At 38.6% G+C, this 144,179-nt stretch overlaps 1 protein-coding gene across 1 annotated transcript; it reads left to right on the plus strand.

The window, feature by feature from the left end:
• Positions 1 to 12,331: 12,331 nt before the first annotated feature.
• On the plus strand, positions 12,332 to 83,484 carry LOC122684758 (glutamate decarboxylase 1-like). Its single transcript, XM_043889065.1, has 17 exons — positions 12,332 to 12,447; positions 12,508 to 12,891; positions 52,027 to 52,142; positions 55,968 to 56,084; positions 56,519 to 56,761; positions 58,796 to 58,886; positions 64,066 to 64,178; positions 64,502 to 64,617; positions 66,332 to 66,411; positions 68,969 to 69,023; positions 69,998 to 70,114; positions 70,957 to 71,021; positions 71,124 to 71,202; positions 74,320 to 74,469; positions 81,559 to 81,666; positions 82,566 to 82,655; positions 83,311 to 83,484. Exons 1-17 carry the CDS (start codon positions 12,332 to 12,334, stop codon positions 83,482 to 83,484), a joined length of 2,214 nt encoding a protein of 737 aa, XP_043745000.1.
• Positions 83,485 to 144,179: the final 60,695 nt, after the last annotated feature.

Raw genomic sequence — 144,179 nt, forward strand, 5'->3', positions numbered from 1 at the left:
CAACCATGAATCTCACATGACTGCTACAGTGAACTTCAAATTTATTTTTGGAGAAATGGAATCATTATTGTCAAAGTCTCTTTATCACAGGAGAGTCAACATGCAAGTTCATCCGCTGCTGTAAATTATTTTAAAAGTACTCTGACTCCCTGAAGAAAAAACTCGAAACAAGTCTCTGGCCGAAGCAGGGTTGAGAAGATAGCTTGCATAGTGCAGAGACATTTTGGAATTAGCAACTTGAAAGTCTTGTCATTAGGCTGGCAAATTTTTCACACACAACAGTGAGGCATTTTGGTATTCTTAATGAACATAATAATAGCATAACAAGACCATCACTATTAAGAATAGCCTTTTCATAACAGTTTCTAATACATTATTTTAAGCACTTTATATTTTAAAATTTGTCAAACTCTCACAGTGATCCTAGGATCCAAATATAATTTACAGTCTCTGTTTTATGGAGAAGAAAATGAGACCCAGCAAGGTCACATATCTTGCAGGGATAATCACTCAGTGACAGAGCTGAAGGCATTATTTATCCGGCCCATAATTCACAGAGCCACTCTCGGGAAAGGTGCTTGACTTTTACAGAATGGAGATAAAGGAGGAGATGAAAGCCTACATTACTGTTTACGTTATTGTAGTGACTACTTTGTAGAAAAAAATAAAAAGTTGAGAGAAGAAAAGTGAAGGGAAAGCCATTGTCACTCAGCTTAGGCACCACAGAACACGGGCTGTAGGGTCTGCATTTGTTTGGAGCAGCTATTTTTGTTTTATTTTCCAACCTGCCCTGGATTTACAGAGTGAACAAACGCCAGTGTGGATAGAGCATCCCCAAGAAGGAAAGCAACCTGAACCGCATGCCTGGCTGCGAGCAGGCAGCGCCTCCCTCGAGGATACAGGCGCACGACCAGAGATGCCCCGTGTCTCTCGTGAAGTGTTGCCCAACCTCCTGTCCACAGGTGCGCGTCGGCGCTGCTACAGCAGTGCTGAGACAGTGGGCTTTATGGAAGTTATAACGCAGGACAGAAAGTACGTTTGCAACAGAATACTAAGAATTATTTTATTAACTAGTTTGTAGGCGGCTCTTTAAAATGAAGCTAGATCCATATTAAAGAGCACTGGGCTTTTTGCTTAATTAAGTCTAGATTTGCCTCTCTTAAAGAAATGAGGTTGTGGGTTATTTCCCTTATTATTCTACCTCTAAACAGATTATATAAATTAAACATAATGCCTCACATTTAGTTTTCCACTTTCATTTTGTTCCATCTTTTAATACTCCCTTATTAGACTATATCAATCCATGTGTTTATGAAATGTAATATCATTACTAAATACTCATAATTTTGTCTTTTTTCCTGTAATTGTAAAAGAAGTTTAGAAAAGCAGGAAGTATCTAGTAAAATTTTTATATTTTTAATGCAGTGCTTTAACTTTTTTATTTAATGGGAAAAGAAGATATATGATAGGATGAATTAAAGAGTATAAAAGAAATAAAGTAAGATTGAGGGGAAGAAGAAGCAATTATGCCTCTGGTAAATGTTAATGTTGCTGTAATTGAGCAGAAATTTAGTTCTTATCTCCTGTAGCTAAGGCGAAAATGGAAAGTAATTACTTACAGAACTTATCTTCTTGTTTCCATAGCAACTTATGTATATCTCTAGCATTCAATTTATTATATTGTTTTAGAATTAGCTCCACTACACTGAGTTCCTTGAGGTCACAGACTCTGCTTACCCAAAATAATTTCTCCAAGAAATACCTATGATTTTACCACCACAAACTGAAACTCGTTGTCTAGAAAGACAGATTGTTTCTGTCTTCACTTCCAAGTTTTCACAGATATACAAATTTTTCTTACTAAATCTGAAGGGGAGTTTCCTGCTTGGAATATTATGAGAGGTCCATTGGGTAGATGGTTGGATGGCATTACCAACTTGATGGACATGAGTCTGAGCAAGCTCCGGAAGCTGGCGATGGACAGGGAAACCTGGAGTGCTGCAGCCCATGGGATTGCAAAGAGTCGGACATGCACGACTGAGTGACTGAACTGACCGATTGGGTAGAACATCAGTGTGTGTCCTCAACAAGTTTTATAGCAAATCCAAATATTTGGAAGTGAAATCCAAATATCCATTTCCTGTGGTGAAATATAATTAATTCGAGAGCCTAATATTAAAGCACCCATCAGAGTAGCGACTTACAAGAAGCACTCTTAGGAGCTGCATACATGGAGACGTCGGGCAGTTTTAGTTAATTCAGAGGTGAAACTATATACATAGAGTATTGTGGGTTATGGATTTACATGTGTGTTCCATGAACCTTGAGGGTTCTGCAGGACTTTAGAATTCACTAAAGAGTAAGAAAGAGATGGGAGCTTTTGATGTTCCAGATGACAAATCATTTTCAGAGAGTATGTATTCTTCAGTGAAGTCCAACTCTTAGCGACCCCATGGACTGTAGCCCACCAGGTTCCTCTGTCTAATGAATTCTCCAGGAAAGAATACCAGAGTGGTTGCCATTCCCTTCTCCAGGGGATCTTCCTGACCCAGGGATCAAGCCTGGGTCTCCTACACTATAGGCAGATTCTTTACCACCTGAGCTGCCAGGAAGCCCTCAATCTGACTAGTGTATTGTTTCTATATGAACATAACTACAGAAAACTGCATTGCTAAGCAAACATACAGGCAAATAAGTTTGAAAGATAATGAATCTAAATATTTAGATGGATGCTCTGTACCTTGCAGGAGTGATTCTCAAACCAGCCTGGTCAGTCTGTTCTGCTGGGGGGTCTTTCTATATCCACAAGTATGAAGGCCCTGCCCCTTAGAAATTCTGATCTATTAAGTACAAGTTAGAGCACAGAAATCTGTTCTAAAAAATAAAAAGAAGCACTCTTCAAAGGCTTTTGTGATCACTCAGCTTGGCGGAATCCACTGCTTCTACCACTTCCAAATACGTAGTCTCTATGGACAACTGCTAAGAGGTGAAAGGCTGGATTGTGTTCACTTAAAAAATAGTCACAACCAAAAGCTGAGGTATGTTTTATTCAGCAGAAAATTGTAGGGAGAGGGGATCGGGATGGGGAACACATGTAAATCCATGGCTGATTCATGTCAATGTATGGCAAAAACCACTACAATATTGTAAAGTAATTAGCCTCCATCTAATAAATATAAATGGGGAAAAAAAGGAAAATTGTAAGACTTAAGCCCAGGAGGCAGCATCTCAAGTAGCCCTGAGAGAACTGCTCTAGGAGGTGAGGGGAGGACCCAGGTTGCATAGAAGTTTTGCAACAAAGGACAGGTAGTCTGAACACCAAAAGATTATTGTTCATTAAAGAACACCAGATATCTCAAGTTAAGGAATTTAGTGCTTTTCTGTGTATGGGAAGAGACAGGAGTCTGGGCTCACTGAAATCATTCCTTTCAGGAGCATCTCATGTGCATCTCAGCTATCTGGGGCCAGGATCTTGTGTTTCTCACATCCCGCGCTCCCTAGGGGCTCACCGCAGGGAGTGGCTGCGGTCTGACGGTCACAAGTATATTCCCCTCCTTCCTGAGTGCCCTTGGGGCTCACCCGCTCACGTTGGAGGACTGCAATTGCTGATGACTGTGACATCTTTGTTTACTGATATGGCAGGAAATATTCCATTTCTCAACTCTATGTGTTAATACCATCCCCAAATAGCACATACATGGTATTTAGTGTTAATTTTTAAGGAGGAAAATCATTAGTGTTGAATCATATGGAGACCCATTCCCAAAAGGCACAATGCAAATGAGACGTGGTAACTACTGTGTGAGAAATCGGAGCTGGCAGACTAAGCTTGGTTCTTTTTTCTGATGACAACGTTGTTTATTTGTGTCTTAGGGAAGTGAGCCAAAACTTAAGTTGGCCTGCGTTGTCAGGAAAAACTGTAAATAATCAGAATAAACGATGTGAAGAGAGTAAAGTTGCACTAGAAGTAGGAAGGATTTTCATCTGTAACATGAATGCTATTTTCAGCATAACGTTGTATAGTATTTATCATCACTCTGCATAATTAAGAGTTCTAAGAAAATATTTTAATGCATCGGTATAACATTTCTGCTCTTGACAAAGTCTAACCCAAGGACCAGTTGGTGAGTTGGCATCAGTAATCAACGTTTCTACACATGTGCACCCATGGCTGATTCATGTGAATGTATGGCAAAACCATCACAATATTGTAAAGTAATTAGCCTTCAATTAAAATAAAAATAAAAAAATAAAACTTTTTAGAAAAAGAAAACATTTCTACAATGAATATATATGCAGGTATAATAAGCATCTGCTGTAAGAAGCAGATGTAGATAGAGCAAATGTACATTCTTTATGAAATCATGCAAGAAATTTAAAATTTAGAACTATCAGCCTCCAAATCCTAGGAGCCTAATGACTGCAATGTTTAGGGTCTATACTGAATTACCGAAAAAGATGGGGCAAATGTTGTAGTAACACATTATCAATAATAACAACGGCTAACGTATACTGAGTTCTCACTGTGTGACAAGCACCGTGCAAAGTGATGCACATGCATTCATCCCTTGGTATCCCCATGCATATCGGCTGCAGAACTCACAGATATCAGCATCCGTGGATGCTCAAGTCCCTCACATAATGTAAAATGGCACAGTACTTGCACGTGACCTATGCATATTCTCCTCTACACTTCAATTATCTCTAGTATATTTACGCCTGATTAAAGTGAATGCTCTGTAACTAGCTGTAAACACAATGTAAACACGATGGGAAATGGTTGCTGATGTACAACAAATTTAAATCTTGCTTTTTAAAACTTTTTGGAATTTGTTTTAGAATATTTTTGATTATTGTTCATTGAATCCAAAGATGCAGAACCCTGGGGTTACAGAGGGCTGGCTGCACAGGCTATCTTTAATATCACAATGACCAGATGACATAGACACAGTATAATTCTACTAGTTGCTCAGATGGTAAAGAATATGCCTGCAGTGCTGGAGATCTGGTTTCGATCCCTGGGTCGGGAAGATCCCCTGTTGGAGGAAATGGCATCCCACTTCAGTATTCTTGCCTGGAGAATTCCATGGACAGCGGAGCCTGGCAGGCTACAGTCGATGGGGTCACAGTCAGACACAACTGAGTGACTAACACACACACACAGTGATAAGGAAGTCAGTCTTTATAGGAGCTAGTCAATAAATAGCAGGCTGGGACTTGAACCCTTGCAGTGACTTAAAAACTCTTTGATCAGCTCCTGGGGGAAAAATAAACACCTGAATTAAACACTTTCATCACTGCTGTTGTTGAAAAATATACATGAAAATGCCCAAGATGTTGTAGGTGCCCCCAGAATAATGCTCTGTGCAATAGCAATAACAGATTGAGAAATATTTGCTGTTTTTTAAAAAGATGATTCTGTAATATATATGTAATAGTGAGCAGTCCAATCTTTCACTGTTTATTGTTTGACTTTTTTTAGCACTTCAGAGAAATTGAATTTATAGTCCTGAAAACCATTTGATGTCAAGTTTCTTTAAAATAAACTTAAAAGTAATCTTCTTTCGCTTTTGATCTTAAATTTTAAAATGCCCTTGGAATGAAAATATGACAATTTTGACTACATGAGACACACAATCAATTGAATCTAACCTGGTTTTTAAACTGCCCTTCTCAAAAGGGAGAACTAATTTAATCATTCAAAGTGGGGCAATATTGTGTTGAGACAAACTTTAATCTTTAATAGATTGAAATAAGTGTTCTGATGAACAAATAACACAGTGTATAAGACCAGTTATAAAAGAGGTGCATACATGGAGGATCTATCTGATCAAGAAAATCAACAAGGAAAAGTAAACAATCTAGCCTGTGGAAGGTATTTAATAAATATTTGTTGGATGATGAATTATTTATTTTATATGCGTGACTCAACCACGTGATGTCAAAATTTCCCTACAAGGTCACACTCACTACTGATATTAACGTAATATGACTACTAACTTGGGCCTTCCTGATACAAGGAAGATGGAAAAAATCAAAAATAGTGTAGAAAAATTGAAAAAGAAATAAAGGGGAAAAAAGCCAGAGAATTTAAAGATTTGGTATGTTTGTGCATGCTCAGGTGCTGAGTTATGTGTGACCCTCTGCGACCCCGTGGACTGTAACCCTCCAGGCTCCTCTGTCCATGGGTTTCTCCTGGCAAGGATAACTGGAGTGGGTTGCCACTTCCTCCTCCAGGAGATCTTCCAGACCCAGGGATCTTGTCTCCTGAATTGGCAGACAGACTCTTTACCACTAGTGCGGCCTGGAAAGCCCCGGCTATGTATGGTGAGTTTGAAAGTCAAATGCCACATTCTCTAAACATGGAAAGCTGCTACCGGTCTGGGAGATGGTCAATCTCCCTAATAAGTGCGGTGCAGGGGTGAATGAGTTGCATGGAAGGATTGAGCAGTGGCAGCAAACTCTTGATCAGTGATCAGGAGAGCCTTGCAAACAGTGAAGTTATTGGATTTTCTGACTGTGATGATATCCACCAGAGTGATTTGGATGTGTGGAGAGTTGGGAAACATATAATGTGCTTTATTCACCTCTTGTACCCCTTCATTGAGTGAGGGATTCCTCCACTAGACATATGGGGGTGGCTGAACGCTTGACACCCAACACTTGACAGACGAGATCACACCAGTTTATTAGTCACATACACTCACAGCCTCGGGGAGGGCTGCTAGTCCATGTGAGGCCATCCTGGGGCTGCACTTGGGAACAGAGCTAGAAACCAGGGGCTGGGGAGGCAGGTTTTGAACCATCAAGAAGGTGAGGTGATCCCTGGTTCTCACTTGAGGATGTGACTGGCTTGTTTGAATAATTCCCAGCTAGCAGCGAACTAAACCCCCCTAATCTGGAACTAAGCAGGAACTGCTCCAGGTCCCTTTGATAAGGAAGGCCATTCAGCTAAGGGGCTTTATTCTTAGGAACAGAGTCAGGAGAAACTGGGCCATTCAAACCCCTCTCAATTTCACCAGGTATTACGGTAGCACTTAATTTGTTATTGCTGTTTAATCACTAAGTCATGTTCGAATTTTTGCGACCCCAGGGACTGTAGCCTGCCAAACTCCTCTGCCCATAGGATTTCCTAGGGAAGAATACTGGAGTGGGTTGCTATTTATTTCTACAGGAGATCTTCCCAATCCAGGGATTGAATCCTAGTCTCCTGCATTGGCAGGTGGATTCTTTATCACTGTGCCACCAATGACACCCAACGCTTAATATTGAGTCTTGATTTTAATCCTTGTACCACATGATGATATAAAGCATTCTCAAAGAATGAGCATTTTATTCCCCATTTTTACTAACAGAGTGAATTGCAAAGTGGCCTTAGTTGGGTAGGAAACATTTCTCTTTCCCCTTGAACAGAGGTGAAATGAGAGGAAATAGAGCTTTTGGCATTCTGCACCCAAGGCTTCCCCGCGGCTCAAGTGGAAAGAATTCACCTGCAGTGCAGGAGATGCAATGTACTCAGCTTCAATCTCTGGGTTAGCAAGATCCCCTGGAGAACGAATGGCAACCCACTCCAGTGTTCTTGCCTGGAGAATTCCATGGACAGAGGAGCCTGGTGGGCTGCAGTCCATGGGGTTGCAAAAGAGTCGGACATGCCTGAGCAGACATGTGCATTTCCCATCTCTGGGCCCCTTTGACCTGTTGACATCTTCTTGAACTGTTTTCCTCTTGTTTTCATGCTCTCTCTCAGGTTTACTTTGGCCCCTGAGAAGAGCTAGCTTTAATCAGATGTTTGTCTTTCATTCAAATGTTGGTCCATTCTTTATCCTCATCAGAACTTGATTTCTCTTGGGTCAGCATCTTCCATTTATGTGCTGTGGCATAAGGAGAGTGAGATTTTGAACAACTAGCCCTGGGCTCTGGTGTTAAGTCTGCTATGCCCTGTGTGAACTCACGCAGCTTCCTTCATTGCCCTGGCACCGAGTGCTTTCATTTGTCAAACTAATCAGCCGAACTGTGATCTCTAAGGTATCTTTTAGCTTCTCCATCTCATGCCTCTGAATCTGTTCATCAGAGGCCTGGGCCTCAGGCGTAGTTTAAGATAAATTAAAAAGTTGGTTCCTATTCTGTAAAGAGTATAAGAGGCTTCCTTCTTGAACTGAGGCTGACTCCAGTTTTGAAGTCTGTGTGCCCAGGGGATATAATCTGCTGCTATTGACTATCTGGACCTCATTTCAGACTTCATTCCAGATTTTCTATTCTGCCTTTGACAGACTCTAGCTTTGGTTTTTCTTCTGGAATTGTTCTCTCCCCACTCAAACCCCACTCATTAAAAAAAAGAAAAAGATTATCTTTCTTCCTGCTCAGGTTTCCAGTCTGAGACTTTAATTGGAGTTTGAATTAGGAAAGGCAACTGTATTAACTGGTGGCTGGAAGGAAAGACTCTAATTAAGCCTTTCGGGGGATGAACAGACCTTGAATTGGATATAATTTGGAGTAGCATCACATAGGTGCCTGCCTGCTTTGCTTCCTGATAAAGTCATTTGTACTGGCAGTCATTGTGGGGGGACCAGTTTTCTTTCTTTTTCTCCACAATTACCATTCCCTAGTATTTCAGTTGGTAAAGAATCTGCCTGCAATGCAGGAGACCCCGGTTTGATCCTTGGGTCTGGACGATCTGCTAGAGAAGGGATAGGCTACCCACTCGGGTATTTTGGGGCTTCCCTGGTGGCTCAGCTGGTAAAGGAATCTACCTGCAATGCGGGAGACCTGGGTTCGATTCCTGGGTTGGGAAGATCCCCTGGAGAAGGGAAAGGCTACCCACTCCAGTGTTCTGGCCTGGAGAATTCCATGGACTGTATAGCCCATGGGGGTCATAAAGAGTCGGACATGACTGAACAAATTTCACTTCATTTCATTTCACCATTCCTGAAAGATTTCACTAAATAGTCCTGGTTGGATGTAGTAAAAATCAGCCTTGATGTCTACTATTGCTGATACTGAATTTTATTTAGCCTTGACTTCAAAGTAGATGGTTTCAAAGGGTCTTGTATAAGGAACTAGTCTTGTTTAATATTCTTTTTATTTTTTATTGATACAGAGAAGAAGCCCAATAAGGGAAAAAGCTAAATGTGATTAAATGAATTCTCATAGTAAGCAATTTATAAAACTAACCATTTTTTATAAACTGTTGAGATTTAATTGTATGTGTTTATTTAATATTGTTGTTGTTCAGTTGCTAATTTGTGTCTGACTCTTTGCTACCCCATGGATTGCAGTGCGCCAGGCTTCCCTGTCCTTCACTATTCCCTGGAGTTTGCTCCATCCCATGTCCATCGAGTCAGTGATGCCATCCAACCATCTCATCCTCTGTCATCCCCTTCTCCTCCTGCCCTCAATCTTTCCCAGCATCAGGGTCTTTTCTAGTGAGTCAGCTCTTCCCAGGAGGTGGCCAAAATATTGGAACTTCAACTTCAGCATCAGTCCTTCCAATGAATATTCAGGGTTGACTGGTTTGATCTCCTTGCAGTCCAAGGGACTCTCAAGAGTCTTCTCTAGCACCACAATTTGAAAACAGCAATTCTTGGGCACTCAACCTTCTTAGCTCATTATTACTGGTACACTGGGATTGTTAATTGGATGTAACTGATATTTAAAATTTATCACTGTTATTGAATAATTGTAAAACTTTCAAATGATATGAATGTAATATCATGATGATTTAATAATAAATTTCATCATTATTTAAGCTCCCAATAGAAAAATTTAACCTTGACCTGGTTTGGTAAGGCCTTTCTATAAAATCCAAAGCTAAGGAAAAGAGAAAAGTTTTAACTTTCAAGGGCAATGAAGAGCTTTGGAAATACAGACTATTATTCTGATCAATACAGCTCACAACTTCCTGTTCTGAGAGGAAGGCAGAAGTAGCATTGAGTGAGTGATTTGAGGACGTGTTGAGACTTCCAGGTGAATCAATCACGGGGCATTATAGGTAGCAAAGTCATTCAAAATATTGCACATTAGATTCTAATTTGTCTATCCCACTTTGGATTGGCTAGTGGAACATGTACACATATTTTGATTTCAGAACAATTCAGAAGAACAAAACTCCTGCTTCTCAAGGGAAGGATTTGACTATCTCTGTGACACTTGAGGTTTCCACTGTTGGTCTGCATTCCTGCTGAGCTTGCCTCAGGAAGTCACGGCAGGACTAGAAATATAGTTGCGCTGGTTGCGCCAAGCAACCAGCATAGAAATAAAGAGTATGAGCTTCACAGTTAAACAGATACAGGTGAAATCTGTCTTCTCTATTTACTGTGTGCCTTTAAAAGTTTTGCTTGACCTCTCTAAGTATCTCATGATACTTACCAATACCATAACATTGCCCCGTGAGAGAAATACTGTAAAAGGCAGTGTCCAGAATATTTTAAGGCTTTTACAAATGGTACTTAATATTATTTTACTCACAGAAATTTTAACTATGATCCTCCTCTCCATGAAAAACTTAGTCTAATTATCTTGTATTATGAGAATAATCTTAGCCTGCTGTGAAGCAATAACCTAGCATGAAACCCAGCAGAGTTAATCATTACTAGACTGCTAGACTGTTTTTCTCCCTTATTTGAAATTTGATCCCCAAGATCACCTGGGACGCAGCCGAAATGAAGTATCAGGTTAGAGACTCTTAAGATACTTTGATTTTGAAAAAGGGCAAGTTATAAATTATAACTTTATAAATTTATAAAGACCAAGAAAATAAATGTTTTTATAATACAAGTATTGTTTACTTCTCTGGCCTTTTTACACTTTTAAATGATAATTTAACAAATATGCTTTGCATTTAGGGTGCCTGCTACATCAGTATTTTTTTTTCCCTAAACAGATTAATGCAGTATTAGGAGTTAAAGAAAGTCATAAACATTCATATCATTCTAAGTACACCATAATAAAAGCCATCATCTTGTGGGTCACTTTTTAAAATTACTATTTTATAGAATAAATTCATTTATGAAACGTTGACTGCTAATCTTTTTAAATTAAATGATAGCCCATAGATAAAAGTCATCTGTGACTGTTTGGTTTGTCCACTGAAACGTTAAGATAATGACCCACTGCAGTGAAAACGTTCACAACCCTAGGTTATCCAAAAATCTGTTTTCCTTCCTCAACCTTTCCCTTGAGGTAAATGAGTAGAGGACCAAAGTGGGTGTGAAGTTCTGTGTTGTAGCTGATTGTTAGAGACATGAGAGGAAGCCTAATCTGGATGCAGAAGAGAAAAAAAAGAGCATTTTAAGGATATTTCTGGTTGTAGGACAAATGTTATATGAAATCTTTTAGATCAAAAGTATTCCGGGACTTCCCTAGGCAGTGGAAGAGTATCTGCCTGCCGACACAGGGGACATGGGTTCGGTCCCTGGTCTGGGAAGATTCCACGTGCCTGGGAGCAGCCAGAGCCCACCTGCCACAATTCCCGAGCCCAGGCTCCGCAGTCAGAGAAGCCGCTGCAACGGAACTCCCCTCACAGCTGGTGAGCAGACCCCCCCGGCCACAACTGGAGAAAGCCTAATGCAGCCGCAGAGACCCAGTGCAGCCAAAATAAACAGGTAAATGAATAAAAAGTCCGCTTCTTAGAAGAAACACAACTGTGAGTAGGTGTTCGGTGATGTGGCGGTGAGCGTGGGGTGGGGAAGCCTTCTGCGGTCCTGACTGATTAGGTCTCAGTCTTTAGGGAGCTTATGCCTCGGGACTGTGCACTTCACAAGTATTTCAGAGTTTTTTCTCTCGCTCAGGTGAGGCGGGATGGCTGCATTAGATTGGTCCTGGGAACAGTCATTGCTCAGAGACATTGTGGAGTTGGTTCCTACCACTGTGATAGAGTGAATATTTTAATGAAAAAGCGACATGTATTTTTTTTGACTTCTCAGTGCACGCGCAAGTTATATTGCTGCATTACATTATGCAATAGCATGGATGATTTACTGGACTTGATGGGATTAGAGAATGTGATAAACACATACACATCTGCATGTATATTCCATCGACATGCGTATCTCCACATGTACATCGGGACTTGCTCGCGCGCACACATCATGACGCGCCCAGACGTATCACACCAGCCACGATACAGTGCCCGTCCCACTGCCTGGACTCACCACGGCAGGATGCCCCTGCATCTCGATCCACCACGTGTGTCGGGACATAACCGGGCGCACCAAGGGGCCACGGCGACGTGACGGGATGTCGGGACGCTGCCTGGATTGAGGCGCACGAGGATGAGCCCCCGTCGGAAATGCCCGCCTCTCGACACAAGAGGGAACGCCTCGACTCCGCGCCCATGCAGACGCGCACCCGTGACAGCCTTGGTGTCGCAACACATTCCTCCGATCGTGACAGAAGGAACCACGCTGAGACGCATGAACGTGTTTTCGAGGCCTCTCCCGTCGCCGCCGCGTGACCACACCACGTGGGTCCCTTCTGCTGGACCCGAGTGCCCCCCACCCCCGACCCCAGGCCAGGCAGGGCCCCCGCATCGAGACACAGTGCGCATCCAGACACAGTGCGCACCGAGACACAGTGCGCATCCAGACACAGTGCGCACCGAGACACAGTGCGCACCGAGCCCGACCAGCATGCCTGTCGAGACAGAAAACCACACCGCGGCCAAAACCTTCCTGCAGCGGCACGCTCACTCCTGCTACCCACCGCCCCGCGCTGCCGCACGCCCTCTCGTGTTGTGACCCAGGGGGCCGCGCCACGGGGAGACGGCGCGCCGCAGCCTGTCAGGACGCGCACGCGGAGCCGCGCCCGGGACGCCCGCCCGCCGCGACGTGTCAGCGCGCCGCGCGCACTGCGAGCGCGTCACGACGGAGGCGGTGTCACAGCGCCCCCTGGGAGGTCAGGGCGGGTTTTCTATGTTGTGACACGCACAGATGGGAGTTTTCAGTCTGGAAAAATGCCGTCTTACAGGCTAGGGGCTTAGCTCCAGGCAGAAGCCAGCTGGGTCGCGTGGCCCTGTAAGGACAGCCAGCTGCGCTGGGAGACTGATGCAGAGGGTGGAGCTCACTCAGAGAGGAGCTTACCTACCGGCGCCCGCTTCTGGCTCCGCTGCTAAAGAATCCGCCTGCAATGCGGGAGACCTGGGTTCCATCCCCGGGCTGGGAAGATCCCTTGGAGAAGGGAAAGGCTCCCCACTCCAGTATTCTGGTCTGGAGAATTCCATGGACTGTAATGTAACCCATGGGGTTGCAAAGCGTCAGACACGACTGAGGGATTTTCACGTTCAGAAATGGGCAAGAAAGACAGGGAACACTTGTCCCAGAACGTCATGAGAAGTTCGCTTTGGAGTTCCTCACTGCCACCAGCCTGTTAACAAACAGCATGAATGGCTTGGTTAAAGGATTCACGCATCGGGCAACATCTCATATAGCATGCAGAGAGTTTCTGGTTTGGAAATTTATATTTACCATCATAAGCTAGGGAAGGGCTGTGTAACATCTATTATATCCGAAGTCTTAATTCTACTAAGACATTTTATTCTAATTTAAATACAGTCTCAGAAAGACTTTATTGTTTTTATCAAGTTCCCTTTTCACCAGTGTCTCAGGACAGGTCCATTGGGAAGAGTTCCGAGTGGCTTCATTTGGATTGGTGGTGTTGCTGTTTAGTAACTAAGCTGTGTCTGACTCGTCACCCCATGGACGGTAGTCCAAGGATTTCCTCTGTCCATGGATTTCCCAGACAGGAATACTGGAGTGGGTTGCCATTCCTTTTCCAGGAGATCTTCCTGACCCAGGGATGGAACGTGCATCTCCTGGATTGGCAGGTTAGTTCTTTACGACTGAACCACCTGGCAAGACCTTTGTCTAGACTGAAACCCCATATTCTTGATTATCGATCTGCAAAGGTCACTTTCTTTTTCCTTAATAATTTATACCAATACCTTATATATAAATATATAAATCCTTGGTTAAAGGGGTGGTAATTACAGTTTCTGAGTCCATAGCATAGGGTTTAGAGTAATTCAGAAATGTGTTCAGTTAATCTCTGAAAATTAACTAGGTCTGTGAGCTTCTGTAATTTATTTAATTTCAGTGAAACTACATGCAAAAGTGTCTAATAAAAGTGTCAGAGGTTTTTTAGGGTGAGATTAGATTAACATAGTAAATATTTAAATGGAATTAACTGATCTTTTTCTTGGATTTATTAATATATGTCATAATATATTTTTAATAAAAGGGTTAATTCATTTCCCTCTAGGTTCCTCATGAGGCCAAAGACCCACATGGCTTAGATCTGATATTTAATTTTGTCCTGGTGGGTTAAAATATTTCATTACCTCTTATGCTTTTTTAAAAAAACATATTAAAAACCTACAAATTGTATTCATTTAAGGTAGTATTATAGAAGGCTAGTGAAATTATTATGTCATTTCCAACTATCAAATGCTTGTGAAAGCACAAAACGAAATCAAAGGGAACTTTTGCTTTCTATCATGGTGGAATCAGTGGTGCTGGGTTAGCCCTATTGTAGTAATTTCTATTAATATAAAACAGGAGAAAAAATGCAGATTTTGGGCAACAGGCAAAGCAAGTCTGTGATAGGAGAAACTGAGTTTGGAGGATATGAAAACTCTCTGTACTATACTTGATATTCTCCTATAAATCCAAAATTGGTCTAAAATTTTAAAAAATTATTGAAAAACACAATTCTGTCTTATATACTACTTTGCAACTTGCTATTACCATTATTTATAATACAGAGTAATTTATTATATAATATAATTAAATTTATTGAACAACCCTTTATTGAACTTTATAGTATCCAAAATAATGTTGTAATGTAATTTGTTGCAGAAGCTTTTTTCTGGCCTAGTAGTTTGAAAGGATATACTTCAAAATGTCACCAGCAGTTACTGATGGATGAAAAGGTGAAAGTAATTTTTTATATGTTTATGATTTTATGTCACTTCTCAATTTTCTTTGTTTTGAAGATGTATTAGTTCTATAATCAGGTTTTGTCTTGGTTTCCTCAAGGTTTTTCTCTTTTCTTTTTTTAAGTGTGTTTATTAGATAGAACAGTACCATTTTAAGAAATATTATATAATTATTAAAATCCAGGAGAAAAAAATCAGAACAATGTAATAGATGTACTGGAATTAAGGCAATCAAGTACAATAAGCCCACCCATTACAGTTTCTGAGTGTATTGTGGTCCGTGACATGGTTTTTCAGTCTTTTTCAGGCAACCCTGAAGGTCCATCGGATCCTTTTGGGGGAATGCAAGGTCAGCCCTATTTTTATAATAAAGCTAGTAAGTTATTTATCTTTTTCACTGTGTTCACATTTGCATTGATGGTACAAGGGCAAAGAAGAATAACATTAGTGATTTCTCAGCAGAAAGTGAGTCACACCAAACTGGCCTACTAGACGTGAAGACTTTGCTCTTGCAGTCAAACCAAACCAACCCAAATGCACACACACAGCTTCACAAAAGCCCAAAGCAGAACAAAAGAAACAAACAAAAGACTAGTTTTACTCAGGAATGTGTGGGAGGAAGCAGTGAAAATTATTTGCGTTACCAAAGTTTGGTCTTTGAATGTTATGATGTGCTCAGCCCCTGAGTCATGTCGGACTCTCTGTGACCCCATGGACCATAGGTCTCCAGGCTCCTCTGTCCATGGACTTTTCCAGGCCAGAATACTGGAGCAGGTTACCTTTCTCTGCTCTAGGGGATCTTCATGACCCAGGGATGGAACCCCTGTACCTTGCTTCTCCTGCAATGGCAAGTGGATTCTTTACCACTTTGTTGCCTAGGAGAAATAGTCTCTATAATGCAATAGGAAATACACATAAGGCAGTTCTGCTGGGTAGCAAACTACCAAGTTTGTCCTAAGGAAAAGTACTCATTCAATTGAATGGTGAGCTGAACTAGCATCTTTTTTTCATCTAACACTGTTTTCACTTGAAAGAATGACTGATAATTTATGGTTGTTTTAGACTTGGGTATTTGGCAGATATTTTATTACAAATGAACAGAATGAGTCTGCTATTTGGAGGAAAACAATTAAAAAAAATTTCCTACATACATTTGCTGCTGCTGCTGCTGTCGCTTCAGTCGTGTCCGACTCTGTGTGACCCCACAGACGGCAGCCCACCAGGCTCTGCCATCTCTGGGATTCTCCAGGCAAGAACACTGGAGTGGGTTGCCGTTTCCTTCTCCAGTGCATGAAAGTGAAAAGTGAAAATGAAGTCGCTCAATCGTGTCTGACTCTTAGCGACCCCATGGACTGCAGCCCACCAGGCTCCTCCGTCCATGGGATTTTCAGCCAGTCTTTCAATGTGTATATTTTTCTATCTGGAATATTCAAAGACTGGCTCCTAAATGTATGTAGCAGAATTTTATTTTTTAAATTTTGAGGATAAAAAAGGAACTGCTAGAAAGAAAACGCACACACAAATACACAGGTACACATGAACACAAACTAGTTGCAAAGGAAGAAATAACAGACTTCCAAAACTGTTGAGTTACACAAGTAATAAACAAAGATGCAACAGATAGTTTTCACAGGACATATTGTGACAAACATCTCTTGCGCATCAAGTTGGGTTATTATGTAATGTAGTGTGAAGACATTTTTTGTTATTCAAAGGCTCAGATAATGTATTACTTCTATTATTTTCATAAAAACAACAACACAAAAGCAAGCACAACACTCAGAGATTGAATGAAGATAGAGACAAACAAAATGCAAATGTAGACAGAGACATAGAGGTAGACCCAGATGTAGGTACAGATAGAGACACTGCAATGGCGGTTGGGGATATGAAAAGCTTAGTGTTATCTGATAGTCTTTTCCTTAAAACCAATTCATACAGTAAAGAACAAAGTAAAAACAGTAAAGAAAGACAGTTCATATAGTAAAAGACAGAAAGAATAGAAAACAAGGTACCATGAAATATAAATATTGCATAAAACAATTAAACAAGAGGAATAAGACCAAATATATTCTGTTAAAATTTAAGTGTAAAAAAAAAAAACATACCTGTTAAAAGATAAATGTTATTAGTGCCATATAACAAAATCCAGATATTTGAGTGTTCACCAAGAAACATTCCTCAAATAAAGTGCTACAGAAAGTTACCATGAGGCATAGTTGCAATGTAAGAGATTAATGAGAAGAAACTGGATTTGGGATATATGGGAACTCTTTGTACTATGTTTGTTATTTTTCTGTAAATCCAAACTTGGTCTAAAATTAAAAGTTTATTTTAAAAAATAGAATACTACTTCGTATACTGCTTTGCAACTTGCCATTGTTTTATATAGGTATATGTTGTAGAATGTTTTCCCATATTAACAATTATAGATTTACAGTATTATTTGTAATCCTTGCAGACTAATCCATCATGTAATACAATAGCATTTCTTTTAAAAATCCTTTGCTGAATTTTGTATATCTGAAGCAATGTTGTAATGCTCAAAATTCTCTAGGCCAGGCTTCAACAGTACGTGAACTAGGAACTTCTGGATGTTCAAGCTGGATTTAGAAAAGGCAGAGGAACCAGAGATCAAATTGCCAATGTCCATATATGTATATATATATTCTATATATATATATATATTCTTTTTCATTGTGGTTCATCACAGGATACTGAATATAGTTCCCTGTGCTATCCAGTAGGACCTTGCTTACGCATTCTCTGTATGATAGTTTGAATCTGCTGTTTCCAAACTCCCAGTTCGTCCCTCCTCCTTCCCTCGCCTTGGCAACCACAGGTCTGTTCTCTATGTCTGTGAGTCTATATTTCATAGGTATGTTCACTTGTGTCGTATTTTAGATTCCATGTATAAGTGATATCATATGGTCCTTGGCTGTTTCTGACTTTCTTTGCTTGGTATGATAATCTGTACGCCCAGCCTTGTTGCTCCAAATAGCATTAGTCATTCTTCTCACACTAAGCTGTTTCAATATCCTATATGTAATTCATAGTTTTAAATGTTGTTATTAAATCAGAAAAATCATAAAATTAATATCCAGTTAAAGATATAGGAAAAAGTAAAATAAGTGTAAGGAAATCACATCAAAACCCAATGATACCGTAAGACCAGAAACTATAAAACTCCTAGAGGAGAACATAGGCAAAACACTCTCCGACATAAATCACAGCAAGATCCTCTATGACCCACCTCCCAGAATATTGGAAATAAAAGCAAAACTAAACAAATGGGACCTAATGAAACTTAAAAGCTTTTGCACTACAAAGGAAACTATAAGTAAGGTGAGAAGACAGCCCTCAGATTGGGAGAAAATAATAGCAAATGAAGAAACAGACAAAGGATTAATCTCAAAAATATACAAGCAACTCTTGAAGCTCAATTCCAGAAAAATAAATGACCCAATCAAAAAATGGGCCAAAGAACTAAACAGACATTTCTCCAAAGAAGACATACAGATGGCTAACAAACACATGAAAAGATGCTCAACATCACTCATTATCAGAGAAATGCAAATCAAAACCACTATGAGGTACCATTACACACCAGTCAGGATGGCTGCTATCCAAAAGTCTACAAGCAATAAATGCTGGAGAGGGTGTGGAGAAAAGGGAACCCTCTTACACTGTTGGTGGGAATGCAAACTAGTACAGCCGCTATGGAAAACAGTGTGGAGATTTCTTAAAAAACTGGAAATAGAACTGCCATATGACCCAGCAATCCCACTTCTGGGCATACACACTGAGGAAACCAGATCTGAAAGAGATACGTGCACCCCAATGTTCATCGCAGCACTGTTTATAATAGCCAGGACATGGAAGCAACCTAGATGCCCATCAGCAGATGAATGGATAAGGAAGCTGTGGTACATATACACCATGGAATATTACTCAGCCGTTAAAAAGAATTCATTTGAATCAGTTCTAATGAGATGGATGACACTGGAGCCCATTATACAGAGTGAAGTAAGCCAGAAAGATAAAGAACATTACAGCATACTAACACATATATATGGAATTTAGAAAAATGGTAACGATAACCCTATATGCAAAACAGAAAAAGAGACACAGAAGTACAGAACAGACTTTTGAACTCTGTGGGAGAAGGTGAGGGTGGAATGTTTCGAAAGAACAGCATGTATATTATCTATGGTGAAACAGATCACCAGCCCAGGTTGGATGCATGAGACAAGTGCTCGGGCCTGGTGCACTGGGAAGACCCAGAGGAATCGGGTGGAGAGGGAGGTGGGAGGGGGGATCAGGATGGGGAATACGTGTAAATCTATGGCTGATTTATACCAATGTATGACAAAACCCACTGAAAAAAAAAAAACCCAATGATACCTAATAATAAAAACACTATACAATAAGTAAGTGAAATTGCTGGTCTTTGAAAACACCATTATAATACACATCCTTCAGTGAGGGTAATTAAGAGAAAAAGACAACAAGTCTGAAGTCAAGTTTTAGTTAAAAAATATATTTACCAGAATATAAGTATCTAACATATTAATTAATATCGAGAAGAATATCTTGGTGGAATTATTATTCTGCACTCTTCAAATATGGCTTAATTTACCAAAATAGAATTAAGTAGAACATTATCAGAGTAGACTACTTTTTCCATTTTAAATGACTTTATAATCTGAACTTACAAAGTTCTATATTTAAGTTTACACAGACCTATATGACTCTGCGTTTTCCTTTTTTTAAAATTTATTTTATTACAGTATAGTTGATTTACAATGATGTGTTAATTTCTGTTTCACAGCAAAGTCATTCAGTTACATATATGTGTGCATGTACACACACATGCACACGTATATACATACATATATACTCAGTTATGTGTGAATGAATATATATATGTATATATACACCTGCTTTTTCATATTCTTTCCCATTATGGTTTATCACAGAATATTGAATATAGTTCCCTGTGCTATACAGTGGGACCTTGTTGTGAGACTGTCATTTCTTTACATTTACTGTTCTAGATCATAAAGGAAGAATGCTCCCCAATTTTTTCCATTAAAGTAATATAACACTGATTTCCAAACTGCAAAAGGCATGGTTACCTGGCATCTGATTTTCTTTACACAGCCGTGAATTGAGCCCCATGTATATTCCCACAGCGTGCTCTCTGCAGACCAGCTCGGGGGCAGGCCAGCTAGTAATCTCCTGTCACCCGGTGGGTTGTGACCACACTTCTTCCAGTGATGTGTAGTTCCTAACACCGGGATGAGGGTCTCCTTTCAAGATTTCCCTTCCTGGAGTGTGTGCCCTTAGTCCCTGCATGCTATACAGAATTCTCTTACACTTAACAGTTACTCTTAAAGTGTTAATTGCTCAATCAGATCCTACTCTTTGCGACCCCATGGATGGCAGTCCACCAGGCTCCCCTGTCCACGGAATTCTCCAGGCAGTAATAGTGGAGTGGGTAGCCGTTCCCTTCTCCAGGAGATCTTCCTGACGCAGGGATTGAACCTGGGTCTCCTGCGTTGTGGCGGATTCTTTATGGCCTGAGCCACCAAGAGAGCTCCTCTCTTAAATCATAGTTTAATAATTCCTTATATTTAACTTCCCTGTAATATTTACGTCACCACGTGGCCTCTGTCTCCTGATTGGACCCAGACTGATACCAGTAGCTCCCTTGGTTTTGGTTTATCATTCAGTGGACCCTGTGAAAATCACTGGACAGCATTGCTTCCACCACAGGCTTTTTCTAAAAAGACAGCTTTATGGAGGTTATAACAGACATGTGAACATCATATATGTTTGAGATGTGTGACTTGATGTTTTGATATGTATACATTGTTAAATGATCACCACAATCAGGCTAATTATTACATCCATCATCTCTATATAGTTACCATTTCCTTTTTGTGTGTGATTGAAAATTTAATTTCATAGTTACCCTCTTGGCAAATTTAAAGTATGCAATATAGTGTTAATGATAGATACCACGCTGCCAGGCTGTATACTAGATCTCAAGAACTCCTCTTCCATAACTAAGCTTTTACCCTTTGAGCAGTGTCACCCTTTCCTGCAAGTCTTTGGGAACCACTGTTCTATTCTCTGCTTGTATGAATTTGTCTACACCAGTGCCCCCTTGGGCTTCCCAGGTGGCTTAGCGGTAAAGAATCTGCCTGCCCGTGCTGGAGGTGTAGGAGACCCAGGTTCGATCCCTGGGTCAGGAAGATCCTTTGGAGAAGGAAATGGTAACCCGCTCTAGTATTCCTACCTGAAAAATTCCATGGATAGAAGAGCCTGGCGCGCTACAGTCTCTAGAGTCATGAAGAGTCTGACCCCTGAAGTGATTGAGCATGCAGTCCCCCCTTGTCTGAGGTCACTCTGCCGTTTCAGTGACTCTCAATGAACCATGATGTGATGATATTAAATGGAAGATTCCAGGAACAAATGATTCATAAGTTTTGTATTGCACGCCATTCTGAGTAGTGTGATGAAATCTTGCGCTGACCAGCTCCATCCCTTGGTGTGAATCTCCACTTTGTCTGATGTCTCCAGGCTCTTAAATGCTTGTTACCAGATTGACTGTCGATGTATCAGTTTTTTTGTACAAGTAGCCCTTATTTTACTTAATATTGGCCCCTAAAAGCAATAGTAGTGATGCTGGCAAGTCAGATATTATCTTATTGTACCTAATTTATAAATTAAACCTTATCATAGGTATGCACATATAAGAAAAAACATAATACATATAAGGTTCGGTACTATCTGTGATTTCAGTTATACAGTGGGGGTCTTGGAAGAAATTCTCTGTGGTTAAGGGGAGACTACTGTATTTTAGATTCCATATCTAAAATGAGACCATGCAGTATTTGTCTTTTTAAAGTTAGCTACAAAAAGAGACTATAAATTATCACAAAATATGTCTTGAATTAATTGACTCCTGAGGTTCCCCCTCTTCTATCTTCCAAATTTCAATCCGTTTCAGTTTCATGCATTCAATTTCAGTGTTCTCAGTTGGCAGGAATCTCAATTTTAACTTCTCAATATTTCCAGCTCCAAATGTGTTCAAGGTCCCTGGCAGAAAGTGGGGCTATATAGTGGAGGATGTTATGGATGTAGGGCTTCTACTATTATTTCAGTGGTTTCATAACCTATATGATATTTCAGAACTGATTGAATATAAGCCCTGATTATCATCAATATTATCCCTGTAGGGAAATGTATGAATTTGGAACTAGCAGCAGGAAAGACAGTGAAGCTTAAATTTGTTTAAATAAACCTCAAATATACAAGATTTGGTTTCAGGCATCAGCTGGGGATTGCAAAGAGTCAGACATGACTGAGTGACAAGAAAGTCTAATGAACAGTAAATGGAGGAAAAGAAAAGATCTATCCAGATGAATGAAATCTTTTCTCACTCCTATCTTAAGATTATAAGCTATATTTTTATTTTCTAAACTTTAGTCTTTATAAATGTTCTGAGAAGCCAACAGTTGTTTTTCAGTAGAAGAGTTTAACTATCTCACAAGAACAGAGAAAATCCTGATCTATACAGACATGCTTTTTTGATTTACCCTTCTGGAATCCAAAAACATCAAGTGCTTAGCATGCAGAATCCAGGCAACTAAAAGAAGAAAAGCTCTGTTGCTTAGTAGAAAAAAAATCAGTGCTTATAAGAGAAAAGTGGTTGGTGATTTGCTACCATGAAATCAGAAATTTCTTTGTTTAAAGACGGGAGGTAGACAACAATTGATTGCATCATCAATAAGACAACTCACAGTTGTCCATTTTTATATTTTCAGATTACTGAGAGTCAGAAAGTTGATTCATAGGACGAAGCCCATAAATGACACAAATGTCTCTAACAAAGGAAAACACCAGTCTTCCCTTCTTCAGTATTCAGTATCACCCTTTGACTGAACTGAAGATTCTTGTAAGTGAATAGAAAATAAGCAAAGTGATTCTATTCTTGAGGTTTCCAATATATCCTTCAATTGAAATGAACTAAAGGCCAGTTTGTCACTGACATAAAGCAACCAAGAAATCATGCAACCAGAAATAAAGAGTACATTTCAAATAATGTTATCTATCACACACATTGTTTCAGAAATCAAGATTTTTAGTAGAAGACAGAAATGTCAGCAGGCGGTCAGCATGGGCATGTTTTGGGGATGGAATAGAACCCTCATGCTCTTCACTATTAACTCATATACCCCATTTCCTGGAATCGTGTAAATGCTATATATTTATCACCTTTGAATGTGGTTTTGCGAGTTGTTATCACATGGTGTTCCCTGAAATTCAATCTTAGCATCATCAGTTTCACCACATTAGAGTGATAAAATAGTTTCTGCTACAACTCATCCTATTGCTTTACCCAAGTGCATTACCAGAGGATGATATGACTTATGAATTTATCTACTCATATAAGCCATTAGCCATCGAGATAAAATGGTTAGTCTTAGCACAGTCCTATTCACTCACTTCATGGGTTTTTAGGCCCTGCAAACATGAAACTGTTTTCCTTATGAAAAAAAAAATACTTACGAAGTTTAGAGAGGCAAAGCATTTTTGTTGTTACTGACCCTCCCAAAGAGTCATCAATTTCTTTTTAAACTGTTGCAGGTGTACCTCCTATAAAGGGAAACATCCCAGGTGTTCACAATGGCTTAAAAGAAAGAGTGTGTGACTTCATGCATGTGAGAGCCCTGACCACGCACTCTTATGAATAGAACCATTTCTTTCTCAAGACATTGCTGCTGCACAAAGAACATCAGACATGTGCTCCCCTTTAAGAATGTGGACATTATAATGCTTTGAAATTGAGCAAAGCATGATTTTAATCCAAGGTCCGCCTCTTACTTACACAAATAGGTTCATCTTTGAGCCTCATCTTCAAAGTGAAGAAAATTGGCCCCACTCTTGCAGGGGTGTTTTGAAGCCCTGTAAACGAAAAGCCTAGGGCATGTGAATGGATTCATGCCTCAATGGACATGAGTTTGAGCAAGCTCCGGGAGATGGTGAGGAACAGGGAAGGCTGGCATGCTGCAGTCCATGGGGTCACAAAGAGACACGACTGAGTGAGCAAAAACAAGGGCATGTGAAAGATACATTCCTCCAAGCGGTGATGGGAAATTAGACACAGTGCATGTGCATCAATGATATCACTACAGAAATGTATCCACACTATCCCTGTGGCAATGAACCTTAGCCAATTGCCACAGGCCATTTCTCCTGTTCCTTACTGAACTGATGTGCAAAGACTTAGCATATGATGATAATTACTATAACTAGGGAGAATAAAGGTAGGAAATTAAATTCCTGCTCTGTGCCAGGCATTGTTCAAGGTTTCTTCTATTAAAAGCGCAGTTATAATGAACTTCCATGACTTTTTTAGAGAAACAATTAACTTCCTGTCTAGAGAACTCCAACTCTTCATGAGGAAATTGTTGTTGTTTAGTCACTAAGTCATGTCCAACTCTTTTGTGACCCCGTGGGCTGTAGCCTGCCATGCTCCTCTGTCCATAGGATTTCCCAGGCAAGAATACTGGAGTGGGTTGCCATTTCCTTCTCCAGAGGACCTTCCCAACCCAGGGATCAAACCCACATCTTCTGCATTGACAGGCAGATTCATCACCACTGAGTCACCTGGGAAAGCTCATGAGGGAGAACTACCTTTTACTTCTCTGTGGTCTTTAGCTCCCCTACCCTGGTTTATACCCAGGGAAGATCCTGAGAGAGTTCCAAGAGCTGGCAAGACTTCAGGCTTTGCTTCTTTCCTCTAGAGAACCATACAAACACAGGAGACTAAGTCATGATGTAAACAAGCGTGATAATGTCTGGGGTGGGTGTAACCACGTGGTGAAGTGTGGTAGCGCTCGCATGATGTTCCTGTTTCCTAATATTTTCAGAATCTGTTCGTTGTTCCTCTACCTTCTTGCCCTTGAATATCACACTTATAGGCATATATTCAAATATAATGATTATTTTGTATCAATTTAGTAGAATGGTTTATTTTGGATGAAAAAATAAATCCTCACACACTGTCCATTTGAGTCATTGAAAAATATTCAAATTTGCATTTTTCTTTACTGGATTGTGTTTCTTGGCTTCTGATAAAACAAGAATTCTAAGATATAAGGCAAAGATCTCATGTTACATTGTATGATTTTTTACTATTAACTAATATAACTATTTGCTAATAATGGCTATTTATTAATAACAAATATTGTTATTTAAATAATCAATGATTTAGTTTTTTGTTACTGTTGCCGATGTTCACTAGAATGTGAAAGAATAAATATCAAAACATAGGACAGAGCCAAAATGGATCCTGTCCATTATAAATAATAAAATGTTGAATAAAATATAAGAACACTTAAAATATATAGATGAGGAGTAGAGAAAAAAATGTTTGAGTACTAGAAATAGGTAAGACCCTCAATGCCATGTCAAGAGACTAAAGCTGATGATTTTGGAAACCTTGAAAATGGAAAGAGGGAACAACAAGACCAGACGTAAAGCCTAGAAATTTGGAGCAGAGATTCTGACTCCACATGGAGCCTCGGACTTTTAATTAAATCTTAGAAATAGATTAAAAAATCCTAAATAAAACCACAAGACTAGGACCTTGAGATGTTCCCTTTTTAGTGAAAACGAAATTAGAAAAAATCTTTTAACCAGCCTAGAAAAGTAGAAAGAAGCTTGTAATTTACCCCAGGTATAGGCTGGCTATCGGAGTTGGGTGTGCCTTTTAAAACTGAAAACAAAAAATATGAGTCATGAGTGACGTTCAAATTAACACTATCAAGTGATGTAGCATATTTAATCATCAGAATAAAGAAAAGAAACACATGGTCATCCCAAAAGCTGCAGAAAAAAGCATTTGTGAAAGACAATTACCTTTCATACTCAGCAAACTAGGCAAAGAAGAGACCCACGTCCAACTGATGAGTATCATAAATGAAAAAACCCACAAAAATTATAGCTAATATCATACTTACTGGTATAAAGTTTTCCCGACAGATGTTTTCCTATCAGAAAATATCAGAAGCCCAGATGTTTTCCCACCAAATCAGGAATAAGACTAGGGTGTTCACTGTCCTACCTCTACTCAACAATATACTGAAAGGGTGTAGTCAGCACAAGAAAAAACAAAGGAACAAAAGACATATGGGCTGGAAAGAACAAAGTTTATCTCTACTTGCAGATGACATGCCATGATTTTGGGTCTAGAAAAGACCAGTGAATCTACCCCCACAAGTCTGTTAGAATTAATAAAAGAATTAAGCAAAACAGCATGATACAAGATCAATATTAAAAAATCAATGGTATTTCTATAAAATAGCAACCAGAAATCCAAAAATAAAATTGAGGAAATGATTAAATTTACAATGCTATTAAAAGGAATCAAATATCAATACCTGGAAGTAAATTTAACAAAGTGCAAGATTTTACATTGAAAAGTACAAAACCTTGTTGAAAGAAAATAGATCTAAATAAATGAAAAGATATTGTGTGTTCATGGATTGGAAGACCTAATATTGTTAATAAGGCAAATCAGATCCCTACAAAAAACGCCAGATGAGCTTTTCTGTTGTTGTTGTGGGAACCCCAAGAGTCAACAGACATATGAAAAACACTCAATCGTACTGTTTATTAGGAAAATGTAAATTATGACAACAGCAAAATACCATTTTCACATAATTGGCTTACCTTAAAACTCTGATAATACCAAGTCTTAGCTAGAATATTGTGAAATAAAATCTCTCCTACAGGGCTTGTAGGAATATAAATGTTTGCACTGTTTAGGGGAGCAGCTGGCAATTTCTAGTAAAGCTGAGCTCTGCCTGTGTTTTGATCCTGACATTCTACTTACAGAATTAAAATCTATTTGAAAGACCTGAACATATGTGCAGGTGAGCATACTAGTCTAATCATTCTAGCCTTGTTTGAGAAAGCAAAAGCAAATGAAAAAATAAGTGTTTATCAATATATACAAGGAACACCTTACTATGGTGCTTTTATACAGTAGAAAGAAATTTAATTAATTACATTCAGAGTTGATAAATCTTAAAATCTAACATTGTAGTTAAAAAAGGAAGGTAAATCATTTTATGGTGTAAATTTTAGAAATACACAGAGGAATTGTGTTTGTTGTTTATAGATAGTGAATATGTTATAAAGTTATAAATCACAAAAGAGAAGGATGTACATGATTTCCTCACGAGGGGAAAGGTTGATGGTGAGATAGGGAGAGATTTTTAATCCTTTTTGTAACACTTTATATAAATTTTATTTATATATATTCAAAATCTGTATATAATAAGGTATATTATTATTCACATATACACATTTTGTAATAAATGTGTATATATAAAATCCCAAAGTAAACACAGTAAAACAATTTTAAAATCTGGGTAGTGAGTACATTGCTTTATTGTTCTCTGTATTTTTATCATGTTTGAAATCTTTCATAATTAAAAACACATATATGAAAGAGTTCTTTTGAAAGTAAAAAATATCACTTGCTTCCGGTACTAATATCACTTGCTTCCGGTACTATCAAGATCTAAGTAAGCATAGGGCATGTTTTAGTTAGTTTAGTATATATATGTGTAATAAAAGGCAGGGGTTCTTTTTTCCCAGCTCTGAGGAAGCAGTTAAAAACCAAATGAATTGAGTAATAATATGTTCTTATCATCTTAAGTTGCTTCTAAAATACTGAAAACCAAATATCTTTAAAATGGCCATGTCTAAAATAATATTTATCTTTTCTTTCATATGTTTAAGATTTAATTTGTATTTACCCCTGTACTAAATCTGTGGTCCTGGGTTTATGAAGTAAAGATTATGAATTTATGCTTTGTATATACTAGAAAAAAATGTAAGCATTCTAGGGAAACAAATGTGTGCCTATAAATCACTGACATTTACAGAATGAATACTATTCATTAGTAACTCAATAGCCAATACACTAATACCAAGGGTTTTTTGTTTTTGTTTTTTAAAGACAATATCCTTAATGCTTAGAATGGTAAATAGCACTTAGTAATCAATTAGTTATTAATTTTTTTTATCAAATAAATGAAAGAATGAGGGAATGGAAGCATTGTTTCACTTGACCTTCAGAATGATCTTAATGAAGGTATTAATCTCTATGAGGTTAATGAGGTTTTTCTAACTTACCCAAATTCACACCATAAATCATTGCTTCTTTCACAGTGCCTCTTGAACCATGCTCCAAGAGAGGAGTAAGGGTTCCCATCCTACACAACAGGGTTCCTCTGGATGTGTCGGCAGTAAAATCTCCGATTGGGCTGTTTTTCTAGCAGGTAGAGATACTGTAACCTCCAGAAGTGGGTTCTCCTGCCTCTTTGCTACGAATTAGCCATGGGAGAATCTGAAGATTTTCTCTTTGGAGAGAGAGTCTGTACTCATCTCTGTATTCTGTTCTTCTTCTCAGTTAAGAGAAAACTAAACACAAAATTCAATCGCTTCTATCTTCCATCATTTCATAGAAATATCCCTGAGGAACTCAGTATATATGCACATAGTGGGTAATTGCGGCCCTAAGATATTGGACCAATAACTTCTCTTTATCTCATATGTGAATCTCAGGTTAAATGTTATCCTGCTAAATGGCATTCAGTTTGTTAATGCAAGTTTCAGGCCTGTGTATTTTAGTAGTAATCTTTCTATTCTCAAGTCTTTAAACAGAAAATTATATATTTACCTTGGTCAAGAAGCAATGTAGTTCAGTCTGTCAAGAATCCACCTGCAATGCAGGTGACGGGGGTTTAATTCCTGGGTCGGAAAAATCCCCTGGAGAAGGAAAAGGCTACCCACTCCAGTCTTATTGCCTGGAGAATCCTATGGACAGAGGAGCCTGGCAGACTACAATCTATGGGTCGCAAGAGTCGGACACGACTGAGCAACTCAGCACACACACATATGTTTACCTTGTCTAGTGAGGACCAGCCCAAGTGACACGGCAGAGTGAGATAGCGGGTCCTCACCTGGTGGGGGAGAGAGGAGAATGTGACCACGGGCGGGGGCGACGGGGGCTGAAGATGGAAGTTGTGCAAACTCTGTTCCACTTCACCAAGTAGGTCCTTGCCTGGGCCTTTGGTTGGGAGGCCTCTCAACTAAGTCAGGTGGCTGGCTTTGGTTCTGGGGTCTCTAGACGGAGGCTTCATGACCGTGGCTCTCGAGAATCTAGTAAGGGGATGACACATGCTCACGAACGCCTGTGATGTAACGTGTGATATGTCCGGACACAGAATGTCCCTGTGGGAAATGAAGACGAATGATTAGATTTCCTTTCAGGGGAGAATGTGTGGGTCACAGGGACCAAAAGACTTGAAGATTAAGGTGGAATTTCTCATGACTGCTAACAATTTGGCAGCATTTTTGATATAAGAAGAAATGGGATAAAAAATGCACTTGTCTCAATCAAGAGAGGCAATTAAATATCTATGCCTTGCGTCAAAAAATGAGTGTTATGAACAAACTGAGGATTATTGAATGTGGATAAAGAAATACTTTCTCTTATTGTGGGAATCCTGGATAATCACACCTAAAGCATAATTTTTCTGTAAACATGATCTCTCCAAGCCAATACATATGTTCCCCAGAACTGAAAACGTGTACCACCTGACCCATTATAAATTTCTCCACTTCATTTTTAAATAATTTTATTAATACTTTTGCTATATTTGTAAAAAAAAATCCCTGTATGAATAATTCAGCAATATGATTTTCTTAATACACTGCAAAAGGGAAAAGCGCAGGTTGGACTGTCAATAGTTAAAAAATACTTTTGTCTCTTAATACACTGTAAGAGGGAGAAGCAGCGTGTTGGGCTATCAAATAGTTAAGAAAAAATGGTTTTGGTAGACAAAATGAGAGAAGCGGATCTTGCTGAGTTAATTGCTTGAATTTCATCCTGCACAGGCTTCCCACATCTGATTACAAGTCCAAGAGTGCCCTCTACTTCCCATTTTCTGTACAAAATTCCAGTGTTTGAAAAACAACCCAGAATGATCAAGAAGACAAAACTCTAACCTCAGATTGATGATTTACATCTGCAAAATAAAATAAGTATAACAAGAAAAATTTAGTCATATAATCTTTCATCTAGAATACATAATTCTCAATATTTTCTATTTCTAAATCAGCAATATCTTTTGATCTTTTAAGAAGATAGGTGTCTGACATAGGCTGCTGAAAAAAAATTAAATCTTACCTATTATGACACTTTTAAGCCATATCTTAATTTTAAGTAATTTTGGAATTTCTTCTCTTTTTTTAATGTGATCTCTAAAGGTTGTCACTGCTTGGAATTAGATTTCCGGAAAACTTGCTCCTGTACTATGTTTATCTTTGAGATCAAATAACTCTTGAGTTGACAGCTGTTAATTGTCATCAGTCATCTTTACTTAATATCGTCATATGTTTAGAAACAGCACCCTTTTCTAGACGATTTCTCCTAATAAAAGTAACATAGCAGTTTCTTTTTGATGGACTCCACTTTTAGTAATCAATGTTCTTGTTCAGTTTGATTTTTAAGGGTACTGATGTGTGATGAAGAAGTTTGTTAAGTAGGGATAACTTAGTTACTTCTGAACTTGTGGTGTCGTCACTGTGGCCTAATTGATATGAATCAACAGTTTTCATTAGATGAAGAATTTTATTTTGTGATTAAAGGTATTATTTCATAGGTAAACATTTTGAGTCCTGATGAAGAAATTCAGGACTGGAGATGTTTTTAAGGAAAAAACAAATAATTGATTTATTCCAGATCATTATGAGCTACTTAATAACATTGTGAGGAGGGGACAGCAACCCACTCCAGTCTGCTTGCCTGGAGAATCCCCGTGGACAGAGGAGCCTGGTGGGAAACAGTCCTGGGGTCACAAACAGTCAGACACGACTGAGCGACTAAGCAGGCACAGCATATACCCCTGGGCTTCCCTGGGGGCTCAGTGGGGAAGATCTGCCTGCAATACAGGCGGCGTGGGTTCAACTAGGTTGCCAAGATCCCCTGGAGGAGGAAATGGCAACCCACTCCAGTGTTCTTGCCTGGGAAATCCCAAGGACAGAGAAGCCTGGCGGGCTACAGTCTGTAGGGTCGCAAAAGAGCCGGACACGACTTAGTGACTACACAACAATATACACCGTCACATCTTGGGAACCAGAGATACAGGAGTGAATAAATCGAGAACCTCACTTTCATGGGGAGATTAGAGAAGGGTGTTCAGACAATAAAATAGTCAATAATCAAATGAATTTTACGCTTTCAGACAGTTCTGAGTGCTCTGAGAAATTACAGCACAGTGACATGAGAGTTACAGGTCAGCATGATGAGGAATGGATAAGTTACAGTGGGAGGTCTCAGGAGACCTCTCTGAAAATATGAGGCAGTACCAATACTGAGGACTGCACCAAGACTCGTATAACTAACATCATTGGTGTGAGACCTTAGACAGAAATTCTTATTCTCTTCTCTACAGTATGAATGCAAGAAAAAAATGAGAACTGACGTAAGGAAAATTCGGGATTATAACTTAGTGCTATTTTTGTACCATTGGATTTAACACTTGGCACAATTTGGAATTAGAATGTTTTAGCAGTCTTTCAATTACCCTTTTTGGGATGTGAGACGATTCTTAATTATGTTATTTAAATCATATGTAAGTGGCTAGTCTGAGGTCTTTGGTTTATATTGAATTTGTGTTTTAGCTAAAGTCTGATACTGTAACATACTTAAAGTTAGGTGAATTTAGATAATCAATATAAAAACATATGTACGATTTATTTTTCTTGTTTTAGTTATCTAATATTTATGCTTTCCTTCAAAATAGTCTGTTACCCTATTTTTTGAGCATAAAAAACAAACTGAAATTAATTGCTGTTGACCACACCTGCTCCCTGAGAAGGTTAGAAGGAAGGTTCTGTTGTTCATCTGCAAGCATTCTTGATATCTGTGAAGTTTCTAAGTAAAACAGTTTGCTGTTCAGTTGCTAAGTTCTGGACTCTTCGTGACCTCACGGACTGTAGCACACCAGTCTCCAGTCCTTCACTATCTCCCATAGATTGCTGAAACTCAAGTTCATTGAGTCAGTGATGCCATCCAACCATCTCATCCTCTGTCACCCCCTTCTCCTCCTGCCCTCAATCTTTCCCAGTATCAGGGATCTTTCCAGTGAGTCATCTCTTCACATCAGGAGGCCAAAGTACTGGAGCTTCAGCATTAGCAACAGACCTTCTAATGAATAATGGCTGCTTGTAAATACAATTCTGTAAGATTCATGGCTTGTATTCTAAGGCAAGAGAAGTCTAAATTAAGCCCCAGCATTTTTAATACATGTTGAAATTGCAGGTTTATAAAAATCATGCTGCAGCCCTTTCATGAAAACCAATAACACATTCTGTATTTTTCTTGGCTGATAAGAAAATTGTAGCTAGTCTCCAAAATAACTGTAATCCATCATGTGGAAATTGGAGGTTTCAAAGGGAAGATTGATCCAGTATTTTCACTTTTGCAGGCAGGATGAAGTTATTTGGATCCCAGAGAAACTAACATGAAGGCAGATTCTGGTTTAAGAGAATATGATGTATCATTTGACACAGATACTTCAGAGGAGATGCTCTATCTTTGGTAGAGTAATTAAATGAGATGATCTCATGATGAAATGTATTGCTAACTTATTTATACTATAGATGATTGCTATAAAAAATTAAGTTGAAAAACTTGCTGAGTTCTTTGCTAACATCTTGGCTTTCTATGCATCAGTGCTAAACAGAAATACAGAAACAGTTACAGAGGAGAAGGAAAGAATGGCTTTATTACTTTCCAGGCAAAGAGGGAACAGAGTAGGCTAGCACCCCAAGAACTGTGCCCCTCTCCCTGGTGAGTAAGGAGAGGTTATAGAGTTAGGCAAGGTTATGTGATAAGGATCAAGGCGGTAACAGTAACTTTGCATTCTTTCTGCTGCCAGGTTCCAAAAGGAAGAGATTGCTGACAAGATTAGAATGTGTAGAGTCATGCAAAATGTCAGGCTGGATGAGTTAGAGGCTGGAGTCAAGATTGCTGGGAGAAATATCAACAACCTCAGATATGCAGATGATATCACTCAAATGGCAGAAAGCAAAGAGGACCTAAAAAGCCTCTTGATGAGGGTGAAAGAGGAGACTGAAAAAGTTGGCTTAAAACTCAACATTAAAAAACACTCAGCCCATGGTATCCAGCCCCATCATGTCACAGCAAATAGAAGAGGGAGAAGGTGGAGGAGGCGACTGCTCTCCGTGTCTGAGGCTCTAGGATCACTGCGGACGGTGACCGCAGCCCTGGAGTTAGAAAACGATTGATTCTTGACAGGGAAGCTATGACAAACCTAGACAGTGTAGTAAAAAGCAAAGACCTCACTTTGCTGACAAAGATCCGTGTAGTCAAAGCTATGTTCTTTCCAGGAGTCATGTATGGATGTGAGATCTGGACCATAAAGAAGGCAGAGTGCTGAAGAATTAACGCTTTTGAACTGAGGCGTTGGAGAAGACTCTTGAGAGTCCCTTGGACTGAAAGGAGATCAAACCAGTCCATCCTAAAGGAAATCAACCCTGAATACTCATTGGAAGGACTGATGCTGAAGTTGAAGCTCCAACACTTTGGCCACCTGATTTGAACAGCTGACTCACCTGTTGCTGGGAAAGACTTGAGGGCAGAGAAGAGGGCAACAGAGGATGAGATGGTTGGATGGCGTCACCGATTCAATGGACATGAACTTGGGCAAACTCTGGGAGATAGTGAGGAACAGGGAACCCTGGTGTGATGCGGTCCGCAGGGTCCCAAAGAGTTGGACGTGACTTGGCAATTGAACACACAGCATAGAGTCTTAGGTGGTGGGTCTCCTAATCTCAATGCGCCTCCCTGGCCTTTTTAATCTTGCCCCAGGTAGTTTCATTGCTGGAGCTCCCTTCATTAGCAACTGATCTGCCCCTTGGAACTCAGGAAAGGTCATGGAGGCTGGAGTCTTGCCTGCAAGAAATGCGGGACATGCCAGGAAGTCCAATAGGGTACTGCTCAGCATCAAGTTGATGTAAGCCATCTAGTCGAGTTATTCAAGTTTATTCTACTCTTTTATTACTATTCTCTCTCTCTCTCTCACTGTCTTTTTGGATTCAAGTCTTCAAAAAGTAATGGAAAATAAAGCCAATTTAATTATAGGATATTAATGCCAATTATATCTTTCAACTGGAAGACATTCTACTTCCTTTCTATATGGTAAATTTTATAAAAGAACAAAGGAATAGTTCAAATAATACTTGAATGAACAGTAATTGAATTTCATGCCCCATCAGCCAAATTGAAGGATATTCCCATTGTCTCAGAGCACAAAGCATGGATTTCATTATATTCAACTCAGAACAATATCCTTTAGAATGGCCGACCTTCTGAATTTTGAGAGACTGTGTGGGTGTTTATGTTTGCTCAGTTGTGTCCGACCCTATATGACCCTATATGAGCCCAGGAGGCTCCTCTGTTCATGGGATTTCCCAGGCAAGAATACTGGAGTGGATTGCTGTTTCCTACTCCAGAGGATCTTCCCAATCCAGGGATCCCACCTGCGTCTCCTGCGGCTCCTGCAGTGCAGGTGGATTCTTTAGCCTCTGAGCCATCAAGGAAGCCTGCTGACCTGATCTTTGAGAGGCTAAATAAAGACAAATATATTTTTTAAAAAAACAAGTTTCTTTCTTTTGGACAGTTCATCTCACAACAGCTGCTGGTAAAATTAAACTCCACCTAACACTCAACTTTCCCACACATAACCCTGAAACACTTTAGATAAATACTTGTACTTTTCAGCATTAGCAGTAATTTGGAGGTAAAATAGTTATGCTGTAACTCAACTCTCTGACTGTCCAGGTTGTGTGTACATGTGTATGTGTTAGAGGTTGAATCATCTGTAGTCACCTTCTTCTTGGTTTTCATGGTAAGAAAATAATTGGCCCTTGGTCTCAACAGAGCAACCTACTGGACATCCGACTGTAGAGTAGGGAGATAGCAAGTGAAGGTCAGAGGGAAATGAAAGTTTGAAAATTGGAAATTAACTGGCTGGACCCCTGGAGAAAGATAAAATAGTTTAACTGGCAATGCTCAATGAATAATACAAAGGCTCCTTCCCCTTCAGACAAATTTCTATAACTGAGCACTCACAAGATGGGCTTCCCCAGTGGCTTAGATGGTAAAGAAGCTTTCTGCAACGCAAGAGACCTGGGTTTGATCCTTGGGTCAGGAAGATCCCTTGCAGAGGGAATGGCCATCCACTTCAGTATTCTTGCCTGGAGAATTCCATGGACAGAGGAGCCTGGTGGGCCACAGTCCATGGGGTCGCAGAGTCAGACGTGACTGAGCAGCTGACACAGTTGTCTGGGGCCAGCACCCTACACCTTCCCGTCCTCCTGTCCATAGGCAGCGGCAGCATCTGTATCACAGGCAGGACTCACAAGGCCCAGGGCTTCCCAGGTGGCACTGGTGGTAAAGAACCTGCCTGCCAGTGCAGGAGACTCAAGAGACGCGGGTTCGATCCCCGGGTCGGGAAGATCCCCTGGAGGAGGGCATGGCAACCCACTCCAGTGTTCTTGCCTGGAGAATCCCATGGACACAGGAGCTTGGAGGACTACAGTCCACGGGGCTGCAAGGAGTCGGACACCACTGAAGGGATTCCACACACGCACATGCACAAGACCCAGGCAAGGACTGCCTTAGAGCTGGGTGAGTGCAGAGAGCTCCAGTCTGCGTCCCTGCTTCCCCAACTTGAGGTCCATGCGCTCAACACACTGTAGTGTGAATTCATAACTAAGACCTTCAGACCTCTATGTTTAGATCACAGTTCCGTTTGCTTGAGATGCTCTTCTACCCTTCTTTACAATTTATCTTATAGATCTAGTTAAAACTGCATTTTCTTCCAAAACCTCCCAGCTCCCAAGCAGAGCTGGTCATTCTCCCTCCATGCTCCCATGCTGCTTCATGTATATCTCTTTGCTATCTGTTATAGTTTGCATTATTTTCATAAAATAAAGTTAATTTACAATGCTGTGTTAATTTCTGTTGTAAGGTAAGGTGACTCAGTGACTTACACACATGCATGCTGCTGCTGCTAAGTCGCTTCAGTCGTGTCCGACTCTGTGCGACCCCATAGACAGCAGCCCACCAGGCTCCCCCGTCCCTGGGATTCTCCAGGCAAGAACAGTGGGGTGGGTCTATTATGGTTTATCCCACGATACTGAATACAGTTCTCTGTGCCATATAGTAGGATAGTGTTGTCCAACTATTCTATATGTAACACTTTCTATCTACTATCTATTCTACTCTGACTATTGATTTCAAATTATTTGATTATAGTTCAGTTTTCCAAGTTAAAGTGCCTGAGCGTCTTTAGAAAAATCTAGAAGATGTTTTTCACCCTTACTGCCATAATTTAGCCTTTTATCCTGGCCCATAGTAGACAATGTTTGTTTCTTGCACTTGTTTTTTTTTTTTTTTTAAGAGCATCCACACATTATTTAGTTTGATATTCACAATTTTGTGTGATTTTCTGAGATTTTAGCAATTACTACTAAACCAATCTCACCAATGAGAAACTTGACTTTAAAAGTTTTAGAAACTTGACTGCATCTCAAAGGTTTTGCAAAATCCCATGAGTCTCTGTCGTTTCACCGCTCATGTGTGTAAATAGCTTTGCAAATATTTAGCATTTCCTGCTGCTTCTTTGTTGACTGTTTTTGGCTGCTGACTATCATTCTGTACTCATTCACTCCTTCAAAGTCTGGAATCTACTGCTGCCACACCTTATAGTATTTATTTTTGGTGCGTATTTTATTTTTATAAAGTGCTTTTAGCTAAGTAAATACATTTCTTTTTCTTTTATTGGAAGACTTACATTGTTTTGTAAAACATTTTCTCATGGATATCACTGACACACCCTAGCTCTTTGAATTTATGTAAGATTTAAAGTTAGCAATTTTCTTTACCCATCATAAAGAGCTTAGTTTTATGAACATCCCTCTACTTAATAAAAATGGATTTTTGAAGTCATATAAGAGACTTGATGCTATTTATTTTATCTACAGTGACATGTTAGGAGACACGAACATAAGACTAACAAAGTCAAAACACAGGAAAAGTACACAATAAGATTGTGTCTAGGGTATTATTAATGGAACACCAGAGTATAGTGTTTAAGAAATGTCACTGCTAATTCTCAATAATTTTCTCCCAAAATATTTTGTCAATTATTCCCTAACAACATTTATCATTGTTAAAATAATGTAGAAGTAAGGAAGCTAATTTTAAAATAGTTATGTTTATTAGGGTTTCCTTGTTTTTATCAAGTTCATATTGTCCTTGAAAATTTATAATATGCCAAGCTCCATGCTGTGTGGAACACGGTAGGGAGATGTTAAAAATAGATTTTCTTTACAAGCTGCATCAGTTTTGCTTAAGAAATATCCTCTGATGCAAAACTTAAACATTGACTTATTATTTCATTTAACAGATATTTATTGTCTCTTAAGAAGTCCAGAAATTGATGGAAACTGACAGTCAACTGACGAATGATCACATCAAAACAGAAGTGACTGCTTACCTGTCTGAATACTTAAATATGTAGCATAAAATTCCAAGGAATTGCATAGAAAGGGAACCTAACTCAGTCTTATATGCTATGGGAAGTTCCAGAAAATGAAAATGTGTAATTTATGACCAGAAGGATGAATACCAATTAGCTAAGCAAAGGGTTAAGGAGGAAGATGCAGACTAAAGGGATTACATTTTAAATGAACCAGATCAGAGAACATGAAACTGTTAAGCAGATTCCCCTTGAAAATAGACTATGAAGGCTGGGGAAAGAGAAGTGTTAAACCTGGTGGCATAGACAGAACCAGAAAAGATTTTATATGTCATACTAAGTAATTTGGGCCTTTGTACCACTAAAAGATTTTAAGTAGGATAACTTTAAAGTCATATTAATGCTTCAAACTGATGACTATGAATGCAGCATCTGTCAAGAGTGGAACTTAGGGAATCAAGATAGTAGAGATGTAATTAAGAGAAGCATAAAAATATAGAACTATTGAAGAAGACAAGTCAAAAGTACTTAACTGTTTAATGGGAGATGTTGGGGAGAAGAAGGAGTAAGGGTTGACACGTTTCTCATCTGGGAAAGTGATTATACAATGCTGTCATTCACAGGAATAGGAGAAAGGTCAGGAAGGACAGAAAATGAGTCCTGGCTTAAATATGTCAATTTAGAATGTTAGTTTATTTTTCTAATGAGTTTAACGCCCAGCAACTTGAAGTAGAACTTTAAAATGATGAGCATGGAAAGTAAAATAAGAATTGAAGAGAGTCATGGCTTGAACTCTAAATAAACAAATATCAAAAAGAAACAGGAGCCCAGTAGACCTGAAGATGTTGTGATCATCAGTAAGAGGTCCAGAGAAATCAACATAATATGCTATTATAAAAAACAAGTTAAGGAAGCATTTGAGAAAGGAGAGAGTGGTCATCAGGATTAAAATTTGGAGACAAGAAAGGAAAAAAGTTTCAATACCTTTGAGGTAGAATGCAAATTGAAATGAATTGAATAATTGACTAAAAGTGGAGGAAACACAGGTAAAATGACCTACAAGTTAAGAAGCCTGATTTTCAAGAGGAAGAAAAATATTGTGTGATAAAAGTGAATCATATGGGTTCAAAAGTAGAGGAAGTTTTGAAGTTGGAAAAGTTTTGAATTTCTATAAGGACCAATGAAATCTGTATTAGTTTGTTAAGGCATCCATAGCAAATTGCCATAGGTTGAGTAGCTTAAACAATAGGAACTTATTTTCTCTCAGTTCTAGAGGCTAGAAGTCTTGAGATTAAGATGTCAGTAAGACTGGTTTCTTCTGAGTCTGCTCTGTTTTCTTGGCTTTGTAGGTGGCCGTCTTTCTCTGTCTTACTTGTTCTTTCCTCTGTATATTTCTGTGACCTGATTTCTTTCTCCTATAACAGCACCAGTTATATTGGATTAGGATCCACCCTAATAACCCCGTTTAACCCAATCAGCTATTTAAATACCCTATTTCCAAATACAGTTGCATTCTAAGGTACTGGGGGGTAATACTTCAACATATGAGATTTGTGGGGACACGACCCCACCCACAAAACATTCTGTTGGAGCTGTTTCCTGTAAACGGGAAGGAGTTGAAGTCAGAGGAGAAAGAAGGGAATCAAGAGGGAGTGATGTCCCCATGGGAGATAGGATAGAAGAAGATGCAGATGAGGATTCACCATAGAGGAGGGATCTTTAAGGTAATAGAAATTGAAAACCAGATAGATGCAGACGCCCTTAGTTTATAAGAGATACTGGAGCTTGATGGTTTTTATCTTTGCAGGAAGAAGAAGCATGGTAGAGAAGTTGGGCTAAAACTTTGAGGAAGATTTGCTGGGTGGGAAAGAGGCTAGCAAACAATAAAGCAAGATGTTGGGAATACTGACAAGAGACTAAGGTAGTGAACCGCGGGGCCTCTGCTAGCTGGGGAAGGGACTAAAGATAGGAAGTAGGTAGTGGAAAGGTATTAAAGCAGGTGTTGAGGACGTGAAGCTCTCATGACCTAGGATTGATTAATTTGAAAAATAATATCTATGGGATTTTGCTTTCCCTAACTTTTATTATTAGCTAAATCTATCAGTGCTTTATCTTCTTCAAACATCATTAAACTCTCTATATAAGAAAGCTGTTTGTTCTTTCATAGAGGTTAAGACAATCACCCAGGACCTCCTTTTATACCAGGTATGGCTTATTTACAGTACAAAGCATATTTACTCACTATCTTATGATGTTTGGAAAGACATTGCCCTTGGGTTTAAGAATATAATACTTATTTTGAAGGAATAAAACTGAGGGTTAAAATGTCCATGACTACTAACGAGGATTATTTGTTGCAAAGGATGAGAGACTGCAGACGGCATCTACAAGTGGAAGGTAGAAAAATAATTTTTTAAGAAACCTCTGGAACAGAAAACAATTGTGGGTGTGGGGTGGGGGAGTAAATCTCACCTGCAAGAGCAGCAAAGTAAATAAAATGAGGGCTAAAGAGAGTGACCATAATTATAATTGTGTTGTAAATGTCTATTTTAAGTCTGCTTCATGTAGTTTAAACTGTTTTTCAGCTCCTTACTTGTAAATTAGTACTGCACAATTATTAAAGTCTGTTAAAATTCATACTATTAAAGCAAGAAAACTAAGATATGAATTTATTAAGCATTTATGTCAAGTAGTGTATTCTTAAAAAAAAATTATTTTCCAAAAATACAGCTAATGTTTCATGTGATACAAAAATTCCACTGATGATTCGTCACTTTGACCACCTTTACTGCTTGCTGACCACTATTGCTGGTGTGATGTAAACTCACAAATGTCTCTCATGAAATGTGAGTCTTCCTTCAATCTCCTGATTTTGCAGTTTTACTCCTGCTCCATCTGTCCCATGATGACAAAGAAATAAGCTGTTTGATGATTTAGAAAATGGAATTAAATGGATTGTACATGGTTATGCTCATCCAGAGTCTTTACCTCAAAGAGCTCCACTCTTACATTCCTCACCCTTTTTCAGATTCCTTTCTCAGCTACATTCCTTCAGCCTTCCATGGATGCAAGGGTCCTGTTGAGATGAACTTCAGTGGAATCTGAACCTCAGAGTGAAGCAACTTTTGAGCATCAGTGTTAATTTTAAAAGTTAGAATTTGGGTTCAAATTTAGAATTTGGATTCATCAGCTGGACTCATTCACATTTGCTTTATGGGGACCAGTTTGAGCAGATGGAAAATCTGTTTTGGGATGGATGCAGAAAGTCAGGTACAATTCAATAAAAAGAGGAGGATGTAGGGATCCTCCTCACAGATTATTTGAAGGGAAGTAATTCTGATCCAGTTCTGGGGCTGAAATAATTTTTTTGTTCATTTGAAAAGTCTTAATTGAATGTGTTCTAGGCCCTAGGCATATGCCAGAGCCCTGAAATATGGAATAAAGCAAGCACTATTCCTAACTCTGGAAAGGCCACAGTCTAACCAAAGGTATTACTTGGACTGAACTTATCAGTTGCCGTGGCTCAATCAATTACACAATTGTAGCGGTTCAGATGTATCTTGGGAGGAGTAAGGTGTCAGTAATACTATAAGAAATAGGGAATCTTCATAAATAAGTTTAGAACTGACTTTGAAGTATAAATTGGCTAGGTGTGAAAAAGGGAAAGTATTCCAGGCAAAGGGAATAATACAAAGGCACACAGAGAAGTGTTTGACATAGTTTACATCTGCTCTGAATAGGCAATGTTTTTCCCCCATGATTTTTCTCCAGAAAGAAATACCTAATCTTTGTGTGGCCATTTAAGATTAAAGAAGTCTCTTTAGGTAGATATACTCCTAAGTATTTTATTCTTTTTGTTGCAATGGTGAATGGTATTGTTTCCTTAATTTCTCTTTCTGTTTTTTCATTGTTAGTATATAGGAATGCAAGGGATTTCTGTGTGTTAATTTTATATCCTGCAACTTTACTATATTCATTGATTAGTTCTAGTAATTTTCTGGTAGAGTCTTTAGGGTTTTCTATGTAGAGGATCATGTCATCTGCAAACAGTGAGAGTTTCACTTCTTCTTTTCCTATCTGGATTCCTTTTACTTCTTTTTCTGCTCTGATTGCTGTGGCCAAAACTTCCAACACTATGTTGAACAGTAGTGGTGACAGTGGGCACCCTTGTCTTGTTCCTGATTTCAGGGGGAATGCTTTCAATTTTTCACCATTGAGGGTGATGCTTGCTGTGGGTTTGTCATATATGGCTTTTATAATGTTGAGGTATGTTCCTTCTATTCCTGCTTTTTGGAGAGTTTTAATCATAAATGAGTGTTGAATTTTGTCAAAGGCTTTCTCTGCATCTATTGAGATAATCATATGGTTTTTATCTTTCAATTTGTTAATGTGGTGTATTACGTTGATTGATTTGCAGATATTGAAGAATCCTTGCATTCCTGGGATAAAGCCCACTTGGTCGTGGTGTATGATTTTTTTAATATGTTGTTGGATTCTGTTTGCTAGAATTTTGTTAAGGATTTTTGCATCTATGTTCATCAGTGATATTGGCCTGTAGTTTTCTTTTTTTGTGGCATCTTTGTCTGGTTTTGGAATTAGGGTGATGGTGGCCTCATAGAATGAGTTTGGAAGTTTACCTTCTTCTGCAATTTTCTGGAAGAGTTTGAGTAAGGTAGGTGTTAGCTCTTCTCTAAATTTTTGGTAGAATTCAGCTGTGAAGCCATCTGGTCCTGGGCTTTTGTTTGCTGGAAGATTTTTGATTACACTTTCGATTTCCTTGCCTGTGATGGGTCTGTTAAGATCTTCTATTTCTTCCTGGTTCAGTTTTGGAAAGTTATACTTTTCTAAGAATTTGTCCATTTCATCCAAGTTGTCCATTTTATTGGCATAGAGCTGCTGGTAGTAGTCTCTTATGATCCTTTGTATTTCAGTGTTGTCTGTTGTGATCTCTCCATTTTCATTTCTAATTTTGTTAATTTGGTTCTTCTCTCTTTGCTTCTTAATGAGTCTTGCTAATGGTTTGTCAATTTTGTTTATTTTTTCAAAAAACCAGCTTTTAGCTTTGTTGATTTTTGCTATGGTCTCTTTAGTTTCTTTTGCATTGATTTCTGCCCTGATTTTTAAGATTTCTTTCCTTCTGCTAACCCTGGGGTTCTTCATTTCTTCCTTCTCTAATTGCTTTAGGTGTAGAGTTAGGTTATTTATTTGGCTTTTTTCTTGTTTCTTGATGTAAGCCTGTAATGCTATGAACTTTCCCCTTAGCACTGCTTTTACAGTGTCCCATAGGTTTTGGGTTGTTGTGTTTTCATTTTCATTCATTTCTATACATATTTTGATTTCTTTTTTGATTTCTTCTATGATTTGTTGGTCAAAAGACCTATACATAGAAAACTATAAAACACTGATGAAAGAAATCAAAGAGGACACAAACAGATGGAGAAACATACCGTGTTCATGGATTGGAAGAATCAATATTGTCAAAATGGCTATTCTACCCAAAGCAATCTATAGATTCAATGCAATCCCTATCAAGCTACCAACGGTATTTTTCACAGAACTAGACCAAAGAATTTCACAATTTGTATGGAAATACAAAAAACCTCGAATAGCCAAAGTAATCTTGAGAAAGAAGAATGGAACTGGAGGAATCAACCTGCCTGACTTCAGACTCTACTACAAAGCCACAGTCATCAAGACAGTATGGTACTGGCACAAAGACAGAAATATAGATCAATGGAACAGAATAGAAAGCCCAGAGATAAATCCACGAACCTATGGACACCTTATCTTTGACAAAGGAGGCAAGGATATACAATGGAAAAAAGACAACCTCTTTAACAAGTGGTGCTGGGAAAACTGGTCAACCACTTGTAAAAGAATGAAACTAGAACACTTTCTAACACCATACACAAAAATAAACTCAAAATGGATTAAAGATCTAAATGTAAGACCAGAAACTATAAAACTCCTAGAGGAGAACATAGGCAAAACACTTTCTGACATAAATCACAGCAAGATCCTCTATGACCCACCTCCCAGAATATTGGAAATAAAAGCAAAACTAAACAAATGGGATCTAATGAAACTTAAAAGCTTTTGCACTACAAAGGAAACTATAAGTAAGGTGAAAAGACAGCCGTCAGATTGGGAGAAAATAATAGCAAATGAAGAAACAGACAAAGGATTAATCTCAAAAATATACAAGCAACTCCTGAAGCTCAATTCCAGAAAAATAAATGACCCAATCAAAAAATGGGCCAAAGAACTAAACAGACATTTCTCCAAAGAAGACATACAGATGGCTAACAAACACATGAAAAGGTGCTCAACATCACTCATTATTAGAGAAATGCAAATCAAAACCACAATGAGGTACCATTACACGCCAGTCAGGATGGCTGCTATCCAAAAGACTACAAGCAATAAATGCTGGAGAGGGTGTGGAGAAAAGGGAACCCTCTTACACTGTTGGTGGGAATGCAAACTAGTACAGCCACTATGGAAAACAGTGTGGAGATTCCTTAAAAAACTGGAAATAGAACTGCCATATGACCCAGCAATCCCACTTTTGGGCATACACTGAGGAAACCAGATCTGAAAGAGACACGTGCACCCCAATGTTCATTGCAGCACTGTTTATAATAGCCAGGACATGGAAGCAACCTAGATGCCCATCAGCAGATGAATGGATAAGGAAGCTGTGGTACATATACACCATGGAATATTACTCAGCTGTCAAAAAGAATTCATTTGAATCAGTCCTAATGAGATGGATGAAACTGGAGCCCATTATACAGAGTGAAGTAAGCCAGAAAGATAAAGAACATTACAGCATACTAACACATATATATGGAATTTAGAAAGATGGTAATGATAACCCTATATGCAAAACAGAAAAAGAGACACAGAAATACAGAACAGACTTTTGAACTCTGTGGGAGAATGTGAGGGTGGGATGTTTCAAAAGAACAGCATGTATACTATCTATGGTGAAACAGATCACCAGCCCAGGTGGGATGCATGAGACAAGTGCTCGGGCCTGGTGCACTGGGAAGACCCAGAGGAGTCGGGTGAAGAGGGAGGTGGGAGGGGGGATCGGGATGGGGAATAAGTGTAAATCTATGGCTGATTCATATCAATGTATGACAAAACCCACTGAAATGTTGTGAAGTAATTAGCCTCCAACTAATAAAAAAATTAAAAAAAAAAAAAAAAAAAGATTAAAGAAGTCCTTAAGATAATTGAGTTTTGAAGAATTAAGCATAGCAGAAAAGGGAAATTGTTGGGATACTACATAATATTGAAAAAGTACATGTCGAATGATGAACATGGCGTTTGTAAGCAAGCATCTTCAGCTGTATTGTTTTATAGTAAACCACATCAGGTATGCAGCGTGGGGCTTCGCTGGTGGCTCAGCGGTAAAGCATCCGCCTGCCAATGCAGGAATCTTGGGTTCGATCCCTGGGTCAGGAGATCCCCTGGAGTAGGAAATGGATATCCACTCCAGTATTCTTGCCTGGAAAATTCCATGGACATAGGAGCCTGGCAGGCTATGGTCCATGGGGTTGCAAAGAGTCGGCCATGACTGAGCACGCACACATGCACACACCTCTAGAAATTCTTATCAGTGGAGAAGGCGCTGGTGTAAATCTGCATGACAACCTTACTCTGGATTTTCCTGACAACCCCCCACAACTGGTCTCCCCTCAGACTTCCAACATATTCTTTTATCTTTAGCTGAAGGTGGTATTTAAGGTGGTGGCTTGGGCCATTTTGAGAGTTACAAAGGTTTTCCTGGCTAAATCTTATGCATGCAGGAGGTAAACAAGTTATTAAACTTATTATTGTTTTCATTCTGCTAATATGTTACAGGCGAGTCTCAGACAAGAACCTAGAATTTTCTGGAAAGAAAAAAAAATTTTTCCTCCCCTACAGACACATTACAGTCAACAAATGTCCTTTGAAGAAATCAATGAACTAACAGCACTCACTTTGCTGTGGTTTGTGAACATTGAATAAAATATAATTAATCTTACTTTGTTCTGAATTTTCCAAATTTCCTGTAAATGTGTTATCATACCTTCATAACTTAAAAAAGAAAAAGAAATAAAGAAAGAAATATAATTACAGAGAATAAATTCAGTTGGGAAACTATTGAAATCTTGCTGGCAACTTAGAAGAAAATGAGACAAAGATAGGATTAAAATTGACACCCAGAAATGGAACCTCGGTGTCACAGATACTGTAGATGCCTCAATTCTAGGTCTATATTTTGCATTTATTCCAAGACTTAAAAACATCCATTTTATATTTCGTCTTTCATGGTAAGATATAACATGTTCTTAGATTCTTATTCAATAATAATACAAAATATAAAGATGGTATTCTTGATGCTTTATTTCCTTGGTTAAAATTTATTTTTTGGTCCTCACACCAGGAGATTTGGACTAAGCTGATATAATTTTCTGAGGTTGTTTAATTCACTTCATTAACACAAAATAGCCATCTACTAAGTTCTCAGTTTTGCACTAGATCAATATAGACAAAGGTGAGAAAGACACAATAGTAGCTACTTCAAGAAACTGACAACATAGTCAATGAAGCAGAAAGTATAAAAGCAATTACATTGCAAGATAATCAACACTAAGGTAAACACCCAGAATACTGAAAAAATATTCTGTATCAATAATAAGGAAACAGAAAACGATTTCATCTTATGGTATTGAGAAAGAATAAGTGAGTCCTATAAGAATAAGTAAGACTTCAAATAATAAAGGAAATTTGGGGAAGACATGCAAAATTGAGTTAATAGTGAAAGAAATACATTTAATGATTAATTAACTCAAGTGACTAAGGTCCTCTCATCTTGTATACATAGTTCACACTGTATACTAACTGAATGACAATTAATAGATGAAGAGAACTCCATCCTCATTGCTACTGCAAACTAGAGAGATGAGAGATAAATGTATTGTCCTCTGCTCTTTTCTGGTTAATCATGGCTATCTCTGACAGTTTTAAAGCTTTCTAATGTGTAAACAAGAATCAAGCTAATATCTCATTTTCAAATAGTGTTCAATTATGCAAATCTCCATCTTTCATCTTTGCTTTTTATTAGCATAGTGGTATCCAGTGATTATAATGGGAGAGGATGTTTTAAAACTATTCAAATGTCATTTATATAAGGAGCAAAATTTTTGTAAAAGCATCTTCTACAAAAAGAAGCATAGATAAATAATTCAGGGGCTATTTGTGAGTTTATTCATTTGTTTTATCTTTAGATGAATTAATGCACAAATAAATATTCATGAGCCAATTTGTGTTATTGGTTTATTTCGTGATACCCAGATGTTATTTTTTTCCTCTTTGTATTCAGTAATGATCAACTGAGATTCAAATGCAAACACTAGGTGTAGTTGTCATATCTGTCCATCATTAAAAAATGAATAATACATCTTCATGAGGAAAAAACATAACTTATTGCCTCCTTTTAAATAAGACAATACCATTTGAAATCCTGTTGTGTATTTCAGAACGATTTTGTATCTACATTGAAGTTTACAAGCACAGCACTTTATAACTTTTTGGTCTCAGGATCCCATTACATATAGTCTTAAAAATTAGTGAAAACCTCAAAGAATTTGCTTTATGTGGGTTGTATCTAATAATCTGGTTCTACTAGAAACATTCCAAATTAAAATTAGTAAATTTAAGATATTTATCAGTTTATTTTAAAGTAAAAATTATAAATCTATTATATATATTGCACTTCCCTGGCGGCTCAGCTGGTAATGAACCTGCCTGCAATGCGGGAGGCCTGGCTTTGATCCCTGGGTTGGGAAGGAACCCTGAAGAAGGGGGTAAATTAGGAATTTTGAAAGCCAAGGATCAGTATTACTTTATATATTAATATTTTATGTTGAAGTGAAAACACACAACAACTGAACACAATATAAAATATTGATAACATGATAGGCTGTATTTAAAAAAGTCACGAGGTGAAAAGAAATGGGAAATGGTAGGCTATGTTGTTTTAATAAAATGAAGAAGAGATTAAAGTTGGAAGATCTGCGTTTTGGTCTGGGGTTGAATCTCTGTTCTGAAAGTTGTTAGTTATACTTTGTAGGGGGCAAACTCCCTAAGTTTTCTGTAAAATAGTTTCTACACTGTTGGTATTTTGTTAGAATTATATATCTGAATAATGGGAATGGCATTTGTTTTGCTTTGCTACAAAAGACAAAGCAAAACAAAAAGCTCTTTTTCTGCTTTACAAAGCAAGCTGATAAAAGAAAGATGTCCTGTAGTCTAGACACAAAAAGTACAAAGAAAAATATTGGTTCAAGTATATTGAATGATTATAATCTTTTCTCCTTACAATGTGTAAACAGTAAGTTTGCAACTGCTTATGGGAAAACTAAAGTGAAATGTAAGATGAAAGAATCACATAATTGTAAAGACCAGATTGTTCCATAAAGCAAGAACTATTCTCTCTGTCCTTTGTGTATTTAGAATATTGTGCTTCATAGTATTGTTAAAATAGTTTCTCAAAGATGAAAATAAATTCTCCCAGAAGAAATCAGTGACTAGTGAAAACAAATGAAGTCAAAACTTACAAAGTAAACACATATCAATATGTCTTCTGGGTGTTATTTGTCTCTTTCTATTCCACAGTCTTATTTATTTACTCTGTCTTCAAATTTATCTTTCTATTTGAACCCAGATAATCAGACATTATATGGAAAGAAAGACTAATAAATATTTCCAGTGAGAGGGGTGACAAGCCTTCTTTGAACTTTGTAGTATGACTAAGCATCATATAGATATGAAAATAATTAAATGATTTTCTAAAGAAAGAAAAAAATACTCTTAAATATTTTTTTTTCTGTTTTCAAAGTTTATGCAATTTAAGGGATAGAATATCAACACAGGCAAAGTTAAAAAAATAATAAAACATTAAATGACAATGATCCACAACCTGTTTTTTTAACAATATATTGAAATTACAAACATCCTTTTTATCATGGTCCAAATGTCATTTTTTTCAACTCTATTTGTTAAAAACTATAAATGTGCCCAAGGTGCATGATCATTTTGTGTTTCCCATTACTTATCTAAAGAAAGTTCTACAATAGTATCTGCATATGGCAGAGACTGTTAATTTTTCCCAGTATCCCTCGTCTCTTCTTTGTTTTAGAAATGGAAAACCTCTCTTCCCCCGCTCTCCTCCTCCTTACCCTATGCACAAAGTATTAGCAAAGAAAAAGTCTGTTTAGAAGGTGACTGTGGTTTCTAACCTAGTCTCCCAGCAGTTCTGTATGACCAGGTCAGCTAACTCTGACCACGGAACTAAGATCTGGCCAATGGGATGTGTGTAAGTTCTAACTCACACTTTAAACAGTAGCCTAATTTCTTTTATCTCTTCCCCCCCACTCCTTGGTCTAGAATTCAGGTACAGTGCTAATAAGCTGGCTTTGTGGGTAAAAAGTAGGTGAAAGAAGCAATCTTGACTTGTGCGGTCCAGTTCAGCAGCCAGTGGCCACGCGTGGCTTTTGAGTGCTTGAAATGTAGCTAGTGTAATTGAAGAGATAAATTTTAAACTTTACTTTCTTATAGTTAGTTTAAATATAAAAACTCATACTCAATTTAGTTATTGGAAACTTTTGAGTATCTTTGAAACAATTTATGTATGTTCATTTATCTTTATTTGAAAATTTCATGAAATCTAAATACCGACTAAGTATTTCAAATGAAATTTAACATCCTCATTGAGAAGCAGTTCATGCTTGAAATGATAAAACTTAAATATATTATTAAAGTTAATTTTACCTGATTTTTAAATTTTTAAATATGCAATTTTTATGAGCATTTTTTTCCCCTTACCTTTAAGTGCCATATAAAATAGATAGCACAGATCAAGGGAATGACAGGGCCACAAGAAGAAAGGAGTGCAGGTCTTTGGATGAACTCATGTAGCAGAACTCTGAACACCTTCCATCCAGTTCAGATTTCTTTCTAAAAGAGAAATAAAATTATTGGTTTCAATCACTCTTATTTTTGTTTCTGTTAAGGCAGCCATACAGTATGTTAACTAACAAACTACTTCATCGATTTGTTGAGAGGATAGAATGAATTAACGCTCCTGAAGAACTCAGACTAGAGTCTGCCATACTGAAGCCCGGGGCTTCCCCGGTGGCTCAGCAGACGCAAGAGATGTGGGTTTGATCCCTGGGTTGGGATGATCCCCTGGAGTAGGAAAAGGCAGCCCTCTCCAGTATCCTTGCCTGGAAAATTCCATGGACAGAGGAGCCTGGTGGGATACAGTCCATGGGGTCCCAAAGAGTCAGACACAACTAAGCCCACATGCACAGTATGCCAGAAGTTCAAAGCTTATTAGATTTATCATGCTTACTATATTTCCAAACTGAAAGAAATTTTCACCCTCCATAGTCCTATAGCCCACTTTATATATTTGTGTTACATAGTGCCATCATCATTCAATTTCATGCTTTTAATTGGGATTCATTTTGAAGTATTTGTCAGAGAGCCTATGCTCCTGTTTCTAGCATCTCTGCTAATCTCACAGACAATAAAAAAAACCAACTCTTGCTCTAAGTTTTACCAAGAGACTGACTATTTTCAACCACAATCCCTTCACAATTGTTTCTACAACCATAAGGAAACCACTATCACGTCATTCCACAGCCCAAATCCTTGTGTGGTTTTGTAACGCTAAATGCCAAACACATTTATGTGTCTTTCCCACTTCCCCTGTTGATAACTTCTCCCCGTTGGTTTTCTGGGATGTCACATACACTTACTTCCCCTTATTTCCTCAATTAGCATCTCAAGATTTTGTGCATTTTCAAAAATTTTCTTGAATGTGATTTTCCTGTCTCATCACCTAGTTAAATGCCACTTAGTTCAGATTTCAACTCGTACACACCCTTTTCAGAGAGCTGCAGGCAGCCTTTCAGACTGTGTTAGTCTTTGTTAATTTTCTCAGAGCAACTTGGTGGCACATTCATGGACCACCCTGTCCCAGGTCACTACTATAATTCTTGATTATAATTTTATTATAAGTGTGGCATTTTTCACATGTGGCATTTTTCACATCATTAAACTATGTAGAGTATTTTCTTGTCTGTTACTCTCCTTTCTGCTAAATTGTAACTTCCTTGAGGGTGGATTTGATTGTACTTTTTGTACCTCCCCTCCAACACCAAGATAGAACTTCTAATAAATGCGTTAAACTGCCAAACAGGCTATACAAAAATTGAAAAAATGTTGCTGCGATAATTCAGAGGGAAATAAAGATCACTTCAGCTCAATGGTGGGAATATGCAAATATTTATGGAGTTACTAGGATGTGACAGAGGAGGGGTTAAGAGAGTGGACTCTACAATAGGAATGATCGAGTTCGAATCCTGGGTCTGCCACTTACTAGCTCTGTGATCTCTGGAAAATAGCTGACTTCTCTGTGCTTTAGGTTATTCATCTGTAGAATGAGGGAAGTAAATAGCAGTGTTTTATAAGGTTGCAGGGATAATTAAATGAATTAATGTGAATCTATCTTAGAAGAGTGCTTGGCACATAAGCACTCAGTAAATGCGTGATACACAGGCTTCAAATTAGGAGAAAGAAGGAGAGAAGTCACTTAAAACATGAAGTTGCTCTATATAAAGTGCAAGGAAGTAAGAAGAGGTCAAGTTAATAGGAGAGAGTGAGGGAACTAGTTTTGAGATGCAGAAGGTTTCTTAGGTGAGTGGTAGGAGGTAAGGCAAGAAAAGTGTCAACTTAAGGACTTTATTGTAGATAGCGTCATTAGATGTTTTTGGTCAAGGCAATGGCATTATCAGAATCATTTTTTGGTAGTTTTTGTTCTGTCTGTCAAGATTGTCAGGGAAATGAATTCATAGTTTGCTATAAACACTTCAAAAGCATCATCTGTTTTTATACTGCAAGCTCATGAGTAGGTATTACTATGGTGCCCCCTTTATTGATGGGAGGACTGGAGTAAAGGAGGATGTGAAACAGAACACAATAGTAATAATGTCTAAATCACTCAAGTTCTATGAGGAGTCAATGTATGCAATATATTTAGCACTATATTAAATATAGTAGGTGTCCAATAGGAAAAAAGCTATAGGTTTAACCTTGTGTGACTATGTCTTCTGAGAGTATTATCTCCATTTCCTCTTGAAGTCCTATCTAATATAGTGTAATATAATACAAGAAATCTTTCACATGCTTTGTAGATAAAAATTATTGAGTTTCCATTTCAATTTATATATATTTTACAAATGTACAAAATTAGAATCAAGTGAAAAAAAACAGCAACATTAATTTCCCCTCGGGCTGGGGAGGGTCAGCCTCACCTCAGTGTGTTTAGAAGTAAGGGTCTAATTATCGTGACGTGAAGGGGAAGAAATGAAGGACAGAGCACCCTGGCGGGGAGACCGTGTCCTCAGAGCCGGGCTGTCTGAGTCCGGAGCGCAGAGCGGGTGGTTACAGCGCGTGGGGAGGAACGGGTGAGGAGGAGGAGGAGGAAGGTGAGGTGCGCTGTGTATGCAGGCGGGGACAGAGGCGGGTTTATTCACAGAAACGAGCGGGTGTCCAGGAGTCAAGAGCAGAGTCGATCTCCTTCGAGTGAAGATAATGGGATAACCTTCCCTAGCGGACGTAGTGGCCCCAGCAGTAAAGAGCCCGCCTGCCCGCGCGGGAGACGTAAGAGACCTGGGTTTGATCCCTGGGTCGGGAGGATCCCCTGGAGGGGGAAATGGCAGCCCACTCCGTATTCGTGCCTGGAGAAGCCCATGGACGGAGGAGCCTGGTGGGCTACATCCATGGGGTCGCGCAGAGTCGGACACGACGGAAGCGGCTTCGCACCGCACAGTGGATGGGGCGACGCTAATAGCACAAGGAAGGTTTGCCGATCGCTGAAGGAAATGGAAAAGCAGCTATGGACTCCGTGAAGCTTATTTTTTCTATTTTCCCCTCTTCTATGTCACTTCCTAATCATCAATCAATTCTACTGGGAAGCAATGAAAGGAGGAAGAAAGACACAACGAAAATGGGCTTCAAATCATCCAATATGTTTCTTTTTTATTTGTTAGAGGCTCTAGTGAACTCCTTGATGAGGAAAAGATTGTAATAATGGGTCCAGATTAGGTTGAAATTTGTCAGTGGCTTTTGACAACCCTCGTTTTTCCTCTTATCATTATCAGAGTGAATTAGACATCACTGAATCTTTTTATAGACTGCACCAAACGCACAGAAGGGAAGCTAACGTATTTCCAGGTCCTTCTGTTTTGTGAACCACCCAACTTAGCAGCAGCAGCATCTTTTCATGTTCTTTCATTAGCATGCCCTAAAGATGCTTAATTTAAAAAAATAGCAATGTTGACTGGCACGTTATTTAATAGTTGTAAATTCCAAGGGACTAGTTGACAAATTCTTGAGAAAAGGTTCACCTGGAAATGGGGCTCAGAAATGACGATCATTATGTATTTTTGGATTATTTTAGAATTTTCAATCCAAAAGTAGAAAATAATTCCTGTATTACAAACATGTGAATTATACTATTAATATGCCCATGTGCTATTCTTGTTTGTACCCTAGAATGTTAATATACCTAACATACCTATCGATCTATAGATAAAAGTTCTAATTGTTAAAGGGAAGTTGAAATTCACTTTTTTCCAGTAAATCATACTTTAAAAAAGCAAGTGATGTTTAAACACTGATACATACAATAATAACTTCCCTGGTAACTCAGACAGTAAAGAATCCACCTGCAAAGGAGACCCGGGTTGGATCCCTGGGTTGGGAAGATTTCCTGGAGAAGAAAATGGCAACTCACTCCAGTATTCTTGCCTGGAGCATCCCATGAATAGAGGAGCCTGGCAGGCTACAGTCCATGGGGTTGCAAAGAGTTAGACACGACTGAGCGACTAACCCTTACATACAATGCTCTCAGTAAATTCTCTAAACAAATAAGAGCATTGTATTGTGGCCTGTTTCACAAATAATGGAATTGCTCCAAATTTCTATGCCATCAAAAAAAAAATAAAATAAAATAAGACCTTGAAAGGGCCCCTTATAAATTACAGCAGTTACTCATCTTTAATAGTCAAGTTCTTTTCTGTTACATTAAAAGTGCACTCTGGCTGCAGGAATTCTCTTAAAGTAGGTTATTGTTTTTTTCACTGTACATGGACCTCAAGGAGTGTGGATATAGCCTGGCAAGTAAGTTGAAATTTTGTGAGAAAAAGTGAAAATTAAAAGTTCAGACTCTCAAGTCTTGCTTATTTTCTATGATTATTAGTTATTAACATATTTTGACAGAGCATATTAGCAATCTTTGTCTTACTTATGCATTTAAAGCAAGCATTTCATTATTAAGTATTAGTTTCCGGTTGTAGAGCCAATGTGTAGTTGAACTATTAATGGAGTATAATTCTTATTCCACTATATCGAATCTTTTAGTTGCTACGTAACTTTTTAATAAATGTTCTGTAATACTCTTTCATGTATAGAATTTTTTTTTCACTTTTCTTGTGATTTTTGTTTCCACTATTTATAAGAAGTGATGCATATAAAGCTTTAGTACTTTAAAATTTATTTATTATCAATTATTACTCATTGTCTATAGCACTGAAACTTGGAAAAAGCAATTTTCCTCTAGAAAAAAAAATTGTACAATGTATTAATTTATGTCTACTGGATCACCATGTAATATGAAAATCTGTTGGTTTTTTTTTGAAAATCTGTTTTTAAGTACACTGAATTCTCTGCAAAATCATCTCACATTTCTGTAATCTATGCTGTCTTTTCTTATGTGCAATTTTCTCATGTATTAGGATTTTATTTACAGAGAAAGCTATACTGAAATACTTTTGTCTGTCGTACATAAACATTTAAAATGCTATGTTTTATAAACTGATAAATGTATCAGTGCTTAAAAGTTAAACCAAATTAATCTTGCTGCAATTTTAACAAATGCAATCTGGATTGTATAGCAGAATAGCTTATTTTATTTTAAGAAAAATCCATTAGAACTCGAAACAATACTACTAAGCTTACAAAATAGAAGCTACAAAATTTAGCCATACATCATTTTCTGATTTGCTGTTGTCTTTTAGTTGCTAAGTCATGTCTGACTCTTTTGCAACCCCATGGACTGTAGCCCACCAGGCTACTCTGTCCATGGGATTTCCCAGGCAAAAATACTGGAGCGGTTTGCCATTTCCTTCTCCAGGGCATTTTCTGATTACTTTGTGTTTTTTTTTTTATAACTATTGGTAAGCAAGTAGATTTTATAAATTACAGTTTGTACTTTTTTTTTTCCCTACATTGTTTAGGACATGAAATGATATTTAACAATGAAATAGCTTGCTTGATGGGATATTTGGTTTAACACTTTTATTGAAGAAGACTCTGACTTATTATTTTCAAATATTAAATTTTAAAGAGGATAATGATCTTTTAAAGACTTATTGATCTTTGGATTCAAACACTTGTCTATAAATTCCAGTCCAATCATATATAAAGCTATTTTTGTTAATAATAGTATCTATATCATAAGCCTGTATTATGAGGATTGAATAGGATGATACATGTGAAGTACTTAGAACAGTGCCTGGGTCATAATAAGTGCTCAACAAGTTAGTTTATTATTATTACTTAACTTTAAATCTGTTTATCTACTTACTGGGAAATGTTCCTATATTGTGTGGTTACAGTGAGGATCAAATTGTGTGCACAGCACTTAGGACTCTTAATATGCAGTGGATATGGTTATATATGCTTAAGTGTTAATACACATGCAAGGCACTGAAGGATCTTACCCTGCAGCAGGCATTGTTATTTACGGTTAAAGGTAGCAGGTCTCCCCTAGTGGCTCAGACGGTAAAGAGTCAAGCTGCAATGTAGGAAACCAGGGCTCAGTCCCGGGGCTGGGAAGATCCCGTGGAGAAGGGAATGGCAATCCACTCCAGGATTCTTGCCTGGAGAATTCCTGGTGGGCTCCAGTCCATGGGGCCGCAAAGAGTCAGAGTGAGTGACTAACACTGTCACTTTACTTTCATGATAGGTCTTTACTATTAAATTAATAATCCTCTATGCTAAGCTGATATGAAGCTAACAGGTAAGAGTTGTATCATTGCTCTCTGTGTGGTGATAAAAGAACCTTACATAATTTCAGTAGAATTCACGCTTCTCTCCAGTTTATCCCTCTCCACCAGAGGTCACGTGTAAATAAAAATTTCAAATATTATGAGTTTTTTCGAGGCATCCATTTGATTACAGATTTGATTACAGTAATACATCCTATTAGCATGTTTTGATAATTACAAATATTTTCTTTCTCAACTTAGATAGGAAACAGATGAGAAAAAAATCCATTCATCCTTGTCAATCAACTGACAAAGATGTGATAAAAGAAACTCACGCTGAGAATTTAATGACTAATTTATCAAATGCTTATGCCTCAGGTATGGATACTATTAACAAATGTTATCTGCTTTATTCTTTTATAAAATTCTATGTTACCTACATATTTATTGAAGTAGTTTTGATTTTCTTAAGGTCTACAGACTGACTTTTATAAGTATACTTTAACTGACTTTTAAAAGTACAGCTTGCCAGCTCATTTTTGACGACAGTCAAACAGGGACCAGCTGGCAGAGCTTAAAGGGCCGATTACTTTACCGGCGTTAACCCAGAGTGGCTTACTTTTTGGTGAAAATTGTTATCCAGTGGGACTTCAAATGAAAACTATTTGTAGGTTTTGGATAAATGCTACTTTATTTACTATTTGACATGGCCTTCAAATATCTTTAATTTCCTATGATCAAAATTCTATCTGATAGTGAGTTTCTTTGACTCTTTAGATACCAACCTTGTTGTTTCTTTCTTTTTTCTCTAGATTTGTTGCCATCCAAGGAGGGCGAAGATTTAACAAAATGTTTTCTGCTGCGAGTGGTAAATATTCTTCTGCACTACATTGAGAAAACTTTCGATGTTAAGAGTAAAATATTGGACTTTCATCATCCTCATCAACTTCTTGAAGGTTTGGATGGGTTTGACTTAGAACTGTCTGACCATCCTGAATCTCTGGAGCAGTTGCTTGTTGATTGCACAGACACCTTAAAATATGGTGTTAAAACAGGTAATTTTCAAATTTGTTTGCCCGAACTGGAGACTGAATGAGTAGCCTTCAGTGTACATTTGCATTGAAAAATACCCCAATTTCATTCATTTTTATTTAAAACATTTGTCTAATTTATTTTAAATTGGTATTTTCATATATGAATTGTTTATTAAATAACAGAGAAAGTCAACAAAATGATTTTGGTCTGGAGGGATATATCCCAATGGCAAATAACATACAGTTTTTATTTACCTTTTTCAGTTTTTGCTTTACTTGATCATATTCATTACTGGATGCTTGATTTATTATCTCTGTACATCAATAAAATATAGAATGCTAAAATTAGACATATGTATTATTTATATATGCAGCCTATATTTTAGAAAGTGTTTTCTGATTAAAATAACATTATTATAACTTAATTCTTAATATCTTAAAACAGTGGTACTTCCAGGAGCAAACGATATTTGAACAAAATTCTAGAGGCAAAACAGAGATTCACAAAGAGCTATCACACACATTATCTTTAAGAGAGAGTGTAAAACCAGTGCACAGAACAATCCATTGTGGAGCTAAGGAGGAGAAGCTTAATTTAAACTGAGCTGAATATAGATTGTTCAATTTCACAAGAAGTGTTTGGTGATTCTTCCTTAATATAAAATTTCCAAAAAATCATTATAAGAGGAACCTGATATTCTTATAGTTGAAATTATTTATCTTTTTTTGCTGCCTGTATTTAAAAAAAAATTCTTTTCCATTATGGTTTCTTACAGGATATTGAACATCCTGTGCTTACACTAGGACCTTGCTGTTTATCCATCCTACATGTAACAGTTTCCATCTGCTAACCCCAAACTCCCAAACCAGTTCATCCTCCACCCCTCTCCTCCGTGGCAATCCCAAGTCTGTTATCTATGTTTGTGATTCTGTTTCTGTTTTGTAGATAAGTTTATTTGTGTAGTATTTTGGATTCCACGTATTTGTTGTTCAGCCGCTAAATTGCATCTGACTCTGTGATCCCATGGGCTTCGGCCAGGCTCTTCTGTCCTCTACTGTCTTCTGGAGTTTGCTCAAATACATGTTCATTGAGTCGCTGATGCTGTCTAACTATCTCATCCTCTGTCACCCCCTTCTCCTCCTGCTCTCAATCTTTGCCAGCATCAGAGTCTTTTCCAATGTGTTGGCTCTTTGCATCAGGTGGCCAAAATAATGGGGCTTCAGCTTCAACATCAGTTCTTCCAGTGAATAATCAGGACTGATCTCCTTCAGGATGGACTGGTTGGATCTCCTTGCAGTCCAAGGGACTCTCGAGAGTCTTCTCCAACACCACAGTTCAAAAGCATCAATTCTTTGGTGCTCAGTCTTCTTTATGGTCCAACTCTCACATGGTGTTTGCCTTTCTCTGACTTACTTTGCTTAGTATGATAATCTCTAGGGACCTGATATTTCATCCAAAAAATGTATATGCAGCTTTGGAGGGAAAATCATTTCATCTTCCAGGTGATCTTTCCCCATTCACTGAGGTAGCTCCCCACACCCACCCTCGGTCTTTCTACTTCAGCTGGGTTCCTCACGCTGGTATCTGAGCCCTTTCTCATTTTGGTGCCTTCTTACTGCTGCTCCTCCTCCTCCACTGTTTGGGGATAGACTTAAGATCTTCCCTGAAAGATCACTTCCTCCAAAAGCCTTCTCTGGACACTGCCTCTCCTACTTCTGACCCCTTAGAAATGGTCTTATAACATCCTGATCCTTTGCTTCATAATTTTTGCTTTTTACTGTACTTAAATACATTTGTGTCATTGCTTGATTATCTCCTTCTTTCAACAGTAAGTGAGATCCCCATGGTAGCGGCTATGTCCACCCTGTGTGACCACTGGGCCCTAACACCCAGAACACTCCCAGCATATGATAATCTCTCAGGAGTGTTCACTGAATGAAATAGTGTACTTGATCCATAATACCTGTTCACTGAGAAACTGCTATAACATTTAACCACATTTCAGCCCTGTGTTTACACTTTGACCCATGTGCAATTTTGTCTTTTTTTTCCAGGACATCCTCGCTATTTTAACCAGCTCTCCAGTGGGCTAGATGTGATTGGACTTGCAGGGGAATGGTTGACAGCCACTGCAAATACCAACATGTGAGTATCCTTCTGGATCTAAGGAACGTGAGACTGTGAGGCACGTGAGCAAGAGTGAAGGTGTCCGTGGTTAAAGTTCCGTTTTGCTGGACAGGATGTCTGCTCTATCAGAAACAAGTAGGTGATACCAGAGAGAAATGCAAAGAAGATGGTTCCTGTTCCCTGGGGGACATTTTAACTGCTCTTCTGGACCGTCTCTCCTCTCTGGAAACTCTCAGGATCTGAATTTCCTGGTAAATAGTAAAGTTCAGTTGATTAGTCTGAGTTATTAGTGTGCAGACTGGGAGTCCAGCTCCAGGACGAAAGTCACTGCAATACTACGCAAAACAGCCCAGAGCACAGAGTCCAAAAATGACACACGCCAGTGTATGAAAAGTTGCCTGAATATTAGTTAGAACTTCAATCTGCTCAAAGGTGAAGAAAGTAAACTATTAAAGTTAAATCTAACTCCAACGTGATTCCTTAAAAGTTTTGACCTTTGCCATAGCAGAACTTTCAGTTATATGAAAATGAGATACACCACTGTAATGTTTTGAAGTAAAATTAATTTTAGGGCAATCTATTTCAAATTCAAAGGGATAGGGAAATGATTGGATATGAAATTGGAAGGGACAGTCTGTCTCAGATGTTAATATAATTTAACTACAATCAAAAGGGATAGCTGGTAGAAATTTAAACTTTAAAAACGAGGAACTAAACATTTATGAGAAGTGACTGCTTTACTGTGTACGAAAGCTGTGGTTTACTTTAACTGTTTAGTTGTGTTGGGATCTTAATGGTCCACAGGGTTTTACAAATGTGAAATGCATAGAAAAATAAGCTACATAGTTTATTGCTAGTTTTCATTTTCATTGCTTGATTGTAGCCCTTTATTTGAACACACATAGAGTAACACTTTTGGGAGCTTCTCTGATAGCTCAGCTGGTAAAGAATCCACCTGCAATGCAAGAGACCCTTAAAGAACCTATATCATTTGTGATATATAAAATGTGATGCATTTTATATAAATTATTACATAAAAATCATTTTACAAATCTTACTCCATTATTTGGAATCCTATTGCTATGAAACAATCATTCTCTGTATGAAGAAAATATAGATTTGTGGTTTAAATAGAGAAATACTAGGAGAAATGCAAAGAGAAAGGATTTAAGAGAGGGTTCTGTACCTTTGAATTGTTCTTACTTCAGTCAACAGATGTGTGCATGCCTGCCAAGTCACTACAGTTGTATCCAACTCTTTGGGCTACAGTTCTCCAGGCTCTCAGTCCACGGGATTGTCCAGGCAAGAAGACTGGCACAGGTTGCCATTTCCTCCTTCAGGGGATCTTCCTGACACAGGGATCGAACCTTTGTCTCTTGCATGCCCTGCATTAGCAGGTGGGTGCTTTGCCCCTGGAGCCATGTGGAAATCCCAACCGTAAAGTGAGATAATAGAAAAGCATGTGAGATGGAATTAAAGGAAGAACCAAATTTAAGTCCTAACTCTACCCTTTAATGGGTCTCTGATCAGCAAAAACAAGACCGAGAGCTGACTGTGGCTCAGATCATGAACTCATTATTGCCAAATTCAGACTTAGATTGAAGAAAGTAGGTAAAAACCACTAGACCATTCAGGTATTACCTAAATCAAATCCCTTCCGATTATACAGTGGAAGTGAGAAATAGATTCAAGGGATTAGATCTGATAGACAGTGCCTGAAGAACTATGGATGGAGGTTCGTGACATTGTTCAGGAGGCAGGGATCAAGACTATCTCCAAGGAAAAGAAATATAAAAAGGAAAAATGGTTGTCTGAGGAGGACTTACAAATAGTGGAGAAAAGAAGAGACATGAAAGGCAAAAGAGAAAAGGAAAGATATACACATTTGAATGCAGAGTTCCAAAGAACAGCAAGGAGAGATAAGAAAGCCTTCCTCAGTGATCAATGTAAAGAAACAGAGGAAAACGATAGAATGGGAAAGTCTAGAGATCTCTTCAAGAAAATTAGAGATACCAAGGGAACATTTCATGCAAAGATGGGCACAGTAAATGAGAGAAATGGTATGGACCTGACAGAAGCAGAAGATATTAAGAAGAGGTGGCAAGAATACACAGAAGAACTATACACAAAAGATCTTCATGATCCAGATAAGCACGATGGTGTGATCATTGACCTAGAGCCAGACATCCTGGAAAGTGAAGTCAAGTGGGCGTTAGAAAGCATCACTACAAACAAAGCTAGTGGAGGTGATGGAATTCCAGTTGAGCTATTTCAAATCCTAAAAGATGATGCTGTGAAGGTGCTGCACTCAATATGCCAGCAAATGTGGAAAACTCACCAGTGGCCACAGGACTGGAAAAGGTCAGTTTTCATTTCAATCCCAAAGAAAGGCAATGCCAAAGAATGTTCAAACTACCACACAATTGCACTCATCTCACACATTAGTAAAGTAATGCTCAAAATTCTTCAAGCCAGGCTTCAATAGTACATGAACTGTGAACTTCCAGATGTTCAAGCTGGATTTAGAAAAGGCAGAGGAACCAGAGATCAAACTGCCAACATCCAATGGATCATCGAAAAAGCAAGAGTTCCAGAAAAATATCTACTTCTGCTTTATTGACTATGCCAAAGCCTTTTACTGTGTGGACCACAACAAACCATGGAAAATTCTTCAAGAGATGGGAATACAAGACCATCTGACCTGCCTCTTGAGAAACCTGTATGCGGGTCAGGAAGCAACAGTTAGAACTGGCTATGGAACAACAGAGTGGTTCCAAATAGGCAAAGGAGTATGTCAAGGCTGTATATTGTCACCCTGCTTATTTAACTTATATGCAGAGTACATCATGAGAAATGCTGGGCTAGAGGAAGCATGAGCTGGAATCAAGATTGCCAGGAGAAATGTCAATAACCTCAGATATGCAGATGACACCACCCTTATGGCAGAAAGTGAAGAAGACCAAAAGAGCCTCTTGATGAAAGTGAAAGAGGAGAGTGAAAAAGTTGGCTTAAAACTCAACATTCAGAAAATGAAGATCATGGCCTCTGGTCCCATCACTTCATGACAAATAGATGGGGAAACAGTGGTAGACTTTGATTTTTTCCAAAATCACTGCATATGGTGACTGCAGCCATGAAATTAAAAGACGCTTACTCCTTGGAAGAAAAGTTATGACCGAGGCAGAGACTAGGCAGCATATTAAAAGGCAGAGACATTACTTTGCCCACAAAGGTCCGTGTAGTCAAAGCTATGGTTTTTCCAGTAGTCATGTATGGATGTGAGAGTTGGACTATAAAGAAAACTGAGCACTGAAGAAATGATGCTTTTGAACTGTGGTGTTGGAGAAGACTCTTGGGAGTCCCTTGGACTGCAAGGAGATCCAATCTGTCAATCCTAAAGCAAATCAATCCTGAATATTCATTGGAAGGACTGATGTTGAAGCTGAAACTCCAAAACTTTGGCCACCTGATGCAAAGAACTGACTCATTGGAAAAGACCCTGATGCTGGGAAAGTTTGAAGGCAGGAGGAGAAGGGGATGACAGAGGATGAGATGGTTGGATGGCATCACTGACTCAAAGGACATGAATTTGGGTAAACTCCAGGAGTTGATGATGGACAGGGAGGCCTGGTGTGTTGCGGTCCATGGGGTCGCAAAGAGTCGGACACGACTGAGCGACTGAACTGACTGACTGACTGTTTTCTGAAAATAATAATGTCTACTCCATGGAATTGAAATAGGATCAAAAAGTAATGTGTGTGAGAAGCTGAAATTGCCAAAGCACTGGCAGAAATGAGCCTCATTGAAAGAGAAGTCTGTAAGGCTTGCTTTGTAAACTTGTTTCTCTTAGAACCAGAAGCTTAATTCTAATAGGCAGTGGGTTTTCTCAGTCTGGGTTTTTGTACAGAGCCCTGGGCCAGAGCTTATGTATTATCACTTTATGAGGACATGCAATCCAGGGTAGCAGGAATGAGGGGGAATGAGGGGAGTCAGGACAAGGCAGAGGGTAACTCGAGGGGTCTTTTAGACCTGGCTACCCCTTAGAATAAGCAGAAGCGAGTGCATGGTCTCTGGGGATGTATACCCCCCTGTAGAGATCTGCTTCTACCATCAGGCCCTCTGTCGGGAGCAAGGGAACAAATTTATTTTCCACCATGTCTCTTATGACCAAAGGACTAAACAATGGGATGTTACGTTCCCCACACATCATCACTGGGCATTCTTGGGACTCCCAGCTGATTCCATGACTTGTCATACTAAGGGCAAAAGGAAGTCCCAGGGCTGAAGGTTAGGGACTGCAGGTGTGTGATTCTCTATCGTCTTATGGGTGAAAGTGGTCATGGTGGCTGGGCCTGAGTCATGTCCCAAGGCCTGAGAGAGCGAAAGCTGAGCGCCTCTGAAATGGCACATAGCTGGTGCCTGGTCCAGGGATCCACATGGAACTACACTTAAAAGGATCTTTAAAATTGTTTTGAAGACAAACAACAAGGATTTCTTGAGAATAACTGGACCCACTGTTTGATTTGGGAGTCCTTAGTACATCCATTATTATTTATTGCATTTTGGTGTTTATAGAGAAAAGCATTGAGCCTTCTGTTTTAATCTCAACTCCTTTTTGTAGAGCTGATTTCACAGGGTGACTCAGAGGAGAGCCCCCAACAACAGTCTTCTTTGAATTCTTCTTGATGAGGTGTTTTTGCATGTGCCATCTACTTGCTGTTATTGGAAACAACAGTTTTTAGCCTTTTTTTTTTTTTTGATGTGTTTGCTCATAATACAATCTTTAGCTAGAAAACATTTATCCATCAGTGTTTAGAAGAAGTGCTTTCTTATTCTGCAAATCATTATCTGTAGCTGTAAATATGTTGGCCCTCAGGAAATGTGTATATGTTTTATTGATAACTGGGCATTTTCTGCCTCTAACACTGTTGTGTGTGTGCTGAGGGGATGGGGCTACTTTCAATTTCCTTTTGGTGGCAAATGAAATTCCCGGGTACTGCACGAAACAATGGAAGCCATGACACTCTGTAGAACTTACATACTCTTGATGAGGGACAAGAACATATAACATTTAACCATTTCTTGCACAGTCTGTTGTAGAATGCAAAAGTGTGTATAATCTTACCTAGCACATGATTTTATTTATCCTCTTTCCTGTAATATGATTCACAGTGGGATTTCTATGCATGCATTACAGGTTTACCTATGAAGTAGCTCCAGTATTTACTGTCATGGAAGCAGTTCTTCTTAAGAAAATGTGTGAGATTATTGGCTGGAGAGAAGCAGAAGCAGAGGGAATATTTTCACCTGGTAAGAAAAAGGTTTATAAGTGAAAAGATATAATAGGAGACAGTCAAAATGTATTTCAATTAATATGGTTGTTTTTGAGCCATTCAATTAATTTGCATGTTCGTAAGCCATATTGTTGGTTATAATCATAAACAAACTTTTTTGAAATCTAAAAGTTGTGGATTCTGTTGTTCGTGATTTCTGTTAATACTTTCAAGGAAGACTATTTTAAAAATGACATCAGTAATTTGGCACCATTTTAGTTTCCGATAACTCTCAAATCGTCTCAGTCAACATTTCTGATTTTTGAAATTGGATTAACAGTCACAATTTCTCTTCCATAGGTGGGAGTATATCAAACCTCTATGGTATATTAGTAGCTCGTTATAAGCAATATCCAGAGATAAAAGCAAAAGGCATGACATTCCTTCCACGCATTGTATTGTTTGTTTCTGAACAAGTAAGTATCAAGTTTAGGTTTTTCTAAGATTTAAGAATCTCCTAAGATATACTGATAAAGTAATTTAAACATTGAGAATGTTAGCTTCATTTTCATGTTAAAAATACTTTGTAATCTCTGTTTGGATCTATATATTAATATTGGAAAGGAGAAAAACAACTTTCCAGTCTATACAGACTATATAGATTAGCAGTACAAATAATTCAGGGAAAATTTTATTTAAACATAGGAGAAACTAACAGAAAAAAAGATATTATTATAAATATAAAACATTCTGCTACCTTTACCAAAAAAAAATCAAGGCATAAAAATTTCAAATATTTAATGCTTCTTTTTAACATTGCATGAAGAGAACAAAAAAGTGATTAATGTTCTGTTTTTCCAGTTAGGCCTGAAGGAGTTGGTTGAAGAGAAAGCTTTGTTTTATATGCCCTCAGCTAAATGTTTATGAAATTGACAATAGATCCACTGAGGTCTCCTTTAGCTTTCATGTTCCTACTCTGTATAGTATCAAAACTTCATTTAAAAAAATCAATCCCTCTGATAAATCTGATCACTTTTTCTTTTCTACCATGGTAACATTTATAATCTTAAAGTGTAATTGAAGTCCCAGCTTGAGAATTGTACCTAAAAATACTTGGAAACACTGAATTTTCTAAAAAAGTCCCTATGTCTGCAATGTCCTCCCTTTACTAAACTCAAATTAGCATTATACAAATACATATTATCAAATTGGGACCATTGCTGCATTGTTGTTTTTGTTTAGTGGCTAAGTCTTGTCTGACTCTTTTGTGACCCATGGACTGTAGCCCGCCAGGCTCCTCAGTCCATGGGATTTCCCAGGCAAGAATACTGGAGTGGGTTGCCATTTCCTTCTCCAGGGGATCATCCTGATCCAGGGATTGAACCAGAGTCTCCTACATTGGCAGGCAGATTCTTTACCACTGAGTCCTACCACTGCATACTTAATGTATTTTACTATAAAACAATACAATGAAAGATACTTGTTTACAAATGTCATTTTCATCATTTGTCATATACTTTTTCAATGTTATGAGCAAATAAGCTGAAATCCCATAATGTAGATTTTCTTAAAAAAAATCATTTCCTATTTAATGTATGTATTGATATTCTCCATTGAAATGAAAACATGGTAAGGGTTTTAAATTTCTCTTCTCTCTCATATATGTGGTCTTTTCCAGGCAACTAAAAATAACCCAGGAAGTTTCTCTTTGAGCTGTCACTTCCATTAATCAAAATTAAAAACTACAAGCAGAGGAAAAATTGATTCACTTCCTCAGGCCTCTCTTTAAAAAAAAAAAAAATTGGAAATTCAAGCCTTAAAGCTGTCCATAGTATATAAGGACTTACCTGGAGGATATTGTCACTAAATTTATAAGTGACACAATTCATGTGGATACAGAAAACTAGAATGAGAATATTCAAACTTGCATTTAAATTGTTGTGCTGAGTGACAGTGCCTCCTAGAAAGAGATGCTTCCTTCTTCATCTCAATTAATGTCATGATAAGGGTCTGGAAGTATGCCTTGAGAACTGCATTTCTGTCTGTGTGTGTGTGTGTGTGTGTGTGTGTGTGTATACACAGATCCATTCAGAGGTGTGCTTATATGCCCTAATTTGAGTGATGCTCTAGTGTAAGTGATGATTTTAGGCAGGAAAATTAATGCCTTTCCTGTTTTCATTTTTGCCCAAGGGTCATTATTCCATAAAAAAAGCTGCAGCAACCCTTGGTATTGGAACGGATAATGTAATTGAAGTAAAATGTGATGAAAGGTATGTTTCTTAACACATTCTCAAGATTTGTATTATCATTATGCTTCATATAAAGATTAAAATCCCATTTTTCTATTACCCCAATTTTTAGCAAGAATACTTTCCCAGATTAGTTTCAATAATTTTAACTAGAAGTAATTAAGTAAGAAGCACCAAAGTTATCCTATCCTATTGTTAAGATTTCTTTACTGAATGTAGTCCTATACAAGTGAGAGTGTCACATACATTCTTTGTTTTAAGTATATTGAAGTAGCAATATAATGATGCTTGGAGGTGAAAATTTCAGTTGCATCACAAATCTACAGAGTGAAAATATATTTCCATTTCTCTTGAATCTTACTTTTCATTAAACTATATTATACATATGTTCTGGAAGATCATTTTGATGCATATTAAATATATTTATACATATCAAATTCTGTGTTGCAATCTGCAACTTATTTTTTTAACATTTTTGGCTTTAGAATATATCTTAGAAATCTTAACCTGTGAATTTGTACAGACTTTCCTAATTCTTTTTTAATTACTTTGGAGTTTCCCATTTTGTAAATTTAATTTCACACATCTTATTTAAAAGATTTTCACCTAGATTTTAGTATATAAAGGCAATGACTAAATGAATGTGTGTGTGTGTATGTGTGCGTGCTCAGTCGTGTCTGACTCTTTCTGACCCCATGGACTATAGCCTTCCAGGTTCCTCTTTCCGTGGAATTTTCCAGGCAAGAATACTGGAGTGGGTTGCCATTTCCTCTCGAGGAGATCTTCCTGACCCAGGGATCGAATCTGAATCTTTTGGGTCTCCTGCATTGGCAGGTGATTTCTTTACCACTCACAGCACCTGGGAAGCCCTGATTTAATGAATATAATTATACAAGTATACTTGAGTGTCTGTGTTTGAATATTTCTCACATGAATCCCTAGAAGTTAAATTACAGGTTCAAAGATTGTCTGCACTTAAATGTCATATATATTTTCATTTGCTCTTCAAATATTTTTGAGTTAACTGATGCTTATCTACTGGGAGAAACTTGAATATTATCAATGCTACTGTACTTGAAAATTCTGATAGATGAAGATGACCTTTAGTAGTTTGGAACTATATATGTCTAGTATACTGACCAACCAGCTGTGTGTTACCATAATATGTCTGTTCATTTTCATTTGCCAGTTGTTTATTGGTAGTCTATCATTTATTGGCTTGTAAAAATATTTATATATTGAGATGTTTTGAAATGCAAAATATATGAATATAAAATATTTTGCAAATATGCTTTATAAATTTGTCATTCTATACTTATTTCAAGTTGTTTGGTTTTCTTTATATAAACTGTGTACATTTGCTGAGAATCTCTTTCCCAGATATTTTATATCTGTTTTTACTACTAGGAATAGGATATGTTCTGTGTTTATTCAGAACAATTAGTTTTAAAAAATTAGGAACCTAATTTACTGTTGTAACCCTCCCATTGCTCAACATTTTTATAGTTTTCAAAAGTTTTTCAATAAACAATGCTAGGTACTCCAGGTATACAACCATATGTACTTAAATGAGGAATTTTTCTTATTTTCATTTCTATCTACCTATCATCTATTATCATCATAATTACCTCCCTAGATAACAGGTATTTCTTCAGAAAAAAATGCTATAATATTGATGATAGTAGGCATTCTTATTTGATTCTGGACTTTAAGAGGAATGCTTCTAGTGAATCAACAGTAGACCGTGTTTTAGTCTGATAACTGGATGGAACAGAAAAATACTGGCTTTTGTTTTTTTGTCCCAGAAATTTGCTGTGAAGAAAAATGTGAGACCATTTGAATTTTTGCCACATTCCCCTCACCAATTTCTATCTTTGATTTTTCTGCCTTAATGCCAAGAAATCTTTATGAAAGTGAAAGTGAAAGTCGTTCAGTCGTGTCCGACTCTTTGCAACCCCATGGACCATACAGTCCATGGAATTCTCCAGGCCAGAATACTGGAGTGGGTAGCTGTTCCCTTCTCCAAGGAATCTTCCCAATCCAGGGGTCGAGCCCAGGTCTCCCACATTGCAGGTGGATTCTTTACCAGCTGAGCCACCAGGGAAACCCAAGAATACTGGAATGGATAACCTATCCCTTCTCCAGGGGATCTTCCTGACCCAGGAGTCAAACCACCAGGGTGTCCCACATTGCAGGTGGATTCCTTACCAACTGAGCTATCAGGAAAGCCCTAAGAAGTCTTTATAATTAAAGGTTAATCATTAGAGAAAGAAAGGAAAAAAGAAAAGAAGGAAGGAAGAAAACCATTGTGTATCTTAGAAAAATCAGAATCTTCTGATATGTAAATAATGTAATTTTTAAGATGATTGAATAGTAAACTCAACTTCCTTTAACTCAAATAACATGATATTTTACCTTGGTTTTAGGGAACTGCTTAACACTTGCTTTTACACCTATAAATGCCTTTGGGAGACATTAAGAACTAATTTTTTAATCTTGAATATTACTAATTCTTCTAATTGGTAGAACTGATATGTTTATTCACTCATAAGAAAACAATGTGTATTTGATTTTTAAGGGGAAAGATGATTCCAGCTGAGTTAGAGAAAAATATATTACAAGCTAAAAGAAAGGTAAGTTCTGAAGTTCCGTATTTAACTTGCAAATGAATCTTTATTTTCCTTACTGACTTTCATTAGTGGCAAGAAACTGAAGAGAATTGCTACAGGAAATAATCTCAAAATGCAGGAAATTTCTTCTAAAGCTGAAGTAAGGGAATTAAGTGACATTGCAATGCTTCCCTGATCATTTTGTTTCTGTTAAATATCAAAAGAAACAAAATGATCAGGGAAATATTGCAATGTCATTTAATTATCTTACTTCAGTATATTTACTACTAAAGGAGTTTGATCATCTTTATTGTTGTGGTATGATTTTCTGAAAATAAATTCAGAGAGAAATAACAATAAATGAGACTCAGAGGCAGTGATATTTGTTCATCTTATGCTTAAGCTACTTTTTCCATTACTGTTCAGTTCAGTCGCTCAGTCGTGTCTGACTCTTTGCAATCCCATGAATCGCAGCACGCCAGGCCTCCCTGTCCATCACCAGCTCCCGAAGTTTACTCAAACTCATGTCCATCGAGTTGGTGATGCCATCCAGCCATCTCATCCTCTGTTGTCCCCTTCTCCTCCTGCCCCCAATCCCTCCCAGCATCAGGGTCTTTTCCAATGAATCAACTCTTCGCATGAGGTGGCCAAAGTACTGGAGTTTCAGCTTCAGCATCAGTCCTTCCATTACTGTAGGTGCCTCCAAATATTGGAAGTTACTAGGTACCTAATGTCCTTAGTCAAGGGCTTCCTTGGTCGCTCAGCAGCAGAGTCCACCTGTCAATGCAGGAGACGTGTGTTCAATCCTCAAGTTGAAACGATCACCTGGAGGAGGAAATGGCAACCCACTCCAGTGTTCTTGTCTGGGAAATCCCATGGAAAGAGGAATCTGGTGGGCTGTAGTCCGTGGGGTTGCCCAAGATTTGAATATGACTTAGCGGCTCAACAACAATGGGCTTCATGAGAGTGTAAGAACGACGCGGCTTTGTCGTCCCCAGGGCCAGACTCCTTTCTGTGTTGTGGCCACAGCTGGCAGCACCGTGTTCGGGGCCTTCGACCCGCTCCATGACATCGCAGATATTTGTGAGATACACAAACTCTGGATGCATGTGGATGTAAGTCATGTCCTAGAGTCTGGCTCATAATTTCCCTTTTTAAAAAAGTGTAACCTGTGAACAGCCCTCATAATTTCTTAATTGACATTACAAGCAAGACCAAAATTTCTCTGTAACTCTAATTTTTATAATGAATTCTATACTATTTCTATATACTATATTCTATACTAATTCTATACTACTCAATCAAGAAAAAATAGTCTCATTTGATAAATTACCTTCAAATATACAATGCATTGCCATAGAAAGAGCTACATCTGTATCAATATACTTTTTTAAAAGTCTAAATGCCTATCAATATTCAACCAACAATTTAGAAGATCAATATGGAGAAATAGTTAAACCTGGTTTTAAATCAAAGAGACTTAGCCCCTTACTCTAATATATATTTCTTAATTAATAGCTGTTATAGAAATCATAACTTTTGATGCTATTAGTACAATGACTTTGTGCAAAAATGTCTTTGGCTTTGATTAGAGTTGGAGAAATGTAAAGTTATATAATATGGTAGATATTTTAATTTTTCTGTAGTATTGCCAAATCTGATGCCAACTTTTAAAAAATTCTGTCTCTGGAAATTATACAGAAGGTGTCTCTTTGAATTAATTATCAATAGAAGCCTAAAGCTTTACTATGTCATGAATAGACAATGAGAATTCATTGGAGGAAAATTTTAAATGCATTGTTGTTTTAAGTGAGATAATTATAGCCAAGTTTATAATTATCTAGCATAGCAATTAAATCTTCATCAACTTTTGAAATAAATATAACATAGGAAAGAGCAGTCAGTGCTATGTAAAAAGAAATAATGTAAAAACACAAATCCTCTGTGTCCATTGTAGGCAGCTTGGGGAGGTGGATTGCTGTTGTCCAGAAACCATTCCTATAAACTCAGTGGTATTGAAAGGTGAGAACTGGGCCATTGCTCGTGCAAGTCAAAGAACCTCTTCAGGCTTCTGTTTTGTTTCCTTAGACTGTGGGCACTAACGGGAGTTGTTTTATCACCTAGGGCCGACTCCGTGACCTGGAATCCCCATAAACTCATGGGTGTTCCCCTTCAGTGCTCTGCTATCCTGACCCGGGAAAAAGTAAATGATTTCTACTTTCAAGTGGTGATGTAATGGGTATCTTGGTCATGACTAGGTTCACTATGTATGTTCAAAACCAAAATCATTCTGACCTCATTGAATTAATGTCGTGCAGGACCATTTGCCCTATAGGGGAAAGCTGATCCTTACTTAGCAACCACTGGGCTTTCCTAATGGCTCAAATGGTGAAGAATCTGCCTGCAATGTGGGAGACCCAGGTTTGATCCCTGGGTCAAGAAGATCCCCTGGAGAAGGAAATGGCAACCCTCTCCAGTATTCTTGCCTGGAGAATCCCATGGACAGAGTCCATGGAGTCGCCAAGGGTCGGACACCACTGAGCCACTAACACTGGCAGTGGGTAACTAAAGTGCCACAGAATCCAATGACTGTAGGGCAACAGGTTGTAAGTTAACGTGTGAATAAGATCTGGGATAAGACAGTAGACAGTGATGAGAAATAGAACAGATGATAGAAAATGTGGTCATTCATGACCTACCTTCTAAACACACCATGAACAAATGGAAGGTCTCTTTGGAGTCAGATTTGGCCTGCTGACCAATTTGTTACCTCGGAGAGTAAGACCAAAATAAGACTCGTTTTAAGTAGGGATGACTATCAGTAACGGTGATATACATTTAGCATAAAAAGCAAAAAATTATGGGCTGTATGAAGTTAATTTTTGCTTATAAGTTTGTGTATTTTATCTCTGCCAATAGTAAATGTAATGCTACACAAGGAGATAAGCCCGTGATCTGCTTGCAGGAGCAAGAAGAGATACAATTACAAAGCTCAGCTTGAATATTGCCCGTCTCTACTTAGTTGTCAGAGGTGCAGAGCACTTGGCGTAGCTCTCATTTTTAGCTTTGTTTTCTTTCCTCTTGTTCACAAGCAATTCAGTGGTTTGAATTGAAAAATAAAGTGCTTGTCTTCCCATTATAAACTGCCCGAGCTGGTACTCCCCACTTTCTGTTGAGTGTTAAATACACACCTCTTCTCTAGCTCTAAGACAGTCTTTGTTCTCTCTTAACCCTAGGCATTCTCAGAAATTCAGGCTGGAACCATTAGCTCTACTTTAGATTCTGCTCAGCTGGCTGCATGGCAACAACCTCTCCACTTTGCTAACAGATCTGTATTCCACTTTCAGATTTCTGGTACTTTTATGTTTAGGGCTCAAAAACAAATTTTCTGCAGTTTTTCATTTCTTCATTCATAAAGAGTATGTTGAAGTAGCCCTGCCCTTCTCTGCTCAGCCTCCTACAACCCAGACTGTAAACTCAACAAGGCTAGAGTTTTTCCTTATCACAAGTTCACAGTCCCAGCACAGAGTATGACAGATTTTAGGTGCTTAATTTTTATCTCAGAGGCTTCCCGGGTGACACAATGGTCTAAAGAATCCACCTGCCATTGCAGGAGATGCCAGAGATGTGGGTCCAGTCCCTGGCTTGGGAGGATCCCTGGAAAAGGAAATGACAACCCACTGCAGTATTCTTGCCTGGGAAATCCCATCGACATAGGAGCCTGGTGGGCTATAGTCCCTGGGGTCGCAAAGAATCAGACCTAACTGAGCATACTCACAATCTTTACCTAAGAACTATAGTTAAAAGTCACATTGTTTACACTATTTTAAAGTATTTTAGTTTCTAGTTCCTATCTAACAAAATATTAAAGTAGAAGTTTGAAGTAAACTAAATGGAAAATATTTTTCATGTGTAAATTGGACCCGATAGTGTGTAGTGTATTAGTCGTTCAGCCGTGTCTGATTCTTTGTGACCCCATGGACTGTAGCCCACCAGGCTTCTCTGTCCATGGGATTCTCCTGAGCCAGACAGTAAAGAATTTAGGAATCTGCCTGAAATGCAGGAGACGCAGGAGACAAGGGTCAGTCCCTGGGTTGGGAAGATCCCCTGGAGAAGGGAATGGCTACACACTCTGGTATTCTTCTACTTTAATATTTTCTTAGATAGGAACTGGAAGCTAAAATATTTTAAAACAGTGTATGTAGTGCATATACATATATATATATATAGTATATAGTGTATATGCACACACACTGTACACACACACACAGTACTCTCCTTTGCAAGGCATCATTTCTTCTCTATTTCACCCCAGTACTTCAAATCTTATCACCAATTCTGATCCTTTCCTTAGATCCATAAGCTGCTCCTAAATAAGAGTGTGAGCTTTCTTCTCTTGGAAATTGGATTGCCACCGACTCCCAGACAAACTACCCTCTTGTTAGCTCTCAAACTTACCACTGTATAGATATATGATCTTGAAAATTACTTACCGTGGTGAAGTTTCTGTTTCTCCAATCTATAAAAATGATCTAATAGTAGCACTTACGCCCTAAGTCGTCCATGAGGATCAGATGGTATATTTGTAATGTGTCCAGCATATAATAGGCACGTGATAAATATGTTATTTGCTTCATATTCAAAAGGTTATAGTTGGCATATATTTAAGCTCTCCCCAGTCAATGCACACAGGTTAGCCTTTGTTATGCTGTGGCCATGCACATCTTCTGAGAAAAGCCCCTTTTCAACTGCTTGATGGAAAACATTTCTTTTCTCTAGTGATTATTATTTAATCATTCAAAAGGAATATTTCTCCATTCTTCAATACCAAGGAGGAATGTTTTTGACACCTTTTATGTAGGAGGAAATGGCTAGGAAAGGGCAAAATTAAATAAATGGGCTATTTTATTCTCTACCTCCCGTGGCCATCAGAGCAGTTTGCTTGACTGGCATCTAAACGGTTGATTCATGAGGGACCTTAGTTAAAGTGAACCAGGCACTCAATTCTAATTAACTTCAATGCAGGCTGGTCACATAATTTCAAAAGAGCAGCGAAACTTCAAGGTTTTTAAGAAAAGTTAAAGAAATATAGACAACTGGTAATCTAATTACACCATCTACTGTTCCAGATAAATCCAAAGAACAACTGAATCCATGAAAATCCTAAGAAAGTAACATATTTTTATATAAAGTAAACAAAAATTCTATTTAAATGTGCCTGTAAAGTAGAAATGCTAAGTGAGCTGAAATAAATAAGTGATTGTGGCTTCTTATTGAGAAGTGGATGGCTTACACAGTAGATGCGTCATTCCTTTTTCAGGGTCTTCTGGGAGCATGCAACCAGATGCAGGCTGAATACCTTTTCCAGCCTGATAAAGTCTACAATAGTAACTTTGACACCGGGGATAAAACTATTCAGTGTGGCCGACACGTTGATGTCTTTAAGCTCTGGTTAATGTGGAAGGCAAAGGTAGGAATTTGCCATCTTTTATTAGGTCCTATGTACTTGGATCCCTGATGTAACTAGTTCCATATTTTAGAGCTTACTTTGGATGTCTTTTCCCAAATTAGAGCCCTTTTATATTTTAAGTTTTTCTCGTTTTAAAATTGTATTTATTTGTCTTTGGCTGTGCTGGGCCTCCACTGCTGCGCGGGCTTTCCTTTAGTTGGCGAAGGCGGGCTGCGCTCTAGGTTCGGGGCTCCCCCCTGCGGTGTCTTCTCTGGTTGCCGAGCGAACGGTCCGGGGTGCATGGGGCTTCGGCAGTCGCAGCACGCGGACCCAGTGGCTGCGGTTTGCAGGCCCTAGAGCACAGGCTCCGTAGTTGCGGCACACAGGCTTACTTGCTCCGTGGCGTGTGGGATCCCCCAGATCAGGGATCCAATCCCTGTCTCCTACGTTCGCAGGAGGGGTCTTTACCCGTGAGCCACCAGAGAAGACCTATGGTCCTTTTATTTGTTAAACTCTGTCAGGGAAACGGCTCTATTTCTAACTGCAAATGACAAGCTTGGTTTCTGAGCTCAAATTTCTACTGAGGTGGATAAGATTTTAGCTTGTTTTACCATTAATATGTAGTCTATCAAATGGTAGGAGTAAAATCTGTTCAGTTGAGTTCAGTCGCTCAGTCATGTCCAACTCTTTGTGACCCCATGAACCACAGCACGCCAGGCCTCCCTGTCCATCACCAACTCCCAGAGTTTACCCAAACCCATGTCCATCAGGTCGACGATGCCATCCAACCATCTCATCCTCTGACATCCCCTTCTCCTCCTGCCTTCAATCCTTCCCAGCATCAGGGTCTTTTCCAATGAGTCAGCTCTTCGCATCAGGTGGCCAAAGTATTGGAGTTTCAGCTTCAGCATCAGTCCTTCCAATGAACACCCAGGACTCATCTCCTTTAGGATGGACTGGTTGGATCTCCTTGCAGTCCAAGGGACTCTCAAGAGTCTTCTCCAACATCACAGTTCAAAAGCATAAATTCTTCAGCACTCAGCTTTCTTTATAGTCCAACTCTCATATCCATACAGGACCACTGGAAAAACCATAGCTTTGACTACACGGACCTTTGTTGGCAAAGTAATGTCTCTGCTTTTTAATATGCTGTCTAGGTTGGTCATAACTTTCCTTCCAAGGAGTAAGTGTCTTTTAATTTCATGTCTGCAGTCACCATCTGCAGTGATTTTGGAAAAAATCAAAGTCTACCACTGTTTCCCCATCTATTTGCCATGAAGTGATGGGACCAGAGGCCATGATCTTAGTTTTCTGAATGTTGAGCTTTAAGCCAACTTTTTCACTCTCCTCTTTCACTTTCATCAAGAGGAGTTTTAGTTCCTCTTCATTCTCTGCCATAAGGGTGGTGTCATCTGCATATCTGAGGTTATTGGTATTTCTCTCGGCAATCTTGATTCCAGCTCATGCTTCCTCCAGCCCAGCGTGTCTCATGCTGTACTCTGCATATAAGTTAAATAAGCAGGGTGACAATATACAGCCTTGACGTACTCCTTTTCCTATTTGGAACCAGTCTGTTGTTCCATGTCCAGTTCTAACTGTTGCTTCTTAACCTGCATACAGGTTTTTCAAGAGGCCGGTCAGGTGGTCTGGTATTCCCATCTTTTTAAGAATTTTCCACAGTTTGTTGTGGTCCACACAGTCGAAGGCTTTGACATAGTCAATAAAGCAGAAATAGATGTTTTTCTGGAACTCTCTTGCTTTTCAATGATTCATCAGATGTTGGCAATTTGATCTCTGGTTCCTCTGCCTTTTCTAAAACCAGCTCGAACATCTGGAAGTTCACGGTTCACATATTGCTGAAACCTGGCTTGAAGAATTTTGAGCATTACTTTACTAGCGTGTGAGATGAGTGCAATTGTGCAGTAGGAATTATATAACAGATTAAATAGCAGATTCCTAAAATCTTTAGGAATATAAATTTGCCTTCAGGTTTAAAAAAAACAACTTTTTTTTTTCTAATTGGAATTGGAAATAGGTCAAGCCACTTGAAGCCAATATAGATTCCCAGATGTGAACGCTTATTAATTACCTGAATATTCAATCTACCTTAGAGTCAAGGCCAGGGCTTCCCAGGTGGTGCTGTGGTAGAACATCCATCTGCTAATGTGGGCGATGCAAGAGACCCGGGTTTGATGCCTGGATCGGGAAGATCCCCTGAATAAGGAAATGACAACCCACTTCAGTACTCTTGCCTGGAGAATCCCACGGACAGAAGAGCCTGCCAGGATACAGTCCATGGGTCGAAGAGTCAGACGTGACTGGGCGATTACTACACGCCCGCACACAAGCACACACAGACATACACACACAAACAGACACACACATAGAGACACACCACAAACACAGACAAACACACAGACACACAAACACAGACACAGACACACAGACACACACACAGAGAGACACACAGACAGACACACAGAAAGACACACACACAGACAAACACACACACAGACACACACACACACAGAGACACACACACAGAGACACACACAGACACGTACGCAGAGACACACACAAACAGACAGACAGACACACACAAAGACACACACAGACACACACACAGAGACACACATACTAACAGACACACACACACAGACACACACACAGAGACACACACAGAGACACACACACAGACACAGACACACACACAGACACACATACACAGACACACACACACACACAGACACAGACACACACAGACAGACACACACAGACACACACACAGACACTCATACAGACACACACAGACACACACACAGAGACACCACAGACACACACACAGACACACACACACAGACACAACACATAGACACACAGACACACACACAGAGACACACACACAGAGACACACACAGAGACACACACACACAGACACACACACACAGACACACACACAGACATACACACACACAGACACACACACACAGACACACGCATAGACACACACACACAGAGGCACACACACACACAGACACACACACAGAAACACACAGATACACAGACACAGACACACACACAGACACACACATAGACACACACACACAGACACAAACAGACACACACCCACAGACACACCCACAGACACACACACAGACAGACACACACAGACACAGGCACACAGACAGACAGACACACACAGACACACAGACACATACAGACACACACACAGAGACAGACACACACACAGACACACAAACACAGAGACACACACACACACAGACACACACAGACACACACACAGAGACACACAGACAGACAGACAGACACACACAGACACACACACAGACACACACACATACACACAGACACACAGGCACAGACACTCAGACACAGCCACACACACACACACACACAAATACACAGACACACACACACACAGAGTCAAGGATAACAGTACAGTCTCTCTGAAGTTTGCAACAGCAGATCATGTTCTTCACCCTCCTTCTGCCCCTTATTTATAATTTTTACTTAAATAATGGAAATGCTTTTAGGAAGCTATTTCTATCACCTCTTTCCCAATCCTCTATAGGAAGATGGGCAGTAAGTTCTGTGAAGATGAAAGCTTTGACATGAACCAACAGCTTCTTTGATACAGTGGGAACCTGATCCTCCACAACACATCACCCACCCTCTGCATCTCAAGGGGACTCTTGTGTATATTACAGGTAGTTATCCTCCAGAAAAGTTGCTTAGATTTTTTATTTGGTGGATATAGAATTCCTAGCACAAAACACAAATAGAAAAATATGTTCTGTAACATGAATCACAGAGGCAAATTCATGATCCTTCTTTAGTAATCTATAATACATTGGTGGCATTTTCTCTTACAAATTTATCTTTTATCACCTGCTTTTTCCTAACCTTATAATCACCTTGTTTGAAATAAGCATTTAAAAATCCACTTTGAATAATGTATATATATTGATAACTCACCTTAAATTCTTTTGATAATAAGGCATTGAAATAATAAATATATCTATTCAATAGTATAGATCTTCAGTAGTAATGGGTTTACCACACGTTGAATATATATTAGGCTACAAAGCTTTACTTATATTACTTAGCTTACGTGTCCCAACAGTTGAGCTGGTTATATCTGGTAAATAGGTAAAGAAATTAACTTGCTGATGGATGAAGAGAACTTAATTTAAGGAGCACAGCTGACTCTCAAATTAAAAATCTATTTTTCTACGAATCCATATTATCTTTCTTAACATAATTTATAGCACCATGAGAATGCTGAAACTCACGTAGAGTAGTGATGAAGAAGCAGGTTTATCACCTTTTGCATATGGAAACTATGTTATTTAAAAAAAAAGGTGTATAAGCAGATATTATGTAAGCAAGGCCATTCCTGAGAGCAGGGAAACAAAATCCCAGTATACGGTGGAACGGAAATTATTTTCCTATTTAAGAGCATTTTTATATGTTAAAATGAAAGTTCAGGTAAATATCCATGGCAGGCTTGAAAGGGATGAGTTGACTTGCAGGTTTTTGCATGATCTATAACTACTAAATATTTAAACATTTGCTGTGTGAGACTCCATCAGTTTTCTTGACAAGATGATGGGAATTAATAATAAAGTTTAGAGATATAAGTGAAAATTTTGTATTTTTTTTCCTCATTTGTTGTAATTACAGAATGAATACTTCATTGATTACAGAAAAGAGGAGCCATTTTTAATGAAATTCATATTTCTTTAAAGTAAAATTAATTCCATGAAGTACTGTGGTAGGTTATAAAACTAAGTAATAAAATCATATAGAAATACAAGATTCCACAAACATTAATTATTGTGCAGAAGCAAATGTAATGCACAAGCTTCTTTTTTTGGATGGATTTTCTACATGAGTTGGACTAGTTTTATATTCATAAAATGACTGTGTTTGGCCAGGAGAAAGCTATCAGGAGCTTAATTGTCCAAGAGCCCCATCTGCTTCTTCTAAAGTCACGGTTGCATTTGCCCTAAGGCTGGGCTTCCCGGTTTTCTCCGTCAGTGACTGACTGTGCGTGGCAGGGCGTCTAAGGCATACCGCTCCTGAGAGACAGGAGACTATTCCTGGTAGCTGAGTTGATGTGAAGAGGTCTTAAAGGCCGTCCTAAATCTTAGATTTCATTGCTCATCTTTTCCCTTCACTTAGAGTCATGTTTGGGCTTGCCTGGTGGCTCAGATGGTAAAGAATTTGCCTGCAATGTGAGAGACCAGGGTTCAATCCCTGGGTTGGGAAGATCCCCTCAAGAAGGGAATGGCAACCCACTGTAGCATTCTTGCCTGGAGACTCCCATGGACAGAGGAGCCTGGCAGGCTCCCGTTCCTGAGGGCACAGAGTCAGACACGACTGAGCGACTAATACACACACACACACACACACACACACACACACACACACACACACGAGTCGTATTTGTTCACAGTCTAAAAGCTTTCCCAGGCTGCCGACGTCCTTCCTACCGTCTTTCACACAGGTATGTGTGTACGCTCAGTTGCATCTGTCTCTTTGCGGCCCCAAGGACACTAGTCTGCCTGATCACAAAAGCTTAAGTATTGAGAAGATGCTGAAGTGCCACCTCATATTGTTGTAAAGGCTCTACGTTGCATACCCCTAAAGTAACCAGTAATGGGTACCCTCAGCAGAGAATGTCTGGAATGTACAGACAGAAGTAGAGATCATTAGAAAGCAAATTCAGTAATGCAGGAGGGGGTGATTGGGCCAGCAAAGTGGCAACAAATAGGTTAAGATATATTAGAATTTAATTACCTCTGGAGGGTAAATCCAATGGAATTTTTCAAAATATTCTACTGGGTGTGGGTGTGAAAAAAGAAGAAAGTCAAGGATAAGATGGTTTGGACCTTAGCAACTAAAGGATAGAATGGAGATTGGGAATGCTGGGAAGTACAAGTTGTGGAGAAAGGTCAGGAGTTCGGTTCTGGGCATGTCATTTTGAGATGTTAGTTATATTAATAGGGAATCAGACATATGAATCTGAGGTTCAGAGATGAGGTCTCAGGTGGAAACATAAGTGGGAGAGTCATCGCCTTTACATATTGCTTAGAGCCATGAGATAAGCGGACATCACCAAGGGAAAGAAGGCGAGTGGAGACAGAGACAGGTCGATTTTTCTGTGCCTTCATCACCCACTTTATAGTGTTCTAAGAGTGAATCAAACCAAGAGTACAAAGCCCGGAACTACGTACCTGCGATATAGCTAAAGGTCAACAATTGTTAGTTTTAAGATATCCTATGCCAGCCAATATGCCAAGGGCTTTATTTTTCATATTTCTCCTGTTCTTCACTGCACTGTATAAAATTTTTTAAAAAATTTTCTCTGCATACTAGACAGATAAAAAGTTAGATGTCAAGGGCTTCCCTGGTGGCTGAGTGGTAAAGGGTCCTCCTGCCAACGCAGGAGACACGGGTTCCACCCCTGGGCTGGACAGATCCCACATGCTGTGGAGCAGCTGAGCCCGTGAGCCACTCTGCTGGGCCTGCGCTCTGAAACACGGGGGTCACGGCTACTAAAGCCCACGCACCCTAGAGCCCTTGCACCCTAAAGCCCACGCACCCTAGAGCCATGCATCCTAGGACACACTCAGCCTGGAGCACACCCACCCTAGAGCCCGTGCTCTACGACAAGAGGAGTCTGCACCCCACAACTAGAAAGTAGCCCTGAGTCACCACAGCTAAAGAGAAAGCCCTCCCGGCGAGGGAGAACAGCACAGCCAAAAACAGACAAATAAATAAGTAAAATTATTTTAAAAACTCATGTCAAAATATTTATCAAACATTTGTAGATCTAGGCAACAGAAGCTTAACAAGGCTACGTAACTTGCCTCAAGCTCCACAGACAGTAGGGAGTAAAAGCAGATTGAGAAGACAGAAATAAGAATGCAGTGAGAATAGGTGATACCTACTATTAGTAAGATAACAATCACATTTATTTAAATAAGTACATTTAAATAAATTTAATACATTTCAAGAGCTTCTTTAGTTTAATTTAAAGGTACTTACTTGAATAAAGCTTTTGATGTTTCTTTTAAACTACAGGGAACCTATGGCTTTGAGGTACAGATTGACAGATATATGGAACTTGCAAAATACTTCTATAAAGTTTTAAAGAAAAAAGATAACTTTAAGCTTGTATTTGACGCAGAGGTAAGGAATCTATTAGTGTGTTTTTTTGGTGATATTTTAATGTATCTATTCTTTCTTTGCTGAGTATTTTTTCTTGAATCTATTACCTGTCTAACACTTTGAGATAATTCAAAAGTTACATGCAATAATTATCATACATTTTATTTTATCTAAGTGCTGCAAAACATTTAGATCTTAAAAACTTTTCCATTAAGTTCTCTTTTTTTGAAGGCCTAGGGCCTAATAGATTAATTTAATAGTTGCCTTGCCTTTATGCATGCTTAATTGTGTCTGACTCTTACTGATCCCATGGATTATATCCCACCAGGCTCTCAATTTAAAAAAAATTAAGATAAAACTATTTGGCTATAATTGCTTTTCTGATTTTGATGGCACTTAATCAAGAGAAATTTAATTTTTCCTAGCATTTTTCTTGTAAGTTAGGCTATGCAGTTGGGCTTCTGGAGAGTAGATAACATAAGAAAAAGTGATCTTTAAGTTACCTGATAATGCTTGGTTAATTATTATTAAGGTACTAAATTATAGATATTAATGGTAAAATTGAGAGTGTTGCTAGTATTATATCCATCTTCCTCTTCAAGGGCCAGTCAGCCCCTTGGCAGCCTGATGGCATGGGTAATTAAAATACTTCTGGGATAATTAAGAAATTAGGTAGGGCTTTAAGAATACTCATAAAATTAGGGGGCCCACCCTACTACTTTCCCTGGTGGCTCAGACCGTAAAGCGTCTGCCTACAATGCGGGAGACCCAGGTTTGATCCCTGGGTCGGGAAGATCTTCTGGAGAAGGAAATGGCAACGCACTCCTGTAAGAAAAAAAAAAAAAAAGAATACTCATAAAATTACTAAAGAAGTAGATAAAACTTTAAGAATACTTTTAAAGTGTTAATTTTTGATTTAGCCTGAGTTCACCAATGTCTGCTTCTGGTATTTCCCACCAAGACTTAAACATATCCCGAAAGGTTTTGAAAGAGATCAGGAACTGCAAAAGGTAAGTTTGTGCATGTGATATGGGGGTTATAATTTTCATACTGCATTTTAAATAACTTGTGAATGCCCTCTGCTTTCCCCAAGTCTCAGTACCACTCTGTCCTATAGTACAATGACCCAAGAGTGTTGTGATCTGACGTCACCTGCCCAGTATTGTTTTAGGAGCTGTGCAAGACATTAAAGGTAGAATTTTCCTCTGTAGAATTTACAAGGAAACCATGTTTCGCTGCAAAACAGTGACCTTGTTGAAAAACTCAAGTTGTATGGTAATAACTCAAAGAGTGAAAGTTAGAATACCAGAAGGTATTCCTACTTTTCCATTCTCTAGTTCATTTTACCTCTCTCCTGCATATGTCTGTTTAGATTGACATAAAAATGTAAACAAAATGTCATACAACCTTCTTTAATGTATTCTAGTACACTTGCATTATTTTAGGAGTTTGGTAATTGTGAATCATGGACTAGCAAGAGCGTTAATATGTGTTTAGAACAGGCTGCTTTTTTTCTGTAGGAAGCTGCTTCTTAAAAATTATCCCTGACAGTTTTAAATTGCCTGCAATTTACCTCAAGCTAATGATAGTCATGTAGTCACCTAGGAGGTAGAACAGTATTTATTTGTAAACTTTCTTTTTAATGATATTTGCATTTGTACACAGATTGCTCCAAAGATTAAAGCACAGATGATAGTGGAAGGCACAGTCATGCTCAGCTACCAGCCCTGTGGGGACAAAGTAAATTTCTTCCGAATGGTCTTTTCTAATCCTGCCACAAGACAAACAGATGTTGACTATCTTATTGATGAAATTCAAAGACTTGGGAAAGATTTATGATACAGCAGTATAAACTTGAATACTGAATGTAAAAACCAAGTTGAAAAATCTATTGCAGAAGACAATAATAAAGGGATATTATAAATGGTATCCTCTCTTTAGAATGTTTGATTCTTTTCTATCCTATGTTATGTAAGATGATGACAGGGGAATGAGTTCATTGGAGATAGATATAGAGATTCAAGTTTGTTTATGTATTTGTTGTTTTCACTAATTCAGTAAAACTTATGGAAAGTCACAGGTGTCTTGGGCTTCAAAATCACTGCAGATGGTGACTGCTGCCATGAAAATAAAAGGCACTTGCTCCTTGGACAAAAAGCTATGACAAACCTAGATGGTGTATTAAAAAGCAGACATTACTTTGCTGACAAAGGTCCATTTAGTCAAAGCTGTGGTTTTTCCAGTAGTCATGTATAGGTGTGAGAGTTGGACTATAAAGAAAGCTGAGCGCCGAAGAATTGATGCTTTTGAATTGTGGTGTTGAAGACTGTTGAGAGTCCCTTGGACTGCAAGGAGATCCAACCAATCCATCCTAAAGGAAATCAGTCTTGAATATTCATTAAAAGGACTGATGCTGAAACTGAAGCTCCAATACTTTGGCCACCTGATGCAAAGCACTGACTCATTAGAAAAGACTCTGATGCTGGGAAAGATAGAAGGCAGGAGGAGAAGGGGACGACAGAGGATGAGATGGTTGGATGGCATCACTGACTCATTGGACGTGAGTTTGAGCGAGCTCCAGGAGACGGTAAAGGACAGGTAGCCTGGCGTGCTGCAGTCCACAGGGTCACAAAGAGCTGGACATGACTGAGCAACTAAATAACCACCACAACTATGAGGGACATTTCTTGGTGCATTAAAATACATCAGTAAATTAAAAAGACAGAAACCCCTCCTCTTACAAAGAAAGAAATTTCATTGTGAAATTTGGTAAGTTAATATATATTTACATGATTGATTTCATTGCATAAAGACTTGCCAAGTTCAAATCATTTTCAGTATCATATGGTAGTATTCTGTCTCTGTAAAAAATAGAGTAGTACATATGATGTTTCTCTATTTCAATAAATCAGATGAAGAAATGTTCTGTATTTTGGATCAGAGAGTTAGAGAAGAGAATGACAGGGCTGACAGATTGGCCTTTTGATCCCTGCATTTTTATTTAGAAGGAATTGTGGCTTCTACCAATCTTATATGCAGTGATTCAATTAATTGTTTCTGCAGTGCCATTTTTAATGTCTCTGAAGATCAACAACAGTGATATTCAATGTCCATCCAAATATATCTGCTGTTTTCCTAATCCAAATCCCCAGCATCATGTGGATACAAATTTAATAAATATTTTTACAGAAATATCAGAGTTGATTTTCCCAATCTCATGCGAAGTTTCTCATCTCTAGGTCCCCATTTTAGTTTTCCTTTCACAAATACAAGAATAGATGTACATTAAATCCTTCTGACCTTCACTCTCACATGGAATATCTTGTAGAAAAAAAAACTGACTTTGCAAAAGACACTTCCTTGATAACGTAGTGATAGTGGCTATGTTGATATGTTATTTAAACTCCACATAGGAATGATAGACAGCCCAGCAAACCATACCTGCATACTCTCAAACTAACGAACCATTTATGAGGAGCACTGTTGTGACTCAAATTCTGCAGTTCATTGGATATTTAAACAGGCTTGCCATCTAGCAACTTCCACTCAGTATTCTGAACTATCCTATTAAGAGTAACTTAAAATTTTCTTTTAAAAAGTAGCTCTGGTACATCTAGATGTGTATCTGTGTGTGTATGTGTGTACTCAGTCACTCAGTCGCTTAGTCATGTCCAGCTCTTTGTGACCCAATGGGCTATTGCCCACCAGGTTTCTCTGTCCATGGATTCTCGAGGCAAGAATACTGGAGTGGGTTGCCATTTCCTCCTCCAGGGCATCTTCCCAACCCAGGGATCAAACCCGCCTCTCTTACGTCTCTTGCATTGGCAGGTGGGTTCTTCACCACTAGTGCCACCGGGGAAGCCTGGCATAATTCATCCTTTACGTTAATTCCCTTTGCCCAGATCACAGAGCTGAGGGAATAACTTGCATAATTAAAAGTACAACTTTGTTCAAACAATTTAACTTTAGCACATGTCCTTTATTTCAGTGATTTATGGATAACTTTGAAAGTCAGCATTACTCAGCCCCTCTCAAATGCTATGGATTGATCTTTGCATAATTACAGCAAATGCATTCAGTAACTGTGTCATAAATTAAAATTTCCTTTGAACAGATTATTTATCATGATCATTCAACTGTGCTAGATTTTTGTTACAATGACTCCGCATTGAAAATTTAAATGTCTCCTGGAAGTAAGTTGACAAAAATGTGAGAAAGCCAACTATATAGAGTTGTTTTATTCCTTTATTAAATTTGGTTTCTATTTACTTTTCCCAGGGCTTCCCTGGTGGATCATATGGTAAAGAATCTGCCTGCAATTCAGGAGACCTGGGTTCGATCTCTGGAGACAGGAATGGCTACCTACTCTAGTATTCTTGCCTAGAGAATTTCATGAATTAGAGGACCCTGGCAGGCTACAGTCTGTGGGGTCTCAAAGAGTTGGACACAACTGACCAGCTCACACACACACACACACACACACTCCACTAATACTCCAGTTGTTTTGTTACCATAACTTTGTATTGAAAAATTAAATGCCTCCAGGAAGTAAGATGACAAAAATGAGTGAATGCCAACTGTATAGAGTTGTTTTATAGCTTTCTTGTTTGGTCTCTATTTACTCTTTCCTTGACTTCTAAAGCAAAGAACATTTCTGTGGGTTTTTTTCTTTTTAAATAAGAACAACTTCGTATCATTTTGCTTTACATTTTATTCTTACCTTTCACCCCGTAACTCCAAGACCAGAGTTTCCTAACTGAGCACTATGAGGCAAGGGTCAGTCTAGGACCTGGTATATGTCAGGGACCAGGAAGAGCTGGGTTATTTGTTGATTGACTTATACATTCACAAGTCCTCACAATAATGCACATACCTAATGAAATCATGTGCAAGTAGTTTTGTGGGACCTGGCTAAATGGTACTATTTACTTGTGACACTTAGAACTTATGAAAATCACTGAAATTTAAGTTGTTTTTGTTTTCTAAGAACAGAAACACACTTCATTGCAGACTTTTGGGTCAATGCTGTAAGTTTTTTGCCCTGAGTCTCCCAGGCTTCTGAGGGCATAATTATTGTCAATCAAAAGCATTTTGACTGATTTCATGCAACCCAATTATAAGACCTCGTATAAAGCTACAGTAATTAGGACAGTGTGCTATCGGTTAAAAACCAGACATGTGGATTATTGGAACAGAATATAAAAGTAAACCCACATAAATATAGTAAATCAGTTTTGACAAAGATTCAAGGATAAGTTGATTGAGAGATGATCATCTTTTAAGTAAGTGGTTCAGTGGACATAAACTTGGGCAAACTCTGGGAGATGGTGAGGGACAGGGAAGCCTGGAGTGCTTAGCCCATGAGGTCGCAAAGAGTCGGACATGACTTGGCAACTACACAACAACAACAAACAGTTAGTGATGCCTCCCACATGCACAGTCTCGACCCCATAGCTCACAGCTTTATATATATATATGTAAAATACAGAAGAAAAAATGTATTGGGTTACTTAAAAAGTTTTCAGTGAAATTCATAAAAGAAAAATTGGAAGCATTAAAAACCGTAAGTCTGTGAAAACACAGTGAAGGAGAGAAGACAAGCATAGACTGGAAGAAAAATCATGTTTCCGACAAAGCACTTGTTTTCAGATTATGTAAGAACTCTCAGAATCCAGCAATAAGAAAAAGAAGGAACCTGATATTAAAGAACGGGCAAAAGATCTGAACAGATACTTCATCAAAGATGGCAAATAAGCACATGAAAATATGCTCAACATAATTATTCATTAGTAAAAGCCCTGTCAAAACCACAATGGAATATCACTTCAGACTTAACAGAATGAAAAAAAAAAAATTGGCAATACCAATTGCTTACCAGAATTCAGATCAACTCTAACTCTCCTGCATTGCTGATGGGAATGCAAAATAGTGCAGTTCTGTAAGAAAACAATTTGACCTTTTCTTAGGCATAGACTTCCTATAAAACTCAGTAAATTCCACTCTCAGTTGTTTGTCTAAAAGGAATAAAAACTTGTTTGTATAAATCTTACAGGCAAATGTTTATTTATAGCAATTTTATTTCTTATCACCAAAACACAAGAACCAGCCCAAACGTCCTTCAACCTGTGAATGGATAAACCGACTGTGGTATATATCCCATTGTATACTCTCGGTAAGAAAGACAAGCTATTGGTTCCTGTAACAACATAGATGACTCTCCAATGCATTTCGTTAAGTGAAAGAAGTTATGCATGAATTGTAGGAAAAGGCAAAATTATTGGAGACAGAGATCAGATGAGTGATTCTCAAGAGTTGCAAGTGGGAGGGGATGGTCTCCAAAAGAGGTGATCAAACTATTTTGTGTAGAGACAGTAGTGGTGGATGTGATACTCTATGCCTTTGTCAAAACCCAGAGAACTGTATATAGTAAAAAGTAATTTTTACTGTTTGTAATTTTTAAAATTAAAAAATAACAATCTGGAAAATTAAAGCAATGTAATGACTACTTTGTTCTCGGTTGCACTTCTGAAGTAATACAGTGATTTGATTCAATGATTAGAGAGTCAATCTGAGACAAACAGTAGTCACAAAATATTGAGTGCTGGTAAATATTTCATAAATATTACCCTGCCACTATACTGCTAAAATTGGGGGATTTTCCATGCTTGTTATAGTCATTTTTACTAGATATATTAATTATTTACCAGATGTATTCATTATAGCTTATAACATAGATAGACTTTACTTTCACTCCATTCTATAGGCAGGAACTCCTGGATGCAAAATAAAATGTTGGAATCCAAAAGTTCATGATGGATTCATCCATTCATCCAAAAAGTAATATCTATTTTAGATACCACTGCCATTGGGTTTGGGGTAAAGATGCCTATAATTGCTTCTATTACTAAAAAAAACCCAAAATTTTCAAATCTATTAATAGATATTTTTAAAAGTAGAATCACTAATGATAAGATACATGGAGACAAATAATTGAGTTGAATATTTTGTAAATAAAGGAGGGAAAGATTTTACAAATATAATTAAAAGAGTATATTTTGCAACTAGAACCACGTGGAAAACTTCCACTTTGGCAGAAAATCTGCACATCTACTTTGACAGATTATCTGAAGTCTTAAAATAAGAGTGAGTCACAAAAATTAGGGAAAGACCAGTATTTAATAGGACCCCATTTAATGGGCTTCTGACTGCTTCTTCTCGAGCAGAGAAAAATAGAGAAACTCATGTCCAACTTTCTATCCTTCATTTCAGGTGACTGATCACTCAGTGGGTTTTCTACATTTGTTGCCATGACAACAGAGATGCAGAAATAGAGAAACTATTAACTATGGCTCTTTAGAAACTCAATTACATGTTTGATAGGATGATGTGGTTAATCAAAAATGACAGTGCAACACATCGCTCCAAACTCAGAATGAATTCTTTTTGTGCAGGCTGTCTTCTGAACCATTCCATCAATTTTTATGATGTCAAACCTTGGCAAATTGTTTCCTCTTGATCTAGTGATCCTCATAAACTACTGCTTCTCTGGACTGTGTGTGTATGTGTGTGTGTGTGTGTGTGTGTGTGTGTGTGTGTGTATGTGTGTGTGTTAGTTGCTTAGTCATGTCCAACTCTTTGCAACCCCATAGACTGCAGCCCACCAAGTCCCTCCATCCTTGGGATTCTCCATGCAAGAACACTGGAGTGGGTTGCCATTTCCTTCTCCAAAAGGAACTATAGAAAGAAAGAAAAGGAAGTCACTCAGTCGTGTCTGACTCTTTGCGACTCCATGGATTGTAGCCTACCATGCTCCTCCATCCATGGAATTTTCCAGGCAAGAGTACTGGAGTGGGGTGCCATTGCCGTCCCCTTCCCTGGACTACATGCATTTCCACAGTATTCTCCATTGATGACCCTGCTACTGTGCTCAGTGTACAATTATTACCAGCTTGATGGCTTTCTGGATGCTTGTTCATCTACAGCAGAAGAGAAAGTTCTTGCTCAACCGGCCTGGGGAGATAATCAACCAAGCTATGAATCTTAATTCTGTCTTACGTATATATCCTTATTTATAAGATTTTTTTTCTAAAATAATGTTTCTTTCAATAATAAATACTTTTTATATTCAATTAGACAATTATCTCCACAAAGATGAGGATGACCTATAGGATTACCATTTTGTAACCAGGACAAATTATGTGAGTGTCAAGAATATAATTGGAAGAAAAGCTATGATAAACCTAGACAGCATATTAAAAAGCAGAGTCATCTATTTGCCAGCAAAGGTACACAGAGTCAAAGCAATGGCTTCTCCAGTCGTCTTGTATGGATGTGAGAGTTGGACGAGTAAAGAAGGCTGAGTGCTGAAGAATTGATGCTTTCAAATTGTGGTGCTGGAGAAGACTCTGGAGAGTCTCTTAGACAGCAAGAAGATCAAACTAGTCAATCTTAAAGGAAGTCAACCCAATATTAGAAGCTCAATACTTTGGCCACCTCATGTGAAGAGCCAACTCATTGGAAAATACCCTGATGCTGGGGAATGTTGAAGGCAAGAGAAAAGGGTAACAGAGGATGAGATGGTTGGATGCTTGCATGACTCAATGGACATGAGTTTGAGCAAACCCTGGGAGATAATGAAGGATAGGGAAGCCTGGCATGCTGCAGTCTATGGGGTGACAAAGAGTCAGACATGACTTATCGACTGAACAACAGTAAGAATGCAATTAACATATGTTTACTGACATGGCTAATACTGAATACATGTCATGGCATTGATATGCTTGGCAAACTGGCTCTCTCACTGGACAGTGACCTCTTCTGGGCCAAGGATGACGCTGTTCTTCACAAATGAGAGGTATGCAGTGATGCCTAGTACATTGCTGTGTCCTGGACTTAACTGTACAAAGGTAATGCTCCAAGGTTTAGATAACTATAGTATAGTGAAATTTAGGACTGTTTTTCTCCATGGTATAACATGTGTCATTTCTTATTCCCGGTTCTGTAGAGAAATGGTACAGAGGAAAATGGTACAGAATAATTTAATGCAAAGAGCAGATTCCACATAAACCACACATATATAAAAATGGCATAAAATCAGGAGCAATTATATAAAACAAAAGTTAATTCATTCATTATTATAGAAGGCCCTAAGCAAGACTTTAGTATGTTGAATTCCAAGGCCATACATGGGTGTATCATGAGGAGGCAAAGCCAGAATTTTTAAAATATAGTGACATTATTCGATTACTCTTCACGCAGTATATTGACAAGGACTTGGTGGCATTCTTTCTCATTTTTTAGTAAAACACAGTTTTCTACAGTGTTCTATTAGAGAGAGATTACTTGGCTGGAATTCAGCGCTTCAGATGTTTGAACCTTATTTTGCCTTTGGTAGTTTTTAAACTCTGGGTCATGACCCTGTCTGTTCATTCAACTCAGTTTTCTCTGGGGGAGCTTTTTTTTTTTTTTTGATACAATGCAAGGAGCCACCCAGACAAATTAAATGAGAACTTCTGGGATTGTAATCAGAATAGTTTTTAAAGCATCCCCAGTGTTTCTAATAAACAGTTATAGTTGAGTCTCTGGCTTATCAGCCAATAAAGTTAAATAGAGAAGTCTGACGTCACTCAGTTCTATTCTCTGTACAGCCATCAATAAACTGGCTAGTTTTTTGAGGGAATGAATGTACACATTTATTGTACACAATGTTTTGCTCTACCACAACATTTAATGAAATATCATGAGAAATGCTGGGCTGGATGAAGCACAAATTGGAATCAAGATTGCTGGGAGAAATATCAGTTACCTCAATATGCAGATGACGTCACTCTTATGGCAGAAAGTGAAGAAGAACTAACGAGCCTCTTGCTGAAAGTGAAAGAGAGTGAAGAAGTTGACTTAAAGCTCAACATTCAGAAAACAAAGATCATGGCATCCAGTCCCATCACTTTATGGCAAATAGATGGAGAAACAGTGGAAACACTGAGAGACTTTATTTTTGGGCTCCAAAATCACTGCAGCCATGAAATTAAAAGACACCTCCTCCTTGGAAGAACAGTTATGACCAACCTAGACAGCATATTAAAAAGCAGAGACATTACTTTGTCAACAAAGGTCTGTCTAGTCAAGGCTATTGTTTTTCCAATAGTCATGTATGGATGAGAGAGTTGGACTATAAAGAAAGCTGAGTGCCAAAGAATTGATACTTTTGAATTTTGGTGTTCGAGAAGACTCTTGACAGTCCCTTGGACAGCAAGGAGATCCAACCAGTCCATCCTAAAGGAAATCAGACTTGAGTGTTCATTAGAAGGACTGATGTTGAAGCTGAAATGCCAACACTTTGGCCACCTGATGTGAAGAACTCACTCATTGGAAAATACCCTGATGATGGGAAAGATTGAAGGTGGGAGGAGAAGGAATGACAGAGAATGAGATGGTTGGATGGCATCACTGACTCAATGGACATGAATTTGAGTAAACTCCGGAAGTTAGTGATGGACAGGGAGGCCTAGTGTGCCATGGTGTCGCAGAGTTGGACACAACTGAGTGATTGAACTGAACTGAAAGTATCCAGTTGACCCAAAGAGCTCATTATCTGAGCATTTAATGTATTCGCGGAAAGATCTCTGCTATTTGAATAGATGTTTGGCTTCCCTGGTGGCTCAGACTATAAGGAATCTGCCTGTAATTCAGGAGACTGGGTTTGATCTCTGGGTCAGGAAGATCCCCTGCAGAAGGGAATAGCTACCCACTCCAGTATTCTTGCCTGGAGAATCCCATGGACAGAGGAGCCTGGTGGGCTACAGGGGGAAAAAAAGAAAGTGGCAACAACTCCTCTTCTCTCTATAATTTATTAAACAAGTAAAGTTGCCTCAGGATTTTTTTTTCCTCTAGACAAAACATGCAACCAAAAAAGAGTGAATCCAATTTTTAATTTCAACTAAATATAGTTAGAAGAGCAGTTTGGAAAATATCCTTTTATTTTCAAGGTATAAAGAATATATCTAAAATGGAGAAGTCTGAAATGTATGTCATCAGCCTGTGTCTAAAGGTCAAAGCTTCAATATGAGGTTTTGATAAAAGAAATAAGTATTATGAAATAAGTATTATATACTTTTCATATAAGCATTATGAACACTTTTACCTCCAAAAATCCTTGACTTCTATACTGCTGATATAAGTTTAGTATTGAAAAAAGAAATTATCTCGCCAAATGATGTATTCTGCTCATATTCTAAATAAAGAAAACAAACCTCTGGCAAAATGATCAATAAATGGATAGAAGTACATGTTAACACTTAAGATGAAACAGGGCCTCAAATACAGATTCTACAGAGATTTAAAAAATAATAATAAAATTCAAAGCAAAACTAATGTTAATAATTCTGAAGAACATATTACCATAATACTCTCAAGAAGAAGTATAAAAATAGAAGAAAGTGAAAACATTAAATCAGTTGACAAAATAACTTTGCTGCCCTATCTATAGTGGAGATGTACATCGGGTCTTGGCATTTTTGTAGGTGGGTTTTTTACACCCTCAAGAAACAGATAGTATAATTTCATCACAGAATAAGAAAAGAAAGAGACCCCTAACTCTCAAATACACATATATTCTAACTGCTTTAGTAAGACCAAAATAGAATAGTATAATAAAACTACATTTTATACCAAACACTCTTGTGACCACTGAGCTGTATGTTTTAAATAAAATACCATCAAATCGTCATCAGCAGTGTTTGCTCACCTAAAAGAAGACTCATCAGTGTCTTAAACGAAAGGCTCTCTTAAGTAATCTTTACATTCAAAGAAGTTTCAATCAAATCCTCAACAGATGTTTTGTGTTTATTTTTCAAAACTTCATAGCCTGATCTCAAACTTCTGATAATGGAACGAGGAACCATGAACACCTGAGTCACTGGGAGCACAAGTATCAGTGTGGGGAGAAGAGCTTGCCTTTACCGAATGTCAGAGCTTTCTACAAAGCTCAAGCAGTTCAGACACAAATGGTGGCAGAGGAGCAGATCAGTGTCTCACTGGATGACTGGAGCTGAAAGTGGGAATTCTTTTATATGTAACAGAAAAGTGAAAATACGGGTGAGCAGGATACACACCAATTTCAGGACTAATAACTTCCTTCTTGACACAGGAAACGGTCGAAATAGCATTTCAACAAAACACGGAAACTGACGTTTCTTTTTTTCCCAGTTTTATTGAAAAATAATTGGCATATATCCTTCTCTAAGGTGGCTTGATTTATGATGGCTTGATTTATGCACATAGTGAAATGTGGATGAAACATCCATCATCTCACGTAGATACAGTAAAAAGAAAGGAGAAAAGGAAAGAAAAACTTTTCTACTTCTGATGGGAGCTCTTAGAATTTACTCTCAATAATTCTCCTATGTATCATGGGACATTGGTAACTATTGTAGGAAGTGGTAAAACGTCTAAACTTCCCGCGTAAGCTCTAGGGAGATAACGTCTGACGGATGACCGCAATGAACACTGCTGCACCGTGTACAGTGAAGATGCCAATTACATTTCTTGACCATTAAGCAAATGGAAAAAACAACATTAAGGTTTGTTTATCTGAATGATGGGTGAATGGAAATTTGTTAAATCATCTTCTATATGATTAAAACATTTCATATTTAGACAGATTAGAAACTCACTTTTGGAGTAGTTGGAAAATATGAACTGAAAGTCAGAAAACTTGAATTTTCATCCCTTTTCAGCCTTTAATTATCTCTATAACTGAGCTGTCGAGGATCAGTGTTCTCATTAATAACATAAAGCCACGAGAAGAGGTCTGTGCCTTTAACCACCAAATGGTAATGTCCCGGGCTGCTCTAACCCTCGTATTTCCCAGGAATTTCAGTGAGCTTTGAATTGTAGCAGAATTTATCAGCCAGCCTCTGCTTGTCAAGCAGGTGACTACGGTTCTTAACGCCTGCTCCTTAATTCTCCAAGGAGCAATTATGATAATATCATCAATGTAGCGCACTAACTGGCTCTTAATGTTTATCATTTCCAAGTCCTTCCTCGTCTAATTATGACAAATGGCCATGTATTCAAACATCCCAGTGGGAAAATAGTAAGTGTCTACAGAGTTCCATCTGAAAGAATGCAAGTTGGGCCTGGCTGGGCTTCAAGTTTGCATGGAAAAGAAGACCTTAGCCAGATCTGTGAGGTCACAGGTCACTTTGACTTGTTCATTCTTTTTCCCATTCCATAGAGCGGGAGCAATCAAAGACACCGCCCATTGATTCTCCATGCTCTTAACCTCCAGAGCGTCTGCTTTACTTACTGACCAGACAAGCCTGTTAAGAGGGGATTTAGTGGGACTTCCCTGGTGGTCCAGTGGCTAAGACTCTGCGATCCCAATGCAGGGGGCATCCGTTTGATTCCTGGTTGTGGAACTAGATCCCACGTGCAGAACCTATGACCCGGCACAGCCAAATAAGTAAACACATAGAAGTATTCAAAAAAGAGGGGAGATTTAAAAAAGATACAAAACAATACTTCTGCTTCAGTCATTTTTTTAAATAAGAGTAGTGATCTCTTGCTGCCTTCCAGGCAGATCTCAACGTGGTCATTTAGTCTGGTTAGCTGTAACTAGGCAGAGGGCAGAACTAGACCGTAGGAAAAGGTGTGGACAACATGGTTATTCACTCATTGTATCCGCGCCACTCCTGCATTTGAAAAAAGGCAACGAGGCTTCAGAGTAATCTTTCCAGCTACATTTTCTTTGCACTGTGTAACACAGTTCATACCTTTCTATCCTCTCCAGCAAGGAATTGCCATATTCTACCTCCCCTCTTCATCACCAGGCCTCTCAGAACGTCATTGCTGCCCCTCGTAGCCGCAAAGCCAAAGCATTTTGCCCGCGATGCTCCCTGCCTGCTTCACTCAGAGGGTGGCCTGGGGTCCCCCCCACGGGTAGGATGGTTGGCCAAGCAGATCGTGGGCTCTGGACTTTTTTTTCAGATTGAATCACTTAAAACTGAGACAGTGAACTCAGCTCTGGTTCAAATATTTTTCATTCCAAACTGAAATCATCACAGGTGAGTTTGAATTCCTCAAGGTCTTGGAGGTATAAGGAGAATAGATCCTGTCATCTTTTTTGTTTGTTTGTTTTAATTAATTGCGATTGGAGGATAGTCGCTGTACAATGCTGTGTTAGCGTCTACAGCAGAGTGAGTCAGCCGTGTGGACACTTACACCCCCTCTATGGGGATTTTCTTCCATCTAGGTCACCGCGGAGCGCTGAGTAGACCTCCCTGTCATCTTCATCGATAGAATGCTGAGTTTTGTTTGGACAGACACATAGGTTACTGGAGTTACTCTGTCAGGCCTGAGAGTGGACACCTGGCTGTCTTTTTTCCAGGACTTAAAAAAAAAAAAATTAAAAAGGCAAAGAAGTATAGTTTCATGAAAGTGCCAGCAGATGTCAGCAAAAGGCAAGGCAATCACACTTGAATTTTGTATTGGGCCATCAAATATTTAAATATCAAAGTCAGAGCTTAACAAAACATATCAAGTTTTTATTTTTATTTACTTTTTATTTATATTTAAAAATTGGGGGTGGGGGGAGTTGTGCTTCACAGCACACAGGATCTTGGTTCCCTGACCAGGGATGGAGCCTGAGCCCCTTGTAGGGGCGGTGCTGCTTTAGTCACTAAGTCGTGTCCAAATCTGTGAGTTCATGGGCTGCAGCCCGCTGGGCTCCTCTGTCTATGGAATTCTTCAGGCCAGAATACGGGGGTGGGTTGCCATTCCCTTCTCCACAGGATCTTCCAGGAATCGAACCTGGGTCTCCTGCATTGTAGGCAGATTCTTTACCGACTGAACTACGAGGGATATAGCTGTAGTGGACGGAGTCTTAATCACGGCCACCAAGGAAGTCCCTCAAGTTTTCAAATGCAGTGGCTCTACCTTTAATTCCCTTTTTGGGGACAGTGGCCAAGGGGGATAGCAAAAAGAGAAATTTGATCTTCTAGGGTAGAAGTTCTACTGTTTGATGGCAGAAAACTTGCTACAAGTCACTCAATTATTCTGGCCTATCATAAAGCTCTGAGAATTCAAACTGAGAAGGTATTCACAAAGAATTCTCACACCTGGAAGGGGCCAACACGCATTATACCTTATACCTGATGAAGCTGTCTTAAGTTTCCCTCAGTCTGACTACTCTTTAGATAGACTTCCTCCTGATGCTCAGTGAGACCCTGACCTTCCTTCTCTGAAAACATTCATTTTATAAAATTTATAATTGTAAGTTCTTTGACTAACCCTTTGAGATATAAATCTTTTTAAAACTTCTTTCCATTTTTACAATCTAAGAAGGTCTTTTACAAGGACCTGGGAACCATGCCTTGGAAAGGTCATGAAGTAAGCTTACTAAACATTTCTTTAAAGCATATTTTAATATTTAAAACTATAAAAAAGTCATAGCAATTTTTCAAAAGGGTCTGTTAAATGGTCATGATGAATAAGGGATGGCTAAGTTAGCATTCAGGAAATTTTTTATTTAAAATTTTTGAAAAATAATTATTAAAATAATATTTTATTATAAAATGCTGGTGTATAAAGAACTCCCAATACAAAACCATGCTTCCATAGAAAGTGTATTCCTGTATTAGATATAAAATCTAAGACTTTAGCTTTTAATTTGTCTCTGTAATCAAGATTGCAGGGAGAAATATCAATAACCTCAGATATGCAGATGACACCACCCTTATGGCAGAAAGTGAAGAGGAACGAAAAAGCCTCTTGATGAAAGTGAAAGAGGAGAGTGATAAAGTCGGCTTAAAGCTCAACATTCAGAAAACTAAGGTCATGGCATCTGGTCCCATCCCTTCATGGGAAATAGACGGGGAGACAGTGGAAACAGTGTCAGACTTTATTTTTTGGGCTCCAAAATCACTCAGATGGTGACTGCAGCCATGAAATTAAAAGACACTTACTCCTTGGAAGGAAAGTTATGACCAACCTAGACAGCATATTAAAAAGCAGAGACATTACTTTGCCAACAAAGGTCCGTCTGGTCAAGGCTATGGTTTTTCAGTGGTCATGTATGGATGTGAGAGTTGGACTGTGAAGAAAGCTGAGCGCCAAAAAATTGATTCTTTTGAACTGTGGTGTTGGAGAAGACTCTTGAGAGTCCCTTGGACTGCAAGGAGATCCAACCAGTCCATCCTAAAGGAGATCAGTCCTGGGTGTTCATTGGAGGGACTGATGCTGAAGCTGAAACTCCAATACTTTGGGCACTTGATGCGAAGAGCTGACTCATTGGAAAAGACCCTGATGCTGGGAGGGATTGGGGGCAGGAGGAGAAGGGGACAACAGAGGATGAGATGGCTGGATGGCATCACCGACTCGATGGACATGGGTTTGAGTAAACTCTGAGAGTTGGTGATGGACAGGGAGGCCTGGCGTGCTGCAATTCATGGGGTCGCAAAGAGTTGGACACGACTGACTGAACTGAACTGAACTGAACTGTAAGTGACTAAGCAATGCATAAAATTAAACCAGATAATAGCAAAAAATACTTCCTTAACAATGGAACTAAGAAAGTTCAGCTAGTATAAGAGCTTGATTGGGAACACAATAATTCCTTAAATCAGTTAAAAGTTATTTAGTATCCTATTTAAATAAATAAAACCAAAATATTCTTTTTTTTTTTTTACCAATGTTGATTCCTACTCTAAAGGCCGTGAAATTGACAAGATAGATGTGTTTAAAAACTGTGACAACCAGGTTAGCAGATAATTACAACTGAAAAAGCACATTTAATTCTATGTGGGTGAAAATAGCATTCCATCAGTGTAAAACCAGGCATTTTGTATAAAAAGCAAAACAATGTGTGAATAAAAATATCAACTATAACTTGATATGGGCTATTACTTAAATTTCTAATAGTTCAAAATGACCAGTTATCAGAAACTATTTGTTTAAATTTTCAACCACTATAAAACATTTCAAAAGTGCTTTTGATTGAGGTAAGACATTGTTTCAAAGACAGAACACTTTTTTATTTGCTGATATTGTACTAGATGATTGAAGAGTTAAGGGCAGTGGTAGGTGCATGCCTGTGTGCTAAGTCGCTTCAATCCTGTCTGACTCTTTATGACCCCATGGACTGTAGCCTGGCAGGCTCCTCGGTCCGTGGAATTCTCCAGGCAAGAAGACTGGAGTGGGTTGCCTTGCCCTCCTCCAGGGGATCTTCTCCACCCATGGATCCAATCTGCGTCTCCTGTGACTCCTGTGTTGAAGGCGGATTATTTACCCCTGAGCCACGGGGGAGGCCCAGCGGTAAGTCTCCGTAAATAACTGAAGAGTCCAGCTGCCTCGTAAATCATTGCAAATGCAAGTTTAATTGGCTTCCAAAGGTTATTTTACCCATTGTATTAAGATATGAAATTTGTACATATTAAATACAAAAGTGGGCTTGTTCTTTATATACAAAAAAGAAGATAAAGAATGAAAGAATGATAAGCAGGTTTGGATGCATAGATGTTTCTATTAGTTTGCAAGTTTTTCATATAAAACTATGAAAGTAATCTGTTAGACTTTGAGGACCATATGGTCTCTGTCACAATACTCCACCCTCCTACCGTAGTGTGAAAACATCAGAGACAACATGTAAACAAATGGGCATAGCTGTGGTCCAATAAAACTTTATTGACAAAAACAAAGACTTTGGCCCAGGGGCCAGAGTTTGCTAACCTCTTTTCTAGATTAAAATCAGAATGTGACATTTGAGTAGCAATTTATCCGAGTCATCTCAATATGTTATGGACATTTCCTCACCTAAACTCAGATGCCCATTAATACAGTGACTGATTTTAAATGTAAAACAAAGAAGAAATTTAATATGTTCCTTAATGTGGATAAGCAGTGAGTTCTCTATGCTTTTCTATTGGTTTTTCCACTGCTCTTTATGCTGTTTTATATTTATATATGTATATATATTTATATATATATATGTTGTCTTTATTTGTCTTATTTAAATGACACTGCTCAATATTGTAATCTTTATGTTCTTCTGTAATATTAAATTATAGTAGAAGAAATAAATTTGGTTTTGGTTGTTTATCCATAGAAAAATATAGTTTAGTTTATGTTGCTTTTCCTTCCAAGGAAATCAAAGTAAAAAGCATATCAATTATTTACAGGAAAGAATTTATTTAGGGTGCCTAAGGGGACTCTAATAAAGATATTTAATTTATAATTTTTACAGATTTAAAGAATTATCTAAAGATGTGAGAAGATGCATTATTGTATAAATGAGCATAAATATTTTTAAAGCCATGCAGACAACATTATAGATCATATAATTTATATCTGTCCAGAAATAGACTCTGAGAACAGTATTTGGATTTATTTGGGAAGTGAAGGAAACACCTACAGGGGTGTGGGGGAGCCAGCCACCTCTGTGAGCAACAGACCTTCATTTATCCCCGTTGGGACACAATCGAAATCAGCAATCACGGCTGAGGGCTGCTCCCAAGAGTGTCGATTCCCCAGGACGTCTGGCTTGTTGTGTGCACGCTAGTCAGGCCCCAGCAGCGGGATGAGCCCCTCGGGCAGAGACGTACTGAGTGCTGAGTCCGACTCTTCGCAACCCCTGGGACTGTCGCCCCCCGGCTCCTCTGTGCATGGAATTTCCCAGGCAAGAATAGTGGAGTGGGTTGGCATTTCCCCCTCTAGGGAATAGGTGCGGGCAGCAAGGAGTGAGGCCCAGGGCACGCGGAAGTGGGACGTGACGGGTCAGGTGGGGCTCTGGCCGCGTCTACTGTGGTGCATCTAACCCAGGGACCAACACCAGCTTTTGTTGCTGAGAGTATTTTCAATGCTATTTTCCTACTCTTTCGGACTGAGTAGAGAGCAAGTTTGTCTAATGAAATCTTTTTATTTTCTAATTTTTTAAAGTTCCTATAAGTTTCATTATTAAAAAAAACTGATCACAGAGCATCCAAGAGATGTATCTTCCATTTGACTTGAAGTTGCTTCTCCATTCACAGCTCATTTCCAAAGCTTCATTATGTCTTGGCTTAGTTGGGAAACGGCCTTCTTGTTGGGGAGGACTGCCCAGGTCAACAAGGAAGCTGCGCGTTTACGGTGGCGTGGGCTGAGGAGTCCTTCAGAAGCGCAGTTCTGCAGGGAGCACGTCTTGTAGAGATCTGGGCGCTGGCAGAAGTGAACTTCGCCGGCACGGTCTCCAAACTGGACTCTGAACCTGAATCTACAGACCCTGCCCCCTCGGGCTCGTCAGAGTCACCTGTTAGAACAATTTGCTTTGGGTGTTGCTGGTGTCAGTGCATCGTTTTTCTTCAACACACTTAAACTACAAGTGCACCAGAGGAAGAAATAAATTAAAAGCCAACCAACTTGAACCATTAACTTATTACTACACTTTTTTCTTTATAGTAGATTTGAAGAATTTTTAAATAAAAATGAATAGGGAAAAAAAAAATAAGAGTCTTGATGACCTCTGACATCAAAGATCAGGTGACGTCTGAGCCAACAGAGGGTAAGAAGTAGCAAGAGAGAGATAGCCGAAAGCAGAAGGATACGATGCTGTTGAAGCTAGGGGAGGAAAGTGTTTTTAGAACAATGGAGCTGTCAAAGTGTTCCCAGCTCCTAAGAGATCATATGAGATGAGGGCTAAAGAAGAGGCATTGGATTAAGTAACACAGTGGTCACTGCTCATAACACACAGTTCAAAACTGAATTTGTTGTTTGAAAGAAAGGAGTGAAGCATTCACCATGAATTCATTTAAAAAAAAAAAAAAAAAAGGAAAGAGTCCCATGATGGAATATGGGAAAAAGAGATAAGATTACTCAAGATCAGGAGAACTGGTATCCCTAGAGAGGAGCACAGAATTGAAAATGCCCAAATAAAAACAAAAATTCTGCCGAAATGTAGACCCCTAGTTACACTCAAGGCAAAACTGGACAGTTGTTCTCATCCATGGTTAAAGCTGTGCTATGAATTCAGAAGAAAGACAGAAGGGTGGGGAAGGCCATTGTGAAGATCTTAAATCAGCGGTCTTGGATCTCAGCTACTAGGCTGCCATGTGTGCAAACGAGGAGTCTGAAGGATATAGATGAATGGACTGGATGAATAGAAGGAATTGTGATTCTATTTCTTGAATAAGAGATTTGGGAAGTGGAACAGTTTTCAATAATAGCAAAAAAAAAAGAAGTACAGAGTAGATATGAAATTATATGAATGAAAGAATTTCAGAATTTCGGTGCCTCCATTAGCTATGACTATAGCAGTCACTCTCAAAGGCTGCCTGAGAAGAGTCCACTAGAAAATGAATTACTGACAAAGGCATTGCATTTTGTAGGAATTTAAGAAAAAATTTTTGAATAAATATGATCAGAAATTTTGAGGGAAAAAAGATACGGAAAAACATGAAATACAAAGAATACTCTTTGGTTGAAAACATCATTTGTCCAATCCTTGTCTATCGAAATTTGAAACAGATTATTATAATTCCAATCAAATCTTTCCTTAGGTTGATTCCTAAATTTAAACAGAATATTTTGTTTCAAGGAAGGAGATAGTTTACAGTCAATTTCTTATCAGTGAAGAGCAGATAGGGAAAAAGCATGTACTAGGTTGAAAATGCAGTGTATATTTCTGCATGTAAAAAATGCAAAAAGAAAGCACTTTAAACATAAAACGAAATGTGTGAATGAAATCAATCTTTGGGTTTTCTTTAGAAAACAATTTTATGTTAATTAAATCACTTAGATTTTAAGTTTCAAGTGTAAATAATTAACAAAATTGGAGTGTGAAGTCTAGGTAAAATTCAGCCATATGTATTTATGTATTTATGCTGTTTCATCCTAAAATTTATGTGTTTATGGGGTTTTATCTTAAAATTCTGTTGACCTTAAATGTTGTTACTCTCTGACTACAGGCAATCTAATTAGCAATAGCCACAATGTTCTTAAATGTAATCTTTCCATTTTATTGATTAAATCTGCTCTTTAATCTACAGAAGCACAAAATAGATTTATTTTTGAAGCTCTAGAGCCTTTGGTTGATTCAACATTGGAACGCCAATTAATGTCGTCTGTCATATCACCAGGCCTAAGAAGAAAAATCTTATGATCATATCAATATATGCAGGAAAAGTCTTTGACAAAAGCCAACATTTATTCATGATAGAAACACACCACAAACTATGAACAGAGGGCAACTTACTCAACCTGATGAAGAACTTTTACTCTGTAGCTAAAAAGAATGAGAAGACACGCCACAGACAGTGAAAAATATATTTGGCAAAGACATATCTGTGGACTATTAGCCAAAACACAAAGACCCACACCCTGAGGGGACGGAGACAAGAATTCACAATGCAGTTTCCTCCTATCCACTAGTCTCAAAAGCCCTGCTCAGCCAAAGCCAACAGCGGTGTCTCGGTCTCCTCTTTATCCTCCTTTTCCACAAGACGGCGCCTTTGTTCCCTAGAAACCTTCATATTGGCTTCATATTGCAGCTTATGTCCAAAGGGAAGTCTTACATGATTGAGTGGTGTCTTTGTTTGCAGTTCTATGTATGTAAAATAGATTCTAAGAATTTCAAAAGAAACAGAAGACCATGGGTTTTTATGTGCCATCTAACCAAAATTCCAATAAATGAAACAATATTCAAAGGGTTGATAAGCCAGAAGAATTACCTGCTGTAGAATGCCTAATTTGTTTCAAGCCATAGAATTTTATTTCTCATTAAAAAAAATGAGATTATTAATATACTCCTTGTAATCTTCTATTGTGAAAATTAACTGATATTGTGAATGCAAATTAAATCAGACTCAGAAATTTATTCAGTTTTCTTAAGTTTACCTGCATAACCGACCAGAAGGGGTGTGGCACTACCTAGTAGAACTTGTTATAGATATATCTGGGGTGAGTTTGAAACTAAGACCATGGCATCCGGTCCCATCACTTCATGGCAAATAGATGAGGAAGCAATGAAAACAGTGACAGACTTTATTTTTTTGGGCTCCAAAATCACTGCAGATGGTGACTGCAGATGTGAAATTAAAAGCCGCTTGCTCCTTGGAAGAAAAGTTATGACCAACCTAGATAGCATGTTAAAAAGCAGAGACATTACTTTGCCAACAAAGGTCCGTCTAGTCAAGGCTATGGTTTTTCCAGTAGTCATGTGTGGATGTGAGAGTTGGACTATAAAGAAAGCTGAGCGCTGAAGAATTTATGCTTTTGAACTGTGGAATTGGAGAAGACTCTTGAGAGTCCCTTGGACTGCAAGGAGATCCAACCAGTCCATCCTAAAGGAGATCAGCCCTGGGTGTTCATTGGAAGGACTGATGCTGAAGCTGAAACTCCAATACTTTGGCCACCTGATGGGAAGAGCTGACTCATTTGAAAAGACCCTGATGCTGGGAAAGATTGAGGGCAGGAGGAGAAGGGGATGACAGAGGATGAGATGGTTGGATGGCATCACTGACTCAATGGACATGGGTTTGGGTAAATTCCAGGAGCTGGTGATGGACAGTGAGGCCTGGTGTGCTGCAGTCCATGGAGTCTCAAAGAGTTGGACATGACTGAGCGACTGAACTGAACTGAACTGAATGCCGTTACTTAGAAACTGATCTTTTTATAGTTTCAATTGAATATGCTACTTTATTTATTAGACTTTAATCCCTTTACTACTTTCCTTACTTCTTTTCCTTACAGATCCCACACACATACAGGTACCAAGGAATCTTCCTTGCATTTATTTAATTTGTCCACCAGATGGCATGATTAGCCCAGAGGCTGTGAAATAGTCTAGAAATAAAATTCTTGCAAAACTTTGACCTTCTTTATTTGTGAGGAATTAGGCAAACATATGGGCTTCCCCAGTAGCTTAGACAGTAAAGAACATGCCTTCAATGCAGGCTACCCGTGTTCAATCCCTGGGTCAGGAAGATCCCCTGGAGAAGGAAATGACAACCCATTCCAGGATTCTGGCCTGGAGAACCCTATGTATGGAGGATCCTGGTGGGCTACAGTCCATCGGGTCACAAAGAGTCAGACACTAACACTTTCACTTTGACTTCGTGGGGAAAAAGGGGGCCGGGGAGGCAGGAAGACTGGCTTGGGATTGGCTAATTTGAGTAACTTCAGCAGGTTCTGGGGGGCAGGAGCTGTCCCAGCTTGTCTGGGACCTTATGGACTTAATCTACTGTTCAGAGAAAAGAGCTGATCTCAAAAGAATCAAGACCACACACACACAACTGCAGCGTGTAATTGTCCTTAAATGTTGTGGTACATCTCTTCATGTTTCACACCAGTGAAAAAGTTTTTTCTGTTCTGTTGAAAATCGGTCCTCTGTCCATTTATCCCTGAAGTGCGGTTCATGAAGGACTTCCAGCAGCCGCTGCATGGCCTCCTCCGCCCGAGCAGTGCAGAGGAGTCAGCCTGGGCGTCTCCCTTCCTGGAGGGGAAGTGGGGGGCTCTTTGCTTTTACTTTATTTACTTCTGGTGGCTCAGATGGTAAAGAATCTGCCTGAAATGCAGGAGACCTGCATTTGATCCCTGGGTCTGGAAGATCCCCTAGAGAAGGGAATGCAACCCACTCCAGTATTCTTGCCTGGAGAATTCCATGGACAGAGGAGCCTGCCGGCTGCAGTCCAAGGGATCGCAGAGTCAGACATGACTGACTAATACACACACACACACACACACACACACACATCTTCCACACTCGCGTTTACCTTTGTGTCTGTTTCTCCCTGTGTATAAGATTAAAAAGCTGAACTAGATAACAAAGATTTCTTCCTTATTTAAGTCAGGATATTTGATGCATAGAACTTGAGGGTCTGAAAAAAAATGGTGGGGAAACTATGCAAGTCGTGGTTAGTGAAAATCAATTAAATAATCAAGTATTACATAATAGAAATCAAAACTTGTGGATCCTGGTAGCAAAATGATTAAGAAAGGGGGGAGGGCAAAATGCAAATGGAAGAATAAATTCAGGCAAAGGGCGGTACGTGTATTGACATTTGAAAACTGAAAGCCTAGAAGCTTTCAGTCCAAGTCTATATGAATACCCCAGCCCTTTTCCATCACTCCCCAAATCAGAGAAGTCCCCTTTCCCCGTGCAAAAATAAGTAATAAGGCAAGAGGACCCTCTCTGAAGGTTCGCCACTCTGTCTGTCGTGTCCCTCTGTCCATGGGATCCTCCAGGCAAGAACACTGGAGTGGATTACCATGCCCTCTTCCAGGGGATCTTCCCACCCAGGGATGGAACCTACATCTCTTATGTCTCCTGCATTGGCAGGTGCGTTCTTTACCAGTAGCACCACCTGGGAAGCCACTCTGGCTGTTACTCTCAAGGAAAAGAGGTGATGAAGGGAAGCATCTCAGGACATGGGAGAGCTCTCAGATTCTGACCCAACAAGTCCTTTCTCCAGCTGCTATCAGCTGGATAATGGATTTGCCTGAGGCAGGGTGATCAGACAGAGTGACCAGCCAATTCAATATGAGCCGTAAAGAAAAAACAGACACAATATTTTATTTTATTTTTTTTTAAGTAGAAATTTTATTTTATTTATTTTTATTAGTTGGAGGCTAATTACTTTACAATATTGTAGTGGTTTTCGCCATACATTGACATGAATCAGCCATGGATTTACATGTGTTCCCCAATCCGATCCCCCCTCCCACCTCCCTCCCCATCCCATCCCTCTGGGTCTTCCCAGTGCACCAGCCCCGAGCACTTGTCTCATGCATCCAACCTGGCCTGGTGATCTGTTTCACCCTTGATAGTATACTTGTTTCAATGCTATTCTCTCAGAACATCCCACCCTCGCCTTCTCCCACAGAGTCTAAAAGTCTGTTCTGTACATCTGTGTCTCTTTTTCTGTTTTGCATATAGGGTTATCGTTACCATCTTTTAAAATTCCATATATATGCGTTAGTATACTGTATTGGTCTTTATCTTTCTGGCTTACTTCACTCTGTATAATGGGCTCCAGTTTCATCCATCTCATTAGAACTGATTCAAATGAATTCTTTTTAATGGCTGAGTAATATTCCATGGTGTATATGTACCACAGCTTCCTTATCCATTCATCTGCTGATGGGCATCTAGGTTGCTTCCATGTCCTGGCTATTATAAACAGTGCTGCGATGAACATTGGGGTGCATGTGTCTCTTTCAGATCTGGTTTCCTCGGTGTGTATGCCCAGAAGTGGGATTGCTGGGTCATATGGCAGTTCTATTTCCAGTTTTTTAAGGAATCTCCACACTGTTTTCCATAGCGGCTGTACTAGTTTGCATTCCCACCAACAGTGTAAGAGGGTTCCCTTTTCTCCACACCCTCTCCAGCATTTATTGCTTGCAGACTTTTGGATAGCAGCCATCCTGACTGGCGTGTAATGGTACCTCATTGTGGTTTTGATTTGCATTTCTCTGATAATGAGTGATGTTGAGCATCTTTTCACGTGTTAGTTAGCCATCTGTATGTCTTCTTTGGAGTAATGTCTGTTTAGTTCTTTGGCCCATTTTTTGGTTGGGTCATTTTAGAGATAGTACTGTAGTGGGGCATATACCAGCATTTAAAGTATAGATATCTACCTTCTATCTAATATTTTCACAAGTTCACTTTTTAATTACATCTCACAATTTGCAGTTGAATATAGAAATTTAAAGTTCTTTTAAAATAGTTCATTGAGATTGCAGATTTTGTTTTTGGTTAGGATGTTTATTTTACCTTTTCCATGTTGTTACTTGGTGATTTGAAATCACGTAGAATGCCTTTCCAGGTAGGGCCAAGCCTACAATGACAATGCTTTCTTAATGAGTAGGGGAGACTTTAGACACAGCCACACCATCCTCTTCCAGCTGTGGTCACTCAAGTGGAAAGGGACACTGTATGTGAAAGCATGTCTAAGCTGTTTTTGAGGGCAAGGATGTTTGTCTCTTTTGTTCATTTCTTATGTTTGTTGCTCAGAATTGAAATGGTCCTCCTAGATCTTCAATTCACTTGTTTTGTTGAATGCATTAGAACCAATTTAATTTGTTCATAAATTGCTGTTTTTAAGGAAGGGGAAAAAAATCAAGGTTGAGTTGCATAAATTTCTACAGAGGAAAATGTATGCAGCTTCAAATTGCATGCAAAAAACTAGTGTTTAAAGGGTGAAAACTATAGTCTTTCAAAGCTGCAGTATAAAGGAAGAAAGATTCTCAGTCAACTCTAATAAAAAATAAAGATAATTGAACTGGTGCAGAATTTGGTAAGGATAGTTTTGCTGAAAGTGTTGAACATAATTTCCTTTAGAAAAGGCAGTTGGCTGTTTGGTTGATCTATGAGACTATTTTTTTAAATAATAAAAAAAAATCCATCAAGAGTATTGATCAGCTGGGAATAGCTAAGAAAGACCAAGATGGATTGTTTGGATTTTCATTTTATGTCATAAATTTCTAGGGTTTTAAAAATCACACATGACAGTATTTTGTACTTCATTTAGCATATCTTAATTTTTTCCCATTTCTTCTAGACTTGGGTATTTCTGTACTAGTGGATCTTTCCCCTAATATTGTGATAGCTTTTCTCTGAGGCCAAGGCCGAATTGTATATGCATCTTTAAAAAAGACAATAGTTCTGTAGTTGCAGAGTAATTACTTTTCTAACTTCCATAGTAAATTTTCTCTTAAAACACTATCTACAGTGTGAAATTGAGTAGACATCTGATGGAACTCAACCCATTTATTTCTCCCCTCAAAAATCATTAAGTTTAAGTCACACTGAAAGCTGTACTGACATTAAAGAATGCATTCTATTGCTTTAAATTGCTTTTCTACCTACACATTATCCAGGGACAAAGGCACCTCACAATCTTCCACAATTTGAGCTTGTGTGTTTTAAATACACACACACACACACACACACATATTATCATTTTATAATTAATAGGTAATAGCAACACAAAAAAAGAGAACAGCCTGACATAGTTTTGGCTTCTTGGGTTACAATAAGTAATTCTTGTGTTGGGGATGTAATTTGGTACTAATGTTCCAACAAAAGTGCTTGCTCATTATAATTTATTTTGCCTTTTATAAATTGTATTAATTATGCAGAAAATGTTAGCACTCCAATTGACTTTTAATTAGCATATTCCAAGAAGAGAATTTAATCCTAGTAGGGATATAAGGATACTGATTTTCTGCCTTCTAAGACACAGGGTCAAGTATAATATGGGTGTTTTTGTAGTAATATATATTCCTAGCAATAGCATTGAAATCTGTCACTCCTATTGATTCTTGTTTTAAAATAACCAATGCCCATTGAGTTAGGCAGAAAAGTGATTGAGATAGATTTAGTGCTTGCTTGCTATGATTTACAGTCAATACTTGACCTATTGAATAGGCATTCATATGTTATACTTTATGCATACTCATCAAGATATAAAGCATGTAAAAAGATACAGTGGATGAATATATTAGAAGTGGCTTGTAGACCGCCTGTCCTTATGGTCACTTTCTGATGGATTTCCAGGGTCGCTAGAGAGAAACTGTGCCCAGTGGTATGGGTGTCTTGCAGAGTATATGTGGCAAAAGCTATGGTATCTGAAATATTATTATGGAAATGTCTGGAGTTTATAAGAAAATTCCCAATACCCTAAAGGCATTGTATATAAAAGAATTTCTAGATTTCCGTAGACAACCATAGAAGTAATGACAATATAGGTAGGATATGACTAAATTTGAAAATTCAGCAAACATGGAAAACTTATGGTGTGATATAATCTATTTCCTATTTCTCAACAAATATTAGATTTTATCAACTATTCCAAAATTATCCCATGTTCACACGAATTCAGGCCTAGAAGGAAGAGATACCCTACCTTAAGAACTTTCAGAAACTACTCACTTTGAGTTCTCCCTGTTCTAGGTAAGCCTATGTGTTCATTTAATACTGACCTGACTTCAGACTTTTAGATTTAGCCTTTTGTCTTGTGTCTCACTATTCACTGCATCTATGGCCTTGGCACTAACAAATATTCGTGGCTTGTCCCTATTTTCTGTGGTGAACCCTGGGGATTTTATATAGCTTCTCCTTGTTATGGCCTGTCTGATGCCCACACAAACTTGATTTTATAACTTCCCATGGTTTTGCACAGGGAAAAGAAGAAAACATACTTTCTGTCTTTAAGTAAAACATCTAAAGGTGATTCCAGAGTAATGAGCAAATTTCAAATACCTGAAATTGGGGGAAAGTGTTCTATGTTTCAAGGCATTCCCAGGTGACACAGTGATAAAGTATCCGCCCATCAATGTAGGAGACCAAGAGATGCGGATTCGATCCCTGGGTCAGGAAGATCCCCTGGAGGAGAAAATGGCAACCCACTCCAGAATTCTTGCTTGGGAAATACCATGGACAGAGGAGCCTGGCGGGCTACAGTCCATGAGGTCACAAAGAGTCAGATATGTTTTAGAGACAGCACACACACACACATATACCCACACACCTTCTTTTCTAGAGCTCCTGTGATTTTTCTTGTTTCTTGAGAGAAGTGTAATTGGGGAGAAAAATTAGTTGATCTTAATATATATGTCACCTTGTCTCCAAAGATTCATATCACTAATTAGTATAAAGATAATTTTTGACTTAAATTCTCTGTTATACTAATGTATGAAATCTCTCACTATGTTAGTAGTTCAATCTAATTTCATTGCGAAGTGGGATTTTCACTCCTATGGTTGTAGACAGTTTGGGACCTGTGAAGCACTTGGGTAACTGGCTAATAAATATTTGAGTCTGACTTGAATCTTAAAGCACTGTATTCTAAAATATTTAAGAATATTGAATTTAGTTGTTCTTGGATGAATTTCATTCCGTACGTCTCAAAAGTAATAATCTTTCCAGTTGTACCCTTTTTAAAAAAGATTCTTCCTTTAAAAAAAAAATCACAAAAATATGGGAGTATTGATCAAAAGCCAGTCTTTGGAGTTAAATGACCTTGTTTTAATACCTGATTTAAGTATTTAGTGACTTAGAACTTTGGCAAGTCAGTCAATTTTTCCAAGGATATTTCCTCAGTATCATCAGGGGATGCAAATCAAAACCACAATGGGATGTGACTTCACATTTGTTAGGATAGGTATTATTTAAAAAACAAATGATAATGTGTTGAAGAGGATGTGGAGAAAAGGGAGTCCTCATACACCAATAATGGTATTAAACTGGTGCATCCATTATGAAAAGTAGTACGGCGGTTCCTCACAGCATTAAAATATAACCACCACAGGACCCTGCAACCCCACTTCTGGGTTTTTATGCAAGGAACTGAAGTCAGTATCTCAGAGAGACACCTGCACTCCTATGTTCACTGTGTCGGTATTGACCATAGCCAAGATATGAAAATAACTCAAGTATCCTTAAGCAGACTGATGGATAATGTGGTATATATGCACACGATAGAATATTATTCAGCCTAAAAAAAAAGGATATCCTTCCAGGTATACATGGATGAACCAGGAGAATATTAGGCTAAATAAAATAAGCTGGATGGAAGGACACATACTGTATGATCTCAGACTCATAGAAATAGGGATAGAAGGGTGATTCCCAGGGGCTGGGGGTGGGGGAAGCATGGAGATAATGGTCTAGATACATTGTTAGCGTTGATAGCTAATAATAATGTACTTAAAATTCGCTAAGTGGGTAGACCTTATATTGAGTATTCTTACTACAAAAATAATTTAAAAGTTGTAAGTCAAGCTTACAAACCCTCAGGTAAAATATATTTGTTGATTGAATATTTATTGATTCAAGACATTTTTTGCAATCTACATGACATTTAAATTGTTTTAATACTTGTTAATAAAAATAAAATTAAAAATAGCTAGATGCCAGAAAGAGGAAACTTCCACGTGCATAGTAACTTTTTTGAATATTTCATGAACCCAGATGTCACTGAAGACCAACAGCTATTACAAGACACTATGAAATATTAGACAAAACATTACCCACCTTTTGGCCCTATGTCCCTTGGAGCTACTCTGTTGTAAGTTTTGAAGGCCTTATTAACATTTCCCTGTAAGCACCAGAGTGAGAGATTAAGTAAAATGTGTTGGAGGAGGGCATGGCACCCCACTCCAGTATTCTTGCCTGGAGAATCCCACGGACAGAGGAGCCTGGCGGGCTACATTCTGTAGGTCACACAGAGTTGGACACGACTAAAGCAACTTAGCACACACGTATGCATAAAAGAGCAAAAATCCATTTTTAATCCAACAATTGGCTCTAAGAAGTTGTCTTCAAACCTACTTTGAAACAATGAAGCTTCCTAACCTCTTTAGGAAAAAATACTCCATGGTTTGCTTAGACATTTATTAAGGTGATTTTGTTTGTTATACATAAGCAAATCTTAGGTTTCATAAACACACACATACACATACATGCACACGCATATTACTTTTCTACTGTGTGATCAGGTTACATAAACTGATAATTAGATGGACAGAGAAAATGTCCAAGTCCCGGGTTTTATCCAAGGATAGATGTGTTGTTACTATCGGGCTGCTGACCTCTGCACTTGCCCGGTTGGCCATCTTGCCAGACACAGGGAGGCCCTGATTCCATCAAGCTGGTTCTCTGCGGAACTCGCTATGTGACCATCATCCCGTGTAGACTCATCTTCTTCCATCTGGGTCTCGATGAAAACTGATAACTGTGTTATTTTTCTGAGGGAGAGAAAGCCATTTCACAGCATCCTGGGAAGGGAAGCAGTGCATTAACACTTCGGAAGGCTGATCACTTGGCAGCGTTTTTCTCCTGGACTCTGAGGCACGTGTGCTGAAGTACCAGTGTGCTCATTACGGTCTGCCGATGCGGTCCGTTCCTGGACACCACGTTTCATAGAAGGTGTCAAGTCGGATGTCTTTCTGAGCTTCAGCAGCTCTAGTTTATCCAAGGCTCTTCACATGATGAGAACTTATTTCAAAGTCACACTTTAAAAGGGAAACAAACTCAAATGCATGGTAAATAGCATTTATTTTCCTGCAGGAGAGTAATCACTCAAAAATGGCAATTATCTAAAACCCTGAAACAATTCAGCAATCATTGAACAGGTTTCAATCTTTTGATATTAAATAGAAGGATAGGTTCTAAATGGCATTAGGAAGAATGAAAAATTTCATAGTTGGTTTAACAGTTTTTGTTGTATCAATATTTCAATGTCTACAAAGATTACAAAAATCAAAATAACAAATTATGACCAATTAAGCTTGACAATTGTGAAAAAGAATTATTCCAGATTTGCAATAATGAGAATTAAAATGAAGGTCATTTTGCATATTTTTTACACAACATTCCTTGTTCCCTGGGCTTTATATACATCATCACAACCAGAATAAAAAGTCAAGAACATTTCTGGTCATGGCCAGTCTCATGCTGATTTTATTTTAAGCAAGTAAAAAAATCTGTGCAGTTTCTTAAATTCTAAAAGTTGTTCTCAGGCACATCTGCCCTACAGTGTTTACAACAAAAAGTCTAGTTTATCAAATATGCAAATGTTTATTTTAATTTAATGTGGTGTTTCCAATTCAGCTAAGAGTTTCCTGCAAGAGTGAACTGTTTTGCAAATCAGTTCTGATGCTTGCTCGTTTCCTATCTTAACATGTCCTTATCGCGATATGTCCTTTAAAGCCTGAAGTGAGGTCATCTGGAGCAAATGGATGTGGCATGTACTATTTGGGTCACGGTAGTCCTACTATTTAAAAAAACTATTTTTATTTATTTATTTTTGGCTCCACTGGGTCTTCATGGTGGTGCGTGGGCTTTTCATTGCAGTGACTTCTCTTGCTGTGGCAGCGGGCCCTAGCCTGGGGGGCGGGGGGCTCAGTAGTTGAGGAGCACAGGCTTGGGTTCTCCATGGCATGTGCCATCTTAGTTCCCAGACTCGGGATCGAACCTGTGTCCCCTGCTTTGGCAGGCGGATTCTTAACCACTAGACCACCAGGAGAGTCCTGTCTTACCATTTTTCATATCACAAAAAGTGCTCTGAGATTCTGATGCTATCTATGTGGATCTATGGGTCAATCCCCTTGGTAATATATAATAAATGACAGTATTATATGCAATTTCAGCAAATCTGTGTCTTTCTGACTGAATTCACGGGCTGCAGTCAGGAACCTCGGTTTATTTGTTCCCCATATATAGTGATGGACATGAATTTGAGCCAACTCCGGGAGACAGAGGGGGACAGAGGAGCCTGGAGTGCTACGGTCCATGGGGTCACCAAGAGTCTGACATGGCTTAGCAACTGAGCAACAACAAATGTGCAGTGAATGGGGCTTTAGAATATGCAAACAGGAAACAAGTGCGCTGTGAACTTTGCAGTGTGATGACAGCCTCAGCCGCCTGCACCTCAGTCTCCTTTCTGGGGAAATGAATGTTGTATCTAGAGGTGAGTTACTAACATCTATAACATGCAGCTTCTTCGGTCAAGCAAGGACAATAATTCTAATCTCAGAGTACTTCTGTGAGGATTAAAGAGAATAATGTGTGAAGTCCAGAAGGCAGTGCCTGACTCAGACTGATTTTCTACAGATGTTGTGTGTCATCTCTCTATATAGTTATATAGCATATAACTGAGTCATGTTTAATTTAGCTTTTCAAACATATAGGTAAAACATACATATGTACACATGTTGCCTCTTCAGTATTGGGGATGGAAAAAATTTTAAAAATGATAAAAACCTGTTAAACTAGAATTTTACTTCTTCAACTGTGACTTTTAATCTGATGACTATCCTTGTATATGCTAAGATTGGGAAAATAAAGAGACGGAGGATAAAAATTTACAATTATAGTTTAATATAAATAGTACACATTTGAATCTTGCAAATACATCCACTGTCACTAACAATAATGCTCCTGTCAACTCCAGAATGCGCTTGTCATTGAGACTTTGAAGATTTGTGCATGTGCTGATATGGATACAAAAATCCTTCCTCTATTTGGCTTCTTCTTCAACCGGAATAGCTCAACTTTTGTGAAGGCAAATGGTTTCTCAGGAAGAGTTCAGGTAAACTGCACTGTGGAAGCTACTGCTCAGACTCAACCATAGGAGGACAGTCTTTTTAAATCAGCAATAAATTTCTTGAGCAAAACTCTGAGGAAGGAGCACTGAAAGGATACATTGTATCCTGTTAACTAATAAATTTCGGGCTCTGGGCATATGCTCTGACACCCAACGTGAGACCTGAGCACAAATTTCCAGCTTACGTATATTTTACACTTATTCTTGACTCTAAAATTCAGTTCACAGATTTACACCCTAAATGTGCTTAAGAGAAAACTGTTCAGAAGTTTTAATCTAGGTGATGTATTTCTGCATTCCATGAAAAATCTGAATTTCCTTGCCGTTGAAAATCAGAAGTATAAAATATAATTTTGTTTTAGTATCTGGTTATATACTTCTTTCCTTGGAAAGGACTGTTAGTTCTATATTTCTTTGGATAACTCCAAAACCTAAGTGTTAACTCCTCCCTTGGGTCTCTCTTTGAAACCATTTGACATAAAACAGATTTGGGCAATGAATCTCAGTAGACTCACAAGATATTCTCCTAGCTCAACAAAAAAGTATTTTTTGCTAGAGGAACAGTGCTTTTCAGAGGACAAATAAGGGTCTAGACTTATTCACTAAACATATGTTAGTAATTAATGGCTATTTACAGAGGCAGGCCTTCATTGACATTTGGGAAGGCATGTCTAAGCAGACAGTTCCAATTGACTTCAAAATGCAAACTGGACCCACGGTGAGTTGCTGAATTATAACCCTCATCTCCTTCACCAAGATGACTTTTACGTAAACATCCTGGACATCTTTTGAGAAGGCCTGAGCTGCAGAGAACCTGCCTAATTCCAATGCTCTGCAAAGCTATATAATGCAAAACCCCTTGCTTATTCTAAAAATAGTGAGTATAATTAGTCTTGAAAATCAATGTTTCCACTCATTAGGACGACAAAATAACTTCTTAAATAGGTGCTTAATTTACATATCCAAGAGTCTACAAAAGCTTGTCTACCATTTATTTGATTATATTCTTTTAAGAGAGAAAAAAAAGTGCAGTTCATTGGCCAGCTGCCACTCTCTAAAGTATAGGAGGTAATTAAGAACCATTCTGTTGTCATGTTTTCATAGCAAAATGCAATCTGCTTTCAGACTGAATATGCCATTATCTTATCTGGAGCGCCTTCATTCATAATTATTATGATATTGATGCCTAAGGGTGAAATTTAACAAAATATAAATAAATTGAAAATGCACTTCACATGTAATATCTTGTGATCAATTCAACAAAAATTTTGGAAATTAAATGTGTATATACACACATGTATATATGTAAAAATCATTTAGTTTTTTGCATAGTAAAGGACAAAAATAGAGAGCAACAATGTTATCTTTAGCATAATTAATGCCAATTATATATCCTTAACTATTTTTTTTTCGAGTAATATGAAACAACAGCAATTAAGAGAATTTTACTTATACTGGAATTGTACCATTATTAAAATATTTTGATGGCCAAAAACAGAAATCTACCAAACTTATGAGAAAATATGAAAAATTTAAAGTAAGGGGTGAACTTTTGTGTCTGTTATTATATTTCTACATTCAACTTTGGATGTGTTACTTTTTTTTTTTTCTTCTCATTTTAAAACATAGTTCTTATGGCATTTATTTATTCCCTTAAGAACCAAAGTAATATTCAACTGTTTAGTTTTCAGTCATCTTGTTCAGTTCATTCAAATCTTTTGTGGATAGTAATTCTTACTCAATCATATGATTACCAAAACCAAAAATGTTTCATGCCCTTAAAATTTTTTTAGTAACAGATAGCCTTGTCTAGGTGGAATATTTGAAATCACCGATATCAGTACATTCTCTCCTGGTTGATAGATCTACCTGGGAAGAAGTTCATTACATGAAATTAGCTTTAGTAATATGATCTTAGAATCAAGGATGATATTTGGTTTTTTGACATAAGGATAAAACAGAATCATAATATAGTACAATTTATAATGGAAAATATGAATTTAATTACATTTAAGATCAATAAATACTTGTTGAATAGATGCATTGAACTGGCCTCCTGTGTTCTAGAAACAATTCTAAGGGTTGAAAAGCCAGTGATGAATAAGCCCTAAATGGGCACTTCCCTTACAAAGCCTACATTTTAACAAGGAAAAGAGAAGATCAAAAATTTATTTTAGGGGGAGTGCAGTACTTGAAAATATCTAGTAGAAGGGGCTGGGCTTTTTCAGAGGTCCTTTAAATTTTCTCTGAGGATATTAACTATAAGCCAAAACCTGAAAGATTAGCAGGAGTTTAAGAAAAATACATATTTTTCCTGGTTTAGTTTTTTTTTTTTTAAGTTTTATTTTAAATATTGCATTATTTTATGTTTAGTTTAAATTACTTTTTAGCTTATATAGTAATACTAATAGCTTAATAACACTTCTGGATTATTTGAAATAATTAAACATGGTAAAATGTATTTAATATCTGAAGTTTGGAAAATGCATCATTTTTTCTAAATAGAATTTGTGTAACACAATATTCTCATATCTTATGGTTACCTGAAGGAAAAGGAAAGGGAACCAAATCATTTAGGAAGTAATTATTCTACAATAAGCCATTCCTAGGAATTATAGCATCAGAATAAAATAGCACAATGACAAGTGTTATTGTTTTTATAAACATACATGAATAATGTTCATTTATGTACAAATTATGTGGATTATAGATTATGTACTATAAATGTGTAATATAATAAACACAAATACTATTTTTATTTGATAGGAACTTTTCATAGATCATATAGATGAGAACTGGAATAAATAATCTCAAGGAAATGAGGACCAGTTTTCCATTTCCAATCAAGTAGTCAGTGACATCATATATCTGGAATTTTCACTATATGTATGGCTCTATATTAAGTTTTGTAAGTTAAAAATAAGTCATAAATCCATTTTTCTATATATTCTACTTATGACTATCCTTATCTTACAATTAGCTTAATTCATTTTATCGACAATTAGATTGTGTCTACTTTGTGGTAGGCATTGATATACAAAGAATCTAAAACCCTAATATACTCCACAAATAGCTCAAAAGAAACAGACAAATAGTGATTTACATACAGTTCAGCAAAGAGCAAAAGCTCTGGTATTTGCAATCTCATTTGATCCTAGAAGAAAAGTATGGTAAACAAGAGAGATATTTTTAATCACATTAATTTTAAAAGGGAAGCATAAATGAATTCCCTGTTACCATGCATTTTGTAGATTATAGAAGTATGCAGCCACAGATTAGACGGACTCACAAAGTTAAATAAAAACCACTAGTATTGGGTCCAAAAATCAGAATAAAATATAGAATTTGTGGTTAAAATTTTCATCTACATAACAGCCCCTCATGCAACTTCTACCAATTCCCCACTTTAAAAAAAAATTAAGAAATGAAAAGAGTAGAATACTGAGTGACAATTAGCTATTGCCAAAACCTGGGGCTGAAGGAGGAATTCATTCATTATAAGATGTGTGGATCCCAATTAACAATCATAATCAGAAGTGATCACTCATTCATTATTGAACATTTACTGAGAGTAAGACATTTTGTTATTTCCTGAAAGAGAGGTAGTGATATGACTTAGTATTTTCTCCCTACTGTTCTGGATCTGGTTAAAAAAAAAAAAAATTAATACCAACATCTATGCTAAGCAGAAAACTGGGCAGCTAGTCCTTGTTTCTGAAATGGTCAATATGAATTGTCATTCTCAACTTTTCAGAGATTGCCACAACCCAAAAACAGAAGGGCAGAGAGTGTGAATGGGTGTCCACTGCACTGTGGGGAGAGTGGGAACACAGCCCAACGTGGAGGCTGCAACACCAGAAATAGAGTGGGTGGAAGCAGAGAAAAGAGTCAGGCATTCTCTGGTTTCTTTCTATTCTTTTCTACTTCATATCCTCTTATAACAAGCACTAATGCAAACACCTAATAATAGGAGGTAATATTTCTTTCCAGCAATATTCCACATATCATACGCTTACTCATGTCATTCAGGGTTTCCCTGATACCTCCGTCTCTTCAGTCTTTCTGGAGTTACTTCTCCACTGATCTCTGGTAGCATATTGGGCACCTACGACCTGGGGAGTTCATCTTTCAGTGTCCTGTCTTTTTGCCTTTTCATCCTGTTCATGGGGTTCTCAAGGCAAGAATGCTGAAGCGGTTTGCCATTCCCTTCTCCAGTGCACCATGTTTTGTCAGACCTCTCCATCAGTGGAGAAATAACTCCAGAAAGAATGAAGAGACGGAGCCAAAGCAAAAACAGCACCCGGCTGTGGGTGTGCCTGGTGATGGAGGTAAAGTCCGACGCTGTAAAGAGTAATATTGCATAGGAACCTGGAGTGTTAGGTCCGTGAATCAAGGCAAATTGGAAGTGGTCAAACCGGAGACCTGTTTTGAACTGTGGTGTTGGAGAAGACTCTGAGAGTCCCTTAGACTGTAAGGAGATCCAACCAGTCCATCTGAAAGGAGATCAGTCCTGGGTGTTCATTGGAAGGACTGATGCTGAAGCTGAAACTCCAACACTTTGGCCACCTGAGGCGAAGAGCTGACTCATTTGAAAAGACCCTGATGCTGGGAAAGATTAAAGGTGGGAGGAGAAGGGGACAACAGAGGATGAGATGGTTGGATGGCATCACCGACTCAAAGGACATGAGTTTGAGTAAACTCCAGGAGTTGGTGATGGACAGGGGGGCCTGGCGTGCTGCAGTCCATGGGGTTGCAGAGAGTCGGACACGACTGAGTGACTGAACTGAACTGATAGCTTAGTTGGTAAAGAATCTGCCTGTAATGCAGGAGACCCTGGTTCGATTCCTGGGTCAGGAAGGTCCACTGGAGAAAGGACAGGCTACCCACTCTAGTATTCTTGGGTTTCCCTTGTGGTTCAGCTGGCAAAGAATCCGCCTGCAGTGGGGGAGACCTGGGTTCCATCCCTGGGTTGGGAAGATCCCCTGGAGAAGGGAAAGGCTACCCACTCCAGTACTCTGGCCTGGAGAATTCCATGGACTGTATAGTCCATGGTATCACAAAGAGTCGGACACGACTGAGCGACTTTCACTTTCACTCATTTCATTCAGGTCACATATGTGGGAATGCTCTATAGTCTAGCTCTACCATCAGAAATAAAAATTAGGCCAGGTTCAGAAACATTCCTCTTTCTGTTATAAAATGCTTGCCCAATTCTAGTAACACCCAAGTGGGTATGAGCAGGGACAAAGGGAATTCATATATTCTGAATGAACCACATCTTAACAGATTGCTTTCACTTTAGAGTAAGTAAACATGTGAAAACACCCTTGAATTCTGCTTCTGCTTAAGATGCAGAAAGCTTCAAGAGAATATCATTTTCAAACTTACGATGAAAGAAACAGTGCCAGGTAAACTACACAATCATTACTTTTTATTGAGCTCATCAGAGACTTAAAGTCACAAGTCAAGTAAACCACATTCCCGAGAGAGGCAATACTTTTCAGTGAGAGATGAGGCATAGGAACTGTTTTATCTTAGAGAACAGAAGAAAGATGTGAGTGCCACACAAACAAGTAAAAAAAATTGGCTAGAAGTGTAACACATTATGAAAGAACAAACGTGGGCTAGCATCAGATTAGAATAGCTAAAATTCTCAGACCCAAGGGGCGTTTATGCTCATTTACAATCCCTTTTGCGTAGCTCTCCAACAGGTTCTCACGAGAAAGGCTAGGGAAGTTGGGGGCTTCCCAGGCGGCACTAGTGGTAAAGAGCCCGCCTGCCAATGCAGGAGACAGAAGAGACGCGGGCTCGGTCCCTGGGTCGGGAAGATCCCCTGGAGGAGGGCATGGCAACCCACTCCAGGATTCCCGCCTGGAGAATCCCATGGACACAGGAGCCCGGCGGGCTGCAGTCCACAGGGTCGCACAGTCGGACGGGACTGGAGAAGCTGAGCTGAGCACGCACACACAGCGGGTGTGGGGGGCACAGAGGGGGTGCCCTTTGGCGGTGCAGGTGTGGGAGGTGCTTAAAGCTGCTGGGGCACAGGGGCAAAACCCTGCCGAAGTTCCTGGATCATTCCCTGCTCTGAAGCATACATTTTAAAATCCTAGGATATCAGTAGCAATCACTGAAATCCCAGGGCTGTTTAAAATTTAATTCTGAGAAAGAAACAGAAGCAAAAGCCCTCTATCTTTGGATGAGGGTAGGAAGACTCAGGATACAGCAAAGATCAGTGGCCTGGAAAAAACCTTCCGCACTGGTGGGGGACAGGCAACCCTGGTGGGTTCAGGATTCTACATCCGTCTCAAGCAGGGGTCTGCTAACCCTGGAGGAGGAGCGGGAGCCTAAGGCAAATCACAGATGCACATCTGAGCATGCTGACAAAGCATCCCCGAGGACCAGATAAACAGGCTGCCTAAGACAGAGGCTCACCAGGCCACAAACACAGATCTGAGTGAACTGTTCCCCCTGGGGAAGGAGCAGAGTGAACCCTTCTGCGTCACAAGCGTCAGGGACTGCTGAAAGCAGGGGGTGGAGCTGGAAAACTGAGAAAAACCCTCCAGCCCAAGCCCTGCTCTACACACAGGTAAGAGCAGCGTTAGAAGGCTCTGGTGCGCTGAACAGAGCAACAGCAAGAGTGGAACCCAAACCCACATCAACTCCTGACGTCTGGAACGGGATCTCTGTGTGTAATGCGTTTCTGGCTGATTTTAATATCTGTTATTTGTTTTGGAGTTTCAAGAATTTGACTCTACAGTCATCTCTGGGTATCTGTGGGGAAATTAGTTTCAGGAACCCTAGTGGATGCCAGCATCTCCAGATGCTCGAGAACCTAATCGCAAATTGTGTGGTAGATTCAGCCCTCTGAATCCACAGATCCAACCAATTGCGGACTGGTTTCTGACCTCTGATTATGTCAAGGTGTTTGTTTTTTCTTTGTGTTTTTTTGAATTCTGATTAGAATTTGCTGAGATTCTTGGATCTGTGGATCAAAATTTTTTCTCTATTTCAGAAAGTCCTCAACTATTTTCCTTTCAAACACGTATTATTTTCTGGATACCTTATTTTTTTTCCCCTTTTCTCTGGTGGTGCTGTGCATAGTCGGTCAGTCGTGTCTGACTCTCTGTGACCCCCTGGACTGAAGCCCGCCACGCTTCTCTGTCCGTGGGATTCTCCAGGCAGGAATACTGGAGTGGGTTGCCATGCCCTCCTGCAGGGGATCTTCCCAATCCAGGGATCGAACCCAGGTCTCCTACATGGAAGGCAGATTCTTTACTGTCTGGGCCACCAGAAAAGACCTATCTTCTGCGAATTTATTTATACGAATGTTAGACTGAAAGTACTGACAACAGATATTAGACGTTTTTTTCTGCGTGTTTTAAACTCTTTTTGTGCTTTAGTTTGGATTGCCCCATCTTCAAGTACACTGATTCTAAACAGCCTTCTATTTAATCTACCATATACCCTCTCATATTTGATATTGTTTTTTAAATTTCTAGCATTTCTACATGGTTCTTTTTGCTAGTTGCCATACTTCTGTAATTACCATCTGTTTATGAGTGTTATCTACTTCTTTCAATAGATTCTTTGGCATTTTTTCATAGTTGTTTAAAATTCCTGACGTAATTTCGACAACTGAGCCATCTCCAGATCTCCTTCTATAGACTTTCCCTTATCTTGTCTATATGTCACATTTTCTAAATTTGTTCATGTAGATTTTAAAATTTGTGATTATGTGTTATCATTTCCAAGTAAAAATGCAGACAATAAATCGAATGATATTTACTTTCTGCATATCCATCTGATCTATAGTTTATCTGTTTCTGGGCTTTGTTGCTTATTGAATTTGAGTCCATCCTCCACTGACTTCAAATGTGTTGAGAGTTGGATGGAGACTTCCTATCTGGGAGGCATGGGGCTAAGAAGTGATGGCGCCAAGCACCTTGCCTGTGCTAGCCCCCTAAGGCACCTCTGCCCCCTTCTCAGCCTGGCCGCAAGGCTTCCAGGCACCGGAGTGTCCCGTCTCCTCCCCATTCTGCTCCTTGTCTTCTGAGCCTGCAGAGACCTCCAGAGTCCTCGTCTCTTCCTTCAGAGGGCAGCCTCCCGGAGCTCTGTGACGACTCTGAAAGTATGTGAGTTTCAGTTCTTCTCTGCCTCCAGGCTTTGGTTTCAGAAATGCTGGGCCCTTCCACGGTGGCGCTAGTGGTATCTTTACCCACCCGACAATGCAGGCGATGCAAGAGCTGCGGGTTTGATCTCTGGGTTGGGAAGATGCCCTGGAGGAGGGCATGGCAACGCACTCCAGTGTTCTTGCCTGCAGAATCCCATGGACAGAGGAGCCTGGTGGGCTACAGTCCACGGGGCCGCAAAGAGCCGGACAGGACTGAAGCGACCTCGCACTCACCCTGCCTCCAGACTGCGGTGACGAAATGCCCCGAATCCTTTAGGGGACCTCCTCTGCCTACAAGTGCAACTCTGTTTTGTGGCAGTTGAGAACCAGCGGGGGGGTGGGGGTGGGCTGGGGGATGCTTTCTAAACATTCCTGCCTCGCTCTTCTCATAGCAGAAAACCCCAGAGCATCTTTGACAGAAGTCTACCTGGTCCCTGCCCTCCTCCCGCGTTCCCCGGGGACTGCTCCACAGTGGAGGCCACAGGCACCCCAGGGACACTCTTCCTGGGCTCTCCTCGTGCGTCCCAGCTGTGGACATGCTCCTCCCAAGTGTTTGGTGAAGTTTTGTGGAAAGACGCTGATGCTTGAGAGCAGGCCTGCTCTGCAGTGGGGATCCTTGCCTGTCTAACACGACTCAGCCCACTCACTGGTGTTAAACGTTGTGAAGAGTTTCTCCATTTTCACCGTATCACCGTCATCACCCCGACATCATCGGTGGCAGATTCCTCTTTCACCTGCTCTTCTGCCGGGGATAAGCTCAGCTGCGGGTCTTATATCTTCTGTAGGGGATTTGCCACTGTTGGGAATTAGATCCTTTAGGACTAGGGTTGTTTGAGGCCGCAGCACGCTGTTGCTTCTGTCTCTTGTGCTTGTTGTTTTACTTTGAATAGCTTCTTTTCACTAGATCTTTTCATCTATAAGGGTTTACTAGACTATGTCATTCAGTTATTATTATTAAATGGTGACCCTTGAGTTTTTCCTTGCTCTTTGTCACCGCATGCGGTCACTACATCTTACACGTCCTATTCCATAGAGAAGTGAGAAAACGGATAGTTGTTCAGTTGTGTCCGACTCTTGCAACCTCTGTAAGAGGCATCCCGACAGGCTCCTCTGTCTGTGGGCTTCTCCAGGCAAGAATACTGCAGTGAGTAGCCATTCCCTTCTCTAGGGGGTCTTCCCGACCCAAAGATTGAACCCAAGTCTCCTGCATTGCAGGCATATTCTTTACCATCTGAACCACCAGGGAAGCCTTTTGTCATATCCACTACTGAACTTTTCTTTATAGTCTGCTCACTCTGTGAAGCCATGTTTTGATATACGGGCCTAGTTATTTGTTATCCAAGTTTCTCCCCAGAATATAATCTACATGAGGGAAGGCACTTAGACTGATGTAGTTTCAACAAACACATTTTGGGTGGGACATAATTTATTCCATAACAAGTATCTTTTATTTTACTGGCCATTGGGTCTTTCTTTAGAAGTGTTAGCTCAAGTGTTTTGCTATTTTCTTATTGGATTTTCTGCTTTTCTTTTCTTGATGGCTCTTTATAAATTCTACATATTTGTGCTTTGTTAAATATACATATTACAAATATCTTTGTCTTATCCATAGCTTGCCTTTCACTCCTAAATGCTGTCCTTTGATAAAGCGATACTTTGTCAAATTTATTCATGTTTTTCTTTGTATTTTTTTCTATTTAAGAAATATTTGCCTATCAAGTGAATGACAATTTTCTGCTATTTATTCTAAAGCTTTTTATTATTTTATCTTTCTTATTTACATCTGCAGCCCACTTAAACTGATTTATGTATACCATATGAAGGAGGAGTCAGGAATAATACTTTCTATGTGCATATCCCATTTGATTCAATAACATGTATTGAAGATGGTAGCATTTCCTTATTTCTCTGCAGTGTCATTTTTGGCAAAAATCAGATGACCAATTACGTTGGGGTCTGCCACCCAGGGAAGTTCACCTGATTTTACTTATCAGAGATTTTTCTGAAGGTGGTTGCATAAAGATGGATGAATGCCTATGAGACTGACCTTAGTGTTAGCGACTTTAGAAGCTGAAGTGAAGCCACGTGGCCCAAAGTTCCTGCCATAAATCACACTGTTAGCATAGACAGTCGGGTGTGGTCTGCAGTCCCCAGGAAAACAGAAACACTTCTCTCAGTCAGGACATTCCAAGAATTTGCAGGTTACTTCTCCGGAGCTTGAGACAAGGGGCCAAACCTTGCTTTGGGCAAAAGGTTAATCCTTTAATGCACAGTTCTGTATGGGCTTCCCTGATAGCTCAGTTGGTAAAGAGTCTGTCTGCAATGAAGGAGACCCCAGTTCAATTCCTGGGTCAGGAAGATCTGTTGGAGAAGGGATAGACTACCCACTCCAGTATTCTTGGGCTTCCCTTGTGGCTCAGCTGGTAAAGAATCTGTCCGCAATACAGAAGACCTGGGTTCAATCCCTGGGTTGGGAAGACCCCTGGAGAAGGGAAAGGCTACCCACTCCAGTATTCTGGCCTGGAGAATTCCACAGACTGTATAGTCCATGAGGTTGCAAAGAGTCGGACACAACTGAGTGACGTTCACTTTCTGTATAGGCATTTATTCAATTAGGTAATACAAACTGCACATCGCGTGGACATACATGCTTATTTCTCCTTTTTTTTTTTTTTGCATGCTCATCTATAATAAACAATAACAACAAAAATTCATTACAGAAATATGGCAAGTTGACGCAATAGATTCCTGATTTGGGGAACAATTTACCATTTCATTCCCTCATTCCTTTTATTTTTTTCTGCAATGGTTTCAAGCTTTCAACTAATCAAATGAAATTTTAATAGAATGTAGCTTTAATAAAATTTTAATTTTCATAAAAGGTAATTTTATTAGTTGAAAGCTTGAAATCACTTCAGAAAAATACATGAATAATCAATATTTAAGGGAAATTTTGCAGAGCAAATACTAACAAATGATGCTTACAATTCATTTAGACACAGGTTTTTATCTGAACAGTCAAGCAGAGGAATCTATTATTTTTACCACTTTTACAGTTTGCATTAGAACTATTATTTATGGCAATTAGAAGATAATGCATTTTAAATATATACAAATCATAGAAAAGATAATAAAATCTTGTATATTGGCATCATTATCACTTATACTCCATAGTTCAGTTATAATCAACAATATTATTAGTTGTTTTGGGATTAGGTATCTAATTTATTAATCATGAAGCATATTTTCTCAACTCTGAGCATTTTCATATTATTTGTATTTTGTGCACTTTATTCTTTGAAAAGAAATTTGAAATGACAAATAACCAGATAACCAGATAAAAGGCTGTATCAAAGCTAAGGAGATGTTGGTGAAGATATTTAATAAACATTTGCAGTTTTGTTTTCTTCAAGAATTACTCATCTACTCCATGTGAGCAAATACATAGTATCTCATTTGGATACAGTTTCACACAACTCATGAACAATTTTTGTCATTTAGTTTTACTACAGAAAAACTGTCAAGCGAGTTTCTTCAATTGCTCAAATGCTCAATAGGTACTGCTTCCTACGCTGGATGATAAAACTAAGCTAAAGGACAGCCAGTTATAAACAGCTGGAAAGGTTAGGAAACCAGGAGGAAAGTCAATAAAAGACAAGAAAGATTTCTTGTCTTTCTTTTCTTGGAAGATAAAATTGTCCTAATGGATCCAGAACTGGAAATAGAGAGGAAGGATTATCCTTAGAACGCTTGTCTGGACGAGAGGCTGAAGCCAACTTCCAAGTTAATTTGATCTGTGTTCTGAGCTGATACAACCTACTTTTATGATTTAATTTGTAAATACACTGAGCCCTTTGTCGTAAGAACAGCCTCACCCTCTCAAGTACCCCCAGTGTAAACTCAGAACTAGCAGATGTTCGAAAGTGTCAGCAATGAAGCGTGAGCTCCCAGGTGGCGCTAGTGGTAAAGAGCCTGGCTGCCAATGTAGGTGACATAAGAGATCCCCTCATGTCAGAAGATCCCCTGGAGGGGGCGTGGCAACCCACTGCAGTGTTCTTGCCTGGAGAGTCCCACGGACAGAGGAACTGAGGGCTACAGTCCATGGGGTCGCAAAGAGTCAGACAGAACTGAAGCGGCTTACATGGGATGAACTTCCCAGGCGGAACTAGTGGTAAAGAATCTACCTGACAATGCAGCAGACACAAGGCATCTGTGTTCGGTCCCTGGGCTGGCAGGATCCCCAGAGAAGGAAATGGCAGCCGCGCCAGTGTTCTTGCCTGGAAAACTCCATGGACAGAGGAGCCTGGCGGGCCACAGTCCACGGGGCCACAGAGAGTCGGACGTGGTTGAGCAGCTGAACACGGCATACAGCAGTGAAGCACACGTTTCCTTTGGATGAATAACATGATGAAATGGTAATTTGGAAAATAAATTCTATTATCTAAATATTGTAAAATTTAAAAATTCTTTTATTTTTCAGACAACTAAAAATGGACATATCATCAACGCAAGATTGACTGGATAAAATTCTTATATAGTGGGTGTAGGGGACTGTCTCCATGGCACAAAATCCATGATACAAAATCTAGTACTCATGATTAATCACATAGATTCCAGTTCTGATTAAAAGAAGTACCAAGACATGTTTCTTACCAAAACGTGAATATCCTAATTACTGCTGGAATAAAAGGAACCATAATTTAGCATTTGTAAGAATCTTTCTATTTCCCAATTCTCACTGCAGTGATACTTATTGCTATTGAGTTTGATTTGCATAAATTATGTCCCTCTTCACAAAGGGTAATGTTTTCGGTGACATAAAAAGGAATCATGTAGGTCTGAGTCTTCTGGTAGGTATTAATAGTAATTTGAGGTCAGTAATTCTAACATTAACAGATGGACAAGAGACTACCTGAACATGAGCAAACATTGATAGTTTACCACGAATGGTGTAAATCTCTGATTTAGCTTTGGGACCAGGGACCAGGCTTGATAACTCAAGAGCTATTGTGTAGAAGAGTTTTATTAAAGTCTGAAACGGGACAGAAGAAAGCTTCTGACATCGACAGCAGAGGGGGAAGGAGAGTGCTCCCCTTGCTAGTGTTAGCAAGGGAGTTATATACTTTTTAAATTAGTTATCACAGTAAATCAAAAGAATGTCTAAGATCTTACCAGACCCACTCCCACAATTTTCATTTTAAGATGACAGGATCAGAACTAACAATAGAAAGATCTTGCCAGACCCACTCCCATAATATACATTTTAAGATAACAAGATTAGTCAGAATGTTTTCAAGAAGGGGAAACTGTCCTCAAGCAGGATAAATTGTTGTTATATAATCCTTAGTCCCATCACTTCATGGCAAATAGATGGGGAAACAATGGAAACAGTGACAGCCTTTATTTTGGGGGGCTCCAAAATCACTGCAGATGGTGACTGCAGACATGAAATTAAAAGACACTTGCTCCTTGGAAGGAAAGTTATGACCAACCTAGACAGAATATTAAAAATCAGAGACATTACTTTGCCAACAAAGGTCCGTCTAGTCAAAGCTATGGTTTTTCCAGTAGTCATGTATGGATGTGAGAGTTGGACTATAAAGAAAGCTGAGCACCGAAGAATTGATGCTTTTGAACTATGGTGTTGGAGAAGACTCTTGAGAGTCCCTTGACCTGCAAGGAGATCCAACCAGTCCATCCTGAAGGAAATCAGTCCTGAATATTCATTGGAAGGACTGATGTTGAAGCTGAAACTCCAATACTTTTGCCACCTGATGCGAGGAACTGAGTCATTGGAAAAGACCCTGATACTGGGAAAGACTGAAGGTGGGAGGAGAACGGGAAGACAGAGGATGAGATGGTTGGATGACATCACCAACTCAATGGACATGGGTTTCAGTAAACTCTGGGAGCTGGTGATGGACAGGGAGGCCTGTTGTGCTGCAGTCCATGGGGTCACAAAGAGTCAGACATGACTGAGCGACTGAACTGAACTGCACTGAATCCTCAGTACAGAGTTTAAACTGAGCTATTTTGTTGTGTAATCATCAGCTCCAGGAATAAAGAAAAAAAAGAAATTATGTGACTAAGACTAAGGAATATAGAGAGAAAAAAAAAGAGAGAGGCTTGTACTTTTGTCCTCCTTGAGAATCCCAGACTCGTATCTCCTCCTCGGGGATCCTGGACTTCTTATCAACCCACCTAGAAATTTACTGTCAACATAAAATACCAGGAAAACTTCATCCATTTTGTCATACCCTTCAGAACTTATTAATTTGTGAATAGAATCCATTAATGTTTACTTTTGCTGAATACTTTTTTTCTTCATACAACTAATGGTATAAATACTGAAGGAAATATTATGGACAACATAATATTTTTAGGTACACTAATTGACATGAGTGATATACTTAAGAATAATTAATCCACGGGAATTTCCTGGTGGTCCAGGGGCTAAGACTCAGCACTCCCGGTAGGGCCTGGGTTCAATCCCTGGTCAGGGAAGTAGATCTCACGTGCTGCCATTTAAAGTTGACAGGAGGCAACTACAGATCCCTCTTGCTGAAACAGATCTGGTGCAGTCAAATAAAAATATAAGTAAATACTAAAAAAAAAGTTAATCCACAAGACTTTTCTAAGTAAGAAAGTATAAGTCTTTTTTAATTCTTAAAATGCTCAGATTTCTTAAACATTAAGATCACTACCCCCAGTCTTATGATATGCTCTTCAGTATATCTTATTTCAATCTTTTTTTTTTAACATGGGAAAACTTTTGACATGTGTAGTTCTGCTATTTGTTCTCCTATTGGAGAACCAACACATCTCTATACAAGGCATATAAACAGGATTTTATCTGAGTATTTATCTAAAGAAGAAGAATTGAAGGAGTCAGGAGACTCAGATGATCAGAATTAGCAGATTATGTAATTTTTAATAATATGTTTAAATTCAGACTAATTTCAGACATGTTAAGAAAAGAAATTCATTTGTTTAGTTTGTAGTACTCCCCCCCAAATCATTTTTTTATACTATCAGATATTCAGAACATAAACTAACTGCTAATAAATATTTTCTAAAATAACAGACCAAGCACAATCTTACTGGCCATATAATTGAGGGCACTCATCTTCATCCTAGCATTGTAAGAATGTATGTAACTTGATTTTTGTATTTTTTGTGTAAAATATTTTCCAAACCTACATTTATTTAGGAAATTCTTTTTTGAAAAAACTTGTCAAATGATCTAAACATCTGAGAGGAGTTTAATTTTATGCACCTTTAATCTGAAGTTTAGCAGGCAACATTTACATAAAAATGTTATTTCAGGAAGAATCCATTATTTAAGTTCATGTGTTTGTATTTTTCATGGGAGGATTAGATAAAATCTCTATGGCAATAAGTACTTCAGAGAGAATGACATATTTAGATCTGGGGAAAAAACTTCCAAATGTTGTACAAACATATATGAATTTTTTTCAAAAACTTATTGAAAATATTTGCCTTTTTTGGTAGAATTAAGCAGGATCAAAGAAAAATCAGAACCCTAAATATAAAGAGTAAGTTGCAATTGTATCTAGGTGAAATTATTAATCATCCTTAGACACAGTTTTTTTTTTTTTTTTTTAGACACAGTTTTTGACAAATATACAAAGTAGAATTTTTAAAATTTTCATTGGACTCTTGTCCATATGATCAACTTGTATTCAAAACATAATTCTAAATTAATCCATAGAGTTGTCAGGATTATGTGAATGTATTTTGAAATTATAGAATGTAGGTTATAAAATTAATATATATACATGTCCCTTAAGAAGCAATCAGAGGCCAATTTTCCTAAATTTTTTTGTGACTTTAAGAGTTAGATATTTTAGGACAATTCCTAGAGATACACTGAAATAGACTGCTATAGCCCAAAGAGAGTTTAAAAGTGGTATTTTTACTTAGAGTCTTCAAACATGTAAATAAAAGCATGAAAGCTTCTTACAGCTCATGGAGGTCTACTTTGTTGTTTTATACAAAAGAGATACTGTCAATACTTCCACTGGCAAAATCAGCTACAGAAGGTGGTAAAAGACACTGGCTCCTGATTCAAAGAGCTTCTCTATCACAATATACGCACCTTTCAATGTGCCTCACCCACACAGATCCAATTCCTCATCAGTAAACAGTAGCTAAACCAAGCAACTCTTGTGAAGGTTAAATTAGAACATGTCTGGAAGACATCATTTTACTTGTCAATAAAATGAAACTTCTGTTATTTTTAATGATTTAGAAATCTTTACAAAAGGACCACTTAGGTACTGTCTGTTAGCATATGATGTCAGCCAAATATTTAATTGAAATTTCCTAGTAGCCCACATAGAAAAGTAAAGAAGAATGTGGGAAAATTAATTTCATCAATATATTTTATTTAATTCAATATATGCAAAGTATTATCATTTCAGCTTTCAACATTCAAATTACTAATTTGATATTTACATTCTAGTGCTTTTTTAAACCAAGTTTTGAACCCTGGTGTGTATTTTACACTTATAGAACATTTTGATTCACACTGGCCACCATGTTTTCAATAGGTACATGTGACTAGTAGCTAGTAATGGATAGTGACTTAGACATTGAGAAGCTTTAGTATTACTTTGTCCATTAGCATTACTATGTCCTATTTGTCCTAATGGACAAATGACTTTGTCCATTGCAAGAGCAATGTCCCAATGCAGTCCTAAACGCATCCACTTCTGTGCTTCCCGATATTCCCATATTTCTCCTCTTTTCTTTTCCCAGTCCTGGCCATTGAGGTCATCAATCACGCCACTAGACTTATTGAGCATCTATTATATGCCAGTGGAGAAGAAAATGGAAACCCACTCCAGTATTCTTGCCTGGGAAATCCCATGGACAGAGGAACTTGGTGGGCTACTGTCCATGGAGTGGCAATAGATTGACATGATTTAGCAACTAAACAACAACAATTATATGCCAGACAGTGTTCTAGTTACTGAAGAAACATACAAACGAAAATAATACCAACCAGTTCTCCGTCACCGTCACGTTTATATTCTACTGGTTACATCACTAGTTTTGCATCAGTGTTGGTCAGAGAAGCACAGTCCCTATTAAGGTATACAGAGTAAGCCACTCATTTTAAAGATGAGACTTCACACGATGGTGGGAGCTAGCTGTTTCTATCAAGCGTCTGGCCTGAAGTCAGCAGAGCCGGCAGTCAGGAAGGAAAGATGGTAACGCAGGGGAAAACAGAAAGCCACGGAAAAAACCCAGAATTACGAAGTCTCCTCGAACTCACATCCATCTCTTGCCGCTTTCAATCCTGATGCCATGGGTGACGGATAAGTTGGTACCATGCACCACCACCCAGGACTCCTTGGGTCTAAAAGGAGAAACCCGGGGAGCTGGGAGAACGTGCAGTCCGGGGCGGCCCCACTCCCACACGGCGGGCCGGCGCGAGCCCGGCCGGAGGCGGGCTGCGGCGCCTCTGCGCACGCGTTCCCAGCCTAGCCGGCAGAGCGCTCGGACTTCTGCCTGCAGCTTTGGCACTAATTCCCAGCCTTAACCCAGCGTCATAAAACAAAGGGAATGCTACGAAAAAGAGCTTGAAGGCAGCTCCTCTGACACAGTGCAAACCCACCACAGCGCCCATCTCACGGGGGATTCCCAACATCGTCCTTAGAAACATGTGTATTTGATTTTCCTCTCTTTTATCCTATAGTTGTCAAAAAACTTTCAAATTTTAAATGTAGAAGGAAACGTCAGAACACTAAGCACTTTGAGCAAACAAGGTTTATGTGTACTAATTTGCGTGTTTTCTATAATACTTAAACATGCCCAAGAGTTCTACAAATAGTAAGAGGACTTCAGTCAAACTGAACCACAGAAAAGGAGGTGTTCCACATAAGGAACCAATCCAGATATATCGAGGTTACTCCCTTAAACTCATAAAAACTAATTTTTGTTTAATGAGGGTGTCATTATTTCAGTGGTCAGTTCTGTGCTATATGATCATCGATGCTTTTATTAAAAAATGCTTTTTATATTGTGCTTTTTATAAAAGTCATCGATGCTTTTTAGAGATCCTATAGTCATTTTCCCTTATTGATCAATAATGAGAAAGAACTTCTGAAGCAAAGTCAAAGTGGGTGAAATTATTCAATTAAAAATTATTTCTATACAGCTACTTGGAAATTCATTAGAAAGAAAAACAGCAAAGAAGTAGCTTCGATGTATTAGGAAATAGCACATTGACTCATCTCTCTTCTTCCCCAGTAACCAAACAAATAAAACAAGAATGAACATCTGAAAACAAGAACTGTGCTCATCTTATTAAATGTATAACTTTATCATACATAGCAGATTGCTTTCCTAATATGCATTTTAATTTCAATTCTACTTTTGTTACTTTCTTTTCATTCCATCAGCAGCGAATAGTCACCTACAATATTTGCTGCAATCATTAAGTCTGTTTCTGTGGATTCTCCCTTAGTTATCTTCACTGTAAGTCTTCTGTAGGCAGGGAAATTTAATTACTATAATTTGGAGGAAAATTAACTAAGCTTATTAATATATCCCTAATGATAGTGCAAGGGCTTCCCAGGTAGTGCTATTGGTAAAGAACCTGCCTACCAATGTAGGAGATGAAGGAGACTCAGGTTTGATTCCTGGGTCTGGAAGATCCCTTGGAGGCGGGCATGGCCGCCCACTCCAGTAAAAAGTTTTTACTTTAATCTATGGGGCATATTTATAAAATGAGTTATATACATGCAGTATCTTTTCATAACACAGTTGTATCATACACATTTGTGTACATACAATTTCTTCCCAGTTCTCCAATATTTTACTATTTAATTGATCATTCTACTTACAATTTAGAGTCACATATTTTGGTGGTATAGCTAAACAGATAAACTCACAACTATTAATTTTTGAAAATTCTTATTTACCTTCAATCCCCCTCCCCAAATCTGTCATCTTCTTTGTTGTTAACTCTCTTGGTCATATCAGAATACTTTAAATTGTTGATAACTCTGATCAGTGTATCAGGATAAAGATGAAAATATTACAGAAGTTCTTAAAATTTTTCAAATCCTTTTATTCCTTGTTAGAAACATATTGAATAATACATACAACTGACATACGTATAGATAGTAAAAATGTATTACACAGGTACTGGTTGCTAAGAACAGTGGGATTTATGGCCCCTTGGACAGCACAGATATTTATACCACTGGTCGAGGTACTAGGTGGTATATTATGGGGTTTAGAAGAGCAACGTACAACCTTGGATAGACTACTTAACTAGTCAGAATTAAGGGAGGCATGTGGCTGTGGGAGGCCTTTCCAAGAGGGGCTTGGGGCCCTTGTGAGAGCAGCTGAGGCGGTGGCTGTCGATGCTGGTTGGGCAGGATGGTGTCTGGGAGGGGTCGTGCGTGCTGACATAATTTGGGCACCAAAGTAAGCAATAATGATGATAAGCTTTATCATAGTAAATATTTAGCACTATTTAGTAATCTATGAGGGGTTCCCCCATGGCTCAATGGTAAAGAATTCACCTGCCAATGCAGGAGACGTGGGTTCAGTCTCTGCATCAGGAAGATCCTCTGGAGAAGGAAATGGCAACCCACTCCATTGTTCTTGCCTGGGAAATCCCAAGGACAGAGGAGCCTGGCGGGCTACAGTCCACGGGGTCGCAAAAGCGGAACACAATTTAGCGACTAACCAAAAACAGTAATCTATGAACTTACATTGCTATAGATAACAGAATGAGTGAATAAGAGAAAGCTCTTTCTTACAAGAGAATACTAATAAATATAGAAAGAATGAGATAATTATTAAAAAATCACCATTTGGTAACTGTCATAATTATACAATTTTTAGGCAACATTCCTTATTGAACTGCTAGGTGAATTTTGATCAGCTAGAGATGAAATTAGGATACAAGGTGAGATATTTACATAATACCAAAGTATCTCCATATAATTTTTAATATATATGGAAAAAGAGAAATTTTACAGTGAAGAAACTGACAGATACGACTTTATTTAACTACTTAAAGCTAACATCAGTAGTAATGGAACACAATGACATTATAAAGCTCCAGAGGGGCATAAGAAAAATGTAGAATCTCTCTGGAGGATTCTTGTCAAAAGTGAAAGCCTTAATCTTGTCATGAGGAAATAGCAGACAAATCCAAACTGAGGGTCATTCTATAGAATAATTGATCTGTAACATTCCAAATAATAAAATCACAGAGACCTGGACAAGACTGAGGGGCTGTTCCAGAGTTGAGTAAATAGGGAAACACACTGCGAATAGTGAGAGCCACGTTCTTAAGCAGAGAAGGTAGTTGTAAGTATGATAATGAGAAAAGCTAGAATGAACGTTGTGTTTTTATTGGAATTGGTGGCATAACTGCGAAGTCATGTTTTTGATGAGAAGGTTAAATGGATAAACAGTAAAACAGAAAGATGACAGATAGATACATACATATATACATATATATATACATATACACATATACTTACATATATACTTACATATATACATACTTATATACATATACACACATCGAACAAGTCAAAAGAGACATGACAACTAAGTGCAATGCTTGACCCTAGACTGGATCATTCTGCAAAAAATAGAAACAACTGGACAACTGACCAAGTTTGAATGGGGTATATGGATGAAAGGAATTCAGACTTTCTGAAAATTTATGGTTCTTTCAAGATAAAAAGTTTTTTTTTAATTTGAGAAATTTCATACAGGATAAACAACCAATACAGTGAATACTGTACTTTTAAATGGGTCAATATATTCAAGTTAGTGTGTTTTAAAGTACAGTTTTCTATTTTATTGATACTATGTAATTACACATTCTAATTATACAACTAATTCCTGTAAGTATACTTATATAATTAAATGATATAATTATAGAGAGTAATTGCATAATTATTGTAATGACATAATTATGGTAACTACTCAATTGCAAAACATTCAATGCACAAGTAAAACAACCAAATTAATAGCTTTAATAAAATATCTCCAAAAAGGCCATTTTGAATTTTAAAGGGAAATTTTATTTACAGCATATTTTAAAACTATTAAAGGTACATATAAATTTTAAATGTACTCAGTTTTTTATCTTTATCCACCATTTAAAAAATACAGACCTAGTCAAGAAAAATATTGTACATTATTATCTAATGTTTATAGTGAATTGATTACCTAAAATTTACTAAACTGTCCAGTCCATTCTTTTCTAACATTTACTTCTAAATATTTGAGTAGAAGTATGGAAAATGCTTTTGAAAGTAAACCATTTTGCTGATTTTTTCTTATTGATTCTTATTAAAGAATTCTCTATGTAATGAGAGATGCATATATATATATTTTTTATTAATCTCAGGGCAAATAGGAAATCCATAGTATGTATGCAAAAGTGAATCCAGACACCCACATTAACAAATCAACTATATAAGTCACCAAGATAAATGTTCCCTGAAGACTCCTGGACATGCCTCCCTTTACTGATTTTTCATTTGGATGAACGTCTGAATGTGTGTGTAACCCACCAAGAATGTGGTCCTTATTTTACTTCTGTGAGTACATTATCTTGTTTAGTTTGTCATTGCCTCCCTTTGCATAGCACTTTCTCACCAGTGTTTTGCAGAGTTAACTTTAGGTTAGCAAGTATAAACATTTCAGTTTCCTTTAGAATATTGTGTCACATAAGTCTGTGCCTTTCTCTCAACCTTACTATGAAAGAAAGTGAAGTCGCTCGGTCGTGTCCAACTCTTTGGACCCCATGGACTGTAGCTTGCTAAGGCTCCTCTGTCCATGGGATTTTCCAGGCAAGAGTACTGGAGTGGATTGCCATTTCCTTCTCCAGGGGATCTTCCCCACCCAGGGATCGAACCCCAGTCTCCTGCCCTGCAGGCAGACTCTTTACCGTCTGAGCCACCAGGGGCTTATCTTAGTATAGCACCGACTTCCCCTAGTATTCATGTGTATTATTTTTAGGATACTAAATATTTGTGTTTGTCTTTGTCATTTCACTCTGGTGTGAATTTAGGACATTTGGTCTTGGGTATTTGCCTTCTACCTCTGGTGTATATGGGTATAATGCAAATGTACTCTTTCCTGGCTCAGTGGTAAAGAAATAGCTTGCAATGTCAGGAGACACACTCCTCGGGTCAGGAAGATCCCTTGGAGAAGGAAATGGCAACCAACTTCAATATTCTTGCCTGGAGGATCCCATGGACAGAAGAGCCTGGCGGGTACAGTCCATGGGGGTCGCAAAGGGTGGGACATGACTGAAGTGACTTAGCACATTTGCATTTTACATTCTTTTATTTTTGATTCCCTGAAAGCCTTTGGTGGAGGCTTGAAAGCCTTGAAAGCTGATTGGTGGAGCAATCAACAATTTTTTCTGTGAGAGAAATGGTTTGTTAGAAAAGAAGAGGATAACTCTGGTATTTCTGACGGCAGAGAACATAAGTAATTGCCCCTTTTCAATATTTGCATTTTGATGCTGAAAAAATCCTGGCACCAAAACATGTTTCTTGAACTGAGAGCATTTTAGCTCCATGAACGAGAGAGTAGTAGATTTAATTTCGGAAAGAATATTTTTTTCCACATACATCTGTGATATTGGGGCTATCTTAATTTTTTCTTAAATGCCATAATTAAAATTATAATTCAGGTTCTATTATTTGCCTGAGTAGTTGAATTTTTTTTAGATAAAATTTATACAACATAAAATTAATCATTTCAAAGTGAACAATTCAGTGGCATTTCTATTTCCAAGACATTCTCATCACCTTCAGAGAAAACCCAGTCCCACTAAGGCTGCTGAGAACTATTTCCAGTCCTGGTTCCTACTGTCCTACTGGCATTTTTCCCTCAAGTTCGAGTAACTTTGAATCGATTTCCTTAAAACTTAAAAAGCAAGTCTCTGTGCGTGCTCACTCAGTTGTGTCTGGCTCTTTGTGACCCTGTGGACTGTAGCCCGACAGGCTCCTCTGTCCATGGGATTCTCCAGGCAAGAATACTGGAGCGGGTTGCCATTTCCTCCTCCAGGGGATCTTCCCGACCCAGGGATCGAACCCCATCTCTGCATCTCTTGCATTGGCAGGCGGATTCTTTACCACTAAGCCACCTGGGAAGCCACAAGCGTGTCTTTGCCCATTCCTAAATGCCATTACTAAATTCTTCTGCAGGCTGCAGACCTCTGAACCCTACCTTATTGGGACTGACTTAGACTCAGATCCTCAACCTTAGCCCTCAGGGTTACAATTCCCGGCCCCAGGAGAGTCCTGTGGATTCCATTCCAAATAAGGAGGTCGATTGGGTTTCCGGAATTGTAAGTGAGTACCCTTACTGTTGTTAGGAAAGGAGGGAACGCGGCTGCTGTGACCTGGTAGCAGGGGCCTGGCAATCGGCAGTGCCGCGTCCTTTCCCCGACCTTGGAGGAGCGGGCACCCCCGTTGCTGGACGCTGCCCGAGCACACACCCTTGAGGTAGCAGTATGCTGAGATCATCTGGATGACTTACGTGACTGAGCCCAGTTAAAGATTATAGTAATACAAACTGTTAAGATTCTAGCAGATTGGTGAGGAGATCGACTTAGTAAGAAGGCTAGATAGATTCCTATTAAGATCAGGAATAAGACAGGGACTTCATTCGCACCCTACCACTGTTTTTATTTGACTTACATGGTTTGTCATGTTCAGGAACTGCTCGCGTATTTCCAACATGCTTAAGGGAGTAAACAGCCAGGGAACAGAAGAGTTAGACATGGGGGCTGACACAGACTTCACCAGAACATAATTTTCCAACAGAGAGGAGTTGGTAAGACTTCACTTTTTTTTTTTTCTGGTGGGAATAAGTATTTCTTTCTATGCTGTTTCCATTGACTCCTGCTGCTCTATTTTAAGAGGTCAACATGGATGTACTCCACTTAAAACCTCCTGATCTATCTTCTGTGCTATAATTCACAGAAGTTCCTACAAGGAAACTCTGGTATGATGTTATATCCTACTTCTGTTGAGCTGTGTAAACTCAGTTACCCGGAAATCAATCTAAGAAGTTAGGTGATTTTTCCTAAATTGTGATCCTCAAGCAACTTGTGTGAATTCAAAATGCAGATTTGGATCATGGCAAATCCCTAGCCCCACCTCAAATCTACTAAATTACAAGACCCATGTATGGCAACAAGGAATCCTCCTCTAAAGATAAAAAAATTAATAAATAAATCCCACATTACTCTTAAGGACAAGACAGGTTGTAAGTATTTATTTAGATGGGATGATTTTATAATATAAATCTTGTCTAGTAAAGCCCTTTTATGTATATTTGCCAGAATTATTCGATGAAAGAAATTGTTTTGAAACTTCCAGAATCCTCTTGCCCATACAAAGACCATCACTTTTTCCATCAGCATCTTCGGACAAAAAAAAATTAGCATGCAGGGTGAAAATGATATAATAGAAATATTAAGACTGTGCTCTTAACACCACTAAAAATATTAAGTAGCCACAAGGCTGGGATCACATGGCAGTCATCTAGGTTTCTAGTGTACCACGTACATTTGACCTTCGAACATCTGCTTGTAACTAATAGTTGGTCCTTCTTGTTTTTGGTTCCTTCATATCTGCGGTTCCTCTGTATTCTTAGATTCAACCAGCCTTCAATTGTGTAGTTCTATAGTATTTACTATTGAAAAGAAATCTGTATATAAGTGAACCCATTAGTTCAAACATTCCTGTTCAAGGATCAACTGTATATTTTTGAATGGATGCACAATTTATTGTAATAATACTATTGTACTTATTTTTATATGCTCCAAAGAAAATATTCTAGTTGACATTTTTATTCGATGCCATAGACTTGTCTAGTATTTAAAAAGGAAATGATAAAACTTGCCAAGCTGCATCTTGACAATAAATTTTAGAACAAAATAAGCAATCATGTCAATGAGCCTTTTAATAACTGCTCGTGATACAACACAGCATTTTAAATTATCATGAAGTAAGCACTTCATTTACATTTAACTAGGCATGGATTGTATACTAATTAAACCATCACAGTGAGGGATACATCATCATGTGTTAAAAATACACGGATAGTTCTTAATTGGAATTCTTATACAGGCTTTAAAAAGAGGAATGAAGATTGCATTTTAATTTTAAATTATTTTGTCAAGACGCATGTTCTAAGTTTTAAGAGATAGCGCTTTCAATCAGAGTTGGACAAACCACCATCACCTCCTCCAGTCCACAATCTGCTTTTGTAAGTAAAGTTTTATTGGACATTGACACCCGTCTCTTTACTCACTGTCTGTGGCTGCTTTTATTCAGCTCAGTAGTTGTGACAGAGGCTGTATGCCCCGGAAAGCCTGAGGTGATTACAGCCCGGCCTTCACAGAAACGTCTGCTGGCTTCTGCTTTGGATGAGCTCACTCCATTCCAGGGCATGCTGTATGTTCTCGGAGAGTTCATTAAGCTTCTATTGGTCTCATCTCTCTAATGAACAAAATGGGAATTAAATGGCCTAAAGTTTATAAAGTTCTTGGTGCATGTAGTTATTAAGGGAATTATTCTTAAGGGAATGTTTGCTTATACATTCTCTATGGCTTTTTTTTTTCCTGCTTATTTGGCACTATTCAAATTTTGCCTCACAAATTACTAATATGTAACCAGGCCACTTATTGCATGAGTCCATTTCAAAAACCTTTTTATAGTAGGTGCTGAGTTAGAGCCTCAGGATACAACTATGAACAAGAAAATGTGTCCCTTGTCATTAAATATATAATATTTATTTATCTGTTTGGCTGCACTGGGTCTTATCTGCGTTACACGGACTCTTTCACAGTAGCACATGGGAGCTCCGGGCCCTGGAGTGCACAGCTCAGAAGTAGCGGGCCATGGGCTTCTTTGCTTAGTGGCACATGGAATCTTAGTTATGAGACCAGGGATCGAACCTGCATCCCCTGCATTGCAAGGCAGATTCTTAACCTCTGGACTACCAGGGAAGTCCCCGTTCCTCGGCTTAATGGGATTTATAGCCTAATAGACGATAAGAACAATTTAAATGGGCAGCTACATGACAGCCTGTTCGCTGCCTGATTGAGATCAGACAGACAGAACAGAAGCACCTCATAGTTTTGCCACACGGTTAGTCTTCTAGGGCTGCCGTAACAAAAGCACCACAGATCGGGTGGCTTAAATAATAAAAGCTTATTTTCCCACAGTTCTGGAGATTAAGTCTGAGACCAAGGTGTCTGGAGTGCTGGTTCTCTTCTGGGCTGTGAAGGATCTGATCCGAGTCTTTCTTCCTAGCTTGCAGATGGCCATCTCTCTGTGTCTTCCTATTGTCTTCCTCTGTGTGCGTTCAAATTCCGTCTCCTTATAAGGACACCAGTCATACTTGACTAGGCTCACCTTGATGACTTCATTTTAAGTGAAAAAGACCCTGTATGTGCTTTAAAGACCTTATCTTCAAACACAGTGATATTGGGAGCTATGAGGAGTTAGAACTTCAGCATATGACATTTTGACCATGTGTTTAGGTTTTCTGTATCCTTACTGATTTTACTACTATTTACACTGTCAAATTCTGAGGGATGGGTGTTGAAATCTTCAATTATTATTGTATATATCAATCTACTTCTCTTTTCAGTTTTATCGGTTTTTGCTTTACTGTCATTTGCAAATAGGTCTGAAAGCCAGGCATCACTATTCCATAGTTCTTTTAGTGACTGTAGCCAACGTACATTTGTAAAGTATCCTTCAAAATAATCTCAATAAAAGCCACTACTTATATACCACGTATTTCCTTGATAGCTCCTGAGAGATTCCTAAGATGCTAGGTGAAACTCCAAATTATGTTTTCTAATTGGCATATGATGTCAAATTTTTAAAAATGAAACTTTGTTAATAAGGACATAGACTTGGCTGTGAATCCAGTACATTCAGTCTATGTGTTGTCCTGCTATTTTTGTCCATTTGTATTCCTAAACTGCACATCAAGATGATATTTTAAAGTGAGTGTTTTTCTGTTTTATTTCTTTTATGGTTATCTAAGCTACTCTATTTTTAATAGCAAGTAACTATAACGTTAGGTTTCCTAGTGGCAAAGAAACTCCCTGCCAATGCAGGTGACACAGAGACACGGGTTTGATCCCTTGGCCAAGAAGATCCCCTGGAGGAGGAAATGGCAACTCACTCCAATGTTCTTGCCTGGAAAATTCCACGGTCAGAGGAGCCTGGCAGGCTACAGTCCATGGGGTGGCAAAGAGTCAGGCACGGCTGAGCACACACACACAAACATTTGTCTCCTGAAGATCCTAGCTAAGCTGGAGTTACTGCCGTTTGATTTGAAACGTACAAGTACCAGTATCGCATGAACAGCGTGTGGGACGACATACGAACGGCGTGAATGCCTCTCTCTTACGCTTTGAAAGCTTCAGTTGTATAACTTAATGACCTTTACAAAAATGGGACATATTTTGTAAAATATCAAATCACCCAATTTCTTTGGATCATGTTTGCTTTCTCTTTCTTAAGGTCATTTAGCATCTTAAACAGTTATTGTCATTCCCCTGCTCCCTAAAATGAGTCTTAATCAGCTTTTATAATATCAAAAGAAACCAAGCATTGGTAACATTTCAAAGCTCTAGATAGTGAGAGAGTCGAGCAATATGTTTGTACCTATGTTTAAGGACATGGCAATATAGTCAGTCATGCTCATTTAAACATTCAAAGTACACATAAATGTTAACACCCATGACATCTTAAAATATTTTGGCTTTTATCATGCCACAGGTTATTTTATTTAATCTCAGATGACTAAAAGACATAAAAATTATAGCTTTATAAATTTAAGTTAATTTGACACAAAAATTATTTTAAAAATGTTTTGTGAACTTCCTAATTCCATTACACATTTATAAAGAGTACAATTTAATAGAATAACAGATTGCAAAAAAAATTATGGAGCTATCATGCTGTAGAATTCTATTGAGCTTAAAGTCATTAAAACATAAGCCGTTTTAACAGCAGTCTCAGTGTGCTGAATTGTACCGTGTACGATTGTACAATTGTATATTATGCTGTTTTATAGAAACGTCATATCATTTTTCAGTTAGAATGTCAAAGATTGCAATCTATAAATGTAAGCAGTTTGCCCCACTCTGTTGTAAAGCAGAAACATGACAAATGGAAATATGTATCATAATCTGCTGAAAACACTGATAGTTCCCATATTTTAATTCAGTGGAGCTAGTGATTTATAAGGCTAAGTAGAGATGGGTGAAAGTACACATATTAGAGAAAATACTCTTGTGAAACTGGGAATTGCTTTTCTTATGGAAACAAATGACAAGTTTATTTTGTGAAGATTTTATGTTTTTAAGCTTATTTGGATTTTTAAATATAGGTGGTAAAATTATTTGCTACTAGCATGTCATATAATTCAGTATTTAATGAAAGAAAGAAAATAAATTTAACAGTAGCTACAACTTTTTAGTTACTTTTGAAAAATCGGATATCCATATTTTGTAATGTCTTCTAGTGGTATTTACTTAATACCTTCATGTCACATTTGGAAAAAAGGCATAAATTGAAAAGGAACTATACTGACTGGTAATCCATCTTTCAACTGATGGCCATGCCTATTGAAATATTTCCTTTTAGCCAATCTTCTTGACTTAAAGAGGCTCTCTGGGCTGGATAGTGAGTTCCGCTCATGAACAACTTGTGCTTGGGTGCATTTCCTTCGCAGCCTGCCAATAAGGATGTGGTCAGTCATCAGATTTAGCTTCCCTTTTAAGCAAAAATGTCCAAGATTATTCTAGAAAAATGTGTGTTTCCTGACTCTCAGTTCACCCAGAAAACAAAAATAATTAATCTTGAATTATTTGAAATTACTAATGGTATTTGATAGGAGCCAAAGGTGAAAAATCAGAGGGATTCTAGGCAGCATATAAGAACAGCAGGAAAGGACTAATATTGAGCACATATTGTGGTCAGAAGCACATATTATTTCCATGTTATTATAACCACCTTCGTGGAGCACTATCATTCTTTTTTTTCCTAGATTGAGGAGGAAACCAAAGTTTGAGGGAGTGAAATAAGTGATCTGATATTACACAGAAACTTGCAAAACTGGGACGTGAATATCATTCTAATCACAACATTGTCTCATTGAAGCAAGGCAAAAACTATCATGTGAAAAAAATTCTGAAGACCACCATTGACCATAAACCTCCACTTTAAGGA

The sequence above is a fragment of the Cervus elaphus genome, chromosome 27 (genome assembly GCF_910594005.1).
Source record: "Cervus elaphus chromosome 27, mCerEla1.1, whole genome shotgun sequence".
Lineage (NCBI taxonomy): Eukaryota > Metazoa > Chordata > Mammalia > Artiodactyla > Cervidae > Cervus > Cervus elaphus.

Coding starts and splice junctions, on each gene's coding strand:
- LOC122684758 (XM_043889065.1), top strand. CDS start 12,332: ATGCAGACGCGCACCCGTGACAGCCTTGGTGTCGCAACACATTCCTCC. Junction 12,892..52,026: donor GTCACAGCGCCCCCTGGGAG/GTCAGGGCGGGT, acceptor GAAGAAATGAAG/GACAGAGCACCCTGGCGGGG. Junction 66,412..68,968: donor GAAGTAAAATGTGATGAAAG/GTATGTTTCTTA, acceptor TTGATTTTTAAG/GGGAAAGATGATTCCAGCTG.